We start from the raw sequence: 132843 nt of genomic DNA on the forward strand, positions 1-132843 counted from the left end.
GTGACTTAGACACGAAATGCTGTTACCTTCCCACCAAGGTGGTCCCTATTTATCTACTTGCATTTACATGCTTTCGAACTGCTAGGTTGGCAGGAGCTGGGACAAGCGACGGGCACTCACTCCATCACGTGGATTCGAACTTACAGCTGAAGATCTACAGATCTTACAGCACAGAGACTTCTGCGGTTTAACCCGCAGCGCCACCACATCCCTTGCTTGCCAGTAGTTCCTGCTAAAATTCTGGAACAGGGTACTTCCCTATGCAGCTCTTTAAAATTGGGTCAATTTGTGGTCTTCCTGAAATTGTTGGACTGCATTTTTCATCATTCATGGCCATTGGCTATGTTGGCTCGCTGTGGCTGATGGGAGCTGCTCTTTGATGAAATCTGGAAAGGCCACAAATCACCTACCATGCTTTAAAAGGGCTAATTCCACTTGCATGTTCTGTTTTGGAACTAGACTGTATCCCCCATAAAAATCATATATGTGTCTGCCCATAAATACGTAGGTCCCAGTCATTTTGTATAGTGTTGTGTCCTTAGTAATGTATCTTCTTTTTATCAATGAGTTATGGAAGGATTGTTTTGGTATGCTAAAATGTAAACAATTTTTAATGTATTCCTTGTTATAAAGCTTCTTTTTAAATGGACAGTAATGTTTTTATATTGCTAACATGCGCTGGATTATGGAGAAAGCCAGAGAGTTCCAGAAAAACATCTACTTCTGCTTCATTGACTACGCAAAAGCCTTAGATTGTGTGGACCACAACAAACTATGGCAAGTCCTTAAAGAAATGGGAGTGCCTCACCACCTTATCTATCTCCTGAGAAACCTATACGTGGGACAGGAAGCAACAGTTAGAACTGGATACGGAAACACTGATTGGTTCAAAATTGGGAAAGGAGTATGACAAGGCTATATATTGTCCCCCTGCTTATTTAACTTATATGCAGAATACATCATGCGAAAGGTCGGACTGGAGGAATCCCAAAACGGAATTAAGATTGCCGGAAGAAATATCAACAACCTCAGATATGCAGATGATACCACTCTGATGGCAGAAAGTGAGGAGGAATTAAGGAACCTTGTAATGAGGGTGAAAGAGGAGAGTGCAAAAAACGGCCTGAAACTCAACATCAAAAAAACTAAGATCGTGGCCACTGGTCCCATCGTTCGTTTAGTCGTTTAGTCGTGCCCGACTCTTCGTGACCCCATGGACCAGAGCACGCCAGGCCCTTCTATCTTCCACTGCCTCCCGGAGTTGTGTCAGATTCATGTTGGTTGCCTCGATGACACTGTCCAACCATCTCGTCCTCGGTCGCATCACCTCCTGGCAAATAGAAGGGGAAGATATGGAGGTAGTGACAGATTTTACTTTCTTGGGCTCCATGATAACTGCAGATGGTGACAGCAGCCATGAAATTAAAAGACGCCTTCTTCTTGGGAGGAAAGCAATGACAAACCTCGACAGCACCTTAAAAAGCAGAGACATCACCTTGCCAACAAAAGTCCGCATAGTCAAAGCTATGGTTTTTCCTGTAGTGATGTACGGAAGTGAGAGCTGGACCATAAAGAAAGCTGACCGCCGAAGAATTGATGCTTTTGAACTGTGGTGCTGGAGGAGACTCTTGAGAGTCCCCTGGACTGCAAGGAGAACAAACCTATCCATTTTGAAGGAAATCAACCCTGAGTGTTCACTGGAAGGACAGATCCTGAAGCTGAGGCTCCAGTACTTTGGCCATCTCATGAGAAGAGAAGCCTCTCTGGAAAAGACCCTGATGTTGGGAAAGTGTGAAGGCAAGAGGAGAGGGGGATGACAGAGGATGAGATGGTTGGACAGTGTCATCGAAGCCACCAACATGAATTTGGCCCAGCTCCGGGAGGCAGTGGAAGACACGTTGGCCTGGCGTGCTCTGGTCCATGGGGTCACAAAGAGTCGGGCACGACTAAACCACTAAACAACAACAAAATGTTTTTATGTGTTTGTCATGCTTTACTTTTTTTGTGACAGTTTTTGGGTGTAATGGGAGGCTACAGTAGGAGGGATAATCTGTCTTCCTCCTCCTCTTCCTCCTCCTTCTCCTTTTTATTTAAAGCAGTGTCACCTACGGAAATAGCGAGTTATTGTTATTATAGCTGAAATATACTTTTATCAGTGATCAGCCAAAAATATATTTCATCTGCTTTTTCACTTTGTTAAGAGTGTTGTAGCTCTTTGAGAATTAGCTCAATCTACATATGTTCAATAAGACTGAGAAAATCTATTGAAGAGGAAAAATACTGAAGTGACCTCCCAGAATCTGAACTGGGCCTGAATACCTTTCAAAACAAAATTGTGACCTACTTGTGCTATACAACATGAGGTTGAACTTTTTCAAACTCTGTATGTCAGATAATGTATTTGAAAATATTAGTTAATGAATATATATATGCTAATAGATCTCATTACATGCAAAAGTAAGTCAGAATTAAAGCAGGGTCATTTGAATCAAAGGAACTCACAGAGGAGGTGGCTCACCAAATCCCTGTTTATTCAATGGTCCTACTCTAGTGCAATTTACTACACAAAGTGATAGCATTTTTGGACATTGTTTCTGCCTGGTAAATAAAATGCTACTCTCCTTTTAATTAAAACTGTACATGTTGTTGAGGCACCTTCTTTCCTTTTCTTAATAAAATACTAGTTTCTTCTGTTTCAGACATAATACGGTAATTTTAAAGGATTACTTTTCAAACCTGAGATTCTTGCCAGCAAACAGCAAGTGTGTGAATAAGAATGTGGGCATGGATAATCCTTCAAACAGGTGCTCCCCCCCCCCCCCAATTTCTGCTGCGGGAAAAGTCTTTTTGGTTGTTTACATGGTGCTGACAACATGCATTCCACCATTCGCCTCCACAGAGCGGAGATTCCAAACAAAGCAGCTTCTTAACCTTCCGGATGTTTTGTGCAGAAATAAACTCTTCTCTGAACCGGTGCCCCTTCAAAGCGTTTTGACCAATAGAGGATCCCTGTACCCATTAATGAAAAGGCAAAACAGATGCATTTTTAAAAGTGACAGTCAACCTAGCATTCTTTTTAAAGGAGACAGAAATATTTTTATATTTCTGTCTTATATATTATGTTGCATTCTATTTAATATAATACATAATATATAATATATAATATAATATGCAGTTTATAATATATATGACAGACAGACAGACAGACAGACAGACAGACAGACAGACAGACAGACAGACAGACAGAGAGTATGTGGTCAGTGTGCCATATAGCGATTGGATCAGGAGTGAGAAGAGCTAGTTCAAATATTGGCCTTAGAGATAGCCTATAATTAGAACTAAACGCACAATTAACATTGCAGAGATGTGATTTAGGCAGTCTTCCTGTTTTTCTTTTCTTTTCTTTCTTTCTTTTTGAAATCATACTTCAAAGGAACCTGATGTTTAAATGTTGAAGACCAATCACCAAGCAAATCCATACTTCCAGAGTTTAGAGAAACCCATACTGTGACTCTCAGATGCTTATATTAATTGAGGATTTCCTTCTTCCAGTCATAGGGTATCGCTGACATTTTTTGCTGGCTTCAGTAATGAAGGGATGACCGTAGGCCATTTAAGTTATTGTTTTATTAACTTGTTTGTTTCTTACATTTTTTAATTGCCTTACAACCATAGTATAAAAAAAATACAAAATAAAAAACTAAACAAAACAGATGAAACAGTGTGGGATGAAGCCAAGGAAAACTAACAGCAGAAGATTTTCAAAGATCAAAACTATCTTATCACTTGGTGCTAAAACAAGGCAACATGGATTGTGTATTCTGGAGAATGCAGTTCATAGCTGGGGTGCTCTAACAGAATAAGCCCCCATATAGCTGTCCATCTTGCCTCATTTTCAAGGGCACCTTGAGGAAGGCAAGACCTTCAGACTTGGATAGGAAAATATATGGGAAGACATTTCTCTCTCTCTCAACCTTACTTGGACATCACAAGGAGGTTGTGAGGACTGAATGAAGAGGGAAAACCATGGCTTGGGCCCTGGTAAAGGGGGAAAAATGGAATAAACTTGTAGATAAGGTAAGGAAAATAAGTATAGCTGGACTAACTGCTGTGTTAATGGGCCTCAATATGGATTGCTCCATTAATAAGCAATACACATACAATAATTCATGTTCTAAGGTTTCAAACCCTGAACAGCAACACCACGATGCACACCTGTGTGCATGCGTGTGTACCTCTGTGCACCCCCAAATAAAAAGAAATATTCCAACCTAATATCAGAAAGAGACAAGCGTGACAAACGTGTCTTTAATAGTTGTTGTGGGTTTTTCGGGCTCTGTTGTGGATTTTTCGGGCAATTAAAATTTTAAAAAAATAATAGAGAAACTTACAGGAGATGCTGGAGAAAAGGATGTGTTGCATTAAACAAAATGATGGACACAGAAGAAAATGTAAATAATCAAATAGAATAGAACAGAATGTTATATGGCTAGTAAGGGAAGCAGCCTTGTGGCGCAGTGGTTAAACCGCTGTACTGCAGCCAAAACTCTGCTCACGACCTGGGGTTCAATCCCAGGTAGCCGGCTCAAGGTTGACTCAGCCTTCTATCCTTCCGAGGTCGGTAAAATGAGTACCCAGCTCATTGGGGGGGGGTGATGTGTAGCCTGCATAATTGACTTGCAAACCGCCCAGAGAGTGCTTGAAGTGCCATGGGTTGGTATATAAGCAGCACGCTTTGCTTTAAGGGTCCCACCCATGTTTAAGCACAGAAAGAAAGAAGAACAGAAGCAATGGCAGGCCTGGCATTTGCTAGGATTGTAGCACTACTCAGGGGACATACAGATACAGATATAGAAGAATTATTCAGTGCTTTTGTCTGCACTAGTGGTGAATTGTGAGCAGCTGATGAACAATGTTTCATAAAAGAAAGAGCATAGAACTATGGAGAGTCAGTCGAAAAAGACTACTGAAATGAATACTGGCTACTAGCAGTACATTTACATTCACAAAAATCTTACAGTATACTGCCAGGTACTGCAAAAGCTAGTTGTAGTCGTTTTTGCAAAGATCCTAGTTAAGAACTCATGGAAGGCAAAGGATTGGCTGTTTGCTTTTTAAACAGAGGACCAGGATCTAGACCAGACGTGCGCTACTACAACCATTAGGAGAGCCTTGCAGGATTAGATCAAAGGCAACTGGTCCAATATTCTGTTCACATAGTGGCCAACCTGAAGCCTACAAGAAACAGGATCTGTTCTTGATCATCCCAGAGTGCAGGACATGCAACAATGGGCTCAAGTTACAGGAAGCCAGGTTTCGATTGAATCTCGGGGAAAAATTCCTAATTGTTAGAGCAGAAAGACAGCAGAACCAATTCCTCGAGAGGTGGCGAGTGCTCCAACACTGGAGGCATTCAAAAGACAACCACCTGGCAGATATCCTTTGATTTATATTCTTGCCTCGAGCAGGGGGTTGGACTTGATGTTCTTATAGGTCCCTTCCAACTTCACTATTCTATGATTCTATGATTTTAAGTGTAGTCATGCACCCTCCTCTGCGTACTGCCCAGCAGTTGATACACAAAGGCATGCCATCTCTGTTACAGGAATGGGCATGTGTATTACAGCTATTAACCACTGATATGACTAACCTTTATTCGTCTATCTATTCCCCCTTCAACGTCACCCAAACGGGCAGCTTTCACAATATCTAGTGGCAGTGAATTCTACAGTTTGTGTGCTCTCTGAAGAGATACTGTTTTTAATCTCTCATCATTCAGAGTCAGGGGATGGCCCTAGGTTCTGGTTGTATTATATGGGGACAAAAACATCCTCCTCTGCATTTCATCTACACTGTGAGCTACACCCAACCCTTGTGGATAGGTGGGGACCCCTTCTTCTATTCTGAAATTTATGAAAGAGGCTGAAAGACTTTGCAGCACAACAGGATTTATGGAACTTGGAGAAAGTTGAGCAACTTTTAACGATGTCTAACGTGCTGAAGCTAGTTCCTCTCACTGCTTGGTCACAAAATCTGGTTTCTCCTCCCTCAGGGTTCCCCTCCATGCAAGTCGCATCAGATGAGGAGAGATTCATTCCTGAGTCTGATAGGAGGTAGTATATCTTTGCAGATTGGCGCACTGAGTATCACAGCAGGGATGGCTTACAACTCCACAATGAGAGCATTGTGCTCATCAATCCCTTGCTCATGCTCCCCTCGCAAGGGTCCTAGGTAGAGAACGTAGAATAGCCTGCTTTGATTTTCACCTGGTCTTAACTTGAGATATTACAGACTACCTGGGAAATCCCTCCTGGTCTCCTCTTCCTCTCTCCCCAGTAAGATCATTTGTGGGGAGGGGGCGTGAGTTAAGAATCTGCCTCTTCTCAGGGAACCCTCAGCGGAACTAATACCCCAGTCCATGAGTCATCTTTGAAAACACACATTTCCAGCTCCAGGCTCTCCATGTCCAGCTGATAAGATTCAATCACGTGACCTGCTAGGGCATCATCCTAGATTCCTTCTTTCTACTCCTCATCTTTTCCCCAGTCTTCAGTCTAGAAGGACCAGTCTATCTTGTCCCTTTCTTCTTCCACTGATTCCTCCTCCTCTGCAGCCTCTTTTATAGGTCCTAGTTCCCAAGGGTCTCTTTTCCCCTTATAGTTGGTTTTGCTACTAGTTGTAGCATCACCATGTGACTGCTCACTATTACATGGCAGAAAAGTTATTAGTGAGACTGATGATGCAGAAAATAAAAGTCCCCTTGTGCAGTGGCATGCATTTCTGCCCCTTTCACGGAAGCTAAATTAGCCTCCAAAACACAAGTTGCTTATCCGTTACACAGTAGATGGGGGATCTGATAGTCCTTATGAAGTTAAACCATACAAGAGCTTTGCAGTTTCATTAGAAACTCAACCAATTACTAGTAGCTGGAATGTTTATTTTATGAAGCTGTTTGAAAAAGATGAAGTATGAAAACAAACTAATCTGGTACTAAGGCAGAAACACTAAGACTGTAATTTTATACCCACTTAACTGGGATGGACGTCCACTGCATTCAATTGGATTATCATTCACTAGACATATGTTGGACTGCACTGTAAACAGACGTTTCATGCTCCTGCTGATGTTGGGAGGGGGAGGGGGAGGAAGGGGGAGAGTGAGTGAATATCCTATTAAATTAAATTAATTTACAGGTGTAAATATGGTGGAAGAGATTATTTGATGTAATAATGCAAGTTTATGCTTATATTTAAAGAAATCTAAATTACTCCCCTTGTACATTTTGAAGAAGGCTGGACAAGATGTACTTTTTTCCCTTGGCGTGACTGTGGTCATGTTGCAGAATACTGAAGACCTGAAAGTCTCTGATTGAATGGAAGGCAGGTAGACAGTTTAGGATTAATGAAAATACTGCTGTAGTTTCATATGAAACACAAATGTTGCAACACAGAGGACTTGAAAGCTGTCCAAGCCAACGCTGAGAACCCAAGCAACTTGCTCAACACTAAAACAATATAAATTTAAAAACACAAAAATCCATGTAATAGGATAATGCCTGTGGCTGTCATGCAGATTAGGATGCTGCTCATCCAGTGAAGCAGAAATGCTCACAGTGTCAAAGTGCCAGAACCACTTAAGGGACAAAGAATATATCTATTCATGAAAACAAACCATGCAATCTGGGCCGTGTGGTTCAGATATATATAGGGAAATAATGTGGATGACAATTAGTTGGGTAGTCAGGGCACAAAAGAGTTAAACATGTCTGCTTTGGTGTATGTTGTGTTATCCTTCCAGGTAGCAGCAGTGTGCTAATATGCAGGATGAGTTCGTAGACAGTGTATATTTGAATGCTTTCCACTAAATTCCTCACCAAAGACTCCTGATTATCATTAGCAATCATGAGATAAGAGGAAAGAGTTCTCTTGTGGACGGCTAACTAGGGAGGGTGCAGGGAGCAAAAAGTAAGAGATTAACAAGACGCAAGGGAAGAGTGTAAATAGCAGTTTCACTCATTTATAAATGATCTGAGGCTGGGAATGAGCAGTGGCCAAGTTTGTGGCTGACATCAAATTATTCCAAGCAATAAAAGCAGGGTAAGATAGCAAAGTGCTCCCAAATGGGATTGTTGGAAGATATGAACCCCCTTATTTTCCCAACACCACAGAAGGTATCAAAGGGGGAGGGAGGGGGGAAACACTCCACACAAAACATTCTTGCTTTCTGTAACTGAGCTCTTATTCCAGGTGCAACATTATTTTGTAGACTGGCTGGGCCAATTCAAAAGTAGGCACAGTCACTGTTCATAGTGTAGGTTGGAAAGATCTATGGCTGGAGAGTGGCTGATGACAAACATAAAAGGTAATTCACATTGAATACTTTCAGGTGACACTCTCAGCAGTTTACAACAGTGCTCCAAAGTTATCCAGCAGTATGTCCTTGTATGTTTTGTTCTTCTTAACCCTTTTTGGCACACCAAAGCTTGAGTTTACATCAACCCCACAGTGCAGTTTTGTCTCCTATGTTATTTGATATCTACATGAAACCACTGGGAGAGATTGTCCTGAGTTTGGGGGTTCACTGTCACCAGTATGTGAATGAGACCCAACTCTCTCTCTCCTTGTCATCTAAATCCAAGGAAGCCATTTCGGCTCTTGATCAGTGTCTGGTGCTAGTGATGAACTGGATGATAAACTGCAATTTAATCTAGACAAGACAGAGGTGCTCCTGGTCAGTCGAAAGGCAGATTAGAGAACAGGGAAGCAGCCTGTGCTGGATGGGGTGACATTGCCGCTGAAAACCCAGGTACACAGCCTGAGGAGTACTCCCGGATTTGTCTCCAAGTCTGGATGCCTAGGTTTTGGAAGTGCCCAGGAGTGCCTGTAAGACTAGTGTGCCAAAAGTAGTGTGCCAGCTGTGCCTCTTCCTGGAGAGGTCTGATCCGGCCATGGTGACACATGCCTTATTTACACCCTGGCTGGATTACTGTAACACACCTTGTGTGGGACTGCCTATGTAAAGTGACAAAAAAAAATAATAATAATTCAGTGGGTCCAAAACACAAGGGCTGGACACAGGGATCACGCAATCCCCCTGTTATAGCAGCTCCACTGGCTACCAGTCCATTCTCAGGAAGAATTCAAAGTGATACAGCCCTAACAGCTTGGGCCCAAGCTTTCTGAAGGCCTGCATCTCCCTTTATGAGCCTGCTCAAGGCCTTTCTCTCAGTCCTGCCCCCTTCACAGGTGTGTTTGGTGGGGACACAGGAGAGGGCCTTCTCTGTGGCTGCTCCCAGTCTCTGGAACTCCCTCCCACAGTAGGCCAGGCTGGCCCCATCTTTGCTGTCCTTCTACAAACAGGCTTTCCTTTCAGGCAGGTTTTTCCTCAGCGATTGGTTGCCAAATGCGGTTTTAAAAATGGATTGTTGTACCTTACTGAATTGAATATGTTTTGGTGCTGCTTATGTTTTTTTGGTATTGCATTCATTGATTTTTTTAATTGTATTCTCATTGCTACTAAATGTTGTTTTTTAATTGTTGTAAGCTACCTTGGATTATTTTTAAGGAGAAAGGCAGGTTAAAAACATTTAAAATAAATAATAGGTAAATACATTAAATTGTTTACTGTAAATGCTCAGAGATGAGTCTGATCCTCCCATACTAGAAAAGAGACTGAAGTGTAAGAAAGTGTCACTGGAAACCGAGGTCAGGCTCATCTACATCATCATGTTCCTGAGTATTACATGAAGGTGAATGTTGGAAACTGGAAAATGCTGACAGGGAAAAAATGATTAATTCAAGATGTGGTGCTTTTTTTTTTCCTGGGCTTTCCTTTTGTCTCCTGACCACATGGCCTGGGGGTGGGGCCTAGGGGTGGGACTTCCTGCTGTAAAAGAGCATGTCCCAGGACCGCGCGCCTAATGGCGCGCGTAATTCTCAAATTTTGTATCTGGCCTTAATATGGTAAATAGAAAAGCCAATTAGATTTGCATAAGCCGGGGAGTTAGGAAAGTTTTAAGGATCAGATCATACTTTTGCAGTATTAAAGAGCAGGCCGGGTAGGTGGGGCTCGTCAGCCATGGAAGGCAGCCCATCTAGGAGAAGGAAAACTCCGATTTCAAACCTCCACTGCCTTGTGGCTATATCCACCAATGGAAAAGGCTTCACGAGTTAACCTCGAGGCAAAATCCGGAGCTGGAGTCCCGAAGGCAGCTCGTGTCGTTCTGCCAACTCCTGCGACGTTGCTGGAACCAGTCGTATTGGCTCTTGCCTTTCCATTGGACCATTTCAGCAATGTGGAGAGGGGGGATCTGCTGCTTGGGTAACAGCCTATCCTCCATATTACCTTACCCGGGCTTCATGCTCTGGAGAGGACACTCCTCGATTCAGAGCATGTTACCATAGTCTCTCGAGACTGAAGGATGCCTATGATGATGGTGCTAGAGGATTGCTTTGCAGATACCGTGAACTGCTACAAAAGACAAACAAGTGGGTGCTAGATTACATAAAATCAGAACCCTCTTTAGAAGCAGAAATGATTTAACTGAGGCGGATGACCACTGAAGAATTGATGCTTTTGAATTGTGGTGCTGGAGGAGACTCTCGAGAGTCCCCTGGACTGCAAGGAGAACAAACCTATCCATTCTGAAGGAAATCAAGCCTGAGTGCTCACTGGAAGGACAGATCCTGAAGCTGAGGCTCCAGTACTTTGGCCATCTCATGAGAAGAGAAGACTCCTTGGAAAAAACCTTGATGTTAGGAAAGTGTGACGGCAAGAGGAGAAGGAGACGACAGAGGACGAGATGGATGGACAGTGTCATCGAAGCAACCAACATGAATTTGACCCAACTCCGGGAGGCAGTGGAAGACAGGAGGGCCTGGTGTGCTCTGGTCCATGGGGTCACGGAGAGTCGGACACGACTTAATGACTAAACAACAAACAACGATGATACTTTGGGCACATCATGGTAAAACATGACTCAGTGGAAAAGACAATAATGCTGAGAAAAGTTGAAGGAAGCAAGAAAAGAGGAAGACTAAATTCCAGATGGGTTGTCTCAATAAAGGAAGCCACAGCCTTCTTTTAGAGCTGAGGAGATATTTTGGAGGTCACTCATTCGTAGGGTCTCTCTAAGGCAGAAGTGACTTGACAACACATACCAACACCAGCACAGGTTCAAGTAACAAATGCATACAGAAGACATGCTGCAACATGATATAATTTCTACCTGCTAATCCTGAAAGCTAGTGTGCTTTTGCAGCCTCGTTGGGTTCAATATGAACTTCGACTGCCCATTGCACAAGCCAGAGGTCAGCCTATTGAGATGAATGAATCTTATGGTCAGTAGCAAGGCACTGAACATTACATTCCACAAGCTCAGAAGGAGTCAGATTGCTCATACAACAGAGTTTTACACAAGTGGATGGAACAACAGGATTCTGCCCAAAAGGGAGGTAGGGAACACTCTTGAGCACAGTTTCCCTACAATCTTAATTGGGATTTGTGTCATGTTTGCACAGGTTCTTTCTTTGGTGGCTTTTTAAACCTAGGACTTCAGATGGCTGTTGGACAAAACAAGATAAAGAACAGAGGAAAGCAACTCTGCTCGCAATGGCCTTGGGGGAGCAAAGAGAACCGCCTCAACACCTGAAGAATACTAGCTGTTGCTTTTTACAAACTCATATCATTCCAAATTCCTTGTGTAAGCCAGTTCCTTAAGCCTCAGATGTCCAGAACAGAGGAAGCGAGGAACAAATCTCTTGCCAGCATGGAAAAACATATTTTTAACAATATCCAGATGGATTCACAGAAATCGTTTAGCTCCCCACCCCGCACTGCCCCCCAAATCAGTTGCAGATTGGGAGAGTGCTGGTGCTGCAATCCCCGGGAGACCAAGGATATGTCTGAAATACAAAACACTGTGGTGGGAGTAATCCTTCCAGAGGAAAACTTGGAAGGAAGGCAGCCCAGAGGCTGGCCTGCATCTGCACTGGTGGATGACAGCTTGCACTAGGAGCGCTTTGACAGGATGACTGCTCTTGGATGTTTGTACAGTGCTCACTAATTTGATCTGGATTTGAAAACCTGTTTTATTTGTGAGTCTGCTTTTAGAGGCAGTCTTTCCACACACCCACGTCTTTGTGGGGTGTCTAGGGATGCATGCCTCTTCTCCTCGCCCCCCACCTTGACCCACACACAAAAAAAGAGGAAATGGGCCTCCTTTGCTTGTCTGTGAGTGACTGAGCTTTTACATGGTAAATCAAAATGGGAGAAATGCAGCTGAAGGAAAGAAAACAGTAAGGCATGGAAGCCTGGATCCAGAAGAGAACCATGTCCTTTTGATGTACATTTGTTCTTAGCACATGCAGAAAATGTGCCAGTGTGCTATCTCTGCTGAGGCAGCTTCATGGGAAGTCCAACCAGGCTGTTGTGAACTCTGCACACATCCCAGGATCAGAGCTTGGAAAAGTTATTTTTTTAAACGACAACCTGCTGTGCTGGAGGATTCTGGAACAAAATTTCAAAACTATGCCCAGAACCCTGTGCAAATTGGAAGGCGTCATCAGCAGACCAGCTAATAATGAAGGGAGACAGTTTGAACATTGTGCTTATGGCACAGAAGCCCTCCATATGCAGAAACAGTTGTAGCTAAAGGCAGTTAGAAGCTCTCTGTTTTCACCTAAAATCCAGAAATGCTATCTTACTGGGAATTGGACTTTGTTCAAAATACAGCAGCCAGTCGGTTGACTGGGAATAACAGTTGGAAACTTACCTTTCTGGACAGGACTAACCGAACCATTAGACAAAGCCAGGCAATTGCTTCAGATGCCAGATGTGTGTGGGCATAGTCATTTCTCTATCTTTTATCCCCTTGAAAAAAGCAACCACTTCCTTATGTTGGGGGATAGACTTGTGAGGCACGCAGCTTATCTCTGAGTCCCAAAACTTGCTTGATGGTCAGGTGCAATGGAGGGAGGTGGGCTATTTGTGAACCTTCAGATACTGGAACGCAACTGCCAGAATGCCTCACCGTGAGTAGGGCTAATGGGAAATACTGTCGAACTTCTGTGGGTCCACAAAGTGACTCATCCCTGCAGACGATATTATCCTGTCCGTCACAATGAAGAAAGATTTGATTCAACCGCCAGCCTAAGGGGTTCCCTGTACATAGAACAAGAAAGGATGGCATCTTGTTCTTTGCCTCAGGCTGCAAAATGCCTTGGGCTGGGCCCTGTCACTACTACAGAAAGAAGATTGCCAGCATGTGGTCCATTTTCAATCATAATTTGGAAAACAAGCTTACTGTGAAACACTTATAATCACTCCTACGGTTTCAGACCCAGGCACTTGCTCTCTTATAAAAACCAGTTTGCACTCTGAGGTAATCTTGGGAGGCTCATACACCCTTGCCACCTGAGGGCAGCAACCAGAGAGAACTGCAGGGAGACCATCAGAAGCAGTAGCCGTGCCGAGTCCTTTGAAGCCCCTCCCCAGGTTGGTACCAACTTTCACCACCAGACAAAAATATTTCTTATTGCCCCAGGATTTTTGTGCATTCTGAAAACAGATGGTTGTCTATGACTTCTGAGTATATATACATAGCATTGCACTGTGAGAAAAGAAGTTACAAATCCAGGAAGTATTCATTATAACATTGTCTATGCTAAGAACTGTAGGCAAGGCACTGTCTCTCAGCCTCAGCTTCTCAGCTCCCCATCAAATGATCATACTGTACAAGATGGCTTTGAGGACCTGAGTGAGGGAAATCATATAGAACACTCTGAGAATTTTCACATGCTAAATAAATACTGATACTGACACTAGTCTGTGCTTCTAAAACTGTACGCATAATGTGAAAGGAGCCTGTAATAAGCTGGTGTGATAGATAGCATTAACAATTGCTTTCTTTGGAGGCCAACGGGTAAAGGGTGCCTGCACCCAGCAGACCATCCAGGATGATGGAGGGGCAGGAAAGGAAGGTGCACATTCTGTTCCGAGAGTAACAACTGCATTGATTCCCTAACCAGGAAATAAAGTCAGAGATAATCTCAGGATATTATGACCCACAATAGAGAATTTACTCTTTTACATAGGAACATAAGAAGAGCCCACGGTGGCTCCTCCAGATGCCTCTGGGAGCACACGAGACAACTAGATACCTGTCTCCTGATAGCCCTCCCCAGATACCATCACCACATCCTGTGACAAGGGTTCCACAGACTAACAACAAGCTGGGTAAAGAAAGATTTTCTTCTGTCTGATCTCACTCTCCCAACACTCAGTTTGAGTGGCTGTCCCCTGGTTCTGGTATTGCTTGAGAGGAAAATGAGCTTCCCTCTATCCATGTTATCTATCCCCTGCGTAATTTTATACATCTCAGTCATGTCCCCCCTCAGGTGCCTTTTCTCTAGACTGAGGAGCCCCAAACGTTGTGGCCTTTCCTCATAAGGGAGGTGCCGAAGCCCAGTCATCATTTTAATCGCTCTCTTCTGCACCTTTTCCAGTTTTGCTATGTCCTTTTTGATGTGCAGTGACCAGAACTGTACGCAATATTCCAGGTGTGGCCTTACCGTCATTTTGTACATGCACCAAAATTTCTTAATAGGCATCCATCTTGAAAGAGGCGTGCAGCCACAGAGTCAGCACATGAGGCTGATCCTTGAAATGTGTATTGGACATGAGGTAATGTCTGGGAGAAGACATCAAATGACGTGCCCAGTGATTGGCTGTTCACACTATATAAGTGCTGCACACTACAGTGGTGCCTCACATGATGGCGTTAATTCGTTCCGAAAAAATCGCTGTCAAACGAAAACGTCGTCATGCGATTTTAAAAAGCCCATAGAAGCGCATTAAAACCCAATTAATGTGTTCCTAGGGGCTTAAAACTCACCGTCCAGCGAAGATTCTCCACAGCGTGGCCGAAAATCATCGCTTTGCGATAATCAGTTAGTGAAACGGGACCGATCATCGCAAAGCGAAATTCCCCCATAGGGAACATCATTTTGCGATCGCAAAATCTTCATCGTGATGGGATTTCATCGTCAAATGAAGCGCTCGTAATGCGAGGCACCACTGTATGGTGCTGTGTGGAGTGTTGTGTTGGAGAATTGCTGCACAAGGTGCTGTCCATCTGTTTACTGTAAGTGCATGACTGAGTCTGTTGACTGATGTCCATTGTTCCCTTGCACATAGCCCGTAAATTTGCTGCTGGGGAAGGAACCTGCTGTCTCTGTGAGTCTCTTTGCTGTCAACCTGGAAGACTGACTTGTCTCGGAACCATCTTCCCACACCCCAAATCTTGACAGATGATGTAAATATAAGACAATTAATATGCGGGAAGTTTCCAATGCATAATGCCTGGGATGTTTGATACCATATGTGTGTGTGTGCGTTTATGTGTTGCTCATATACTTCTCTTTTTCTCTTTCTCTCTTCTGGTCTGTGTGAGAAATAGCATTTCCTAAACTAAGCTGTATTAATACACACATCCCAAGAGCAATGCCAGGCGTGTTCATGTAAAATCATTATAAACAAGTAAAATCATTATAGCAGGTCATTCAGTTCGGTTCGGATTATATTGGCACTGAAGCATTATTTGTGCTTCTACTCCCCCCACTTACTTTGGAGGACTGTAATGTGCATTATTGCTCTTCCTCTCTTTGTGGGAAACCTGATCAATGGGATGGGAAAGGCAGAGGATCTGGCATTGGTCACAGGACCATTCCTTCTTTTATATGGAGCAGTAAAAATAAGGGTAGACAACAGCTGTCACTTATAGTAATCTCTCTAGTGCATACATATAAACAAATCCACCTCCTAGTCCATGTTTGAACTTTTAAGAATCCTCTGAAATTGTCATAACTGGCCATGCTGGCTGGTGTGTGCTGTAGTCCGAAAAGTAACTTTTTCCAAGTTATGGAATGAACTTGTATGTTTCTCCTCCCCCTCTTCTTTCTCTCAGGGGATGGAAATTGGAGATATTAGCTTCCAGTTCCAAACTGTAAAGCACAAAATGGAACATATAAACATTACAGTGTTTGCGTCAGTGAAATAAAGTGGACTGGAATGGGATGTTTTCAGTTAGACAAATACAAAGTGTTCCACACTTGAAATAACAAATTCAAAAGAAATGGAATGGCTCTAATGCTGAGGCAAAATGTAGCACAGGCAGTAAGGGGCTATAATGCAATATCTGACTGAATAATATCAATCAGCTTTCTGGGGAAATCCATCAACATCATTGAGGTCTATGCTCCAACTATAGATGCAGAAGAAGATGAAATTGCAAGCTTTTTCTGTAAGTATCCAAGAGGAAACTGATAACAAAACAAGTTATGCTTATAAATCATAGGTGACTGGAACTCAAAAGTAAAAAAAGCAGAAGCAAATATTGTTTGAAAATTTGGCCTAGCGGACAGAAGTGAAGAAGGAAAACAACTCATAGAGTTCTGTGACACCAACCATCTATTTTTCGCAAACACATACTTCAAGCAACCAAGCTGTACAGATGGTCAGTACAGATATCAAATACACCCGTGGTTCTTAACCTTTTCTTTACCATATCTTTTGTTGCCAGAGACCACCAAGACTTAACTCAAGATTTAAAACCCTAAGATACATCAAATGTTTATTTGATTCAAGTTTCTAATGAAGGGTCTCATCAACAGATATTCCTTGCTATAATGGTGACACTTTTTAAAATGACAGGAAGAAGCTTCATTTTGCTGTGAACAGGATGCACCCTCATCAACAGCATCAGTTCTTTTACATTTCAAATTCAGCCAGCAATCCATTCTGAGGCTTAGCCAAAATATATTGTTATGAAATTCACGGCAATATCAAAAAGTGATTTTACCCGACAAGTTTTATTAATAGAAATCAACAAAGAAAATCACGGAGTTGTCTGAATACTGTACTCAATCACACTGACACTGACTGACTGACTCTTCCTGCGGCTTCTGACTGTTTGCACAGTAGCAAGAAAATGTCACGTGCTGTCTCTCAGCCAATCTGTGTGATTTTCTTGCATGTTCTCACCATGTGCAGAAATATAAGACAGTTATTTGCTATCAAACAATTGTTTTCAAAACTGCTCTTTTGTTTGTTTTTAATGGAGGTGATAGGTTAGAAAAGGGAAATTAAGATTTTGTTCTACATTTCCTTTTCTTTCTTTCTTTCTTTCTTTCTTTCTTTCTTTCTTTCTTTCTTTCTTTCTTTCTTTCTTTCTTTCTTTCTTTCTTTCTTTCTTTCTTTCTTTCTTTCTATTTTAACTGCAAAAGATCATAACATTTCTTCAAGCCTCCACAGACCCACCATGAAGACATTGCAGCCCCCCGGGGTTGTCCATGCACAATAAGTTAAGAACTTTTAAAATAAGAGACTATGTAGGTGGAAGCGCGAAACAGAGAAAGCTGTATTCTTTCTGCCAAAAGAAGACCATTGTGGTACTGATCACGAACTGTTAATATCAAACACTGGAGTAAAACTGGAAAGGAGCACTAAAAGAATCCTAGTGCCAAACTATAATTAAAACAACATTCCTCATTAATTTAAACTCCATATAAGGAACAGATTTGCATTACCAGACTCAATTGACTATGAAGCAGAAGAACTATGGATTGAAACCACAGATATTCAATATAAGGATATTACTAAGTGATGTTCAAGGTGTTACAACAAAGGCTTTTCCCTTATATGGAGCACAAAAAGCCTGCTGTTAAAGCTGGGTTCCAAAAGAAAGAGGCACTCTAGATCAGTGGTGGCAAACCTTTTTGGGCTCACGTGCCCAAACTGGGGTGGGGGGGAAACAGTGGGCGGTGTGTTGCTGCACCAGCGGCGGTGGACCTGGAGGACCCGGAACCAGAAGTGGCAGTGGAAAGGGGGATTCCGGCATGGAGGTGCCTCAAGAACCCTCCGCTGCCAGCACCAGTTGCTCCGGATCCACCTGCCGAAGCGCCAGCACTGCCTGCAGCCGCCTACTGAGGTTTGGCTGTGCAGGGACGTAAGGGGAGTAGTAATCTGGTGACCTATGGCTTGCATGCCAGCAGAAAGGGCTCCGCCTGCCAGGTTCGCCATAGATGTTCTAGAGATCATACTGCAAATATCTGCTGGCTATTGGAATGTACCAAAGAATTTTGGAAGAAAGTAAGTCTGGGATTCATAGATTACAGCAAAGCCTTTGATTGTGTGGATCATGAGAAACCATGGGTTGTTCTGATAGAAATGAGTGTGCTTCAGCACTTGATTTGTCCTCATGCATAATTTGTATTGTGGACAGGAAGCTACCATTAAGACAGAATATGGGGACACGGAATGGTTTCCTATAGGCAAAGGTTAGACAAGGGTGCATTTTATCCCCTTATTTGTACATTTTGTATCCAGAGCATTTCATATGGAAAGCTAGACTAGATTCAGATGAAGGAGTGAAAACTGGGAGCAGAAACATTGGTAATTTAAGATATGCCAATGACAGCATCTTACTGGCAGAAAGTAGCAATGACTTGAGACGACTTTTAGTAAAACTGAAAAAAGAAAGTTCCAAAGCAGGATTATAGCCGAATGTTAAGAAGACAAGAAGAATGATTACAGAACTACACAATGTTGACAATGAAGAAACTGAAATGGTTAAAGACTTTTTATACCTTACTTCAATCATTAATCCAAATGGAGAGTGCAGTCAAGAAATCAGAAGACTGAGATTCAGAAGGGCAGCAATGAAGGAAGTAGAAAGGATAATCAGTTGTAAGTATCATTGGAGACCAAGACCATCCACCCTCTTGTATTCTGGATCACTAGGTACAAGTATTTATTTATTTATTTATTTATTTATTTATTTATTTATTTATTTATTTATTTATTTATTTATTTATTTATTTATTTATTTATTTATTTTATTTTATTTTATTTTATTTTATTTTATTTTATTTTATTTTATTTTATTTATATCCCGCCTGTCTGGTCGGGTCAGGACCACTCCAGTATGAAGGCTGGACAGTGAAGAAGGTTGACAGAAGAAAAAATATTCTACTTTTTTCAGGTTTTGCTGTACTGTTTTCAGCTGATTTAAACTTAAATCTTACATTAGCATCATTTTAACTAACATTCCCCCACCAAACATCAACTTAAGTGAAATAGGGTTTTTTTAGTCCACCAACAGTTAACTGAACTGCCGGCTCTTTTCTACTAATGTTCCCATCTCTGCTTCAGAATAATTGTCACTGAACTCAGTAAGCCCACTTTTGAATAAACATACAGGAGTGTGCTGATACTGAAGGAAGTGAGAGTTAACAGCAGAGCTTGGAAGAGATATGTTAAAAGTACTTATATGACTTATAGCACATTACAAACTGCGGGTTGGGAGTTCAGTTCCCCACTGTGCCTCTTTGATGATTCACAGGGTCTCTTCCAACTCATCATCATCATCATCATCATCATTAGCTAATGGAGTCAAAGGGACAATATTTTTGTGAATAAATGTAATGACTTGCAATGTTATTTGTGTAATGAGCAACATTTATTTGTTATTTTAAAACACTGTTCAAAGAGGGTCATTTGTGAGGCATTCTTTTTTGTATAGGTTAAAAAATTAAAATAAAGTAAGATATTAGAATGTGACATGTAGTTAGAGTGATACCGGATGGGAGAACCTACCCATGTTGTTTAGCTTCTGACCGTGAGATCTGCTTTAATGGATTTGCTGTTTGCCTGGGGGTGTGGAGCATTTCCTTTTGCAAAGCTGTTGAGAAGGAAGCCTTCTATTTATGTACCAGCTAGCTGTACTGCAGATGGTAAGCCTTACAGCATATAAATTTCCTCCTGCTGTCACATTTTGGAGGTAGGCAGCACCCTCTTCTGGGCTTAGTCCAAAGACTTTCTGATGTTACATACGACAGTATGGTAATTCTGAAGGGCTCTTGTCTGTCTCTGTACTGCCCTCTTCCGGATGGGCCTGACCACATTATTTTTTTTAAAAAAATAGAAATAATTCCCCCACCCCACTAAAGGCCTTGAATCTGGAAACATCCCAGGACAGCTTAGTTCCAGGAAGAGACACAGAATAACAGTGCAGGAGATGCATTCGTTTTCTGCAATTATCTGGAAACAGAATTGATACTGATGATCCACACAGCCCTTCACATACTACTGTTTTAACTCAGCAATGCCCTTCCCTGTGGGAAAGAACCTCTAACATGTAATTTCAACTGAGCAAACAAAATGGTCTGAATTTGTAGGGGGGAAATGGTTCTATTCAAAAGCACAGGAGTTCCCTAACACAGGCCTAGTGTAGCTTTCAGGGAGAGAGCCTGGTGAGACTACACTCTGAATGGCTCCCCAAGTAGCTTCTGCTAGCTGGATCCTTCTTCATGCTCACTAATAGAAAGTAAATTAAATGGTCTGAAGGGTTAGGGAAGCTCGCTTGTGGGAGGCCTTACCTAGCGGCAGTACTGCCATGGGAACATGTGGATTTTCCTTTTAAAAAAAAAAAAAAGGGCCAGGTGATTTCACACAGTATTGCCAAACATGGTAACACCAGAGAAACAAGTACTGTATTGTGAGAAGTCACCTGGTCCAGGAAAGGAGAGAAAGCAGGGGCAGTGATGGGATTGAAAATGGCGAGACAATTGTTACAGTAAAGATGTGAGGAGAATGAAGACTCCCGGTGACAATGATGAGTAGATATATGCACAGAAAGTAAATGCTGGTTGAGGAGGAATGTTCCCCAGCTGACCTGAAATAACAAACAGCATCTTTGACTGCAGGCCTTGAGTAAAATAAAAAGCAATGTTTCATATAATGCAATATGTACGAAAAAAGCTTATTGTCAAGCATCAGTGCACGCTGACATGCTGCCAAGAGGTTCTGACAACCAAACCAACAAGCACACACGCACACACGGACACACATACAAAGCACTTTTCCCAACTTCTAATACGTAGCAGATGTACAGGTGCAGACATTACTTCAATGGCACTGACTACTCAGGACAACTTTAATCTAGGTTGAGGCTGGAGTTCAGCACTGAAACTCAGTTGGTTGCCTTATTCTGAAAGAAGGACAGGCAAAGTAATTTTCTCAAGTCTATCAGTATCCTTCTGGGTCTTCACTAGGGGATTACTATTGGGGGAAATTGGCACTGGTAGTTTTGCTCTTACTAGCAGTGGAGACTGCTGAGGGGCTAATTCCTTGCATCTTAGTTTTTGCCCCATTTTATCCTTTTATTACAAATAGATTTAAATGATTTTTTTTAAAAACCCAATGTAAAACAATAAACATAAAAATGCTCTTCAACTTGAAAATAGTGTTAGGGAAGATTGGCGGCAGTAGGAAAAGAAGAAAATCAAACAAGAAGATGGATTGATGCAGTAAGGGGAACTACAGTCTTTAATTTGCAAGATCTGACCAGGACTGCCATTGGTAGAACCTTCCGGAGGCCATTAAATGATAAGAGTTGTAATAAGATTACAGCTTGACAGCCCAGAACAGCAAGTATATGGGACATTCCAGGCGAGCTCAGGATATTTTGCTACCTGAGGCAAGATAGCACGCTCTTCCTCTTCCATATACAGTGGACCCTTGATTTACAGATGTTCAACTTACAGACTTCTCTGGCCGCAAAATTTAGGTTCGACTTGCAGCCGGAGAATCGACCTACAAACCGGGGAAAAAAACAAAATGGAACAAAAACGGCCAGTTACGGATTAATCGGTTTTCAATGCATTGTAGGTCAATGGAGTCTCGACCTGCAGCCACCGTTCCAATACGGATTAATTATGCAAGTGAGATCTGAAGGCCTTAGAAATAGACCTCAACAGATGGGAAAACCTGATATTTGAGCGTTCAGCCTGGAGGCAGGCACTGCATCACGGCCTCTCCCAATTCGAAGAGATCCTTGCCCAGCAGGCCGAGGCAAAGAGGAAGTCACAAAAGCAGGAAAAGCAGGGAGCCGGACAGGGGACAGATTGGATTTGTCTTCAGTGTGGAAGGGACTGTCACTCTCGAATTGGCCTTCTCAGCCACACTAGACGCTGTTCCAAGTTCTCCATACAGAGCACATTACCATAGTCTCTCGAGACTGAAGGATGCCTATCCTATGTAAGTCGAGGGTCTACTGTACAAAGCCTGACTTTCTTGCACCTTTCTTTCAAACTGACAGTCTTCCATTGCCCCTGAAGATAGCAAACTGGCTCAGCTCTCTCCTCCTCCTCCTCCTTCAACGCCTTGCTGCCACCTCCCACCATCTGTCCCTTGAGGTGATTGCCTCAACATTAAGGCAGTCTCTAAAGACACTTCAGTTCGCCCTTGGGGAGCCCCAGACACATTTTCTGCTTGACTCTAAGGGAAATTTCTCCCCACAGTGACGACAGTGGCATCACTCTCAGAAAGCTGCAAAGCCATGTCCTTCTTAACCTCCTCAGAGGTTCCTTTCCTGTTTGTCCATCTTTTTGAAGTAAGAAGAAAAAGAGCAAGCTCCTTCCTTCTCCCCTTCTCTCTCTGACATAAACACAGGGCAAAAGATTCAGTTTGATTTCCTCTGTTTAAAACCAGCAGTTAAAATGAGTTACTTTTTTGTACCACAGCTCCCCCCCCCACCCGGATTCTCAGGTGCGGGCATACCCCATGAGGGATTCTGGGAGTTATAGTCCAGCAATGGGAATTTTCCAAGCTCCTCAGCTCATCTCATTTTTTGCTGTTAACTCCAGCAGATTCCCCCAGTGTCCAGTGTGTGGCTGAGAGTTTTCCATTCCCACGGTTAGAAAATGATTGGGGGGTGGGGAGAGAAAAAGCAAATTAATGCTTAATAACTTGAATAACAGGAAAGCAGCTTCCTGCTTGGCCTGCCGGAACTTTGGAGATAATCACCGGCAGGATCCAAGGCCCCCTTGCCATGGGGGACAGAGCCATGGTGTCACTCCCATGCCCTTGGCCGGCTGGGAGACTGACACAGGCCTCTCCTCCGGCTGGTGGTTTTGTTCAGGAGCATCCCTGATCTTCACATTCCTGCCCCGCCTCCCTGCATTTTCAAGGCAGAGGAAGCAATTCTGCCCTCCACCCCTCAGCTTAATAGGCCCTTTCCTGGCCCTGATGGCACCCTCAGGCAGCAGCAACTTCCTAAATCACTTTGAATTGATTTCAAGCACTGGCAGGGAGGGTGGGCTTCAGGGCCCCTTAATCCCTGCTGAGTCGGAAGGCTTTAATAGGGAAATGTTGTTTGGCGGAAAGCGAGAAGGTCAAATAAACCCAATCCAGAGAGAAGCAGTTTTATTTCCTCTGCTAAACAAGCAACTGTCTGTTTTTGCCATCTCCTTTCCTCTCAACGTAATCTTTTCGTTCCATTTTTGTGAGAGTTTTTAATGATGATTAATGATTTGAGCATTTACATAAATGAAGATGATGGGAGGGTGATTATTATAATTATTTTGGTTGACTAACAGCCGTCTCTAGTCCATTGGTTTTAATGTTATGCTGTGTCTATATTTTAAGGCTCCATTTAGGCTAAGAATTAAAATCTTGTCTGTCTGATATATAACCACCAGCCCCCAATTCTTCACCTAATAAAGCTTCAGACTGGAAGATTATTTTTTTTTTCATCTAGATATTCTCCTTTTCTCTCTCTTTAGTTTGTTTCTGGGTGTGGTGCCTTCAATTTAAGATAAAATGTAGGGGGGTAGCCATGTTAGTCTGTACAAAAAGACAAAAAAGTGGTGGCACCTTAAAAACTTGTTTGTTTGTTTGTTTTAGTGTGAGCTTGCATGAGACATGAGGGAAAGAGGTTTAATTTGGTGAATATTTATTGTTGTTGTTTAGTCGTTCAGTCGTGTCCAATTCTTCATGACCCCATGGACCAAGGCACGCAAAGCCCTCCTGTCTTCCACTGCCTCCCAGAGTTTGGTCAAATTCATGCTGGTAGCTTTGATGACACTGTCCAACCATCTCATCCTCTGTCGTCCCCGTCTCCTCTGGCCCTCACACTTTCCCAACATCAGGGTCTTTTCCAGAGAGTCTTCTCTTCTCATGAGATGGCCAAAGTATTGGAGCCTCAGCTTCAGGATCTCTCCTTCCAGTGAGCACTCAGGGTTGATTTCCTGCAGAATGGATAGATTTGTTCTCTTTAAGTCCGGGGGACTCTCATGCTTTTTAAGATGCTGTCTAGGTTTGTCGTTGCTTTTCTCCTAAGTAGCTGGTGTCTTTTAATTTCTTGGCTGCTGACACCATCTGCAGTGATCATGGAGCCCTGGAAAGTAAAATCTGTCACTACCTCCATATCTTCCCCTTCTATTTGCCAGGAGGTGATGGGACCAGTGGCCATGATTTTAGTTTTTTTGATGTTGAGTTTCAGACCGTTTTTTGCACTCTCCTCTTTCACTCTCATTACAAGGTTCTTTAATTCCTCCTCAGTTTCTGCCATCAGAGTGGTATTGTCTGCATATCTGAGGTTACTGATATTTCTTCCGGCAATCTTAATTCCATTTTGGGAATCATCCAGTCCAGCCTTTTGCATGATGTAGTGTAGTCTGCATATAAGTTAAATAAGCAGGGAGACAATATACATCCTTGTCGTACTCCTTTCCCAATTTTGAACCAATCAGTCATTCCATATCCAGTTCTAACTGTTGCTTCCTGTCCCACATATAGATTTCTCAGGAGATATAGAAGGTGGTGAGGTACTCCCATTTCTTTAAGGACTTGCCATAGTTTGCTATGGTCCACACAGCCAAAGGCTTTTGCATAGTCAATGAAGCAGAAGTAAATGTTTTTCTGGAACTCTCTGGCTTTCTCCATAATCCAGCACATGTTAGCAATTTGGTCTCTAGTTCCTCTGCCCCTTCAGAATCCTGCTTGTACTTCTGGGAGTTCTCGGTCCACATACTGCTGAAGCCTACCTTGTAGGATTTTGAGCATAACCTTGCTAGCGTGTTAAATGAGTGCTATAATACAGTAGTTGGAGCTTTCTTTTGCACTGCCCTTTGGGATTGGGATGTAGACTGATCTTTTCCAGTCCTCTGGCCACTTGCATTTCCTTTCTTTTGGGATGGTTTTTGTTGCTGCCTCCTGTACAATGTTATAAGCCTCCATCCATAGTTCTTCAGGCACTCTGTCCACCAAATCTAGTTCCTTAAATCTGTTCTTCACTTCCACTGTGTATTCATAAGGGATCTGGTTTAGATTATACCTGACTGGCCCAGTGGTTTTTCCTATTCTCTTCAGTTTAAGCTTGAATTTTGGTATAAGAAGCTGATGATCAGCTCCAGGTCTTGTTTTTGCTGACTGTATAGACCTTCTCTATCTTTGGCTGCAGAGAATACAGTGGTGCCTCGCTTAACGATTTTAATTGGTGCCAAAAAAAACACATCGCTATGGGAAAACATTGCTAAGCGAAATGCCTTTTCCCATAGAGATGCATTGAAAACCGAATAGTCCGTTCCAATGGGAACGGATTGCCGTCCTTAAGCGAAAATCGCCATAGGAAACATCGCTAAGTGAAACGCGGTTCCCCAATTGAAATGCATTGAAACCTATTCAATGCATTTCAATGGGGAAAAAATTACAACAAATTCAAAAAGAGTCAGAACAAAGTCAAATTAGTTTAACAAAGGGTTTATTAAGTGCACTTATGATTTCAAGCATTCTAAACCTTTTTAAAACATTTTAAAACATTTAAAAGACAGGCAACACGAGGCTGTCAAAGCCATCGTTAAGCGAAGCAGGGGGACCCAAACTGTCATCGCTATGCAAAGCAAGGTCTCAAACATCGCTATGTGAAAATCGCCCATAGGAAACATCGTTAAACGGAGTGCAAGATCACTCCAGAAAACTAATCGTTAAGCGATTACATCATTAAACGAAACAATCGCTAAGTGAGGCTCCACTTATAATCAATCTGATTTCGGTATTGCCCATCTGGGCATGTCCATGTGTACAGTCGTCTCTTGTGTTGTTGGAAAAGAGTGTTTGTGATGAGCAGCTTGTTCTCTTGACAAAACTCTATTAGCCTTGCCCTGCATTGTTTTGAACTCCAAGGCTAAACTTACCTGTTGTTCGTTTTTTCTCTTGACTCCCTACTTTAGCATTCCAGTCCCCTATAATAAGAAGAACATCTTTCTTTGATGTCAGTTCTAGAAGGTGTTGTAGGTCTTCATAGAATTCATCAATTTCAGCGTCTTCAGCATCGGTGGTTGGTGCATAAACTTGGATTACTGTGATGTTGAAAGGTCTGCCTTGGATTCATATTGAAATCATTCTGTCCTTTTTGAGATTGTATCCCAGTGCAGCTTTTCCCACTCTTTTGTTGACTATGAGGGCTACTCCATTTCTTATATGGGATTCTTGCCCACAATAGTAGATATGATACTCATCTGAATTGAATTTGCCCATTCCCGTCCATTTTAATTCATGACACCCAGGATATCAATGTTTATTCTTGCCATCTCCTGTTTGATCACATCCAGTTAATCAAGGTTCATATATCTTACATTCCAGGTTCCTGTGCAGTAGTTTTCTTTGCAGCATCGGACTTTCCTTTCACTTCCAAGTACGTCCACAGCTGAGCGTCCTTTCAGCTTTGGCCCAACCACTTCATTAGCTCTGGAGCTACTTGCACTTGTCCTCCGCTCTTCCTCAGTAGCATGTTGGACGCCTTATGATCTGAGGGGCTCATCTTCCAGTGTCATATCTTTTAGCCTTTTGTTTCTCTCCATGGCAATTGTTTTGGCAAAGATACTGGAGTGGCTTGCCAATGCCTGCTCCAGGTGGATCGCATTTAGTCTGAACTCTTCACTATGACCTGTCCATCTTGGGTGTCCCTGCATGGCATGGCCCATAGCTTCTCTGAGTTACTCAAGCCCCTTCGCCACAATAAGGCAGCAATCCGTAAGGGGGTGAATATTTGTACATGGCATCAAAAGCTAGATATCAAAATACAGTGATTGTGGTTGGTAAAGTCAGTGGGTGTTTAACACTGTGATGCTGGCATCTTTGATAAGCAGGCCTTTAAGGTAAAATTGTTAGTGAGATGATCACAATTTGGATCTTCTACCTATTTTCAAACTCCTCCCACAATCCTTGGGCCAGCTGCTGTGATGTCACAGAAAAGCCAGAAAGAGTGTTGCAGATGCGTATTAGAGTATGAGGAAGGAAGTAACACCGGTCTGAATATCAAAATGTATGAAAGGAGCCTCAGAAAAAGAGGAGCAGAGGGAGGTTTGGGAAAAATAAGAGATGGGAAACATGGTGTGGTAGAATCTCATGGCTAAGGGGAGTAGAAGCAGAAGAGACAAGGTGTAGTGACGATCAGAGAATGTCTGGAAACAGATGAGCACAGAGGAATGGCCTGTGGAGATTATGAGAGGAAACTGGAGGGGATTTGGGTAGGGATGTTGGGCTAGTGAAGGGTGCTAATGGGAATTTTACAGGCCACAGGAAATGTCTGGAGTATGAATGGGGGGGGGGAATGAAAGCAAGTGTTGACCCAAGCTTATGTCTCCTGCAAGATTTTCTGCATATGTCTTTGAGTCTGTTTTATTTTCTTCCCTCTTGACATCTGCGACTGCATATTTTTGGCCCTTTCCCAAATCTGGTGGCAATCTGGAGAGCTCGAAAAAGTCAAGAGAAGATTCTTGCTTCCCGCTTTAGGGAGGCAATAGGCTGTGAATATAGAAAGTTTAGGTGTGATTAAGAGAAATGGGACAAAAGCTTGCTCCTTGGAAGCGTTATGCTGTGTTAAGAGAGAAAATAGAAGCTGAAAAACTGTGGGTAGGGGGTGGGCTCTCATTTCCTGGAAAACTATAGAGATTGGCTTGGATGGATATTGCTAGTCCCTCTCTGGATTGATCTTCATCATTGTTATCTTAGAACTGCAGAAGGGATCCTATGAATCATCAAGTCTAGCCCCTGTCAAGGAGACACAGTGGGAAATTGAATGTCTGATATTTGGCTCTGTGGCCAGGTACCTAAAACCACAGGTGCCTAAACCATCCGTCAGTTCTGATGTTATGATTGTCATGTGGACTCCACTAAACTTTCCAAATAATGTCTTTAATTTGAAATAGGATCCATACAAGCAACATCTTCTTTGGTGACAGTAACAGGCAGACCACTGAAAGTTTTAGAACAGTGGTTCCCAACCTTAGGTAACCCAGGTGTACTTGGACTGCAATTCCCAAAAGCTTTCACCACTAGCTGGGCTGGCCAGGGTTTCTAAGAATTGCAGTCCAAGAACACCTGGAATACCCAAGGTTGGGAACTACTGCTTTAGAATGTTACTTTTTGGACCACAACTCTTAGAATCTTGCATTCACTGGCTATGGAATTCTTGGACTAGAAGATAAAAAGACATTTTTTTACAAGTGTCAATATCATCAGCATGCAAATGATGTTTTTCTTGGGCCTGGAAGCACCTCTTATGATTCGCTGGCCTCCAATGATCCACTGGCCAGACCCTTTTATTTTTCATTTTCACATTTTGTCTCAGAGCCTAAAACATGTTTTCTTTTCATCTACCTGCCTATCACACTGCTCAGCAAACTCCATGCACCAGAGAAGCTTGCAGAATTACTTTGTTAAGCAATGGAGTCCCACCTTTGGCTGAACTGAAACATGAAAGCAGAGTTTTCGTCATAGTGCATAACTTATCCTGCATTCAATGAGATGAAATTGCCATCAGATTCAGCATGGCAAAATATGCACATCAAGAAATTAAATGGCCAACTTGCAAAACCTTTTTGTTGTTGTTTAGTCGTTAAGTCATGTCTGAATCTTCGTGACCCCATAGACCAGAGCATGCCAGGCCCTCCTATATTCCATTGCCTCCTGGAGTTGGGCCAAATTCATGTTGGTCGCTTCGATGACACTGTCCAACCATCTTGTCCTCTGTTGTCCCCTTCTCCTCCTGCCTTCACACTTTCCCAACATCAGGATCTTTTCCAGGGAGTCTTCTCTTCTCATGAGATGGCCAAAGTATTGGATCTGTTCTTCCAGTGAGCACTAAGGGTTGATTTCCTGCAGAATGGATAGGTTTGTTCTCCTTGCAATCCAGGGGACTCTCAAGAGTCTCCTCCAGCACCACAATTCAAAAGCATCAATTCTTTGGTGGTCAGCCTTCTTTATGGTCCAGCTCTCACTTCCATACATAGCTGCTGGAAAAACCATAGCTTTGACTATGCAGACCTTTGTCGGCAAGGTGATGTCTCTGCTTTTTAAGATGCTGTTTAGGTTTGTCATCGCTTTCCTCCCAAGAAGCAGACGTCTTTTAATTTTGTGGTGGCTGTCCCCATCTGAAGTGATCATGAAGCCCAAGATATGGAGCTGCCTCCATATCTTCCCATTCTATTTGCCAGGAGGTGATGGGATCAGTGGCCATGATGTTAGGTTTTTTTTTGACATTGAGGTTCAGAATATTTCTGCCCTCTGTCACCCTCTTTAAGAGGTTCTTTAATTCCTCCTCATATTCTGCCATCAGAGTGGTATCATCTGCATATCTGAAAAACTTTAGTTCCATATATATTGCACAGATAAGGGATGTCCTGCAAAGGAGTTTGGTTAGGAGTGTACTTGTAATTTTTGGCTGTCTGACACAGATGAATCTCTGTACCCTCAGGCTGATATACCTTTGTGTTTGTGAGCAAAAGCTCCCCCTTGTTTACAGACAGAAGAGTGTAGAGCTCCTAAGCAGGAATCGTATCTCTACTAGGAAGAACCTATCATGTTTCTGTCTGTATAAGATGACAGTGAATGCATGAGCCATTGCCCCTCTCCTCAGGACATGGCTGCTGAGAGCAGCAGATGGACATGTCTCATGGGTGTCATCCCATATACTGAATGTAAAACAAATTTACTTGAGGAGACCTTTAATGGAATTTTCTAGACCTGTCAGATACATCCTGCAGGGGTTCTGTCAATATAACTGTTGCATATTAGTCATCTAAAATCTTTCATCAGCTGAAGTTTTCCCCATCAATATATCTCCAGAGAAAGATGGTGCAGATGTTCTGCTTGTCATAGAGGTGCTACAGGCACAGGGGTCCAATCAGAAAAAAGTTGACAACTCACGTCTTTCTTTAGAAGCACCCAAAAGAACTTGAACCTGTCCCTAAGATCCAAGGAATCAAGGAATATTTAAACATTGAACAAATAAACAAATAATCAAATCCCTTTTACATCCCCCTGAGTATGGGTTCCAATCATTCTACTTCTGCTGTTCTTTTCTACATATTATTTGTTCAGGCTTATCCATCAACTAGCTGCTGGTATGTTGTGGGCTTTAGCACTTTTCTTTCATTTCAGGAAGGCGCCCACTTTATCCTGGGAGGGAGAGAGGATGTGTTTATGACTAAAGGACACCATAACCTTTTAGTTCCCCAGTAACCTCTCCATTTGGAGGAGTGTTTACTTTCCAAACTTCCTGTATTGCTTCTGCCATGTTTACGTTTTTCTCAGGTGCTTGGAGATCTTTTTGATCTCTCACATTGTGCTTTTCTTCCTGCCTTTTGCTGTTCATATAAGAAAACCATTGTTGCTTTAAATGTCTCTCAATTCTTGATCAGCCCTGCACTCAGCTAGCTTCTATCTTCTGTAGCGGATCTTTAGGTCTGATAACATATTAAATCCTAAAGGAAAGCTTTCTTGTACCTCATCTCTTTTAAATGGGAGGAGGGCGAGGAAGTGGCAATAGAGCTTGGCAGAGTTACTTTTTCTGGATAATGTCTCCCAGAGTTCTCCAGCCAGCATGTACCATACTACAGTATGAGACCTGTAGTTAAAACAACAACAACCCAACAACATTCCAGATGTTTGGAAGAGAAAGAAGAGGAAGGCCTTAGCACAGCATACAGCTGCCATCCAACATGTTGTTAAGCAAGCTCAAATGCATTGAAAATAATGGCCCTAGGTATGTTTAACTTACTGCTGGATTTTGGTCTCTATAGCCTGCCCTGTCAACTGCTGCTCTCTCCTGCTCATCCATCTGGAGCAATTACTGGGGATTATTTTTCGAGCAGGAGTGTTGACATTCCCCCCCCCCCCCCGGTTGGGTGTCAAGTATACATGTGAGGTTAGTAATAGCTAGGCTTCAGGGTTCTAATGAAAGGAATGCCCTAAGGTTAATGAGGTACTGGGAAACATCAGAACTAAGTCCAATATTATGGCTTTCCAGGTCTTGAGTTTAATTAGAAATCCCCATCACCTGTGTACACAGCAGACATTTTTGTTTGCCCCAACTGGCAACACAGTCCTTTGTAGAATGGTGAATATTTGGGGCAAGAGGTGCAGCAGAGATGGCAATGAAACCTGACGAGACCTTTGAGGGCATTTTCCATCATCTTCCTTTGCCTTTTTCTTCTTGCACTGAAAGAGTTCCCACGCAGTAGTTATGTGGCAGAGCCCATATCTGTGCCTCACAAAACAGGCTGCCAGAAATGTTAACCAAATGAATGAATGAATGAATGAATGAATATATGAATAAAAAGAGGCTTTCCAGCAGGTAGGCATCCCCTTGAATGCAATTCCAAGATCATGGTAGGCCATGGATTGTGCGCAAGGGGAGGGCCTCTGGCATGACAATGTTGAGTCATTTAATGCTCTATCAGTATTCCTCAACTGAGGGAGCCCTTCAAATGGTCTGGAGTCTGGACTAGACATCCCACTGTAATCACTAGTCCTGATGCCTGGGGCTGATGGGAGTTGGAGCCCAAAGTATGCAGCAGGCACAAGATTGGACAATGTTGCTTTGTGTAAGGACTTAGGTTACCAGCCTGTACAGTTGTGACTGAGCCAAATCTTGGGTTAAAAAAATACCAGGCATTTGAAAAATGTTTGCAACTGAAAAGATCAGGAATGATGTATGTGTGCACCTGACAGCAAACCTGATGTTTTCTTATGAGGATGAAAATGCAAATTTTAACTCACCTGTGAAAAGTAATATTGCCTTGGGGACTGATAAGAGATTTCTTCCAGCTGCTTGTGTGCCTAGAATTTGCAGAGTGAGGCTGTGACACGGGCTTTTCCATTTGGGGCCAAACATCTTAGTTCTGCCGTGCAAGATAATTTACTGTCCTTTACATTTTTCTGGATTCGTTTCAAGGTAGCTAGGAACAGGCTGTAAGGAAAAAGTTTATATCTGTTTATTTTTCAGTCTTTGATTTTGCCTAGGGTAATTTAGAGACCAGCTGTCTGGATAGCTCAGTTTGATTTCCCGCTATGTCTCCAGGTAGAACAGCCAGCCTGTGTGGCCTTGGGCAAGCTGCACAGTCCCAGGGCACCCCCTAGAAGAAGGGAGTGAGTATTCTCTGATTTTAAAAACCTATTAGGGGTCACCAGATGTCAGAATTGACTTAACGGCACACATATACAAAAATGTTAGACAATGGTCAAATTGTTAGAAAATGATGACTAAATGTAGATCTGCAGAACTTTCATATTTGTTTCTTTTGCTCCTTGTTAAAACAGCCCCCCCCCAAAAAAAAACCATATACAATCTCTTACAGTTTAAAGACAGATTGGATTTGTCTTCAGTGTGGAAGAGACTGTCACTCTCGAATCGGCCTCCTCAGCCACACTAGACGCTGTTCCAAGTCCTCCATACAGAGCACGGTACCATAGTCTTTTGAGACTGAAGGATGCCTAACAGTTTAAAGGGACAGGATGCCCTTTGTGTTAGGATGCTACACCATGTTACCTCAGCAGTTCTGCAAGGTCATTATAAAAATTTCTTTTCATAACTCTGTATGTCCTTGTGATGCCAATGAATGAAATGGACACTCATACCCGCCCCCCTTTCCCCATTTTTATGATGACCTTAGATGAGGGTGGGAAAGCAGGTGGGGTTTATTAATTGTAATGTTGTGACATTTGTTTTCTTTTACTCTTTTGTTTTGTTTTGTTTGGAAAACACATAACCTACACCTGTATATTGTAGCAAGCCACCATTAACTATAGATTTCTCATGTCACTTTTTAATGTACAAATAGTGGCATTATGAACTACTTCAGTGTGTTTTGGGGCACGTAGTTTCCTGTCATGCTTGGTCTCTGTATACTGGTGGGTATGTTCTGTTTCAGTCTGTGTGACATCCTTCACACATGTTCCTAATGTGTGCAAGGACACACCATCTCCTTTACCAGGTCTTTATCTATACTTCTGGTTTGTCAAGCTGTTTTCCCTACTCTGCTATGGGAGCCTTTTCTTCACTACACCACAGCGAAATCCTGCTATTTCCTGCTTAATCTGAGTACACTCATTCTGTACATCTCCAAGGTCTACTTTTAGTATTTCTCCTTGGCATTGACCATGTGTGCTGTCATGATAATTTGTTGGTAACACAACGCGGAAACCACAACCAACTCTGGGTACATAGCTCAAGACACCAGGGCATGGTTTCATGATATGTTTGATATGTTTTCCTTTCCCAGTGCTTCTTTCTATATTTGTATCAGTGTTGCACAATTTGTAATTATGGACATATATGAAATATAAAGTTTTTTTAAAAAATCAAAAAGGTAAGATAAATAGACTAATTTTGAGCAGAAGCAAACTACTGCAATAGTGTTATCTCGGCCATTTGCCAGATGTTCTTTTGGACATGTGGTGGGGTATAAATTGCATGCACACAAGTGCTGCATCGATTGAATTTCTCTACAGCCACAGAAAATGTGTCCTGTATTCAAGTAACCTTATTTTACTTGATTAATCTTTGATCTTCCTACTTCGCTTCAAAGTCTACTAAGTGACTTACAGATGGTCCAGCTAGAGTCTTGTCCTAGTGGGAGACATTCTGCAGCATTCATCCATTTGGCAAGGTGGCTTTAACGCTTTGGTGTACCATGCCTTCCCCTCCTAACTGGCACCAGGGCTCACTTGCTTGAAGCGAATGTGTTTCTATATATTGTGCACATAATATTTGTTTAGGACCTAGTGCAGAGGGACGTGGTGGCACTGCGGGCTAAACCGCAGAAGCCTGTGCTGCAGGGTCAGAAGACCAAGCAGTCGTAAGATCGAATCCACGCGACGGAGTGAGCGCCCGTCGCTTGTCCCAACTCCCGCCAACCTAGCGGTTCGAAAGCATGCAAATGCAAGTAGATCAATAGGGACCACCTCGGTGGGAAGGTAACAGCGTTCCGTGTCTAAGTCACACTGGCCATGTGACCACGGAAGATTGTCTTTGGACAAAACGCTGGCTATATGGCTTGGAAACGGGGATGAGCACCGCCCCCCAGAGTCGAACACGACTGGACAAAAATTGTCAAGGGGAACCTTTACCTTTACCTAGTGCAGTAAATCCACAGGTTGGGCTCCCTCTCTCATGCACACACATTACTTTGCAATTGTTGTGAATGGGTCTGACCCCTGGGATATTGTGAGGCCTTGCCTCCCTTTCTCATAATTTGGCCCTGAAATCTCCAAAAATCAGAAGCTGCTGAACTGGCAAACTTAGCTGAAAGTGAGTTGTACTGAAAATGAATGGGTCCTACTTCAGAGTAGGTATACCTAGGACTGCACTGTTTATTTCCCATACACTATTAAAAGATGCAGGCAATTTGGGAAGTGGGAGCGGCAACAACTCTGAATGCATGATGTATAATCTGGACTGTCACGTCCCAACTTGATGATGTCCAGATGTTGGGGGGGGTTAGACTCTGCCACCCACAACACACTCAAGGACCATGCTCTCTGGGGAAGGTGGTAGTTGTAGTCCAACAGTCCTCTGTAGCAATGCAACCTTAATCAGAGCACAGGTGATCCTGGAGTGAGCTGAAGCTGGGGTGGAGGAGACCTTTCATTTTAATTTTTTTTTTTTTTTTTGAAAAGCATAAGAAAAGCATACTGAAAAGGCAGGTTCTTACCCTGCAAGTGCAGATCTCTAGAGTTCTCTTATTCATGAGGTTCTTGAGAAAAACACATAGAACAAGGAAGCTCTTCCTGTATAAATTACACTGGATCAGAGTCTCCAATGGCCCAGGTGGAGGAAATGCTGAACATAGAAAGAGACAGCTGGAAATTTCAACATCAGTTCATAATCCCAAGAGAGGAGAATGGTTGGGAATGGTTGGGAGGAAAAATGTGTAGGGAAGGAATAAGCAAGAAGAAAATTTGGCAGGAGTTTACAAACTGAAGAAAACCAGAGTGGTGGGAAAGAACCCTGGGTCTCATTTTACAAATGAAGTGTTTGCTGCAATGCAGTACCAGCGAACTATATTTTATTCGAGTTCCGCCCCCCCCCCCTTTAAACCACTGGAGAAAATACATTTCAAGCAAATAAGAAAGTGCCTTGTGAATCACTGACATTCTTCTTGTGGACTCCGGTTCAGCGGAACTCTGTTTCTTTACTGAGGAAAAGTTTCTCTCTCTTGGGACAGTCGTGGATTTCCTGAATTGTCCTGCGTCCAAGAAAGAGCAGTATACCCTTCCTTTAGCTGCTCTCCTGGAAATACCTCCCACATACTACAACTGCAGCTAAGAGGATGGGTAAACTGGACTTAAACTGGACTGTAACCAACTCTTATTTTCTTTTTGTCTCTGCTAAGATGTATTTGGTGGGTGGGTTTTGCTTGTGCTTGGAGTCTGATTAATCATCTTATTTGCTATCAAAAAGAATTCCCGCTCAGATTAGTTAGTCACACAAGCCAGAAGCAAATGTTAAAGATAGCCCATAACTAGAGCTGAAAGCATATCAAGGTTACACAGAGGTGGCTGAGGCACTGTTTCCATGTTTTGAAAACAGACTTCAAAGGGATCATATGCTTCAGCATTAAAGATCAGTCACAAAACCAAGCTAGCTAATTTTCATAATCACCAAAGTGGGAGAAACTCTGTGTTGTGACACTCAGATGTTCACAGTAGTTAAGAATTTCCTTGCAGATATGGATTACCTTTAATGTCTGTTTCTAGCTATTAAAACGTTTTCCTTATAGCCTGCCAGGGAACAGTGGCGGCAGTGGGGCTGAATCCAGCCCTCCTGAAGTTTTCCAAATGGCCACTTCCACATGACACTAGTCACTAGTGGTTTCCCAGCTTTTGTACAACTTTTCCTTCCCCTCTGGAAAGGCTGAAATGCCTCTCATAATACTTAGTGGCTACAGTAAGAGCTTTAAGCTAAACAATGCAGATATTCTATGCAGGTATCCCACAACACACACACACACACACACACACACATACATAGAAGGAATCCACATGAGGACTATAGGCCTGTTCCAGCTTCTGAAAGTCCACCTTCTTTTTGATTTGGTTCTCTGATCATGCTCCAGATGATGTATTCCACCACCCATTGTGGGACCTGTGATTGGCTACAGCTTGGATGTCTTTTTGGTGCAACTAAAGCCACAGGGAGACCAATCTGCATCATATTGGTGCAGAAAACCTTGCTTGGAACTACTTTCAGGTGATGTTCCATCAGCCTCTCTTTTGAAGGTGATGCCACCCATGGTGTCACTAGTGATGTGACTCTGTGGGCATTGTGACAGTTCTCTGGCTCTCTGCTTATATCTGAGTTGTTCTCCTTGCCAACTTCAGGTCCGCATGCCTGCCTCATCTCCTGACCGCTGGTGCCATGCTGTCAGCTTGGCAATTACATTGTTGTTGTTATGTGCTGCCAAGTCACCTCTGAATTATCAGGGTATCCACAAAGTGCTCCTCCAGCACAACATGTTGAATAAATAAATCAATTTGTTGTCATTTTTTTTACTGTCCAGCATTCATACCCATACATGGTGATTGGAAATACAAGAGTATGGTTGATCTTGGTCTTAGTCTCCAGAGACACATCCTTACATATGATGATCTTTTTCTAGTTCCTTCATAGCTACTTTTCCCAGTCTCAGTTTCTTCTGATTCTTTGGCTGCAGTTTCTATTTGGATCGATGGTTGAACCACGGTATAAAAAGCGTTTAACTATTTCAGTTTCTTCATTGTCAATGTTTAAGTTGTGTAGTTCTTCTGTAGTCTTGATTTTTGTCTTCTTAATGTTCAACTGCAGTCTTGCTATGGTATTTTATTCCTTCACTTTCACTAAAAGTCATTTCAGGTCATTGCTACTTTCTGCCAGTAAGATGCTGCAATCTGCATATATTAAATTATTGGTGCTTCTTCCACCAATTTTCACTCCTTCATCTGAATGTAGTCTAGCTTTCCATATGATATTTTCTGCATACATATTGACAGATAAGGGGATAAAATGCACCCTTATCTGATACCTTTGCTTATAAGAAACCATCTCATCTGTCCATATTTTGTTCTAGCGGTAGTTTCTTGTCCACTATACAGATGCATGAGGACAATCAAGTGCTGAGACACACCAGTTTCTTTCAAAATAACCCATAGTTTTTCACGATTCACACAGTCAAAGACTTGCTATAATCTATAAAGCAAAGATGTATCTTCTTCTTAAATTCTCTGGTGCACTCCAGTAGCTAGCTGTTGATGTTTGCAATATGATCTAGAATGTTTCTTCGTTTTTTTGAATCCATTGTAAACATCAGGCATTTCTCATTTCATGTAAGGTGAAAGCCTTTGTTGTAACATCTTGAGTATCGCTTTGCTTGCACTGGAAATTTGAGGAGTGGTCCTATAGTTATTGCACTCCTTGGCATCTTGTTCCTTGGGGATTATTATATTGAATGTTCCAAGTGAGCTATTGCTTCATTTTCCATATTTGTTGGAATACTCTTGTTAGGATTTTGACAGATTCATTCTCTGTGGCTTGAAGTAGTTATCTTGTTATTCCATAGAGTTGTGATTTATTTCTTCCTGGTGCTTTCAGAGCAGCTTTCACTTCACTTCTAGAACTGCAAGTTCTTCATCATAGGAATATTCTTCAAAGGATTCTGTCAGTGCTACAGTTCTAAAATGATGATAATGATAATAGTTTTATCTCTTTTGTATAGGATTTCAATATACTGTTTCTACCTTCTCTTTATTTTCTCCTAATCAGATAGTGTGCTTCCCTATTGGTTATTCAGCATTCCTAATCTAAGCTTAAATTTCCATTTGATTTCTTAGATTTTCTGGAAGATCTTCCGTTTCCTTGTTCTCCTCTATTTCTTTGCACTGGCCATTATAATAGTTTTCTTTGTCTCTATATAACAGCCACTGAAAAGTTGCATTGAGGATACTGACCCTACTTTGTCACCTTCTTCCTTGTCATCATAGAGTCTTCGTGGTAAGGAACGTTCAGTAGGGGTCTTTCGCTGCCACCTTCTATGCAGTACTAACAAAAGTTAGCTTAAGTGTCACCGCCATTGCCTCCTCCGCCAGTGTCACCATCAGTTAGAGTTGCTGCCTAGTATGCATCTCTGTCTGGTGTCTTCTCTGTGACTAGTCCAACTTGGGTGAGCCTGCTAGGGGGTCTGGTCTTGTAATGGAGTCATTGCTCTCAGCTTCTCTGTCTCACTTAAACCCCTAAACCCCTTCACCATATTAAGGTGTGCATCCAAGAACCGGGGTGATTACATTACAACATTCAAAGATGGATCACCAGCACCTGTCCCTACAATGATCTCCGACTGGATGCCAAATTTGGGAGTAATACTAGCAGGAAGGAACAAGTCGTAAGTGGGGCTCCCTGTGAACTTACGTAATACCATAGATGATGATGATGCAGTGTTACAATGTTACAATATTAAATGCACCCCCTCCAAAGAATTCAATCTGTCTGGATGAAAGCAAGGTATCTCTCTCTCTCTCTCCCCCCCCCACCCACCCACCCATTTTGTGGAAGAACAGTACATTGAAAAGGACAGAATATGCCCACTGAATCGAGCTGCATATATTTTCCCCCTCCCATCATCAGTGTGCTCTGCACAGGAAAACAGAAAGGTAGGCCAACAGAATAAGATGGAAGGGAAGGGAGGGGAGGATGTTTGCTCTGTATCCACCCATGGGTAAATGTTCCCAGAAATTAGAAGACAAGGCAGAGCCTGTGTGGATTGGCAGTCGCAGGAAGACATATAAAATGATATTGGGTTAAAAAAAGGTACACCACTTGGACAGATATCACAAGTTCAATCACAATTTTAAGTCAAGTGGACAAAAGGGGTGGTGTGGAGTCCCTCTCAATTCCTTTTGGGACTGGCCACATCTAGAATGGATGTTAGGGCCAGCTCTGAAACTGAACTCAACCCTCAGACTTGAAGGCGCTTCCTCACCTTACAACTCCTGTTTTTTACCAGGATCAGTAGCTACCTCAGTCATTCTCCCATTCTCCCTCCACCTTTCAAACGTATTTGTGCCTGCTTGCTACCACCAAGTTGCAATTGGCAACCATACAGCTGCGCTCTGTGCCCCTCTTCCAATGTCTTGGAACGATGTTGTGTAAATATCTATTCCAGGGGCCTTGCAGGTGCAGAAAGCAGAAAGCAGCAAAAATGTGGGTGTTGGCAGTTCAGCCTGTTCATTATTCTGATGGAAGCAGTTTTAAGAAACAGATCCAAGATGGGGAATCTATGGCCCTCCAGGTTTTACAGTTCTTTATCATTACCTGCACTGGATGGGATTGCTGGAAGATGCAGGTTAAAAGATTTAGAAGACGAGAAGTTGCTTACCTCAGAAATAGCGGGTAGAAGCCCATTTCCAGAGGGACTTGGCGGAGAGAGTTGTGACTGTTGGTATATAGAGCAACACATCCCCACAATTTTCAGGTAACTGGCAGAAATTGTATGGAAATTACAAGAACCTTGACCAAGGGCCACGAGCATTGCCACATTGCATCAGATAGAATAGGAACAGCTTTTTTTTAAAAGTGTGGGGGGTATCATGGTTTGTTTAGATGTGGGCAGGAAGAAACTGCAGGCTATGGTGGCTGGGGGAGGGTTGCCTCCCCTGACCCCAAATAATTTTAGGTTTGGGCACCCCTCCGGCTTTGGTCATAACTCATCTAGGGCTATAGGTGAAGGTTAATAATATGGTAAACCTAAGAGTGGGGGAAGTAATGCAACCGGGAATCATGAGGGAACAAATCCAAGGGAACAGGTAACATGAATAGAGCCACAGGTGAGGACCACATAACCTTCACAGTGTTAAGTGAGAAGTGAAACAAAAAGAAGAAATGAGGGAGGGAGAGAGACTGGAGAGAGAGAGAGAGAAATTGGAGAGGGGGGGGAGAGAGAGAGAGAACATTAGAAAAAAGAAGGAAAACAGAAGAAGAGAGATCGGGATCAGAACAAACAACTTAGATGAAGAAGATAAAAAGCCATGTGATCTTCAAACACAATCTGAAGGCAAGGGTGGGCCATATCTTTATTAGGCCACTACAAAAAAATCACAAAGGTAGACCAGCTTTTGACCTTGTACAAGTCTTCATCAATATGTGCTGGAAGATAGTGGATGGTGCAGAAAAGCACAGAAGTTGTCAAAATCACAGTTGAATGTGCATGTCAGGTATCTTTGTTAAATCACATTTCAAAATCGAGGCTGCAGTCTCAGGTTAGAGGTCTAGGTTGCAGATTCTGCCTCTGGTGGTGTGGATTGGAATGTCTCTTCTAATCTTGTTACAGAAAGGTTTGCCTTTTTAATAATAATAATAATAATAATAATAATAATAATAATAATAATAATAATAATAATAATAATAATAATAATAATAATAATAATAATAATAATAATAATAATAATAATAATAATAATAATAATAATAATAAACCAACTACTTTTTATCTGCTCAGTTGCATGAGAGATCTCAAATGCAGTGGATCAGAGATGAGGAAAGGGCACCAACATGTGACACATACCATTTCTTCTACTCTTTATTCATGGTACACCATAAATTGGGTTATCTGGAAGCTGAGTCATGGCAACTGGGCTTCTTTCTTAGTAGGTTGAAACATTTCACTACTCATTGAAGTAGCTTTTTCAGACTGAGGAGAGTTGATAGGAGACCCCTGATATATCCTCTACACTGGTTTTACTTCCCCCTGGTCTGAATAGGCTCATTAGATGGACAAAGGATGGGGGTGGTGAGTGAAAATCCCAATTCTGCAGTCCTTCTCCACCTATTGTTATAGATGGTTAACAGTCATTAACAGTGAACTTTCTGGTGGGTTAGGTCCTGATCTTTCTGGGGAGGGATGAAAGGGCAGCATGGTAAATAGGAGACAGATCATATCTAAGGTATCCACCCCTGATGAGTGAGGGATTTTCTATATGCACAGGTATGGCCTCCCTGACCCCTCTCTCAAGCCACCTATCTTCTCGGTCCAAAATGAGTACCTCTTGGTCATCAAATGAGTGTCCTTTGTCCAAATGAAGAAACGCTGCTGATTGTGATCCTAAGCCGTTGCCCCTTCTGTGCTGAAGAAGCTACTTGGATGAGCAGTGAAACATTTCAACCTAATAAGAAAGAAGTCCAGTTGCCATGACTCAACTTCCAGTTAACCTCACCTGGATGACTGAGAATCTTCACAGATATAAACTAGGGTAGAATTCTGGAGGAAACACATAGCGTACCAGATCTAGTCTTAAGAATATAGTTTGCCTTTTCAGTTTAAAATCTACCTAGTGCAATGTTCTGTCTCCAATAGTAGCTGATTAGGTGACCTCTCTCATAGGCGTCCTTCAGTCTCGAGAGAATATGGTAACGTGCTCTGTATGGAGGACTTGGAATAGTGTCTAGTGTTTTGATGCTGTACACGAAGCTGGAGTGCCCTCTCCAGGGCACAAAGCCTGGGTAAAATAATATGGAGGATCGGCTGTTACCCAACCAGCAAATCCCCCCCAATCTACATCACTGAAATAGTCCAGTGGAAAGGCAAGAGCCAATACAATTGGTTTCAGCGACATCGTAGGAGTTCACAGAATGACACGAACTGCCTCCGGGACTCTGGCTCCGGATTTTTCCTCACGGTTAACTCCTGAAGCCTTTTCCATCAGTGGATATAGCCATAAGGCAGTGGAGGTTTGAAGTCGGAGTTTTCCTTCTCCTAGATTGGCTGCCTTCCATGGCTGACGAGTCCCACCTACCCAGCCTGTTCCCTCATGGCATGGATGGCGTTAAGAGTTAAACAACTCTATCGTGTTTAAAATTGCATCTTAAATATGAACTGAAGATATGATCGGGGTGGCAGTGGTGGTTGATGGTGTATCTTCATTTTGCATGGCCTCAGATGGCATGAATGGTGTGAAGAGATACTGGCTACTGATACATGTGGAGGGTTTTCTGCCCGTGTTTCTCTTCCTGGGCAGGAGGTGGCTTTCTCTGGGAGAAAGCAGGAGATCCTGTGTGTGTGTGGGGGGCTTTCGGGGGAGAGGCAGCTGCCAACCGACAGTGGCTATCACAGCAAACGTCTCTCTCTCTCTCTCTCTCTCTCTCTCTCTCTCTCTCTCTCTCTCTCTCTCTCTCTCTCTCTGCGTATGTGTGTGTGTGTGTGTGTGTGTGTGTGTGTGTGTGTGTGTGTTGTATGTAAAACTAAGTTTGTCAGAGCAAAACCTATTCTTTTGGTATGATTAGCATGTTTCATGATGGGATCAGTTCTCATGGACTATGCAGAGGATGGATGAAGTGACCCATACCCATCAATATATTCCATGAATGTATTGAAATGCACTTTAAAGTGATTCACATTGGAATCTATTAATCTACAGAATAAGTAAATCAAGTGCAGCCAAATTAAAAGTACTACTTAGAAGTTGGAGGAAGATATTGTTTTCAGTTCACTCTCCCTTAGGCAATTAAGAAGATTCAGTGTTCATCTACACCACATTTTGCTGCGGTCTGGTGCAGTCTAAATAGGGTTGTTTAAGACTGGGGGTGCTGGAGGAGACTCTTGAGAGTCCCTTGGATTACAAAGAGAACAAACCTATCAATTTTGAAGGAAATCAACCCCGAGTGCTCACTGAAAGGACAGATCCTGAAGCTGAGGCCCCTATACTTTGACCATCTCATGAGAAGAGAAGACTCCCTGGAAAAGCCCCTGATGTTGGGAAAGTGTGAAGGCAAGAGGCAAAGGGAATGACAGAGGACGAGATGGTTGGACAGTGTAAACGAAGTGACCAACATGAGTTTGACCCAACTCTGGGAGGCAGTAAAAAAGACAGGAGGGCCTGGCATGCTCTGGTCCATGGGGTCACAAAGAGTTGGACATGACTGAACGACTGAACAACAAGATTGGGGGAAGGAGTGATATGTCATTTGGTGACTAGATATGTAATATTTATGAGGGGATGCTGATAAGTATTGAGCGTTCCCCAGAAAAAAATTGAGCTAGGAAGCTATAAATTGAAGGGTGTATTGGCCAATTTGTCTGTATTCAATGGTGCAAAAATCAACTACCTATGATTTTAACTTTATTTTTATTTATTTATTTATTTTATTTACAATATTTTTTAGCCGCACCATTGCCAGTGGCTTCTGGGCGGCGTACAACATTAAAACCTAAAAACATTAAAAACATTTTAAGAAGCAGTATAAAATACCATATATTAAAATATTTCCTAAAACAATTAAAACATTAAAATTAATTAATTAAAATGCTGGGTGAACAGAAAGGTCTTTGCCTAGCGCCGAAAGGCCAAGAGTGTCGGAGCCAGGCGGATCTCTCTAGGGAGGGTGTTCCAAAGTTGGGGGGCAACAACCGAGAAGGCCCTATTCCGACATGCCATCCCCTTCACCTCTTTCAGGGATGGCACCTTCAGAAGGGCCTCCTGGCCTGATCTTAGAGGACGGGCAGGCACATATGGAAGAAGGCGGTCCTTTAGGTAACCAGGTCCTAAGCCGTTTAGGGCTTTATATGTCAAAGTAAGCACTTTGAATTGGGCCCGAGCAGCAACCGGCAGCCAGTGTAAATTTTTCAGAACCGGTGTGATATGAGTCCGTGCGGCGGCACCACTTACCAGCCGCGCAGCCCGGTTCTGTGCCAGTTGCAGTTGTTGGACCGTCTTCAAAGGCTGCCCCACGTATAGCGCATTGCAGTAATCCAGTCTGGTTGTTACCAGTGCATGAGTGACTGCTGCCAGGCTCCGCTCATCCAGGTAAGGGCGAAGTTGATATATTCTCCACAGCTGTAAGAAGGCACCCCTGGACACCGAGTCCACCTGGGCTTCCAAGGTCAGACTGGGGTCAAGGAGCACCCCCAAGCTGTGGACCCTGTCCTTTGGGGGAGTGTGATCCCGTCTAAGGTAGGGAGATGGCCCTTTAACCTATCTGGCGGGGCACCTACCAGTAGCACTTCAGACTTGTCTGGATTGAGCCTCAGTTTATTGACCCTCATCCAGACCATTATCGAGTCCAGGCACGAGTTCAGAACGGTGACTGCCACACCTGGATTGGTAGAAAAAGAGAGGTAGAGCTGGGTGTCGTCAGCATATTGCTGACTCCTCAGCCCAAACCTCCTAACGACCTCCCCCAGCGGTTTCATGTAGATATTGAACAGCATGGGGGACAGTATAGAGCCCTGAGGAACCCCATGACGCAACCGCCATGGGTCAGAGCTACTGTCCCCCAGCACCACCTTCTGGACTCGATCAGCCAGGTAGGAACGGAACCACTGTAAAACAGTGCCTCCAATTCCCATCCCAGCCAGTCTGTCCAGAAGGACACCATGGTCGATGGTGTCGAAAGCCGCTGAGAGGTCCAGGAGAATCAACAGGGATGCATTACCCCTGTCTTTCTCCCGGCAAAGGTCGTCATACAGGGCGACCAAGGCAGTTTCCGTCCCATAACCTGGCCTGAAACCCGATTGAAATGGATCTAGATAATCCGTTTCATCCAGGAGAGCCTGGAGCTGCTCAGCCACCACACATTCCAACACCTTGCCCAGAAAAGGGAGGTTTGCTATTGGACGATAGTTGTTCACTAGACCTGGATCCAGATTAGGTTTTTTTAGGAGTGGGCGAATCACTGCCTCCTTTAATGGGGCAGGAACCACTCCCTCTCTTAACGAGGAGTTGATGACCTCCAGGATCCAGGTGCAAACTCCCCTGGCAGATTTCTTTATTAGCCATGATGGGCAAGGGTCGAGTTGTGTAGTGGTGGCACGAACCGATCCAAGCACCCTGTCCACATCCTCAGGTTGCAACAACTGAAACTCATCCAATAAATTATGACATAAGTCCGGAGCACTGGACACAACCATGGGCTCTGCATCAACAGTGGAGTCCAAATCTTTGCGAATCTGAGCAATTTTTCCCTCAAAGTGTGTAACAAATTCATTACAGTGAGCCACTGAGGAGTCCAGGACCTCCACTGAACCATTAGGTTGAAGAAGGTCCCGGACCACTCGAAATAGCTCTGCTGGATGACACACCGAGGAAGCGATACGGCTGGAGAAATACTGGCGTTTCACCAGCCGTATTGCCACAGAGTAGGCCCGATAATGGGCTCTAAGCTGTGTTTGGTCATAGTTGCAGCGATATTTCCTCCATCTGCGCTCAAGCCGTCTCCCCAACCGTTTCATGGCCAAAAGCTCCTCTGTGTACCATGGAGCCATATAGGCTCTGCGGGCAGGGAGAGGGCGCCTAGGTGCGATCGTGTCAACCGCCCGAGCCATCTCCTTGTACCACAAGGCGACCTGGGCTTCGACAGGAGCGCCGACCATATCAGCTGAAAACTCCCCTAGAGCATTCAGGAATCCTTCAGGATCCATAAGTCTCCGGGGGCGGATCATTTTAATTGATCCCCCACCCCTGCAGAGGGTAGTAGTGGCTGAGAGTCTAAATTTTACCAGGAAATTTTACCAGGAAACTTATCTTTCATGTTCAGGTCCAAAGTGAACATGGCAGCATTTCCAGAAAAGTTCAGTGTGGAAGGGCATAGGACCATAATCAAGTTCCTGTTTCTCCAAGGGAAAGGTGCAAAGCAGATCCATGATGAAATGTCACAAACTATGGGTGACAGTGGCCCTTCATATGCAACAGTTAAACATTGGGTTGTCGATTTTTAAACTGGCCATTTCGGTGTTGAAAGTGAAAAACCCAGTGGAAGGCCTGTTTCTGTCTCTGTGCCTGCAAACGTGAAAGCCATCCATGACATGATCATGGAGGACCGCCGAATGTCAGCCGAAAGTATTGCTATATATCTGAGAATATCACGTGAGAGAGTTGGTGCCATTATCTACAACGAATTGGAAATGAGAAAGCTGGCAGCAAAGTGGATCCCCAAACTTTTGACAACAGAACAAAAGAGGAAATGTGTGGAGTCATTGGTGGGTGTTTCGGAAATTTTGCAAGAAATGAGTCAGATTTCCTGAGCAAACTGGTAACTGGTGATGAGACATGGATCTACAGTTATGATCCTGAGACACAGGAACAGTTTAAGGAATGGAGGTACAGTGGTTCCCCCAGGCCAAAGAAGTTCCCGACTTCCTAGGGGAATATGTAGAATAGTGTGGCTGTTACAGCTTCCTAGCTCAATTATTTCTGGGAAAGGCTCAAGACTTATCAGCACCCGCTCGTAACAACATGCCGTTAGTCTGCAGTCATGCCATTTTCTTTAATGAGAGTCATTTTCTGTCCCACACCCTATCCTGCTCCCCACTTCAGCAGGAGCCTTGACCCTGTGTGTAGCATTTGGGGGAATAGAGGAGCTGCTGTTTAGGAAAGTGGCCATGGAAATATTTTGTTAGTCCGGCTACCTAATCATAAACCCAGATCCAATCCACACTCTTCTCTCTGTTATATTTTTGAATTTGTTCATTATAATTCTTTTTCAACATACAATTATTATCACGGTCTTCCAACTTTTGTGTAGTTCATTTTTGAGGGGGAGAGCAGGGATTTGTATATCAGATACAATATTAGTTGTATGTACTTAAAATTGTTCAACAGTTTACATGACATACAGTATTAATTAATAAATAAATACATATTACTTATACCAGATGTTATAATGAACTAAAGCACAGTGATTTGGAGGAAAAATAAAGCATTATTAGTTCATCTTGGCTTTAAAAATAAGCAGTCAAATTATTTTAAATATATTTAGTAATGTTGCTTATGCTTCCATGTGATACACAATAATTATTAAAAACTGCCTTACATGTTTCTGAAACTGAGACCATATAGTTGAATAGTTGTTTTTTAAAAGGGAAGCTTTGTTACATATATGACTTTCTTGCATATATAGCTACATATATGTCAGAGCTGTACATTATGTGCCTATCTATGGCTGTAACTGATTTATTTTGAAGGCAATACTATAGAATGCCACTGCCTTATACTAGCATTAGACATACACATTCTATGAAATCATTTCATTTTTTTCCCCATCTCACTCACTTTCACTCTTATTTTTCACATTCTTTTGTGAGAGATAGAGAAAAATGGGCGGGGGAGAAAGGTGACTGCCTTGTAGGTTCTAACAGACACATTTTACTCCATGGAAGAATTGTCTACTCAGGGGACACAGGCAGGGGAAGGAAAAGTATTGCCTTTTGGCCATAATGAGTCCGTGGCCCCAGTTTGGTTTTCCCATTCTTCTTCAGGCCGACAAACCAGTTCTTGTCTGCATGCATCTTTGATGTGTAAGTGTTATAATGGTTTTCTTCCATTCTTTCCAGAAACAAACACTCCTCCGTTGGCAACTGCTGAAGTAAAGAAAAAAAGGATGGGGCATTCATAATGGGAAGCAAATGCTCTTCTGTCAGCCAGAGCATGAAAGTAACAAGTTACATGTAATGGTGGGCTGTACAAGATGCTACAGAGAGTTCATTGTTAGAAGTGGCAGATCCTTAAGCCATGTGATCTTAATCCCACAGGCTTTTCTCATCTCCTGTAGGTTGTAAATTATTTTGCTTTATTCTGTGACTAGTAATCAGGAATTAAAATGCTGTCTTAGTTTACATTCTGATTGCTCTGGCAGATGCTCTCTACTTCCAGAGAATTATGTGGTGTTTTTTTTTTCTGTGTTAAGTATAGAGTCTCAATTGAGCCATAGTTACTACTTGTAATAAGCTATTTACTTTTGGTGTAGCAAAGTTACATTCCAGAAATAATGTGAGCATTAAGTTATTTTGCAGGTGCAGTGAGTAACATTTTCTAGTTTTTAAAAGATATATTTCAAGGATATTTTCAGACATTTTAAAGACATTTTGACTTGGGTTTTAAATTCTCTTTTCAGACCGTTTTCTTTACATTGCTTTTAAAAAGAAAATAATAACTATCAGTGCAACAAATTACTTTTAAGCATTGTAACAAGTCGATAACAAAGAATAATGACTAACAGGAACAAATTACTTGTTAAAAGTAACTTACAGAGTGTGCTGATAAAACTAAAGGGCTGGAACAACTGTTACTAGATTGATGAGTGTGGGAGAGACCTACTGGATTTGATCCACATGGGCGGGCAAGCCTTGGACACCTGTCTGCACCACATCTGGCCTAAACAGCCAGGTGAACTCTTTGGCTCTTTGATGTCTTCAGTTCATCACGGCTCATTCAAGTCAGTCCCTTCTCTGTCAAGGTTGCCAGTAACTCTTCCCACCCCTCCAGGTTAATGGACGAGAAGCGTGGACTGCACTTCTCCTCCTGATTGTTTACCGTAGAGTTATATTTGGCTCGGTGTTGCTAATGGCATCACCCTCTGTGATTTGGCAGCAGAAGGAAGAAGCACTGCTCCCTTCCAAAGATGAAATCCAATATCTGAAAGTATTTTGGAACTTTGTTTCCAATTGTTTTGTTTGTTTTTCCAGAAATAAAGCTGGGCAAAGAGGTGGGAATCCAGCTGCAAAAACAACAAACAGCAGCTAATTGCTGCTTGTGGGTTATGTTACCCTGTGCGACAAGATTTCTGCAGACCTCAAAGCCTCTCCATTCCTGATCCCACGGAAACCTCATACTTACTGAGCCATATAAACGTCCACTGGCATCCATAGCCAAGTAGTGTCCGGACTCGGTGCTCTTTATGTACACCTCACCCACATTCTCTGCCGTCAGCAGCAACTGAACTGCAGTGGAAAATAAAAACAACACCGCCAGGAAGGTAAAAAAAGGGTTCTGAAGGCACATGATGTCACCCTACTACTAAAGCCAAAGATGTCCACTCCTCTGAACAATCTGGAAGAACTGTGGGATGTAAATGCCATTCAGAGAAGAGCAGTAAGAACTCCAACAATCAAAGGGTTAGTCAATGCCTGGAACATGGTTCTCCTTGCTTAAGTATGTAAACATGTGCAAGTAAATAAATAAATATATCTCAGAATAACAGTGCAGAGGACACAGGGACCTACCTATAAAAGTGGGTAAGGAGCTGCATGTAACCTGTAGGCCATTGCCTTGCCCACACATGACTAAGCATGCCAAGTCTCAGGGTTTTGGCTCAGGTCTCATGGAACTGCTGGACTTCTCAAGGGGTCAAAGCCCAGGTTCAGAGGAATGTGTGTGTTTCCTGTTTCTTAACACAACATTTACACCCCATCAATGTCATCTGCTTTGTTAGGTGTGTTGTGTTGCTGGAATCTGACATGCAAAAGAAGCCATTGTTTACATTAGAGGGATAGTCCAGATGTGCAGATGTGTTTTTCCTTTTCTTGTGTGTTCACTGTGACACCTCTTTTTGCCACTTGAGGGAGCATTCCTTCTAGAAATGGCTTTCTCTGAACATGGCCCTCAGTCTCCAGGAAAGGAGATGGATTTCAAGGTTTGCAACACCAGAGAAGGGGAAAGATAGATTTTTCTGTATGAAATGACTGTAAAGCCTAAGCACCCAGCTCCACCCAGTCCTAGTTCACATGTGGTGGTGGGTCAGTACAAGCGTATTTGCATTCACCTGCCTCACACCATGAAATCACAAGGACCCTTCCCTGGTACCAGCATTTGGCCCCGAATAACAGAGAGGGAGATGCTACTGACCTGGTAATACTTAAGACCTGACCCCTCTCATTGGCCCTCTCTTCTCCAAAGTTGTACCTTCCCCACTTAGGATCTGTTTCATTGTTTCTTGGAGGTGGTACATGAGGGCAAGAGTCAACCTCCCTTCCTCCTTCATCACTGCTTGCATAGCAAGCTAATCAAGTGGGGAAATGGAGCTGCAGAGAGGGCAAGGCTAAGCAGGGAAACTAGTCAAGTATTATTTTGTCCTTTATTACTAGCTTTCTTGGCTTTGATGTTGAGCACTATGAAAGAAGATCTGCCTTTGCAGCACCAAGCAAGGAAAATGGATGGTATATGGATGTGTGTGTGCACGCGTGTGTGAATAGGAGACAGTGTAGGGCAAATGATTGCTTGATGAATGTGTGCAGTGAATTGAACGTTATTATTGCTCCTGCCCACTATGGCTCCACCATCTGACAGGTTACACCTCAAAAAACGTGGCCACAGTGAAATTTAAAAGTTCACATCCCTAATTTAGAGACTGATGTTCTTATTGAGAGTATCAAAAATAGTGTTTGCATTCTTTTAAAAATCTATTTTAATTTATCTTTTAAACATTTATTTAAAAACCTAAAATTTTGACTTTAATAGTTCTATGTTGGAGTTGTAAATTCTGACTCTCATAGAAACTGTTTTGCTTCTTGCATTCCTTTTCTTTACATTAGAATATAGCAGTAAGTCTTTGCCGCAACAATAGAAAATTGTTGATTAATGTTTACCCAAATGTATGCTTTCCTCTAGATTTGCAAAATCCATATTTGCATGTGCTGGAACCTAAATTTAAGGGGAAATCCTCATTTAGTACTAGGCGTAATCCTATTGCGGAACTTTACACTGAATTACTGTGATCATGTCATTAACTTGGCCATTTTGTGGAACTGGCAGCATTGATTTTCAAACATCAACAAGTTCTCTCCCCACTTCCATTGGAACCTGGGTTGAGGGGAAGTAGGAAGCTTGTAATTCCCCTCAGGTGACTGTGGCTGATGACACCATCACAGTGGCACAACAAAACGTTGTACAATAGAATTCTGGTCTTTTGTGATAGGTTACATTCATTAAGCAGCACTGGATGAATTTTTCTCTGATGCTGGTGAATGTCAGAATTGTCCAAAATCTGTGGGGCTCAGAGCATGGAATTTAGCTAAATGGTTCTTGCTCCTGTCACTAGAGCCAGGGCTACACTATATCCATCATTATCCATCTATAGAAATGCTATTGGCATATATGAGCTCAAATGGCTGTAGGAAGTGAAGGCACCACCCAAGTGTACTTCCATAGTCAGCACCAAGACTTTTACTCTATAATGAGGGTTATTCCACTGGCACATATCCGTTTGAGGAGTTTCCTCTGTAAATATTTTTTTCATCAGGATGTCCAAGTTTAATAGCTCATTTACTCTAAGCTCATTTCTGGCATGAACTAACAAACATACCTCTTTAGGAAGCAATACTGGCTACATACAAAGTGTTTCCAGAAAAGAAAAGAAGTCTCTAGTGAGACAGTGGTGCATGATGGGGAAAGGTGTTTTTTCCCTTCGCATTTTCCCTTCATAGCTGTGCTGGCTGACCTGTCAGAGGAGAGCAATCCATCATCAAAAAAACCACAGCTGGACATTGGGAAGGTCTGGATAAACTCTTTGATACCACAAGATGTGGAGATGAAGCCATTAGCTTGGATGGCTTTCCAAAGTTCAGACAAATGTAGTGGGCACTGTCAACAGAATTTTAGCAATAACACCAAACTCAACTTGTATATACAAGTACATAGGTTGAGAAATAACGAGATGGGGTTACTGAGCATGTTGCACAAGGGAGTGGGAGACTTAGGCTCCAACCCCCCTTTGACCAAGAGGTTTACAAGGTGATTTCAGACCTGCCCCTTTCTCTCATCCTGACCTATGTACCTCACAGGGTGATCATGAGGGTAAAATGTATATGAGAGAGATGGAGACAGAGGCCATTAGGGGAAAAGTGGAATGCCTATTTAACACAATAAATGACAAATAATAAGCCATATAAGGACCATACATTTAAAAGCTGGCTGGATAGCTCTGTGAGTTGGAGTACCTGGCTGTGGGGCCAAGGGTCAAGAGTTCAATTCCTCACTGTGTCTCCTTGGAGAAGAGCCAGTCTGCGTAGCCTTGGGCAAGCTGCAGTCTCAAAGCAACCCCAGAAGAAGGAACTGGGTAAACCACTCCTGAGTGCTTTATACCTAGGAAATGCTACCAAAGGTTGTAATAAGTCAGAATTTATTTTGCTTCCTGAAGCACCCTGTCCCTCATTTCAGATACAAAAACTGGCTAGAATGCCAGTTTATTCATAGTTCCATATTGATGGTGGCATAGCATCTTTCACTAGCCCTGAGGGCATCAGGTCAGTTTAGGGAGTTACAAGGCATAAGAACCTCTGCCCTCCAACAAAAGGGGAGTAATGGAGGGGGAAAGCTCAGGAGGAACCACCAAGTGACTGCTTTTGCCTCTCAATATCTGCCACCTGGGACCATTGTCTCCCTCTGTCCAATGTTAGGGATGGTTCTGGAATTTGTGTATGTTCTTAAGACACAAGAGGATCTGCACTCTAAAACTTCAAAATGGACTGAGTTCTGTGGGACATGCTTTCTACTAAAAGAAAACCAAGACCATTTCCAGCAGCTTCACCAAAGACCAAAGGAGGCATTTTCAGCACCATGGGAAGGAAGTCTCTCCAACTGTTTCAGAATGAAAAGGGGTCTAACAATTTTTCAGATGCCAGGCCTTAATTCCTACAGATGTAGGAGCTGAACATGAGAAAAGTTACTTAGAAGAAGAACACTCAAATTGCCCCAGTGACCCTGACTGGTGGATGACCCTTTGTCATCCAAAAACGTTAACATCCGCAAGCTCTGAACGCTTTTAGTGTTCTGGGTTGAATTGCAAACAAATTCACCAGTCCCTCTGTTATCCTCGCATTTCAAATATAAGTAACAAGAGGCTGAAACAGAGGTGGTTGATTTGTGTCCATCCAGATGTTGTTGAATTACAACTTTCATAATTTATCATCATGTTTGACAGGAGTTGCAGTCCAGTTTCATGTGGAAGGAGAGTAGACCTTTTGAAATTAACGCTGATTTGTTAACTAACTTATTCACTTTATCTATGTACTCCAGGTAGGAGTAACATTGGATTTAGCACAGATACTACAAACATTGTGGTACAGGAGAATAACATAAATGGATTACTGGCAAGTATACATAGACTGTGGGCTTATTCGGATAGAACGTTTGGTGTCTTTAAAAGCAACTCTTTTACAATTTTTGAGAAAATCCGTTAGAAAGCAGCTTCTCTACTGGTTTTTTTTTTCTTTTGCTGTTGTTATTTTAGTAGATTAGCACTAAATTGAAAGTTTCCAACATGAAAAGCATGACCTTTGTCTCAGTAGAAACTGAAACAACAAAGCCAACAACAGCAAACCCACCTACAAGAAGCAGCTTTAAAAAAATCTGCAAAACCAAAGTTTTTGTCACTTTTTGTCACTTTTGATTCCAGTTTAAGTTTTGTATTGCCTGGATGGTGGGGAAAATACCAATATCATCCAGTTGGTCCGGGATGACCCTTACATGACAGTTCTCTATGACTTCTAATGTGCCCTCTCCATCTGACAACGGATCTGTGACTCTTAATCCAGCATTTATTACAATCACTATGGAATCAGTTGCCTTCTATGCAAAGGGCCCACTAAGGTGTGATAGCTGTTTAAAGAAATAGGCGCATTTCTAGGTGTTTGGGTGTCACAAACAACTTTTCACAGGCCTGGTGCATTTTTTCAGCATGCTACTTCTATTTCTTTTGTTTGTGTTTTGGAAATGAAAACTGTCTGAACTGCTTAGAAAGCTGCTTCATATAAACGCCTGCCACTTGTGCCACCTCCATATGGTTGTATTTTTAAGTGCCTACATCAGGGTAGGAAACTGTAATTCTCCAGATGGTTGGGTGGGGGGGTCTGTTTTATTTTTGTGTGTGTGCTTTGTTTGCTTATTTGGCATATATTTCCTATCATCTGTAACCACTACAGCCAGTGGTGAGAGATTAGGGGTGTTACCATACCCAAACTTCTGGATAGCGACTGCTGCTTACTCCTGAGCTACGGTGTCAGAAAAGAATTTCTGGGAACAGGGCCTCAGATGGCTTAGCAAAAGAAATTGCCCAAAACCCAAGTGGAGGAAGCAATGTACCGTATTTTTCCATGTATAAGACTATACTTTTGTCTAAAATCTTTAGACTAAAAATTGAGGGTCGTCTTATACATGGAAGTAAGTTGAGGAGAGAACAAAAACAAGTGGAGGGGAAAGCACGGATCAAAGTGACCCTGCAGGGCTTTGATCGCTGCTTTCCCCTCCACTTGCTAAACCCCACTTCGATTTCTTAACTTTGGGTTAGAAAAATGGGGGGTGTCTTATACGTGGGGGTGTCTTATACACGGACAAATATGGTACATGTAAGAATAATTTGCACTGCTGTATTCCCCTTCCAGCCAACACCCCTTTGCATGACTGCTCTTGTGAATGTGACGGGTATGTGTGCTTATGGGGTCCCCCTTATGCAACCATGTAAACAAAAAGGATTCTGGCCAGTGAATTTCTTCACAGAATATAGACCACATGTTCCCAACCTGTGGGTCATGACATCAAGGGGGTTGCAAAGTGTTTTCTGGGAAGTTTTGCAATTTCGGGAGGAGAGAGTTACCCCTTCCCTGGTTCCTTTCTGCATGAACCCCACCCCCTCCTTCACTTGTACACCCCTCCAAGCCAAGCTGTCTTTGCTCCCCCCTGGGAGGTTCCTGGGTGTTCATCAGAAAAAGGGACTAGTAAACCACTTCTGAGTACTCCATGCCTGGAAAACCCTGGGAGGCTTGCCACAAGTTAGAATGGACTTCATGGCACACAATTATTATTGTTAATTGTAAGAGCAGTTTCTTCCAGGTTCCTGTTAAAATAAACTCCCCTGGCTGAGAACCAAGGAGCAACAAAAGGTATGCCGGGTATAATTTATTGGTTTCTTTAGAGCAAGAGACAGCCCACCTCATGCCATGCATGAAACTTTGCTAAGTTTGAAAAACATTGTTCCTCATGGGGACAATGAGGGTGACTGATTTTCAAGAAAATAGAAGCATGCTGTGTATACATATAGCTATTTAGGCATTTGTTTGGATCCTGTCCTTTTCACAAAGCCAGTAAAGGGTTCATCATTTGCCAAGGCGCATATCTGCATTGGGTGCCCAGGTGGGCTCACTTTGAGGAGTAGATAGTCACTGGCAACAACTTGCCCCAATCTCACTCTCAAACCCGATCCAATATTGCTCTGTGTATTGTGGATCCAGATGCAGGGCCCATCTTTCGAAAAAAGCCACCTTCTTCTGCATCTTGCCATCTGCATGTTCCTTGGAAATGGCAACCACCTCTGTAGCTTTGGGAGAATTCCCTCCTTGTTTGCTTTCCAGCCTCTGTTGCTTGAACAGGGTTTCAGAAAGGTTACATGCCAGTTTACTCTCAGTTAGAGACTTCCCGTCTGTCCTTTGCTATGTTTACTCAGGATGAGGTCATTTTCATTCAGTCCACTATTGAGTGTGTGTGAATGTGAGTGTGTAAATGGCATTTGTAATTAAACCTCTACCATAGACCGACTTCAGAAACAAGCCAGAGAGTAAAACTGGGGCAGGGTGAGAGAAACCACATATTCCTGTGGTTCCCTCCCCCCACTTTTTTAAAAAGTGCTTTTCTTAGAATTTGGAGAGTGTGCCTGACTCTGTCCTCTCAGCACATCCTGCAGCAGGGAGTCCAGCTGTGTTCCAGTAAATGCTCAGCAGCGCAATGTACACACAGGACAGGAAAGAGCTTCTACTATGAAGTTAGTGCATTTTGAGAGTGTGTTCCAGTGCATACTGGAGCACTATGCGTACTGACTTCTGGACTGTAATAACAGTGAAGGTGATTATAATGGATCATCGGCTACCATCTTACTTTTCATTACCTTTGACAAGGGATTTCAGGATTTTGGACAATTCTCACACTTCAATGTGTCAAATGTTCCAAGCATATATGAATGAAAAATTAGTCACATCTTTATGCATTTGATTTATAAAGACACTAGTAACATATGGTAAGGCCACACCTGGAGTATTGTGTACAGTTCTGGTTGCTGCACCTCAAAGAAAGCATCGTGGAACTGGAAAAGGTGCAAAGAGAGCGACTAAAATGATGACTGGGCTGGGGCACCTCCCTTGTGAGGAAAGACTACAGCGTTTGGGGCTCTTTTGTCTACAGAAAAAGTGCCTGAGGGAGGGGACATGATTGAGATGCATAAAATTATGCAGGGGATGGAGTAAGTGGAGAGAGGGAAGCTCTTTTTCCTCTCACACAATGCCAGAACCAGGGGACATCCACTCAAATTGAGTGTTGGGAGAGTGAGAACAGACAAAAGGTTTCTTTAACCAGTGTGTGGTCAGTCTGTGGAACTCCTTGCCACAGGATGTGGTGATGGCATCTGGCCTAGATGCCTTTAAAAGGGGATTGGACAGATTTCTGGAGGAAAAGTCCATTGCAGGTTACAAGCCATGATGGGGATATATAATCTCCAGGCTTCAAAGGAAGGTACCTCCAAATGCCAGATGAAGGGGAGGGGGATCAGGAGACATGCATGTAGTTGTCTGGTGTGCTCCCAGAGGCATCTGGTGGGGCCATTGTGAGATACAGGAAGCTGGACTGGATGGGCCCTTAGCCTGATCCAGCAGGGCTCTTCTTAGGTTCTTATGTATCTATACTGCGCAGGTATAGCAGTCTGATGGGTCCAGAGTGAAGCAATTATCTCAGACTGTATAGTGCGTGGGGTGGCAGCAGACCCACTTGCTGCTGCCTGGTCTCCTGTTGCCTATGTCATCCATGCCATCCACTTTCACATATACACACTTCCACATATGCACACCTACAGGGAAGGAGGGTGAGAAAGAAGAGGTCAACAATAGTGGTGGCAGGTTGTTTTGAATCACTCATCTCCAGAGTGCAGCTGCTGTGCAGCCAGCTGTTTTCCAAAGGACTTGGTCTTCAGGCTGAAGGCATCGAAGTGGAGCCTTCCACAAGAACAGATACTCAGGTTTAGTCAAACATTAGGCCACTCAGTAGCTCCACATCACACTGTGCCCTGCCTAACTAATTGATCATGGAATGGCTAGTTTGTTTGGATTCCCCAGTTTTCCAGCTAGGGAATAACAGGTAACCTTTCCTTGAAGATTTCATATAGCTCAAAACCCTAGAAGAAAACCGACTTTCATAACCATTGCTAGAATAAACTACATACTGTAGTTTTAAGGCGGGAATAATTTGCTACTGTGTGTTCTCCAGCCTTCCCATTTCCTTTCTTCACAATGTAAAAACACAGAAATAAGTGTTTCAGCAGATTCTGTTCCCTTAGGAATTTCTAATACATTGCTGTGCAGGGTAAAAGGAAAATGAATCTGAGCTGAGAACAGATCCTATATAAAATTGTGATAAAATGCATTCCTTTACTTTTAATTTACTTTTATTAGATTTTTACCCCGCCCCCCATAGACAAAGTCTACTCGGGGCGGCCTACATACATAATAAAACGTCACAGAAACAGCATCATAAAGCATTTAAAAACATCAATTTTAACAATTATATAAATCCTTGCCAAGATGACTTGATTAAAAAGAAAAGAGCAAAGATCAGTTAATTAACTGCATACGGAAAGTGACCTTATGTTACTTTAGAAAAGAACTGGGTTTGCATAAAAGCTCTAGCCCAAATATACACACAGACAAGGTAAGTAGAGTACGTAGGGTTACACAGAGAAAGCAGTCATAGAGATTTGTTGTGCAGGCTGCTTCCAAATACTGAAATATTTTAGAAAAATCTGGAGAAATCTATGCTAGTTCCTGGTTTCTCAGTGGTTTGAATGATGTAAGTGTTCCTGTGACTCAAAGTTGGGTTCATGGTACAGTGGCTGCCATTTTCTCTGTGCTTTGCAAAAGGCATACCATTGATTTTCTCCTATGGTTTGGAATTCCAAATACTGTACAGGAAGAATGACCAAAGATGAGGGGACATTTTATGCTGGACAAAAAAACCCAACGCAACCCAACCTGAAACACTAGGGCCTAGCCAGAGGTTACAGAGGATGCATACTTTCCATTCATCTACACCTAGAAAAATGGCACATCATACCATTTTCCAACATGTGATGTAATGGCATCACACTGAGCATTTCTCCATGTCCTTATCAACTCATTGGCTGCCACTTGTAAGCAGCTGTTACTGTTACATATAGTCAAATCGCTTCTGACTTACAGTGATCTTACAAATTATTGACCCCCAAAAGGTCCTATTATTAACAGCACTGCTCAGCTCTTGCAGATTGAAAGCTGTGACTTCTTTTACGGTCAGTCAGTCTCATGGGTCAAGCCATTTTATATTTGTTCTTCTTTCAACCTTTCCAACCATTATTGTTTTTTCTAATGCATCTTAGGTTCTCACAGTACTGTATATCCATAAATCCTACAGGTCTTGATATGATATAGAAGCCACATACTTGTCTTTCTGGCAACCGATGATATCTGTAAAATTCTCTGCATTTCATCATTACACTTAATTACTTTTTCTCCTTCCTTCACAATTGGAAGGGGCTGAGAAAATGCTAAATGATGAGGTGTCTTTTTCCACTTTTCTTATACAAGGTCCTACCAAAGGTTGAGGTAGTACAGGTGAGATGCAGGTTGGCATCACCTATGCTTTTAAAAAAAATAACATCCCGTGTTTTGTTTGAGATTGATAAAATTGATAAACGAATATAGAAAACTTTCAACTGGCTGAATCAACAGTGCACAGACACTGTTGGCTTTCGACTACAACTTCCAGAATTCTGCATACTGCTATCCTGCCCACCTCATTCCAGGTTTGTATAATGGGACATTTCTGTGGATAGATATCTTTCCAATCAACTTCAGGGTCTGAGATCAGTCGACAGACTTAAATGAAAGAGCAATAGGTTTCACCCTTTCCTTTTGTGTTATTAGAGGTCTGAGCTAAGCCCCTTGGAAGGCAAGGGATGGGTGCACAGGGAGGGGTTTGTCCCCAGTTACAGGGTTCCCATTAACAGGAGTGTAGCTTCCATTTGAATGTTCAATGAGCATGTGTAACAAAAGAATCAGATCCCTGCTGCCCATTGTTGCCTTGTGTGTAATCACTGATGCAAACTCATCTATTTCCTGTTTTTGCTTACACTGAATTTTTGGCTAGCCCTTCTAAATCATGTAGTTCTGACAGTGAGTTTGATATTTGATATTTGCTGATTTAATTTATTGTGCAGAGTGGGGGCACATTATCATAAACAAAAGAATACGTTTTTGTGTTCAGCATGTTCTACCAGATATGACACAACAGATCAGACTATCTGTGATGTTAATCACAAAGCTTTGTTATTAAGTGAGCTTTCAGTGTCTTGGCAAATATCCCATGTAGGGGACCCTGATCCAAACTGTAATGCTACCTTGAGGAACAAGGAGCCATTAGCACTTTTGCAGCCTGCTGCAAGCTCAGCTAGATTATTAAATAAATCGGACCCTTCCCTCTCTAATGCCAGTTGTAGGTGCAAGGATTCCATTTGTATTTGGGCAATGGGAGGGTGGGTTGGAGTGGGGCAGAGCAAAGGATTAAAGTCCTTGAATCACCACATAGGATCTCAGTGTGGATTGGGACTCCATGTTGGCTGTGTAACTGCATCTCTGACCTCAGGTGTAGTTTGGCCTTCAGCTCCTCCTGTAGTGAGACCCAGCAGACCACTCTAGAACATGTCCCAGAATACTTTACAACACAGAGAGGTTCTACTTTAGAGGTTCACTGGCCCATCAGCAGAAGGATCTATCATAGGACAGAGAGTGTGAAAGAGGTTGACCTTTGGTTTAGACGGGTGGGATAGAAGTCTAATACATAATAAATAAATAAATAAATAAATAAATAAATAAATAAATAAATAAATAAATAAATAAATAAATAAATAAATAAATAAATAAATAAAAATAGAAAGCATGGTAGAAAGTCCAAAAGGCCTCAATGAGAGCTTACTGTGTCTGTCATTCCGGTCCATTGTGCCATCCACTTTGCCATCAGGAAGTATCCTTAAGAAGTGGCCTCCATTGCTGCAGTAAAGGAGTTTGGGTTTCTTGTAATTCCCCATCGGGAGGTCAAACTTTTCTGTCAGAGCTGTGAATGTTGTTATTTTTCCTTCAGCCATTTCTTGTCCTCTCTTGGAAGTAGGGTTTCAGTCCTGGAAAATTAATTCAACAGGCCTAATAGTAATGTGTGCCATACTGCAATTATATATTCAAAGGAAGGTGAGCATTCTCCAGTGAAACGTACGGAGACTTTTGTATATAGCAGTACTATTTTAAATAGGCTAATTGTTCATGGAATCAGCCACAGAATGTACTGCCTTTTCATGTTTGATCCCGATATTACAGGAAATTTCTTTAAAAAAAAAAAAAAAGCATCACAAAATTTTCTCCTTTTTTCTTCCTGTTCCACATTTTGTACCAGAAATAATCAATGCAGCTGGCATATATGCAAAACAAGGGAAAATTAAAATTAGTTTAAAAAGTGACACATTAACAGAAACACAGCTGAATCATATGAACAACAAACAAACCAGAACCTGAAAAGAATTACTTTTTGGAATATACCTCCCAACTTTCCAGAGAGAGAAAAAAAGTTTTGGGTTAAAATAATATATTATACTATAATCCTATGCATACATTTGTTTGTTTGTTTTTTATTTATTTAATATCCCACCCAGCTAGACCAAAGTCTACTCTGGGCAGCTAACAATACTACTACTAATAATAATAAAAAAACCAATATTAATACAAATAAAGATGGCGGAATAAATTAAGTATTGACATGAGGGAAGGCCTGCCGGAAGATCCAGGTCTTGAGCTGGCTCTTAAAAACACTCAGCAAGGGAGCCAGACAAATTTGCGGGGGGGGGGGAATTGTTCCAGAGATGAGGGGCCACTGCCGAGACAGCCCACTTTCTTGTTCTTTCTCTTGGGGCCTACCTCGGCATTAGGCCCCTCAATTGCCCCTCCTGGCTAGAGTGAGTGATGCGGGTACGTAGATCTAGGTGGGAGGAGGTGTTCCACCAGATATTGAGGTCCTAAACTGTTTAGGGCTTTCTTTATATGTCATCATGAGTATTTTGAAATCAATGCAGAAAGGAACAGGCAGCCAATGCAAGGCCATCAGAGTAGGGGAGATATGCTGATGTTTTCTCAACCCAGTAAGAAGTCTGGCCACTGCATTCTGCACCATTTGAAGCTTTGGCATCAGTCTCAAAGGTAGCCCCATGTAGAGAGCATTACAATAGTCTAATCTCGAGACTACAAGCACATGGAGCAGAGTGGTGAGGGCCCCTACATCAAGATAGGAACACAGCTGGGCAAGATTGTAGACCACTGACACTACCTGGGTTTCCATGGTAAGTGCCGGATTCAGGTGTACCCCCAAGCGGCAGACCTCAGTCTTTGTAGTGAGAGTCACCTCCCCTCCAAAATGAGGTAGTTTCCCAAACCACCAATATCTGGGCCACACACCCTCTGGACCTCCATCTTGTCCAGGTTCATCCTCAGATCATTCACCTGCATCTATTTCAAATTATGTGAGAAAGCGCCACTGAACATAGTCAGACTTAATTCAAAAGAAACATCTGCAGACAGTGGTCCTATGAGAGCTCAGCAAACTAAACAGTCCGGAGACTTCACTTGGTGCACCAGGTAAGCATCTCTGAGGAGAGAACAACTGAAAAGGGCCCTGTCCTTAGTGGTCTTTCTGGTTTTTATTATTGGTCAATTTGCTTTTCCAAGCAAATGTTCATTTCTTGGACTAAATGCTTCCATTTTTTGCCTCTGTTCTGTCCATAAAACATGTCTTTGGAAAGCAGTGCTCCTATTAAGATGTGTCTAAGAAATAAACATGAGGAACTCTGCTCTCTGTGGTTTTGAACTGGTATCCAACAGTAGTGCCTACTACTGCCAAAGCAATCACAGATCATAGCCACGATTAAGAAAAGGCGGGAAATGGGTCATTTAAGGTTGCTGTGTTGGGAATCCCTTCTTCAGCTTCGACAGACATAAAGTAGGTTTTATGGGAAGTTATAATTTTTGGATATAGGACGTCAACAACTTGAGACAACCAGAGGATGTTCGTCAAGTCAAAATCCATTCAAAGAGCATACTTGTGTCAGCAAGTGCAAAGAAGGAAGGGAACGTGGCTGGCACTACAGCAGCCAGCTACATTTGATTCTCCTCATCATGGATGAGAAGGACCACATTTTTTTAGCAAGCAGATTGCTGGACTGGGACTAGGACCAGGGAGATCTGGGTTCTTGTCCCCATTGAGCCATAAAATTCACAGGGTTACCTTGGACAAATCACTCTATCAACCTCATACAATTTCTGTGAGGATGATTGGGTGAGGGACTTAAGTTGCCCTGAAACCTTCGAAGGAAAAGGAGAATAAAGTGATGACTGAAATGGAACTTACAGAAGAGATGATTTAGCAAATTCCCACTGATTTAACAGGCGTATTCTAGTTGCAACTTATTACCCTAAGCAACAGGACTTCAGTCACTGTCTTATAGCCGGAGTGGAGGCATTAGAGCTCCCAGAATCTCCCAGTCAGGGTAGTTTTTGCTTAAACAAACAGTTCAAATCAAATGATCAAACTCTTTAGCTTAATTCTCTTTTAAAAACATCTCTGTCTTCCCCGCTAATGTGAATGGAAAGGCAAGAATGTCAAAAAGAAAAAGTGAGAGGCAAATGGCAGGCTCTGTTCCAGTCCTTGTAAGGCCTGTTTCACTCTTGTGTCAAAATACAGTGGGCCCTCGACTTACGAACTTAATCCGTTCTGGGAGGACATTCGTACCTCGGAAAATTCGTAAACGAAAGAGAAGCAAGCCGGCTGGCCAGAGAGGAATCGGCTCCCTCCTTCCATCCGACGGTGAGTCCCCTTCGTGCCGGCTGAGCTCAGCCCAGCGCGAAGAGGACTCAGCATCAGGTGAAAGGAGGGAGCCGATTTCTCCCTGGCCGGCTGGCTTGCTTCTGAAGCCAAAAAGGCAGGGAGAAAGCACGGGAAGTTTGAACTTCCCATGCTTTCTCCCTGCCTTTTTGGCTTCAGAGGTTTCAGAAGGTTTCCTCCGATGTCGGAGGAAGCCTTTTGAAAGCTCCAAAGGCAGGGAGGAAGGGCAGGAAATTCGAATTTCCCGCCCTTTCTCCCTGCCTTTTGGGTTCGTAACCCGATCTGCGTTCGCAAGTAGGGTTTACTACTTGCGATGAGATCGGGTTCGTAACTCGAAATGTTCGTAACTAGGGCCATTCGTAACTCGATGGCCCACTGTAAACAATCTGTGCATTGCAGCTTGTAGCAGAGGCAGAGAGGTTGGGAGCCCTGTTTTTTTTTCCCTGCACCTTAAAGCTTTCTCTTCTCTTCAGAACAGAATAAAATAAGCAGACACAGCTTTATTCATTACCATGATTGCCAGGTCAGCAGCATCCCAATCCTTGAGATTTCAAAGCCAGAGGAGACCTAGGCGCAGGTTCTCAGCAACAGTTGCAAAACAGTCCTGTGTGACAGACAATGTCAAAATTCTAGGAAGAATGTCAAGGCCCACATGTGAATTGTAGCAGCAGCAGGTCCACGGCAGGCAAGATAATGAAGGAGACAAGGATGCTTCTGACCATCCGTGAATGGCCATAAAGGAATGGACTACAACATGGAGGGTTTTCAGTCTGGCTGCATCTCTTAGAATTCAGTCTTGAAGCCTGAAATCCAGAGAATGGACTACAAAGTCTGAGTCTCAGGCTTAAAACTTCAGACTTGACAACTTTACATATGGAGGGTATAAACCAAGATGCTTCCTTTCAAGTAGTACCAGAAAGTTCTAATGATCCAAATGTTTCTCTGAATTGTTTTAACAGAACAGCTCTGTGGGACATTTGGAAACGATTTAGTTAATTCCATGTTGCTCTACTCCTTTAAGATATGGTACTATTTTTAGAAGCCATCCTGGCTTGCCAGCAGCCTTTTGACTCCGCAAGAGAAGTTGAATGAATCTTATTTTCCGCCCCCATTGTCCTGATATGCCAGACGGGAACACTGTTCTCATACTCTTGATGACTGCGTTGCGTTGTTGGTATTCCACACAGAGCGCTACTCATGGGCCTGCTATTATACTGTTGGCAAAGACGTGCTGGGTTTTACGGGAATGAAAGTAAGTATGTGTATATATGTGTATATGTGCAAGAGAGAGAGAGAGAGAGAGGATGCAAGCCAAAGACAACATCTTATTTTTTCTGGTTTGAGGCCGAACCGCATAATGATGAAAAAGCTTGGAGAGATCCAGAAGATTTCATCTAAAATGATCTCCGACTCCAGCATTCCACAAAAAATGGTCCAAAGTGAGAAACCCTGCAAGGAGAGATTTCCTGTTGTCTTTATTTGGGACAGGAATGAAGTGGAACACAAATGTATAGGTATCCCAGAGCAGTCTGACTTGCATTGTCATCTATTGCAGTCCATGCATTTATTTATTTATTACAAATATCTGTCCCTATTTTGATTCTTTTCTCATTTGTAATTAAGCTATCAACACAAAACATTTCTTTTTTTCATGCACCATCAAGTCAATTCTAACTTATGGCAGTTTTTTTCCAGAGAGAGAATACTCAGAAGTGGTTGACCATTCCCTTCATCTGGGGGTGCCCTGGGACTATGCAGCTTGCCCAAGGCCACACAGGCTGGCTTTACTCACAGGAGGCACAGTGGGGAATGGAAATCCCAACTCTGGCTTCACAGATAGATTCCTAAATCACTACCAGATAGTAATTCAGACTGGAATTAATTATGCTTATTCCCAGGTGGTGGTTGTTTAGTCATTAAGCTGTGTACAACTCTTCATGACCTCATGGACCAGAGCATGCCAGGCCCTCCTGTCTTCCACTGCCTCCTGGAGTTTGGTCAAATTCATGTTGGTAGCTTCGATGTTTTTTTTTTTTTTTATGTTGAGCTTCACACCATTTTTGCGCTCTCCTCTTTCACCCTCATTAAGAGGTTCTTTAGTTCCTCCTCACTTTCTGTCATTAGAGTGGTATCATCTGCATATTGGAGGTTGTTGATATTTATTCCAGGAATCTTAATTCTGGCTTGGGATTCCTCCAGTCCAGCCTTTCACATGATGTATTCTGCATATAAGTTAAATAAGCTGGGGGACAATATACAGCCTTGTCGTACTCCTTTCCCAATTTTGAACCAATCAGTTGTTCCACTTCCTGTTCTAATTGTTACTTCCTGTCCCACATATACATCCTTGTCGTACTCCTTTCCCAATTTTGAACCAACCAGTTGTTCCATATCCAGTTCTAACTGTTGCTTCCTGTCCCACGTATAGGTTTCTCAGGAGATAGATAAGGTGGTCAGGCACTTCCAATTCTTGCATAGAGATGGTAATAGAGGGATCATGACTTGTGTTTTCTTCAGACTGATTGTTAACCCAAAATCTTACAAGGCCTTACTAAAATGATTTATAAGTTGTTGGAGGTCTTCAGCAGAGTGGGGCAACAGCTGCATTCCTCTGCAATGAGGAAGTCCCTCATGCATTTCAGTTGGACTTTGGTCTTTACTCTCAATCTAGAAAGATTAAAGAGCTTTCCATCTGATCTAGTCCGGAGATAGACTCCTTCTGTTGCAGTTCCAAAGGTGTGCTTTACACAAGCAGAAGAAATGAGGTGCAATAGGCAGCCCCATTTCATGGTGGACAATTCCCTGGACTGCCAGAAAGATGAACAAGTGGGTCCTAGAGCAAATCAAGCCTGAACTCTCCCTAGAAGCAAAAATGATAAAATTGACACTGTCTTACTTTTCACGCATCATAAGAAGACAAAACTCATGAGAAAAAAAACAATTTTACTAGGAAAAATTGAAGGCAGCAAGAAAAGAGAAAGAACAAATATGGGGTGGATTGACTCCATACAGGAAGCCACAGCCTTCAGTTTGCAATTGCTGAGCAGTGCCACTGAGGACAGGATGTTTTGGGGATTACTTATTCAGTTCAATGGGTATGGGTCTATTCCACTGAAACAGTCCATTTGGCCCCACCATTGGAGTGTAACAAGGAATCCTTTTGCAGTGGAAATGTAGCTGCTTTTAGTTACATTGTTAATTGCAGGATATATACGGCCTCGCTAAATAACTGTGTATTGCAGGCCAAAAGTTTGAAACATTCTGATATTTTGAAAACTATTTTATTTTTAACCACTAGAAAGCAAAGAGATATGGTGTAACTGCAAATAATTAGTTTTTAAAAGTAATTGTCCATGCCTGACAATTACCAAAAATGGATCTGATGATTCCATACCCAAACATTTCTTTCTTTCTTAACTATGGTTCTATCCACATAGACCTCTTTCAGAATCTCTAGTTTTCGACCTTGGGATAATCAGGGGTGAAATCTGACTTCAACTTTAACTTTTCTCCTGCTATTTAAATGTTGAAAATATAATCAGAAGTAAGTCTTATTTCTTCATCTGTGCCTGCTTTACTTCATTGGCCTTTTATTTTCTGAAGGTAAATCTGTGGGAACTCTTTAAGAAGTATGTTTCATGTTTTTCCTGTAAAATATAGTATGATCTGTTTTCTTTTTCTTTCAGTCACCTTAAAAAAACAGTATCTGTTCCTCTACCCTGCCTATTCCAATAACATGAAACTAATTACATTTGTACAAATTCTTTAGTTTATGGAGTTGAGCATTTACAGTGCCAAACTAAGGGAGTCGCTTCCAAGATACTAATACTGAATACTCCAATTTCCTTTCTTTCTAATGTTGCAACAATAGACAATGTCCAACACTAATGAACTGCACTACTAGATTTACAAGACTGCAAGAACTTTCTGTGCATGCGTGGGTGTGTCTGTCCCTGGGAGGGAAAGTGTTTAATAGAAAAATTATCTCATGTGCTTTAAAGATACAGTACAGTACTGCCTACTTAAGATGTTTGTTTCCTAACCTGTATTTGTGTAATTCCCTTCATCTTCTTTCCCCCCCCTAAATCCAGCTCACTTGCTAGTTTAGAGGAAAAAGACTCACAGTTGCAAGGCTGTCAGGAATAACATTCTCCTTCCTTTCCCCGACTATGCAAGGCACCATTCATGGTTTACCATTTGCTTCTGTAGACCATGACTGGCTTTTAGTGCTTCAAGGTTAGACCTCATCCCTTTGCCTTACAGCAAAAGTAGAGGTGAAATTAAGGAGAGTGCAGGTTCAAAGTCAAGAAATAGGAGCTGCAGAAGGGCAGAGAGGGAGAGAGGGAGAACCTAGCTCTCCACATCCCCAGGTAAAACCTCCACTACTATGGAAGGTGGCTTCCTTTTGTGATGCTGCAGAAGCTTCAGAGAGGCAATTTTTCTCAAGCAGAAGAGCAGGCCATTTCCCTTTACACAATTCTGCTGCTGCTCAAATCCCACAGTACTGGCTATTTAGGTTTTGCAAAATATATACATGATTATTTATTTCTCTGTTGTGCCATGACTGCTGCATAGTTGCATGCACAATTACTTCACAGCTACATGCACAAACACAGCAATCGTGAAATAACTGCCGTATTGTCACTTGTGATTTGGCCCAAACAGGGAACATCTTGTTCTTCCTGATGACTTGATTCTGTCCTGCAAAAGTCCATTTCCTGTTACATCTGTTTGAGACCATCCCTCTGAGAATAGATTCTCTGGTGCTGATTTTGGACTGCTTGGCTTTGTAGGAAGCCTGCCTTTCAAATGTCATTCTGTATTGTCCTTTCAAATGTGGTTCACTTCCAAGGGATCCTCAGCTGGCTTTGATCCTCTGCTTTCTGAATGCCTTTACTATGAACCATTCCTTCACTAAGAATTGCTGGACTTCCTTTCTTGTCAGTCTGTTCCTGATGTAATCTGTAAAGGTTGTGCTGCTTTGACTTAAGCATGCTTCCAAAGCAGAAAGAAAGAAAGAAAGAAAGAAAGAAAGAAAGAAAGAAAGAAAGAAAGAAAGAAAGAAAGAAAGAAAGAAAGAAAGAAAGAAAGAAAGAAAGAAAGAAAGAAAGAAAGAAAGAAGGGGGCAACTTTCTGGACTTCAGCTTGGAGAATACCACACCCAGTATGCTGCCTGGGGGTGGGATTTCTGGGAATTCTCTCCCCACTCCCCAAAAAAACTGTTTCTACAGTCAACCTGGTTCCAACATTCAAAAGAGCATCTTCAAAACTTCCTCTGTCCTACATGCTCACTCCTCATTGTTTCATCTTAATAGCACAATTGCTTACTCACCTCCATTTGATTATTATAGCTTATTTTTGACTCTATTAAGAGTTCCAGATATTGGCTCTTGGTGACTGCTAATGTTTTAGGAGGCGGGGGGGGCATTGTGGAGAGGAAGCAAAGACTGTTTTAAAAAGAGGAGATAATGAAGTACAGTATGCAAGGCTCTTTCAAATCCTTCCTGCTTCTAGGAACTATCTACATCCAGTTAAGGCTGTTCTCAGAAACCTTGTACTATACGGCTAGTCAGACCAGAACTGGCTTCTTGCTTTAGAAAAATAAAAGAATTAGTTTGAATTATTCCCATTGATATTCCCCAGGTTATTCATGATAGATACAAATCAGTCATTGCAATGATCTGGTTTTCACCAGTAGAAGAGGGATCTGTGACATGTATGCTCTTTTTCACAGTCGTGGAAAGGCAGCACATGCCTACTAGTCCTCATGATGACTTTGTGTCACCTCTACTACCAGAAGGAGTATGCCTGTAAATGCTGATTTCTGGCCAATGCAAGCAGGAGGGGGCGATTGTGATTATGTTCTGCTTATAGTCTCTCCAAAGACATCTGGCTGGCAGAAAGAGTATGGTGGGATAGGCCACTGGTCTCATTCTGTGTGGGTCTCTTAAAATTTTGGAGTAGTGGGTAGTTACAACTGGATCTGGAAAGAAAAGATCTGGGTTCCATCTCTGATTGGTCCCTGTCTCTCAAGCCATACCTGGAAACAGGCATAAGGAGGCTGAAGGCGCACTACTGTTGCAGATAGGGGATAGAAGCAATTTTTCCATGTCTGGAAAAGGAATCCTGTTTATGTCCTGTGCCTAAGAGTGCACTGAAAAAAGTAATTATATACAAAAACTGATGAAAGTGCTTTCAGGCTTGAATATGTGCCCTATCCTTAATGAACATGCCAATACATTTGTCTGTGATTGCTTTTACAGTGAATACACACACGCACACACACACACACACAGAGAACACAGATGTGTAGCCAACACATTCTTTTGGACATCTTTCCATGAATTTGTTGCCATGGCTTGATAAGCCAGTTCAATGTGTTATTTGAATTCAGCAACATGCTATTCACCTACTAGTTTGCTAGTCTTGGCTTTTTTTTTTCTAAGTACAACTACAAATTAGCTTACAAGAGTGACACCTGTTGGTCATATCTGATATGGCTACAATTTATTGAAAAAAGGTAAATTCATTAACTCTGTATGTGGGTAGTTCCTTAGTGAAGCTCAGTGGAGAACCTTTGAAGAAGTGTTCACAGACACTGCAAGAGCCATGTAAGAGCAAGCAGGACTAAGGCAAAATATAGATTTGTTTTAGGTTCCTCTGCATTCTGCTTTTCTTTTCACACACTTTCTAGTCACTTCTGAGTATGGTGACCCTAACAGGTTTTTGAGGTATGGGAAGCGATCAAGCGTGATTTGCCATTGCCACCCCTTAGTATGTTCCCATGGGCACAAATCCAGGTCCTCAGCCCCCTAGTTTGGCTGAAATCCTGTTGCTTTGATCTACATGCAGGAGGCATAAGGTGTAACATTCAGTCATTCTTAGCCAGCAATTCACAAGTCATCATTTGGATTCTCCGGGGCATGCATGCTAGCTGGCTTGGTACAGACTTGAGAATCTAAGGAGGTATGTTTTAATTGCTGCCTAAGAATGGCTGAATGTTACATCATTGCCTTCCATATATGTAACGAAGTAACAGGATTCCAGCCTTTATCTGCTTGTTGTTGATACAACATGCTGTGCCTCAGAATTATGGTGACCTACGAATGAATGGCCTCAGAATGTCCTGTCTCAACAACCCTCCTCAGCTCTTGTAAATTCAAGGCTGTGGTTTCCTTTACAGAGTCAATCTATCTCATGTTTGGCCTCCTTCCTTCCTGCTGCCTTCAACCTTTCCCAGCATTATTCTCTTTTCCACAGAATCCTGCCTTCTTGTGATATGTCTAAAGTGGGCCAGCCTCAGTTTAATATTTCCTTCCAAAGGAAGTTCAGGATTGATTTCATTTAGGATCTACTTGTTTGGCTTTCTTCTAATTTTTAATGTGTTTTAGAACTGTTTCTGTCTACCAGTTTTATTATTATATTTGTTTAATTGTTTTCTAATATTGTGATATTTTGTGACTTTTTAATTTTTAATACTATTTGTTTTAATACTGCAAGCTGTCTTGGGATCTCTTGAAGAGAAAGTTTTACTTAATTATTTTAAATAAAAATAAATAAATTAATAAATATTAATATTTCACAGGTAAGACATGGGATAATAAAATCTCAGTCTTTCTGTATGTGAATGTTTCTGTTTGGATTTCACACCTCCAGCCAGGAGTTTATAAACTGCTGAGGCAGTTTTGCTAGTGTGGTCTAAGTATACATCTTTTTATTAGTTATTATCAGAATGATCTATAATTATCACCAAAACACATCCACTGGAAAATAATGGATGAAACATGCTTCCTTTTCTCAGTATCTTGAAATTCTTTTTGGGGGATCAGAAGTATGCTATTCTCAAGGTCAGACAAGCAATTTGTTGGCTATCTTAAAACTTAATAGATTACCATGTTTCTGTCACACAAAAGAGTACAGTTGGTTCAAAACATTCTATAATTTTATCAGCTCCAGACAATTACTTTATGGCGAACTTTTGTGGCCAGGTGTTAATTTGGCTCCATTAGAAAGAACACATTCCCCCCCCCCGTGGTACTTATTTTTGTTTGTACTTATTTTTGTTTCAGCTTTTGTTAAATTTGATGCAATATGTGCTGAATTAATGTTTGTTAATTTATTACAATGTCAGTAAAGGCTGAGGCCCTTAAATTAGTCTTGATGTTTTCAAAGAAGATAAGATTCAAACAAGGATCTGAATTTGCTCAGGCTACAGCTGGGATGGATCCAAAGTCCTGGATCTATTTGACTGTTTTGCTATTCCTAGCATGTCATGAAACAAAGTCTACATTGTACTGCTTTATGCAGATGATGCTGTTATTATCTCTTTTTTAAAGGTATTTATTTAAGGACAGGGTATGGTATACAAAAGTGATGGGGAATAAGGAAGAGGGAAAAAGGGTTAGGGGGATAGGAGAACACAGAGTATACAATAATCCGATCAATTCATATTACAATAACAAATCAACTTTTTGCTTTTTCACAATTTGATTACCCTCCTGCTTTCATCTTATCATTTAATTTTAGTTTAATTCTATGTTACTCCAACACTATCTGGTAACTGCAGTCATTTATACAATACATCCCATCGTTCAGTTTCCTTTTGCATTGAACAGTCTTTCAGCCCAACTGACAGAATATCCATTTTTATCACTTCCCATATTTTCACAATAAAATTCTCTTGTTTCAGTACAGGTATCTCTGCTTTCTTGGAATTTTTAACATAATGCTTTTTAATTTTGGAAGCTGCATAGGTCACTGGATAACTCTCTATCCCATCTATGTTACCTGGTGTCATGCCCGATAAGGACGGTTCTAAAGTTTGTACAACTTCAGTTAAGTGCTGTTTGGTATCTAATGTCCCCTCTTTCATGATCTTCTATTTTGCTGAGACCTTCATTCACTTGCTGAAACCCTGTTATTATTGTCTTTGCATAGTAATCTGCCATTCATTTTCTACTTCTTGTACCACTATTCCAAAACTTTGGGATTGAACAGACCAAGTCTCCATTTGATGTCTTAAATTTTTGGAGGCCATCTCAGGCTTTCCAATGCGTGGGGTTTGTATAGATGATACTATGCCCTTAACCACAATGATCACCCCTTAGATCCAACAGTTTCCACAATTTTATCAACAATCCAAACCCTTAATCATAAACCTCCCCTTAGATCTCCCTCCAATCTTTATCCAAATATTATAATATAAAAATCAACTTTTAACCCAGCAAATTCAAAATCAAATAGAACCGTGGCACAATTATTTCTTTTTCTCCAGAGTATAGCAAGCTACTATTATCAGACTCACACGCAGTCCAACAAACAAAACAACAATCACAGAGTCTCAAACTGTCCAGTAGTTGTCCCTGAAGCCCGTCTTATGATCTTTCCATCGGATGACACTGTTATTATCTCATGCACCTGTCCTGGTCTGAAACTCCATAGATGTATGGAGTATTTTGACAAAAACAAAATGCAATTGAATTATAACAAGTCTTAGTTTTTGGTAAGTCCTGGAAACAATTACAGTGGTAACAATATTGAACAGGTCAAACAGTACAAATACTTAGGTATTCTTTTTCACTATAAACATTCCTGAGTTCCTCACCGCAAATCAGTTTTAAACATAGCCAGGCTTTCTGTGCAATATTTACTTTGATTTTATTACAGCACTGGCAACTGATATGTCCTGGAAGCCCTACAAGTTTTTAAATCTAAAATTACTCCACAAATTCTGTATGGCATCCCAGTTTGGCAAAATGCCATGAATCGCTCACTCGAACAGCTACAATCCCACTTCTTATGTATTATGCCTACTGAGGTGTGTTCCCTACTCGGTCCTCTGTTTTGAGACCAAACTATCCACACTGGAAATGATGGCATGGCTGAGAACTTTTCAATTCTGGAAGTCCAAGAATATATGGAGGCCCAAGGTTGGGGATCACTGGTCTACAGGATACTCTCTTCTGCTCACTACCATTCACAAAGTAACGCTACACAAAGGAAAATTCACTGACTCCTTTTTTCATCAGTTAAGTGCATCTCAGCTAACCACAAAACAATTGTATGGGCTGTTTTTCAACAAGTGTGAATGGTATTGAGCAGAAGAGGATATTCTGTAGACAAACAGAAGTAGAGAACAACGTAACACTCTTTGTAATTATTTGGAGATGAAATGTTGAGTTCTGTACAGCTTCTCATTTTTAAGAAATTACTTCTTTCCAAAGAACATATTTTTACAAAATCTTACATTTCAAACTCTTGACTACACAGCTACATGGGGTTGCTACAGTCCAATTTGGCATTAGCAGAGAACTTGTGTTTCCACTTCTCAGACATTAATTAGGTATGGCCACAGAACTTCTACACTGCATTTTCTTCATTACTGTATTTGTTTTCAAGTGGAGTTGGTACAAGCCAGTAAGAGAAGTGATATGTGGGTACAGTTCTGGTTGAATGTCATTCTGGGCAACTACATGTTATTTGTTTGCTGATTTGAAAATATCCAAAGAAATTTTACCATGAATGTGGATCTTTTTGCATTCACTACCTATAAGATTTACGGGACCTTTTCAAGAGTAATTCAAGTGCACAATGTAGGCAATTTATTTTATTACAGTACTGGGAAAGAGCAGATAATTTAACACTATAATGATTTTACTGAGAGTTTTCCTGCTGTATTGTTGAGTCAAATGTTCAAAACAATACACTTTCATATACAAATTACTCTGTGCTGGCAACACAGACTACGTGTACCTATCTATTTTTAAATCTGCATCCGTTCCAATCTTTCACATAAGGAAAGCTTCAATGTTGTCAGCAAGGACATTCTGTCTATGTGGACTGTCTGCATTCTTAAACAAATGCCATATTAGCCACATAAGCAAAATCTATTGTACAGTATCATGTGGAAAGGCTTTAACTGCTCACTCCCAGAAATCTGCATTTTGGACTGCAGTATTCTTTCCCAAACCAATGTTCCAGATGTCTTGGATTACAACTGCTGGAATCTCCAAGTCAACATAGTGCAAAAGACATTTGCCTAGTAATAGTTAATCACTGGAGTAGAACTTTTGCCTGTCTGTGTGTTTACGGCAATGCTCTTGGCATAGTAAAATGTCAGATGGCATCATCTGAATATATGCCATAAATACTAACCCAGCCAACTGGACATACTCACCCACACCAAACAGTTAACAACAACTTGCATAGGACTGCATGTGATTATAATTTAGAGGGTGAATAAAAGGCAGGATTTATTTATTTATTTATTTATTTATTTATTTATTTATTTATTTATTTAGTTAGTTAGTTAGTTAGTTAGTTAGTTAGTTAGTTAGTTAGTTAGTTAGTTAGTTAGTTAGTTAGTTAGTTATTACTTACTTACTTACTTACTTACTTACTTACTTACTTACTTACTTACTTACTTACTATGCCGTTTTCCTTAAAAAAAGGCCCCAGGTGGCTTACAACATTGAAAACACATTAAAAGCCAAAATTAGTAAATTATTCAAATATTAAAGAATTGATAACAATATATTAAAATGTTAAATAAAAGTATTATGAATAACAGATTGAGAAGCAACAAAATATACGCCATCCTGTTTATTGTCTCCTAGCAAACCAGCCACTAAGGAAAGCCTGCCTGAAGAGAAAGCTTGCTTGCGCAAGGACAGTAAAGATGGGGCCAGTTTGACCTCCTGTGGGAGGGAGTTCCAGAGTCTGGGAGCAGCAACAGAGAAAAATCTCTCTGGTGTCCCCACTAAGCACATATGTGAGGTTCAAATCTTTTTTTGATCCACAATATTAATCGGTTTTTGGTTGGCTTAGTGGGTTGAAGCACCTGGCTATGAGATCATAAATTCATTTCCCCACTGTGCCTCCCAGGAGCACAGTCAGCCTATGCAGCTTTGGGAAAGCTGCATGGTTATAAGTGTTAAACGTAAGGCTCATTTGCGACAATTTAAAGAAGCCCTAATCAAGCCTGTTTAGGAACTGTAATGTAGCCCCATACGTTCAGAGTGTGGGTGAGCAACTCAAAGTCCTCAAGATTCTTTGGAATTGCAGCTCCCATCAGATCCAGCCAGAATAATCAATGACGGGGATTACGGGATTGCATTCCAACAATGTTCAGAGGGCTACAAATTACCCATCTCTGATTCAGAGCAAAGAGACAGGGTCAGCAGTTAAACTGGCTGAATCTCTGTACACTTTAGGATTAATTCACACACTCATAGCTGTTCCTTTCTCTGTTAGCAATTATTTAAGACAAGGAATAAAACATTAAAAAGTCTTATGACATCTTTAAAACCATCTCAGAAGAACTAGATTATAATTCATGAAAACTTGCAGTAAAATAAATCTGTAGATCTGAAAATGTCACAAATAGTGATCATTTTCCTTCTTTTGTTACGCTGAACCAGGCTAATAAGGCTACCTGTCTAAAAACTGCACAAATGCAATAGTTAATTTCTTTTCTTGGGATCAGCCATATGTTTCCCTTCCTTTTATCTGTACAAAGGAGACACAATACTGCTGTCTTTCAGCCAGGGATGACCCATTCAACAACTTCTGAAAACCAGCTTCTATTTTTAAATGACCTGCATAAAATGTCATTGCCTTGTATAGAATGAAGTGCACTTTGCCATCAAATTCTACCACACCCTCTGCTTTGAGCTCCCTGAAATCAAACAAAGAGGGGTCATTTTTTATCACAATCTGGATAAACATTTCCTTAACTGCAGGTGCTAATGGAGTCATGGATAGGCAACTACAATTGAACTCACTGCTTATATTGTGAACTGCTCGAGTGGGTGCCTGTGAATGGAGATGGGGCACAGAATATGGGGAACCCCTGCAACAGGCAGCTCTTCTGATTAATCTGCTGAACTAGTGGCAGTGAGACTAAAGGTAAAAAAGCATCAAATCCATGTACACCCTCTTCTTTGAGGCTCTGTGATAGTGTTGTGAAGAGGCGTAACCTTACAACTGTTTGACAGATTTCCTTCCGTGTGGACAGTTGAGAAAGAAATGGTGTGACAGGTCAATAGCTCTTTGCAACATTTATGTATGGTGACAAATTTGTGCCAAAAATGCCCACTGAGTAGTTCTAGTGGAGAGACAATGCGATTGTATGTGGATTCCAGACAGAGGGAGGGGGGATAACTTATGGAGCTGAGGCAAAACAGTGTTGGCTTCTTTGCCCTTTTTTCTAAGTAATCGTGTCCAACAAAGCCACATCAAATGATGTTACCATCACTTAAGATTCTTTAGTTTAAAAAAGAATGTGTTGTTAGTCATTATGACCAACAGAAAACATCAGGCAGGCAGGGAGGGGCCTGCCACAAAAAAAAATATGAATCATTCCAGCCTTCTGATAGACACCTTTAGTTTAAGTGCCTGAGAATATTACTCAGGTATTGCTTGAGCAGTTATAAATCATTTTGGACCTTAACAGGGAATATTGTCCGTGGGGATGGGTGAGCATTTGGCACTGAAGTAGAGCCAGAATCATGGTTCTGAGTACTACACTTGTGCTGAAAAAAAATCATAAAGTTAAGTAGATGTAAGCCTTATGCAGGAATTTGTCTCTGGGACGGAGACGAGAAAGTGGCATAGTGACATTTTAGCATATTTTACACATGCAGTATACACAATTAAAACACAATGTTTCTGCTAATGTACGTTAAAATGAAAAATAATAAACTTAGTATTCAAGAGGCTCCTTACCCCCCCCCCCCCCGCAACACAGGTCTATCACTCTGTGTTGGGGTCCAGAGCCTGAGAAAAATACTTTTTTGAAAAAGACAGAAACTCCCTGACTCAAATAATGTAGACAATGCTGCTGACCATTCTGTGTGGGGTATTCTGGAAGTTATAGTCCAAACTAACTTTCTCAACGTATCCTATAGCAGAGTTGTTGTAAGGATTAAATGGAGAGAGATACATTTTGTGTCACCATACCTCCTTTTGGATGAGAGGTAGGATACAAATAAATCTTGTCAAATAGTGTCATAATAGTCCTCTTATTGTTGTTCAATTATTGTGTATGTTACACTGCTCCAATATTGCAGAATGTGAGACACATACACACAATGGGGTTAAAGACTAACTATGTGGCCATATAGCCTGCTGTTTGGTCTACTGCAGGGATGGACAGGTTTGGTCCTAAAGAAAACATTTTGCTTGAGTAAACCAGCCTGCACCCAAATGGTCCTATTTGAACCTTTCGGGCCTCTGTCAAAGGCTTATACTTTTTGATGTAGGTACGATTGCTCTGTTTTGGTTTGTTTCCAGTACATGCCATCTCTGACAATGAACCAAAAGTGAACCTTCCTCAATTGCCAATATAATAAATTGTCTTAAAAAGAGAGTCACTTCAGGATACTGGTGAATTAACTACTTCCTTGCCTCTGCATAAAAAGTGTATTAGTGCAGGATATATGCACTGTATCACTTTAAAAAAAAACTAAATGGGAAACTTCCTCCCAAAACCGCACAAAAGGGCTTATTTGTTTGCTTTACTTTGTCAGCTGGCCTAAAAGACTGAATTTGTTTTCACGTCCTCAGCCCTTCCATGGAGCTGATGGAGTGTTTAATTTGCCAATATTGTGAAGTAGTTCTCTTCTTAAGCCACTTCATGATATTGTATACTTTTTAGTACAGTACAAGGATTGCACCAGCTGCCACACCAGATCTCCTAGCCAGCCTATTTAGCCCAATCCAGCCCACTCCAAAACAGGCATATAGACAAACCTTTAGTATTAAACTAAGCCATTTTATATTGTGAATTGCTTGAGTGGGTGCCTGTGAATGGTGGTGGGGCACAGAATATGGGGAACCCCTGCAACACCTCTGGGGCTGTGCCGAGCCACTGAACCACAGTAAGTGCTCACCTCTATTCTCTACTGTTGTTACAAAAGAGATACTGATATACCACTGTCATTTCATTAATGAGCCTAATCAAAACGTAGCTTTTCTGACCTTCTTAGATCCTGACTTGATCTTGGTTGGCAAAGCAGGAACCTACAGCTTGGCTCAAGAGACTGACACTAGGAAAGGCAGCAATGAAGGAACTAGAAAAGATAATCAGATGTAAGGATGTGTTACTGGAAACCAAGACCAAGATTATCTGCACCCTTCTATTTCTGGTCACCACGTATGGGTGTGAAAGCTGTACAGTTAAGAAAACTGAGGGGAAAATTTGATTCATTTGAAATGTGATGCTGTAAGAAGCTTTGAGCACACCCTGGACTGCCAGAAACATGAACAAGTGGGTCACAGATCAAATCAAGCCTGAAATGTATTTGGAGGCAAAAATGATAGGCTGTCCTCCTTTGGGCACATCATGAGGAGGCAACATTCTTTGGAAAAGACAAGAATGCTGGACAAGGTTGGAGGTAGCATGAAAAGAGGAAGACCAAATGCAAGATGAATTCACTCCCGAAAGGAACCCACATAATTGAGTCTGCAGGAGCTGAGCTGTTGAAGACAGGACATTTTGGGGATTGTTCATTCATAGGGTCACCATATGTCAGAAGTGACTTGATGGCACATAACAATAAGAAGAAGAAAAGAGAGAGAAATGAGTAACCACTTTGAGGCTTGGTTTGGTGTTACATCTCAGTCAACTAAAAACCTCCTCCCCAGCTGAAACAGATGGCATTGTAATTATACAATTTGCTTGTGTTTACCCTTCCTTACCTTATCTCTTCCAAGTTGCCACCTTGCCTCTAATGTATTACTTTTCTTTCTCACCTTCTGTGGCTGAGGAAACACAAGCCTAGGGGATCTTGTATGTCCATCACCCCTGAAAGCTCATCTATTATAAATTTGTTAATCTTTAAGATGCTATAGGATTCCATTGTTGTTTCTCATCTTAAGAACTGTTTTCAGATTCCAATTAAATATACAAAATGTGTGAAAATAAATATTTCTGGGTTATATGGGGCAAAACACAATGCTACATTATGTTAATGTACCTTCTACCTCTGAATAAAAACTGCTTGATTCTGGACTTTTTCTGTCCCTTTTCTTCTAAATATTTTAATTTTTCTTTAATATATTTTCAATGGCAACCATTGGCTGTGGAATTCCTTCCCTTGGGAGGATAATCTGGTCTCATTTCTGTTTAGCTCTGCATTGGTGATTCAAACTTTTTTGTTCTGTTGGGTTTTAAGAATAGTTCTTAATCTAGTGCATACTCCAATTTGTTTGATGTTCTCTTTTTTTATACACCATGTTGGACACCACTTTCAGAGCCCCAAAATATTTGTAATAATAAATAAAGCAAGCAAGCTAAAGCAGATAGACAATCTCCTTTCACTTCCTTGCTATACTCACCTGTACCCTCGCCCTAACTATCAGTCCAAAACAACATGGAATAGGGTACAGGTGAAGCAGGGGGCAGAAGACCTTTCTTTAGTGAGCTGTTTAAGGATCCAAGTCAGAATCAAAAGGTATTTAATTTTTTTTTTACTGTTTAGCAATTACTAAATCTGTTAACATGTTTATGGTTACTACAATGGCCTTATTGTTACACCATAATTACTGTATTTCTGAGAGCACTAATATTGCTTTTAACTTCCTTTTGCTGGATATTTATTATGACACTCAGAATACTGTATGACACAGAAGTGTTGTAAAAATAATCTGAATACATCTTACTGCTTCACTGCTGAGAAAAGTCCAGTGAGTTAGCACTTTGGAGCAGAAAGCATGGCAGAAATATTAAACATTTGATATTATTTTTCAGCACCTCCCCTTTCTTTCTCTCCCTCCCATCTCTCTTTCTCACATATCTAAATGTCAGACCACAAAAACAATACACCCCAGGTCTGTTTAGTGTCTTGCTACCGGTGTGGCTTCCTTAATAGAGAGCTTCTGTCCTGAATCACCTCCCACAGAAGCAGTTAGCCATTTCCTCTTGTGCTGTTTTGCAGAAAAATAGACCAATACAAAAAAATAAATCACCCTTGGACCAAGGTGAGGCATTTAACACATTCATTTTTCACCATGCCATTTATAGACACCATTCTGTCCCATTTCCTCTGTCTCATTCTTGTGTGTTTGGGCCTGAAAATATAAGTGGCCAGTTGTTTGTGGTCAGCCAGGTAGCAGTCCACTCAGAGTTAGGCCCTGCCCATGGACGCTGGGAGCTGAAGACCTGGGACATGTTCCATCTCGAGGCTACTGCGGCTATGCATGTGTGGAAAAAAACCCCAACTCCTATCCAAAACTATTCCCGCATTCAAAACCCATCCAAGGCCAAGATTAAGCCAAATGAAAAACAATCACCTTTCCTCTGAACTCTGATGAGACACAAGCTCACGTCCACCCTGGATTCTGATGCTGACATTTGAGGAGGGTGGAATCACAGCAAAAGGAAGTGATGGGGGCTCCAAGTTCCAGTAGGGCCTGGCCCAGACAACAACCCTCTTTTTACTATGTGGAACAAATACATAGCGAAGCTAAGTTATGGCTCACACTTGAGGTCTTTTATGGAAAAGTATTTCCTGTCTTCATGTGCTATTCAAATATTCTGAAATTGGTTGGATGTAGTAAGAAGCAGGGTTAGTTCCTCATCCGGTCCCTTCTCTGGAACAGGGGAATTGTATGCTTGTGCCAAATGAGATGAGAACCTATGGTCTGAGAGACAGAGATTTATGATTCCTTAGCTGGCTGGATAACTCAGTGGTTTAGGTATCTGGTTGCAGAGCCAGAGGTTAGAAGAAGTTCAGCTCCCCATTGTGCCTCCTAGTGAAGAGCCAGCCTGTATGGCCTTGAGCAATAATGTCATTTTTTTGTAGCTCTGATGATGTGATTTCTGAGATCTGCAACTGCTTAAAGTACTGTGTGAAATTTCTTGATATTGTTCCCAAAGCTCCAGTGAGTACAGGGACCACTGAAGTGTGTTTCTTCCAGAGGCGAGCTGTTTCGATTGCAAGGTCTCTGTACTTTGTTAGTTTTTCCAATTCTTTATTTTCAACTCTGACACCCCCTGGAATTGCAGTGTCAATGATCCAGACATTTCTTCATTCTATTACTACTATGTCTGGTGTGTTATGTTTAAGGTATCTGTCTGTTTGGATCCGGAAATCCCTCCCACAGGATTTTGACTTCCTCATTTTCTGACACCTTCTCTACCTGATGTTTCCATGGGTTTTTGGAGGCCAGCAAGCTATATTTTTTTCATAAAGTATTATTATTATTATTATTATTATTATTATTATTATTATTATTATTATTATTATTATTATTATTATTATTATTATTATTATTATTATTATTATTATTATTATTATTATTATTATTACAGAATGACCAGTCTTAGAGGTCCTGGCTGTCACCAAATGCTACAAGTGCTAATGTCCACCTTAAAGCCCTGCACAGCCTGGGACTTGGAGATCTCAGAAAGTATTTCTCATTGTATTCATCTCTTTATGTGGTTTAACTTCAGTATGTTATTGAGTGTCAAATAAGAAAAGCATTTAGATTAAGTGAGGGGTAAAAGAGGCATCAGTGCATCTCTCCTTAGTCTTCCTAATGCAATACAAGACTATTAGTGGTGGTGGTTGCTTTCCCCCCCAAGCATAGTCTGAAGCTGAAATTAAAATAATTACTGTAATAGCATTTCCACTTACTGTCTACTGTATCTATGATTTGCTGATTAACCTGATGTATCTCTAGGGTCAAATAATGTCTGACAAGCACAATGCTGGATCATAAGTAAGATGAAATTCCCCCTATTTCTAATAAAGGACTCATAATAGAAAAATGCAAGCCACTCAGAAAATAATCTGCATTGCTCACCATCAGAGCTAATCTGCACAAAAAACAACAAAAGACAATACATTTTATGATGTTGCAGGAAGTTCTGTCTGTATCCCAACACCAGTGCTTAGAGGTGGCATGTCACATGTAACAATCTTAACTGTCATGCATTACTTTTAATGTGATGTGGACACAACAATATTTGTAGAAATCATATAATGACTTGCATATAATGACTTTCTACATTGGGGAAAATTCAGACAGTGAATGCTTTTTCATTCAAATTTTAGACCACCTTCATACTTTTTTTAGAGATTTTCTTTTCTAGAAAAAAAACCTTTAAAAATACAAGCAAGAGGGAAAATCTCCATAATAGCTTTGATTAACTTAGAGATACGAGGAATTAGCAATGAGTTACATAATGAATTGCTTCCAAAATGTAGCTTTCCAGACTCTGGAAATGGCACAGATGCTTCCTATTGTCATATGAAATCACTTCATCTTTGAACCTAATGTTATCTACTTTGATCAGTGCCGGAGAGAGAGAACTTCCAGATCTGCTATGAGAAATATTTTTAAAATTGGCAATGCTCTGACAGGGATAGGGAGATTCCCCCCCCCCCCATAACCTGAAAGCCAAACTGTATCCTGGAAAGAAAGAACAGCAAGGGCTTCATACCAGCAATGGATAGAACCACATTCCCAAATGGCAGAGCCAATCCATTACTGCCGTATAGCTCCCAATGTGATTGCTTAAACCCCATTCATGTAAACACAAGACACACTCCCCACTCCTGAAAATGCGGCTCTACATTGCAATCTAACTTCTAAAAACTTCTAACAACACCAAGAAGCCATGATTTTGGGTGAGGCTAGCCCTTCCCTCCTCATCACAGATGCCCCTGAAAATCCACTTGTGCCAGAGTTAAATCTGACGCAGGGGAATCTGCATGCGTCAACAGAATCTTCCCATGTCAATGCTCTCTCTTGGCCCTGCTCCACCCACTCAAGAACAAATCAGCAAACAAAATGAAATGCCTATGAGTGATAGACAGAAATAGGTTTGATAATTGCTGGCTGAGATAGCGCTGACATTCATGGATTTTTTTTTGCATTTTTTTATAATCAGTGTTCTATGATTTTGAGCAATTGTTCAATTTGGCAATTACACTGGCAATCTTCTTTTTCAAAGTATTCTATATTCTGATTTGCCCTTTGATTTACACCATAGTTAAAACTGGGCAACTTCAGAATGCCCACAGGATTTTGACTGACAAGTGTAAATAACCAGGTGGGGGGGGGTGTGAATTAAAATTTTGGTGAATGAAAGTTAATTTGGCTAAATGGTAACGAGATGAAGTGAAAATGTCAGAGCAATTCCTGATTACTGAATAGTATAGAGCAGTTTATTTGTATGAAGTGAAAGTGAGATACGAATATTTGGTAAGTATACAAATATAAAAGTCTGGAAAATATCAAATTGGTTCATTATTTTCACAGAATGTAAATGTAATACAGCTTTAACTCTTTTGTAGAGGGCATTGATCCAGTTTTGGATTACCTGAACATGCCTATTTTCAGAAAGATTAAGCCAACATAACATATGATTAATTTCTTACATTAAACATTCCAACATGTAATATTTTCAGTCTTAAAAAGCATTAATTTTTATCCATATGGGTCACAGGCACTATTTCTAAAACTTGGAAAATAACTTCCAGGAAAAATGTATAATTATTCATTACATGGTTTCCTACATGCCTCATTAATATTACTAGAATTTTTCTGGGTACTCATTACAATACTTATGATTTAGTTTTTAAATGCCTTTGTTGGATTGAAGATTTAATGTTAAAATATAGAAAAATTATCTGAAGTTTTTTTTAAAAAAATCCTTCAAGATACCCCTGAAATAATAAGTAATTGTTCCTCATTGTAGTAACCACATTAATCTGAAAAAAGGAGTGTTATTAAGTGCTTTCTAACCCCAAAAGTAACATACTACATGTAAAACGTTACTTTCAAGCTCAATTTCTAATATTTTCCAATTTCATTCCCCTCCTAGAAAATTAATTCTTATGCTAATTTCCCAGTGGGAAAAAAAATCTGTGAATTTAATGTCAATTTGGAAATTAGGATTCCAGATGTATGTCAAATTCTGCAAGTTGAACTATTGGAAGCAGTTGGAAAAAAATCTGCACTAATGAATGAGGAGGGGGTCTTACAACCCAATCTACTCCACACCCAAAAGGGCCAGTCTGGACAGACCTTAGAGTTCACAAGAATGGCTCCTGCACTAAGTCAGAAACAGATAGTGGTACAACTTAAGTCTTGTCAGTGTTTTCCGGCTTTCATATCACAAGTTATAAAAACAAAATTCATTTTCAAGAAACCTGATGGACCCCTTCCGTGATCTTCTTGGGGGAAAAAAATCACACACCTCTCCCCCCAAAGAGTAATGAAGGGTTTTTAGTGTTCTAACACAGTACAAAATTATATGGTAGGGTTGCCAGTACTTTTAGCTTAGGCCTTCCGGAAAAACAAAAGGAAAAAGAAAAGAAAAAAAGGGGGGGAGTCTTCATAATTAAAAGCTTCAAATAGATGCACCTTTTCAGTTATGAAAGAGCCTGTTTTAGGGATTCAGTGCTGCTCCCATGATTATATGCAGTGTTCTATATATACGTCATATGTAATAACAAAAGGAAGGCCATAATGAGAAAAACAACACAAAAATAGTACGCAGGAAAAGGATTAAGTGCTGTCTACCCCATGGAGCTTCTCCTCTCCTGAAAGCATTTATTTCTCTTTCAAAGCTTCTGTTGCATATGTTTGCAGACAACATGTAGGTTCCTACTCCTTTCTAGCAGAGAAAAAGAAAGGTATAAGCTACATGTGTAAAGCTATGCAAATTAAACTTATAGGACCGACAACATCTTCTATTGTGTAAATATCACACTTGGATTGCCGTTTCCGTCCTTGTGCCACTAGAGTATACTTTGTTCTGAATAAAACCCTAGTTTTCTTCAACTATGTATTAGACACTTATAGAAACTGTCTCTTTTAATGAGGCTTGAGCAAGGTTGTAATGGCAATCAGGAACTCCCCAGAGGTTGTACATGGAAAATCAAACAAAAATAATCAAGAGTTGGCAGCTGTTTTGACTGAGAATTTCAGTGTTTACTTACTATGTTATAATACAGTGTTGAAAATGCTTGGTCACCATTTGAGTTCTGTATTGACAACAAGGAAAGTCTATACTGCCAAAGAGAGAACATAATGAAAATATGATCCATATATTCTGTCCAAAGATCTGACTCATACTGTTTCATACACAACACAGAACTGATCATAAAATTTAGCACTACATGCACCATGTTTACCTACCTTAAATTCAAATACAGTAAACAAAATGAGGGAAGGGTTTTGTCAAGGAACAATTTAGAAGCCTAAACAAAACAGACATCAACTACAGTGAGTAAATTACCTACATCTCTTCTTCTGACAGCTTGGAGTCATTATCCCTCTCTGAGATGCTTATGTGTCCCACCATGTAAAGGACAATTCACACATTACTTTTCAAATATAAACCCTATCCACTTTTGTTGTTGTTTAGTCATTAAGTCGTGTCTGACTCTTCATGACCCCATAGACCAGAGCATGCCAGGCTCTCCTGTCTTCCCCTGCCTCTTGGAGTTTCATCAAATAAATGTTGGTAGCTTTGATGACACTGTCCAACTATCTTGTCCTCTGTCGTCCCCATCTCCTTTTGCCTATGAATAGTAAAAAATGGACATGCAGCAAGGACTGTCAACCATGAATGGCTGAATTGTCTCATGATAAATGTATTTCTGGAGCCTGATGCCTCTCCTGCTACTCCATCTGTGTACCCTCCAAAGAAACTCGGCCATTGAAAAAACACCACATTCTCCATGCATTTTCCTATTTAAACTTGTACTTGCATGTACTTTTCTTCTTCAAAACTGGCAATTTTTTGAACTTGTTAAAATCCTATATGAGAGCAAACTGGCTCTACATTTTACCCCTTTATGAAGAGTATACAGAGTTTTAAATCTGTATATATTTTGTGCTGGGGCCCAGAGTGACCAAATGGGCAATCTAGAAATCAAATACATACATACATACATACATACATACATACATACATACATACGTACGTACGTACGTACATACATACATACATACATACATACATACATACATACATACATACATACATACATACATACATACATACATACATACATACCAATTATTCTTCTCTTTTTATACTTAAAAATGAGATATGATGGAAAGAAAAGTGTCATTTGATAGTTGAATGGTTTTTAAAAACTTCTTGAACTTTATATGCTATTTGTTTCCTACAAAGCTTTGGGCTGATTAAAAATCATTTGATAGTGATTTTTGAATGACTTGCAACTAAATGTGTGATTTTCCCACTTGCAATGAAAAGTACTGTGTTTGGTTAACATTAGGTGGCTTTACATCAACAGATCAACACTTGATATTTTACTCTTCAAGGAATGAACATGGACATTTAAGCCATGAATCCTTTCCCCCACTGCATATATAATTGTTTCTTAGTCTACCAAAGTTAGGAACACACAGGGATAGTCATGCTCAGCAGAAGTCTCAGGTGGACTAAGGCTTCCAAGGAAAGAGTTCAGCTGAGACACAACAGAATGTGGTTAGTGTGTACAGTTCCTAAAACAACGAGTGTGAGTTTGTTGGTGTTGATTAGTAACAGATGAGCAGCTCTCCAGCAGAGGGGGCTCAAGTTTAAAATTGACAGCCTTGTAGACTAGGAAAGGGGAAGAGTTTTCTGGAATAACATTTCACTGTTTTAATAAGATTCCACCCCTTTTCATACTATTTTATTTCAGTGTTTAGGAAAAAGGGTGAGGAAAATTTGTTACATTACAAATAATATTGCTGAAATCTTGCTGAGAAACTCTGGCACATCCTAACCAGGAGGAGAAAGATAATTTAAGGAGTCAGTCTGTTATATATTAGTTCTTAAATCAGAGCTTCTTAAGTAACTTTTTATCTGACTTTGCAATTTTCTTATTCTATTTTATAACAAAAGAACTTGAGACCACATACATTACTCTCTGGCACCAATATAACTGAGAGGACCACTAAACATACACCATAAGACAGTACCATGGATAGGTTCAAAATAATCTGGTGAGCAGCTGGTCTGTATGCCCTCTAAACAGAGACAATTATATATTCATTGCTTTAAATATACTGAGCAATTAACATTTTTGTTTGTTTTTGCTCCTTGCAATATATCATTTTTACAGTATTTTCCTGTTTAAAATACAGTACATTTAATTTTTTGAGGGGGACGATAACTCACATTAACTACACTGGCTGAGGGATTCTGCAAGTTAGAATACAAAAATGTAACTTTTCCAAGCTCTGCCTTTCAGGTAGGCAAACCTATGCATATATTATAATTATGCAAAGGCAGGTGCTCAGTGAATGCTGATTTAATATTTCAAAAGTCAACTGTAGCGCTTAAGGACAGATATGCAATGTATATAGCATGTCCATATTTTAGAATAATGAACACAGCAATTTCATCTACAAGAAGACAAAGTTTTTGCCTTTGTGGTTTTGCTGCTCTGGATCTTTAATAATTGTTTGCACGGCCAGGACCAGGTTTGGTGGGAGGGGGTCCTTGTGCAAAATGCTTTCAGCAGATGCTCTCTCCCACCTGGAGTCTCATACCTTTTCTTAACCCTGTTCCAGCTTAGGACTACCTCTTCATTTGGATTTATCTGGCTTCAGTGGTCCTGCTCCTTTGGAAGGTAAGGCGAACATGGAGCAACAAGAAGGAGTGTCTCTAGGAATCAGCAGTTGTGCCCCCTACTGGAGTGTGAATGAGTGTATGAATAAAGGGTTGCCAGACACCAGGGTTCAGACTGAAGTCACAAGGAATTGCTTATGTCAATGAGCCAGGAGAGTAGGGAGGTTATTAGGAAGAAAGTCATTGGGTCCATGCACAAGGCTGCATTGTGCCATTTGGAGCAAGGCAAGGTGAAGTGTCAGCATCATGACTCATGAGCCTTCTTGTTGCACCAGCCCCGGGGGGCAGAGCCTGGGAAAAACATCCTGACAACACAAGGGCCCTGCCCTTTGTCTCACATTTTGGCCCTGATTCTCATGGAATGAAGGTCACCTTTTCAGGCATGTGAATGCCGCTGTGTCCATGGGGCCTGCTATAACAACTCATGGCCTTCTGATGAGCTCTGCGAAGGCTAATAGGCCCTCCACACCAGAAAAGTTTTCTTATCCTTGATGTACGTAATGGATAAATAAATGAAAGGAATAATATAAATAGGAAAACAGGCATAAATAGGTCTGATTCCAGATGTAAATAAGTGGGCTTTCAAACAATTGATGGGGATAGGCAGGCATTACAAAAAGCAATCGGATGGTTTGTGTCTACTACAGAAAGTGATGGTTGGATCCAACTGCTAGGGAGAAACAGAAGGAATTATTTTGATACCCTTCACCTAAATTTTTGAGATTCCAGAATGAGATTCCACAGTGCATAGCAGACACCCAGAAGTTGTCCAACCCTGGTCCCCTGGTTATTAGAAGAAGCATTTACTTTAAACACTATATGACCTGCAACAGTTACCAGAAGTTCCTAGACTAGGAACCAACGCCCTGGACCCATTCCAGTTCGGGCTTCAGGCCACGCTATGGTACAGAGACGGCACAGGTCGCACTGATGGATGATCTGCTGAGGGAAGCCGATAGGGGCAATATGTCCTTGTTGGTTCTCCTTGACATCTCAGCCGCCTTCGATACCGTCGACCACGGTATCCTCCTGGGGAGTCTCTCTGAGCTGGGAATTGGTGGCCTGGCGTTTGCCTGGCTCCGTTCCTTCTTGGAGGACCATCCCCAGAGAGTTCAGCTTGGGGAGAGTGTCTTGGCCCCGTGGAGTCTCAATTGTGGGGTCCCGCTGGGATCAATCATCTCTCCAATGCTGTAATATCTACATGAGGCCGCTGGGTGGGGTCATCAGGGGCTGTGGGGCATTGTGTCACCAGTATGCTGATGACACACAGCTCTACATCTCCTTTTCATCTACCTCAGTGGATGCCATCCTGTCGCTTCAGCACTGCCTGGAGATTGTATTGGAATGGATGCAGTTGAATGGGCTGAGGCTGAACCCGGACAAGACAAAGGTCTTGAGGGTGGGTGGTCCTTCCATCAGTAGTATAGATTACTCCCTTTCTTTTGGGGGGACAACCCTTGCCGCAAAGAGTGAGGTCCGCAGCTTGGGGGTACATCTGGACCCGGCGCTTACCATGGAAACCCAGGTGGCGTCCGTGGTCCGCTCCGCCTATTTCCATCTATGGCGGATTGCCCAGCTGTGACCCTATCTTGATGGGGTCACTACTCTAGTCCACGCGCTCGTAATATCGAGATTAGACCATTGTAATGCACTCTACATGGGGCTGCCTTTGAGGCTGATGTGGAAACTTCACATGGTCCAGAATGCGGCAGCCAGGCTTCTCAGTGGGGTGAGAAAACACCAACATATCTCCCCCACTCTGGCTGCTTTGCACTGGGTGCCCATCCGTTTCCGCGTTGACTTCAAAGTGTTAATGATTACATATAAAGCCCTAAACAGTTTGGGACCTCAATATCTGGCAGATCATCTTCTCCCACCCAGATCTACCCGAATCACCCGTCATAGCCAGCAAGGCCGGCTGAGGGGACTGACGCCGAGGGAGGCCCGGAAGGAGAAAACAAGAAACCGGGCCTTCTCGGCAGTGGCCCCTTGGCTGTGGAACACCCTCCCTACTGAATTCGGCTGGCACCCTCGCTGGGCGTTTTCAAAAGCCATCTGAAAATTTGGCTATTCAAGCAGGCCTTCCCTTCAGTCAATTAAGTGATTCTTATTTCTTATTTCTTTTCTTTTGATTCATGCCATCTTGGGACTGTTTGCTTTAAATTAATTGTTAAAATTATAAATCTGTGATTTTATATTTTATATTGCTCTGTCTTTATCTATGTAAAACTGTGTATATTTTAAATTGTTTTTATCTTGTATGTTGTGAGCCGCCCAGAGTAGACTATGTCTAGATGGGCGGCATATATATAAATAAATAAATAAATAAATAAATAAATAAATAAATAAATAAATAAATAAATAAATAAATAAATAAATAAATAAATAAATAAATAAATAAATAAATAGGAAATGCAGATTAATCAAGAGAATAGGTTTAGTAATGCAGACCAGTAACCTTTCTTAGAGGATAAAACAGCTATCGGACAAGGGCTGGACCCAAGCTCTTTACAAATTTTAATGCTCATTTCCCCATCTCCCAAGCTGGTGTTCCTAACCAGCCTTTCCATGATCAGCAACTTCAGGCCTGTTTACAAGTAGTGAGAGAAACAAACTCCTGGTGGCATCCTAAAGCATCTGCTTCAGGCAATGTAATCAGAAGGCTTTGTGACGAACTCATCTGGATATCTCAGTTAACTACAGAAAAAGTTGTTTGGGTTCTGTGGATTTGAATGTGATGTCCATCTCTACAGCCTCAAAGCTTATACAGTCGTGCCCCGCTGGATGATTACCCTGCTCTACGATGAATCCACTTTATGTTGACGTTTTTGCAATCGCTTTTGTGATCTCAAAATGATGTGTGTGGTGTTTTTTTTTGTTTGTTTGTTTTTGCTGTGCGATGATCGGTTCCCTGCTTTGGGAACCGATTTTTGCTTTACGACGATCAGCAAATAGCTGATCGTTGGATTTAAAAATGGCCACCCGATGTTTTCTTGGACGGATTCCTCGCTTTATAGGCACCGATAATGGCCGCCGTATGGAGGATCTTCGCTGGACGAGCAGGTATTCAGCCCATTGGAACGCACTGAACGGTTTTCAATACGTTTCAATGGTTTTTTTATTTTGTTTGATCTTTGTGATGTCACAAGAGGTAGACTGTTTGGCAGCAATTACAGAATATTGTGTATGGCAGACAGACAATGCAGAGAGTCTACCAAGAACTTTAAGGTTAACAAGAATTCTGGCAGTACTGGCAGCAGCAGAGGTTTTCTAGAGCATGGAAGATGACAAAACTGATGAGGGTGTTTTTGAGCAGGTCTGAATGGCATAAATACAAGCCAAGAACATGATCTGCCAAATGTAGGGTTACCATGTTGGCAACATCACATTCGCTGATATTTCAGATTCAAAGCCAGAAATCCAGAGAACAGATTCCAAAATCTGTATCTGAGACAAAGCCTGAGACCTGGCGATCCTGACTACTCTAGAAAAGCAGTTCAGTGGTAAAGCACACTGGGTAGGTGGGGGTCGTAAGCCTTGGAAAGCAGCCCATCTAGGAGAAGCAAAACTCCAATTTCAAACCTCCATGCCTTGTGACTATATCCACTGATGGAAAAGGCTTCAGGAGTCAACCTCGAGGCAAAATCCAGAGCGGAGTCCCGGAGGCAGTTCGTGTCGTTCTGGCAACTCCTGCAACGTCACTGGAACCAGTTGTATTGGCTCTCGCCTTTCCATTGAACTATTTCAGTGACGTGGAGAGGGGGGATTTTCTGCTTATCCTCCATATTATTTTACCCAGGCTTTGTGCTCTGGAAAGGACACTCATACAGAGCACATTGTCATAGTCTCTCGAGACTGAAGGATGCCTAAGAGAAGAGAAGGTAAAGCACATGCTTTGCATGCAGAAAGTAGGATCCTAATAAAATGTAGCCTATCGATGGCTATCCCTCCCCGCAAGGAGCATGGGCCTATTTTAATGATCCACCCTCGAAGGCTACTGGATCCTTTAGGATTCCAGGATTCCATGAGAGGGATTCCGGCTGATCTGACTGGTGCTCCTGTCGAGGCTCTGGTTGATGGCTGGCTTGCTGCCGCCACCAGGGTTGTAGAGACGATTGCCCCTAAACATCCTCTCTGGCGCAGAGTTCGGCCTGGGTCCTAGTTTAGCCAGGAGCTGCGAGCTATGAAGCAAAACAGGAGAAGGCTAGAGTGCAATTGGAGATGGGACCCAACGGAACATAATCGGAAAGCTGTCAGGATCGCGACTAACCATTACCTTGCTAAGGTGAGGGCTGCTAGTCAAGCTCACTTCGCTAACTGGATAAGTGAAGCTTCAAACCAGCAGGCGGAACTCTCCTGTATAGTTCGCGATCTATCCAGAATTGGTCTGGGTGATGGGCCTCCTACTAGTATTTCACCTGACCAATTTGCAGCATTTTTTAAAATACAAAGTGGAGGCTATCCACCAGGAGCTCTGTCCTTTTTCGAATACAGTGGATCGAGCAGAGATGTCCAGTGCTCCACCTTGCCCGATGAGACTCAATCTCTTTCAGCCTGTGACGCCAGATATGGTGGACAAAGCGCTTGATCGCTGCCAGGCTATCACTTCCTCCCTTGGACCTTGCCCGGCCTGGCTAATCAAAGCAGCCAGGCCTATAACAATTGAATGGACCACACCAATAATTAATGGATCTCTCCAGGAGGGCAAGGTTCCCCATGCCCTCAAGGAGACACTCATTAGGGCCATTAGGAAGAAATCAAATTTGGTGGCAGACAATATTGGCAATTATAGGCCCATCGCCGATGTTTCTTTCCTTAGTAAAGTGGTGGAGAGGGTGGTGGCTGACAAGCTTCAGGCTCTGTTGGATGAAACTAATGCCCTGAATCCATTCCACTCAAGCTTCAGGCCGTGCCATGGCACAGAAACAGCATTGGTTGCCCTGTTGGATGACCTGCTGAGGGAAGCTGACAGGGGTGACTAAAATGGTTAAAGGTCTGGAAACCATGTGCTATGAGGAGCAGTTTAGGGAGTTGGGAATGTTTAGCCTTACAAAAAGTAGGTTGAGAGGGGACATGATAGCCATATTTAAATATCTGAAAGGATTTCATGTTGAAGAGGGAACAGGTTTGTTTTCCAGAGCTGCAAAGACTAGTACACGGAGCAATGGTTTCAAACTACAGGAAAAGAGATTCGATCTGAACATTAGGAAGAACTTCTTGACGGTCAGAGCTGTCTGGCAGTGAAATAGGCTGTCTCGAAGGATGGTGGAGTCTCTTCCTTTGGAGGTTTTTATGCAGAGGCTGGATGGCCATCTGTCGGGAATGCTTTGATGGATGTTCCTGCATGGCGGGGGGTTGGACTGGATGGCCTCAGTGGTCTCTTCCAACTCTATGACTCTAGGAAACTCCCTGTGCTTTCTTTCTACCTGACTCTGTCTGTATCTATGCTGATGTAAGTCTAAGCAATCTAAGTTACTTAGTTCTAGTGCAGTTCTAGTAGTTGGGCAAAATGTGGCACAAACAGCTGCCATAATGATAGGTCTGACCAAATCATATCAAGCAGACCCCATGGAAAGTTTATCAAGTTAACCATCATTCAAGTCTATGATCCAGGTACAGATGCTGAATAAGAAGAAATGGAAAGCATCCATGCTTTTATTCCAGAGGAAATTAATCACATACCAAAACAAGATGTTCTCATAATCATAGTGGCTGGAACTGAAAAGTAGAAAATAAAGCAGAAGCAAACATCACTGGAGAATTTTATCTGAGAGCCAGAAATCAAACTGGTGAGCAATTCTTGAAATTCTGTGAGGTCAGCAATTTGTTTGTTGGAAACACATACTTCAGGCAACCTACAGTTGATTGTACACATGGATATCACCAGATGACCAAACAAAATTCAGATTGACTATATAATCTAAGCAAACAAGTGGTATTATTTTATTCTCTACAAAGACAAGACCAGGAATAGACTATGGTACAGACCAAAAAAAATTGGTAATTAAAAAAATTAGCATAAAACTGAAGAAGAACACTAAAACATTCATACAACCAAAATATAATGTAAATGACATTCCTAAAGAATTTAAGGACTGAATAAAGAACAGATGTGCAGTGCTACATTCTACTGGCAGTGATATCATGAGGGAAGAATGTAAAAATACTCTTCCAGTAGTCAAAATAAAATAAAGGTCTGAATGGATGACTGATAAGACTCTTGTAAGTGACATATAGGAAACATAAAAGGTGACCAAAATAGGGTCAGAATTTCAACTCCAACTTTTCATCAACTTGCACATGGAGAGAAAGAGAATTGTTATAATAAGAATTATGAAGAAACAGAGGAGAACAACAAAACAAAAAAGAGAGAAGCAAGGATTTATCCATTCCTCAAATCAAAAGGAAATTTAAACCTAGATTAGGGTTGCTGAAAGCTCAGCAAGGGAATATATTGTTGGATCAAGATAAAATAGAGGAAAATGGAAATAATAGACTGAAAAATTATACAGAAGAGGTACAAGCAAGACAGATTCCTGTCAAGGAAAAAATCTGTGATAAAGAACTTACAATTTTATAAAGAGAAATGAAGTCTGCAATCAAAGCAACTGGATGGAATAAATCACCAGATGCAATACCTATAGAACTATTGCAATTAATGGACACTGAATTGATCAAAATCCTAAGAATAGACCAACAAATATGGGGAAAATAATGCCACATGACAGACAATATTCAATATATTTTCCAATCCCCATGAAAAGAAATACCTAAGATTGTAACAACTGTAAGAACTGTAAGATTACAGGGACAAAAAAGTCTCCCATTGTACAGGAAGACACGAAGGAAAGAGGTGCTGTCCCCTCAAAATTACGCAACACACAGCAATTGATGTCTAAACCACTGACAACAAAAGTGAGTATACTCCTAAGTGACAATGTCCAAATTGGGCCCAAGTAGCTGTTTTCCCTCCCTGGTGTCATGAGACCTGTTAGTGTCACAAGTCTCAGGTGTGAAGGGGGAGCAGGTGTTATTGCTCTCACTCTCTCAGACTGGTCACTGGAAGTTCCACATGGCACCTCATGGTCATGAACTATCTGAGGATCTGAAAAAACGAATTGCTGCTCTACATAAAGATGGTCTAGGTAGGCTATAAGAAGAATGGCAAAACCTTGAAACTGAGCTGCAGCACAGTGGCCAAGACCATACAACAGTTTAACAGGACAGGTTCCACTCAGAACAGGCCTCAACATGGTTGACCAAAGATGCTGAATACCCATGCTCAGCATCATATCCAGAGGTTGTTTTTGGGAAATAGACATATGAGTGCTGCCAGCATTGCTGCAGAGGTTGAAGGGGGGGGGGTCAGCCTGTCAGTGCTCAGACCATGTGCCACACATTGCATCAAATTGGTCTCCAGGGCTGTCGTCCCAGAAGGAAGCCTCTTCTAAACATGATGCACAAGAAAGCCTGCATATGGTTTGCTGCAGAGAAGCAGACTAAGGACATGGATTTCTGGAACCATGTCCTGTGGTCTGATGAGACCAAGATAAACTTATTTGGTTCAGATGGTGTCAAGCGTGTGTGGCGGCAATGAGGTGAGGAGTCCAAAGACAAGTGTGTTGTGCCTACAGTCAAGCATGGGGGTGGGAGTGCCATGGTCTGGGGCTGCATGAGTGCTGCCTGTTACATAACAGCACTGATGTTGCCTGTCTGTCATGGGTTTGGAGGGAAAGTTCCATCCTATGGGGAGTGGAAGGCGGGACATCAGGAGGAGGGGCTGTACTGTATAAATATGTGATGCCTGTGTGGTGAAGGTAGATGCTGAGACAGACTGTGAGACACTGGGTTGGGACGAAGCAGCAGCTGGGGAAGAAGAAGCTGTTGTGGGAGTCTGGGTGTCTGACAGGGTACTACTGTGTATCAGAGTACCAACCTGAAAGGTTCAGGGGTCTGTAGGTAGCCAGAACTGATGGGTTCAGGGTCTGTGCTTTAAGTTAAAGGGTTCTAGGTGAACCAAACTGTATGCTGGTGTGTGTGAAAATAAGCCACGTTACTTTATTTTATTCACCTGATTGCTTATTTTACCCTGTGTGTATTTAAATAAACCTTATTCTTTTTATTGTTTAAAAATCCATCCCTGGTCTGTGTGACTTATTAAAGGGAATGGTTGGTGGCAGCTTAGTGTAACTGTGTGACATATCCCAGTAGGTCTGGGTTTGTCACATTGATTGGTGTCCAGCGTGTGGGATACGACTGGTCCAGTTGTCCAGCGGTCCAGCAAAGCCTTGGCAGGTGTGCCCAGAGCAAGGGGGGTCTAGTCAGGGACAGTCTGAGGCGCGTAGGTAATCTTCTAGGTGTACCTCACGGGGAGGTGCACTAGTAGAAGAACGTGCCAACTGGGGAGACTTAGATTTAGGTGCTCTGAGGCAGCCTAGTTTTGGCGGGAAAAGCTGAGGCAAATCTGCGTAGCAACAGCGAGCTAGCTTGCCAGCTGAGAGGCCCAGCAGAGGGGGGTAGGCTCTGACTTGATACTGTTGCAAGTTTAGTGCTGAAGAACAGCAGCAATCTCTAGGGAGAGCTGGTTCTGAGGCAAGAAGGAAAAAAAAAAGTGGTCGTTTTATTCTGAGGCTTGACTTTTAAAGCAGCCTGTTCTGAGGGGGGGTTATGCCCTTGACTCGAAGCCAAGTAGCAGAAATGAGTGAAGTGAAAGACCCCCAGATTGACCAAGGTTCTGAGGATGAATTTGGCTCAGTGCAGGGTGACAGCACAGGAGAACAGAACCCAGAGCTCAGAAAATTGCTCATAGCCCAACAGCATGAATTGAGGATGAGGCAATTGGAAAAAGAAGAAAGATTAGAGAGAGAGAGAATGGAAATGGAGAGGGAATTGCAGAGGGAGAAAATGGCGTTTGAATTAAAAAAACTGGAACTGATGAACCAGAACAATAATAATAATAGGGATTCTGAGGGAGGCCAATTGTCTAAGGCTGACCTGAAGAAATTCCCTGTGTACCACAAGGGAGATTGTCCTGAGGTGTTCTTTTCCTTAGTGGAAAGAGCGTTTGTGGACTTCTCAGTGAGGGAAACTGAGAAGATGACCATCATGCGATCTTTAATCAGTGGTAGCCTGGCTGAGGTTTATGCCGAGATGCCTGAGGAATTGATGAAAGATTTTGCAGAGTTTAAAAAACTGGTGTTTGCCAGACATGGGATAAATGCAGAGCAGCTGAGACAAAGATTCAGGTCCCTCACCAAAAAGCCAGAACAGACTTTTACCCAAGTGGGGGCCCAATTGGTGAGGCTGCTTGAGAAATGGCTATCGCAGGAAGGAACAGAGACCTATGAACAGCTTAAAGACTTGATAGCACTGGAACAGTTCTATTCAGTCCTGCAGGGGGAATTGAAATTCCAGGTGAGGGAAAGGAAACCGAAATCTGTGGCAGCAGCCGCAGAGATTGCAGATTTTATTTCCCAAATAAGAAAGCCCTTGGGTGAGGGGAAATCTGTAGGTAAACCCAAAGAAACCTACAGCAAGTACTCTCAGGGACCAGGGAAAAGCCAGCAAGGGGGAGGGGCCCATGGTGAAGGGAAGCCCTCAGACATGAAACTAAGACCTCAGATTTTGGAGGGAAAACCAAAACAAGATGAGAGAGAATCAAAATACGCCAGAAAATGTTATTTCTGTCAGGGAAAGGGTCATCTAATCTCAGAGTGTGAGAAATTAAAGCAGCTAAAAGGAATGGTGCCTCAGAATGCTAGTGGGACCAAGCCAAAAGCTGTGTTCTGTGTCCAGAAAGAGCAAGGCTCAGTCTCACTGAGGGAGCCGGTTGCCATGGCTACTCAGTCTGGAACAGCTACCGCTGCTGATCAGGCTGAGGAAAATGGTCCTCTTATGGAGGTAAAGCGCTGCTTGCTGATAAAAACAGATTCTCAGTTGTTTGAGACAGCCGGGGTGGACGTAGGAATACTTGACCGTCAGTATAGGGGGCTGCGGGACACTTGTTCCCAGGTAACCCTGTGCCATCCAGATATTATTCCTAGGGAGTTTATAATCCCAAATGAGAGCATGAAGGTGGCAGGGATTGAGGGGCAGATAATCTCTCTGCCAGTAGCAGAGGTACCTGTCAACTTTCAAGGCTGGAGGGGAGATTGGCGGATAGCGATTTCATCTACTCTGCCAGCAGCCGTGCTCGTGGGAAATGACCTGGCTGAACATGTGAAAAGGGTGCTAGTGATTACACGCTCACAAGCCACCACGGGGACAGTTCAGGGGGGTAATGATGAGCCAGAGGCGGAAGCAGAGGGGAGTTCAGAAGCTGTGGTGGAAACCTTAACCACAGACAGCAGATTTGGACAGGAGCAAAAGGCAGACGCCACTCTCCAAAAGTGTTTTGAACAGGTGACTGACGCCCAGCTAACACCTGAAACCCCAGTGAGATTTCTGGAGAAAAAGGGGATTTTATATAGAGAAACCCTGAGGAACATCTCAAAAGGGGGAGATGGGATCAGAAGTCAGCTGGTGGTACCTGAAAAGTATCGCCCCATGATCTTACAAAGGGGTCACTCTGACATGTTTGCTGCACACTTAAGGGTGAAAGGGCCCCTTGATTTGATCAAACAAAATTGGGAGCAGATCACCCAGGATGACCCACAAGACGTTGTGACTTACATAGACACCTTGATGAATGACCTAAAGCGAAATCTAGAGCTGGCAGCAGAAAACCTGCAAGCGCAGAAGGTCAAACAGAAAACATGGTATGACCGCAAAGCTAGAGAGAGGCACTTTGACCCAGGGGAGGAAGTGCTTTGGCTTAGGCCCTGCAGAGAGAATAAGCTGCAGCTCAAATGGGCAGGACCATATAGGGTCATTTCCAAGATGTCAGATCTGAACTACCTAATAGAGCAGGAGGAGAACCAAGCAAGGAGGGTGGTTCATGTGAATGCCCTAAAACCCTACTACAGAGGGGAACAGAGGGTTCTATTTGCTATAAAAGCAGCTGAGAGTGAGGAAGCTGAATTACCCTTCTGGGAGGGTAGAGGGGAAGTAAAATACAACCCAGAGGAGGTAAAGATCAGTCCTGCACTCACCCAAGACCAGCAGCAAGAACTAAAAATGCTGCTTAATAAATATCAACAGGTGTTTTCCAACAAGCCGGGGATAGTGAAGGGAGTGATGCATCGGATCCACACAGGGGATGCACCCCCGCAGGCAGTATCCCCATACCGAGTAACGGGACCCTATAGGGACAAGGTGCGGAAGGAGTTGGACGAGATGCTTAGGGAGAACATAATCGTCCCCTCTTCTAGCCCTTGGTCCTCTCCGATAGTCCTTGTGGACAAGCCTGATGGGAGCATTAGGTTTTGTGTTGATTACAGGAAATTAAACCGTGTAACCACTCCTGATGCCTACCCAATGCCCAGGCTAGACAACCTGATTGAAACCATAGGGGGTTGTCGGTTCATCTCATCATTGGACCTGGTAAAGGGATATTGGCAATTAAGAATTGATCCCAGGGATCAAGAAAAGACTGCCTTTTGCAGCCCTTTTGGTCTCTATGAGTTTCGAGTCCTGAGCTTTGGTCTCAGAAATGCACCAGCCACATTCCAAAGGCTGATGGACCAGACCTTGGCAGGGCTCAGTGACTTTACAGTGGCCTACATTGATGACATAGGGATCTTCAGTAATACCTGGGAAGATCACCTGATACACCTGGAGTTAGTGCTGCAGAGGTTAAGTGCAGCAGGGCTAACAGTAAAGGCCAGCAAGTGTCAGCTGGGTAGCCCAGAAATAAAATACTTAGGTCACATGGTAGGGGGAGGAATGATAAAACCCCTGGAGGCCAAAATAGAAGCTGTTCGAGATTGGCCTAGACCCACCACCAAGAGAAAAGTCAAATCATTTCTTGGGTTGGTGGGCTACTACAGAAAGTTCATCCCGAGGTTTAGCGAGATTGCGGCTCCGCTGACCGATCTGACGAGGAAGAAGGCTGATGACCGCATCCCGTGGACCAGTGACTGTGAGGCGGCGTTCCAGAGATTGAAGGAGGCGTTAATCAACTATCCTGTGCTGCGTGCTCCAGACTTCGACCGGGAGTTCATCATCTACACCGATGCGTCTAACAGCGGGGTAGGAGCAGTTCTGTGCCAGGAGGATGAGAATGGTGACCAGCATCCAGTGTCCTACCTGAGTAGGAAACTTCAAAAAGGTGAGAGACATTTGGCAACCGTGGAGAAGGAGTGTTTGGCCATAGTCTACGCGATCCAGAAGGCCAAGCCTTACATCTGGGGAAGACATTTTATTCTGTGTACTGACCATTCACCATTGCAATGGTTAAAGACTATGAAAACCCACAATAGCAAACTTATGAGGTGGGCTTTGAACTTACAGGACTATGACTTTGAAGTGAAGGTGGTCAGAGGGTCAGTGAACTGTGTTGCTGACGCCTTATCAAGAAGACCTGAAGACTGAAGACGGCGAAAGAACATGGACTATATGTATATAATGAAAACAAAAAGTTAAAATGTACCTGGTTTTGAATTTGGTTGGTATTAATAAAGGTAAATTGATGTACTGTATATGGTAAAATGTTTAAATGCATATTTGCTATGGTTAACGTGGAATGTAAGTATATGTAAGTATAATATGGTAGGTATAATTGTTGTTGTGTGTTTTATACAGGTTGTTTTTTTGGGAAAAAGCACCTTAGCTTTCCCCCTACAAAACAACTTTTAAAGAGGGGAGGTGTTACATAACAGCACTGATGTTGCCTGTCTGTCATGGGTTTGGAGGGAAAGTTCCATCCTATGGGGAGTGGAAGGCGGGACATCAGGAGGAGGGGCTGTACTGTATAAATATGTGATGCCTGTGTGGTGAAGGTAGATGCTGAGACAGACTGTGAGACACTGGGTTGGGACGAAGCAGCAGCTGGGGAAGAAGAAGCTGTTGTGGGAGTCTGGGTGTCTGACAGGGTACTACTGTGTATCAGAGTACCAACCTGAAAGGTTCAGGGGTCTGTAGGTAGCCAGAACTGATGGGTTCAGGGTCTGTGCTTTAAGTTAAAGGGTTCTAGGTGAACCAAACTGTATGCTGGTGTGTGTGAAAATAAGCCACGTTACTTTATTTTATTCACCTGATTGCTTATTTTACCCTGTGTGTATTTAAATAAACCTTATTCTTTTTATTGTTTAAAAATCCATCCCTGGTCTGTGTGACTTATTAAAGGGAATGGTTGGTGGCAGCTTAGTGTAACTGTGTGACATATCCCAGTAGGTCTGGGTTTGTCACACTGCCAGCACTGGGGAGCTGCAGTTCATTGAGGGAACCATGAATGTGAACATGTTCTGTGACATACTGAAGCAGAGCATGATCCCCTCCCTTCGGAGACTGGGCTGCAGGGCGGCATTCCAACATAACGACCCCAAACACACTTCCAAAATGATCACTGCCTTGCTAAAGAAGCTGAGGGTAAAAGTGATGGACAGGCCAAGCATGTCTCCAGACCTAAACCCTGTTGAGCCTTCCTGAAATGGAAGGTGGAGGTGTGTAAGGCCTCTAACATCCACCAGCTCTGTGATGTCATCATGGACGAGTGGAAGAGGACTCCAGTGGCAACCTGTGGAGCTCTGGTGAACTCTATGCCCAAGAGGGTTAAGTCAGTGATGGAAAATAATGGTGGCCACACAAAATATTGACACTTTGTGCCCAATTTGGACATTGTCACTTAGGGGTGTATACTCACTTTTGTTGCCAGCGGTTTAGACATGAATGGCTTGTTTTGACTACAAGTCTGATCATCCTTCACATTTCTTCAGTGTTGTCACATGAAAAGATATACTAAAATATTTATGAAATGTGAGGGGGTGTACTCCTGTGATATACTGTGCATATACATATACATAAATACATACATATACATACATATATACATATATACATATATACATATACATATATATATATACACACACACACACACACACATACACATACACATACACATACACATACACATACATATACATATACATATACATATACATATACATACAGTAAGTACCTTGGTTTACAAATGTCTCGGTTAACATAATTTTTGGTTTACAAATGAAAATCTATTGAAAATAATGCCTTGGTTTACAAAAAAAATTTGCAATACGAAGCAAGTTTCCACAGGATGCATTGTGCCTCAGAGGTTTATATCACCGCCCCGTGCATGCATTCCTATGGAAAACCGCATTTTGGGTTGGAATTTTTCACAATACGAAACATCCCGGAGAACACATTACATTCATAAACCGAGGTACCACTGTATACACAACTGAGATAGAGTTGGCTTAACTTTACACTGCAAAACAAGTATGATGATGACATTACCCAGTCTTTTTAAAATTTATATGTATACATATAAATATATGCATAGAAGGAAGTTAATGTAAACAATCTATTCATTATTACTTATTTTATTTTATTAGATTTATACCCCGCCCATCTAGACAGATAGTCTACTCTGGGTGGCAACTGGTACAACAAGGTCAGTAACAATCATTTACTTGGATGTTTTTCTGCACTTGTGTGGAGCTAAATACTACGAAAGGTCTTTTTAGACATCTTTCTTTCATGTTCAGCCTCTCCACTTAAATTATGCTTTTCCTCAAGACTGCCAGTTCTCACAATACATTTCTGCCTCTTGATACCACCCTACTTGTATGAAAGTGTACATAAGCAAACAAAGTTAATGTTATGTGCCATCAAGTTGGAACTGACTTATAGCAACCTAACCAGGGCTTTCACCGGTGTCATTCTACCCACAAGTAAGTTTCAATGGCCAAGCTAGAATATGAACCCAGGTCTTCTGAATTTTAGTCCATCATTTTATCCACTAGTCCATACTAGGTCACACCTTCCTCAGTGTATGGTCTTTGCTTTAAGCTGTCAGATGTTTGCATTTGAGAGTGTGCCTGCAAGAATATGCTCACAGCTTTAAATTAAGAAGTAACAGACAAGTAACAGACACTGAAAGCCATCAGATCCAGTGACACTGCTGAGGCTGCAGTGATAACTAACTAAGTCTGCCTGTAAAGCAGAACTTTTGCTGAACCAACAGTGTACTGCAGCATGTTATGCGATCCTTATTACCGGAAAAAGTCAGACCTCTTTTATTTATGTCTCTTTAAGGACTGATTGTATTTGATGGATATGAATGCTTTCCGAAAACTGTTTCCAGCACCCGTAGGCTCACTCAACAAGCAGCACACCAGAGGAATGCCAGAGCCAGGAGGAAACCGTTTTTCTCCTTATACACTTTTTTCCCACCCAGTGGAAATTACACTGTAATGCCAGCTGTGGTAGCACAGATGTTCCCTGTGGATTTGTTCTACATCACACATCTTCTTCTCAATGATTTATTTAAGAGAAATGTGTGGCAGTAGCTACTCATCTTCTATAATATATCATAAAGCTATTTTGTGACTTCCCTGACTTGGTGCTGTCCTGATGGGTTGGACTACAAATGGCACGTCAGTTGGATATGTATTGCTGGAGTAGATGGGAGCTGTAGTACCACACATTGGACCGAGAGTGAAGAAGGTTACAGTGGACAGCCTTACGCTGTAGTTCCTCTTTATGCGCACATTAATCTCACTGATTTTTCTAGTTCTGTCAAAAGTAAAGGCTGAATTCATTCAGTTTAAAAATTAACTCACAACTTACCATTAAATAAAGGTATGACCCAGACAGTATGAGCATTCAGACCTCTCAAAGATAAATATGCTTTTTGTGGTTATTCTTATTTCTATATCTCTGAAGATCAGATTTTATTCTCTGCCAGTGGGAGTGTCCACTCTACACTCTATTTTGTGAGTGTTTTTTTAAAAAAACCTGTTATAGTAAACACACCCAAATTAACTACATGTCCCACTTCAAATGTGAAATGTACATGCATGTTTTTTTTAAAAAAGTTTTAAATTCTTCCTTTAAAATGCTTTGCATGTAGGCTCAGCTATTGTCATTTATAGTTAAGGGAATGCCAAGCGCCAGGTATGGGAGATACTTTTACTCATGATACTGAGGCAAGCCAAAATGGACTAGACAGACAACATAATCTGACACATTAGAGAATGGATGGAAAAGAACACTGATCCATGAACAGATTTAGCTGGTATAACAGGGGTTCCCTCCCATCTCATCTCCTGCCTCCAGCAGCCACCATGGCCATGTTGTTCCAAATCAGGAACAAATTTTAAAAGTATTTAGGAAGATCCAGGAGAATTAGGAATCCCCCATCACTTTTCTAATGATGGAAGCAATTCTGCTCAGCAAGAAAAAAGCATGCAGCTTATATACCGCCCCATAGCGCTTCAAACACTCTCTGGATGGTTTACAAGTTAATTATGCAGGCTACACATTGCCCCCCCCCCCAGTGAGCTGGGTACTCATTTTACCGACCTCGGAAGGATAGAGGCTGAGTCAACCTTGAGCCACTACCTGGGATTGAACCCCAGGTCGTGAGCACAATTTTGGCTGCAGTATAGCGGTTTAACCACTGTGCTACGAGGCTCTTCAAGTTGCAAATCTTTATAACCTCCTTTGCATGTTTATTGCAGACCCTAGAACAGTCACAAAGATGTTTAATTCAGCTCAGAAACGTCAAAGAATGTGCAGCTTTCTGAATGAATCAGACTTTTCTATTCCAGTATCTTCAACTGGTGTATTGATATAAGAAGTGTAACAATATGAATGCAGTTAACCTTGAACAATACAAGGATCTGCTTATCTGTAACAGTGATGGTACAATAAACTTTGAATGAAAATTGGACTGGATCTGATGAATTCAGCTAATGAAATGGAACTATCTTTTTGTTGCAACTCACAAAACTGGTTTTGTATTCATTCCAAGATATCCCCAAAGGACCAGGACCAGTACTCAGTTGATCTACATTTTTTGCTTCCCTTTATTTAACTAAGCAATATCAGGGACAATCTTTGAAAAAATGATGAACACCTCACTGCTTATCCTGCTGTTCATTCCACAGTTTATTTACATTACCAATCTGGTAAGGAAGCAGTGATGGGGAATCAAGCAATACAGAACATGGAAAAACTATATCCTCCGGGGACCTTTATTCTATCTTAAGAAGGATGCTTGAGAAATGTGCTAGGTCTTTTGCCAATCACAACAAGTCCTGTCTTAAATTAGCAGGATGATATGTGTAGTTTGATCTGAGTGAATATGTAAAAAACATACAAGATCTTATACTAGCGTTGGTGGGTATGCATGGAGACCAGTCATTCTCAACCTATGATCTTCCAGATATTTTGGGCTTCAGCTCCCAGACACACCAGTCAGCATGGTCAAAGGTTAAGAATTCTGGAAAAAGAAGTATAAAACATCTGGAAGGCCCAGATTTGAGAACTGCCAGTATAGACACTATGTCAGTAATGGCCAGGATCCATTAGTGTTGTTTTATTGATGGGATTTCTTCATCAGCAAAGCCAAGAGAAAGGTTGTTCTCCTTCCCCCCTGCATCCCTCTGATCCATCAAATCTTGTTCTGGTGTCCTAGGGAAATAGAAACCCAGAATATGATTTTGAGTGTTGCCAGTGGTTGGAAGGGGGAGGCAGCAGGGAGAGCATGGGGAGAGAAATTCCCAAAAGAGTAGCAGTAGCATGACACCGGATTTGGCATACATGTTCATCTTTTGGGGATACTGTATTTCACTTGTATAATATAGTAGCACTGTTTAGGATAACATCAAACTTAATTTAGAACAACAGGGGGGAAATGGTAGTTTGTTGTTGTTTAGTCATGTCCGATTCTTCGTGACCTCATGGACCAGAGCACACCAGGCCCTCTTGTCTTCCACTGCCTCCCGGAATTGGGTCAAATTCATGTTGGTAGCTTCAATGACACTGTCCAACCATCTCGTCCTCTGTTGTCCCCTTCTCCTCTTGCCTTCACCCTTTCCCAACATACAGCCCTGCTCTCACCTGTCTGTCACAGCTGGGCAGTGGAACATCAGCCAATGAGGGGACGGAGGGTGGTGCAGAAGGGGGAGGAGCTGGAATATATATAGGGGTGTGTGATGTGTGAGATGGAGAGATTGAGAGATTGAGAGTTAGTGATGAGCATGTTTGAAGGCCTGTGAGCCAAAATAGTCAGTGAGGAAAAGTCTGTATGATTCAATTAATGAGAAACAGTGATTTACAACTTGATTATCTACCTGTGATTTACTCATTTTATTATATCAATAAACAAGTTTAAGTTTTGGAAGAAACACTTGTCCTTTTTAAATATTGATTATAATTGGTGGCAGCAGTTGAAGAGGAAGAGTAGTGAGCACTCCCGGAGGCCTGAGTTGGCAGAGGCTTCAGAGTGGCCCGCTACAAGGGTCTTTTCCAGGGAGTCTCCCAAATGGTAGTTTCCCCTTTGGATTTTGAGCTATGGTGGCTTCCTCAAGTGGCTGCAAATTTATTATTCAGTGGAAAGGACTTAACCACACCAAAGGCCATTTCCATCAAACCCTTTTCTAAACCTGAGAAGTGCAGAGCTCATGCAGCTTAGTGGACCTCTGAAAAGCATCTGAAATAGGCGTTCAAACAATTTCTTCCTTTGGAGATTGTGATCAATAAGTGGTGTAAATAGATGTGGCGCCATTTACACTGCAGGATAGAGACGTGTAAATAAAAGTAGGACAGTCTCTCAAACAAGATGCCCACTATTTACAGCCTGTCTATAAACAGTACAAGAACAGTTTCTTTTCTGTTTTACTCTTCCCCTTCTGTTTGCAAAAGACAACCCACAACTAGGTCGGAAGCACTATGAACACAAACAAAATGTCTAGTATTTGAATTCCTGTGCACTCTCCTTGTACCAGGGGTATTTAGATGGTTGTATAAACCAAAAATCTAGTGTTTGTCATGGTAGGCAATAACTTAGGCCTGATTCTCACATGCATATTCATTGCTTGATAACTACAGCATCAGCTGACATCTTGCATGTGTGTATGGGCCATTGTAGAGGCATAGCTTAAACACTTTACACACAGTGGATGGAATTATGTTCCTTTTTACAAATGGAAAGTGTCCTTCTATTTATCAAGGAAACCAGGAACTTGCCAAGCTTCCCACGATAGGAAAGAGAAGAGATGGTAATTTTAAAAGAAAATCCCTCTTTCCATAAAATCCCCAGCACTGTCTCCTCCACCGTCTCACAGTTTTTCTCAGCTGGTGGTCCTGAAAGGGGACCTGAAGACAACTGCCACCTCACTCCCTTTCCTTCAGTGCTCCATTCAGGATAAATCTGCATCCAGCCAATGCTCTCTAAAGAAACCAGTTCATACTTTCAGCTGCTGGTCAGAAACATATAGTAGTTAGTCAATGTACATGGTGATGTCAACCAGCATGAAAGTTGTGATCACTGAACCCACACGAAGTAGTAATATTCATTATATTTATTTAGTTATTTACTTTAAATAACTTTACTTTAAATTTACTTTTTAAAAAATTAAATAAAATTCTCCTTCAAAAGGATTCAAGGTGGCTTACTTCATTAAAAGACAATATTCAAAGCTAGAAATTGGAAGTGCACTTTTCCCTTCAACAACTTTGGGGTTAGTGGTGTCAGATACCCGTGCAGTTCAAAATCCATGTATAACTCCTACGCCCCCCAAAACATAACTACAACGCATGAACAGTTGATTAACACACACACACATAACTGTTCTCTCCATCAAGGTTCTCTTCCATAGTGACGGCAATGTATTCTGTGTGTAATAAGCCTTACAGGTTCTTATGACCCTCTGATCTAGAGGCTGAACTAGAGGCATTGTGATTGTGAGCAAGAAGACCACCTCAACAACTTCAGCATTGAACTCATGTCCCTGATTCGGGGTGTCCAGGGGCACAGTATTTATTGAATATGATGTAGCTGAAAGAGTTCCACCAGATGACTCTATGGAGAAGCAATGGTGGCAGTGAAGAATGACTTCTTTGCTGCCGCCACTGACAGAGAATAGACCTTCTAATGGGTCCTAGCCCTTGTTTGGTCAGATTCACCCAAAGTTTTCCACCATCATTGCTCAAGTCAGTGTCCCACTTGTTTCATCACCATCAGCTCCCAGGCAAAACCAGGCAGCCAGTTTGGCTCTACTTTGTGGGAGGGAATGTTTACGAGCAATCCTGTCAATATCTTTTGCCATTTCCCCATTCCAGAGATCAACCAGGGATTGACCTGCCAAGGTGATAGGAAAATCTCCAAGAGCTGTCAGGAAACCATTTAGATTCACCAGCCTCCTGGGACAGACCATATTAATTTGTCCCCCATGCCCTGTAGAGGCTCTGAGTTCCAGTGAGTCCAAACCCCACCATATAGTTGTCTGTTCATGAAAATGGACTTACAGGGAGTGCCTCCACACCCAGTAGAGAAAGCATCTAAACCATCACAGAAAACCAGGTCTAAAGTGTGTCCTGCAGCATGGGTGGGAGCAGATACATTTGGGACAGACACATGGTCATCGTGGAGGTCATGAAGTCCTAAATCACTTCTGGTAGAGCTGACTTGGCATGGAGGTTGAAGTCCCCAATACAACAAGCTGAGGCGACTCCAACACCACCCTGATACCAGCTCAGTTAGCTCAGGAATGGAGATTATTGAACCACAGGGTGGGTAGCGCATGAACAAATCCTTATTCTGTCCTGGGCTCCTACTTTCAGAAACACACAGTCAAACCCAGGGAACTGGGGAATGTGTCATCTGGTGAGAGGGATGGAATCATGAGAGACCATAGTAACTACACCTCCTCACTCCCTTCATCTTGCCTGCATCATACTACATAGGTACTATGATGTGTAATACGTGCATGACATCCCTATCAAAGTTATTTCCTTGCTGGTAATCTGTGTGAAGCATCACTTCTATGAAGAACAATGAGCTTGTTATGGCTGTCTAGTGCCCTGCATGATGACTTTTCATTGAGGTGTCACAGGTTGTTATTAATTTCAATATTTTATGTGTGTGTCTTTGTGAGTTTGAGATTTTAAAAATCACAAATTTACCTATACACTCTGTAAAGGATCAATTATAACTATTCAAATATAGCCAAATTCATATTTGAGAATTCACTGCCTATGAAAGACAGGGAGAGAGTTTGGGACTGGTAAAATTCTAAATAATGAGTGCATCAAGGCCCTTACCAAGTGTAATTCTCTCACAGGGTAATATTATGAATAAGCTATTCAAAGGTAAATTTCATTGGGTTCAGTGAGACCTACGCCCTGGTAAGAATGCACAGGAATGTAGACTTAATGCTTAATTCTTTGACCATGACTAAGAGTACGTACTGTAGACTACGAGATGGTGCATTTGCTTTTCAAAACTGTTTTCCTCCACACAGATTTTGATTATACTATTCTTCACACTATTCTTAACACTGGTTAAGACTTATATCTGCATCAGCCATAGTTAACATGAAGTTCACTAGTTTCAAATCCTGGTTAACAGGAAAATTGTGGCTACCATTATAATTATGGTTGAGACTGTTGTACTGCAACCCTTGACAACAGCTAAGCCACATAAGTATTTGTATGGAAAGGAGGAGATGCAAGGAGCCAGTGTATATTCCATCAGCGCCAGTATGGAAAAAAACCCAAGTATAAATAGAGAGATAATCTGATCCTGGGTTGCAAATCCAGGGTTATCCCAAGGCATGTACAGGCAAAAAGACAAAATGGTACCTCCACCACCACAAAAAGACAAGGTAGTTCCTCCACTGGCATTAGAAGACAAGCTACCAATATATAGCAAGAGTTACTTTTTGGACTACAACTCCCAGAATCCCTGATAGCCTGCCCAGAATCCCAGCTCTGCATAGGGCTCACAGTTCCAAATGGAACATTTCCCAAATTATGCAGCCAACAGCAACAGCCTAGTTTAAAGTGGTATGAAATAGACACACACATCCTGAAGAAAACTGGAGTAGCCAGGGGACTCCAGAGGAGCACCTGGGGGCAACCAGTGCAGCCAGCCAGCACTTGCCACCTGAGATGGTTGCCCCTCTCTCTCACCAATGGTAGGGCTGGTTTGAGGTCAATTCAGAAAGGCTTTTCTAAGCCACCATGATATAAGGCTTTTAATCAGAAATACAATAAAAGCCATTGCAGATGACGAAACCACTGACATTATACATTTCAAGTGATTCAGTCCTACAAGGAAGTGAGCTGAATCATTCTTTGCCAGAAGAAACATCCAAGCTATCATTAAAGGCTACTCAATTTAACACCTGCAGAGAGGCAAAGCACTATAATTAAAGCATGTCAGGCCAAATTAAAGCTCACAAATGCAAGTTACTAAGAGGAAATTCCTGGACCTATTATGAGGCACAAAATGATTAGCACCTAAATTTTAAAACACAGCTAATCAGTCCTTGTAAAAGTATCGAATCAAACAGTTGCAGTGAATAGATGCAAGCACCATGTACCACTCTTCTAGCCTGAGTATAATGGCTTTGTATCATTTCAGAAACTAAGCAGGGTTGGGCCCCAAAACTATATATATCTGGAGTAGGGGATACAGTAGTAGGAATCTTCAGATGGAGTTGGCAGGGGTGTGTGTAGGAAGTTTGCCTAAAACTAGACAGAGCCATTGCTGCCAACCAGAGTAAACAGTAAAAGGATAGATAGATCCATTGTCATGCCCAGTGTAAGATAGCTTCCTGTGTTCTTCTCTTCCTGATAATAAAGCACAGTCACCATGAGCTCCTTTCTCCATAATTTGCTAAAAGTACACTTACTCATTCACTGAGACCAAGATAATTTAATGCATTCACAAAACAAGATTAACAAAATCTAATGAGACTACTAAACGAGCAAAAGCCTAAAGCAAGCAGATTTGCTCAAAATTCACTATAGTAATTATGTGTTATTTTAATATGAGTCAGCCATGACATTTTAACTATTAAGTGAATATCACTGGCATTGCGAATTACTAAGGATATACAGCAGCCTCCCTTATAATCTAATTGGTTGTATTCATAAAAGGGGCTGTTTTAAATTAAACCATATTTCCCTTTTAGGCTCAGCATTAAAACAGGAGTTTGGCTCCTATTGAATTTTCAGGGCTTATAAAAGAAACTTCTGCTGCCTTCTCCCTTCTCATATCTTCTCTCCTTGTCCTTGCTTGCTGGGAGCTCACTCTCACCTCCCCTCTCTTCTCCCTCACACCTTCCTTTTTGTGCCTTGCTTCCTGTGCACCCCTCTCACCAAGCTCAGCTGTTTGGTCCACCCCACCTTTTCTCTTTAACTTGCTTGCCAGGCACTATTTTGTGGTCTTCTTACTTACTTCCTCACACTTCTTTTTTAGCTTTGCTGAGTGCTCCTATCCCACCTCTGCCGTCTTCTCTCTTTCCTCTCCCAACTCAGCTGTCTTGCTGTCAGGCTTGGTGACCTAAAAACACCAGTTTACAATGCCAGTCGCAGTGGTCATAGAAGTGGGCTCTGGATGCAGGAGGAGGCAACAGCTCATATTGGAATGGAGGCACATGGAGTTATAAAGTGAACCTCTGCAAGTTGGAGTCCCCTGTATAAAAAAGTACCACCATGTGAGTGTTACATAGACTCAGCCATTAGATATATTATTAAGCCTAATAAGATGGGGCCTCACAGGTACGATGAGAGGACATGGGCTTTCTGTGAAAAGAATAGTCCAAATACCAACTGTTGAGTCAGAGACAATACCCCTGCCCTAGTGATCTGACCTCTAAGCAATGCAGTTAAGACAACTTGCTAGAAATTAACTAAGAAGATTTAGGGAAATACAAAAACAGGGACTCCATTTCAACACATCTTTTTTTTTAGTTTATAAGAAATTCCACACAGAGGATACTTCAGAAACCTAAACATTATTTTTCCTTTAACAATTTGACCTGTATATGTTTCTATAAACCTTATTTGAAATAATATAATCTTCCTAGTTTGTTGTGTGTTCATTGCAACTAAGGTCTAAGACAAAGGAACTCTCCACATTCACACAGGGTCACATATGTGTGTGTGTGTGTGTGTGTCTTTTCCTCTGTCTTTTAACATGTTTCTGAGCTTTCATTTCAAAATACAGATTTATTAGTTAATCTGTATGCCAGAAAAACTGCACCTCTTACAGTGAATGAATGCAGGTATGATTTTTCTCTCTCGTGTCTTTATTCTAACAATCAAAATTCTTAATCTCTATAAATAATTACTCTTACATTCCCTCTCCTTGTATGGACAGAGTAATATGAGAGCTAGAAACTCATAACAGAAACCCTTTCTCCTCTCCTCTTTTTCCTAATCAGAATGGCTTTCCATCTGCTTTTGCATCCGTGGGGTGGGGATGGGATTCATACCTTTGTCCAGTAAGTGAAAGCACAGCTTTATGTGGAGAAGCAGATTTTGATCAGGTAAACTGTTAGAGAGAAAAGAGCTGATAAATTTCTCCTCCCACCTTAAAAACATTTCTCCATTATGCTTGCCTGCCCTGTAACATCTAGTTTATTCCTCAAGAGTGACGCTTTTCTGTACCTGTCCTCCAAAACATATACTCTTCTTTATCTGAATTTTTTTTTTTGGACAGTGTCAGATATGATCTTCCCATAAACTGCAGTCTCAAAGTCTTATTTAATACAGTACTTTACTGGAAGCACCGAGCAATTTCCTTTGGTGGTGGTTTTAGTCATGATCTGCTAGTGTTGTGATTTCAGCAGGGCTGCAAACAGAGCTTGCTTTTTGCTGAACAGAGGCACCAAATTCTATGTTACTTCAATAGGCAGTTTTACTCCCAGGGATTTCCAACAAAGATACAAATGTAATCAGATGCAAAGGAGACAAACACATCCCTTTCACAATGACAAACATCATTAGTGTCAATTGACATAACCCTTTAGAAGTGTCTGTTCAAAAAAATCTATTTAGCCCATTCCAGCCTTTGTCAGTAGAATTGCAGAGCAAATGATGGAGTTGCACTGAATGTCCTCCTTCACTGTATCACTCCTCTGGACCTAATGAAAGGGACATATGCATTCGCTGATGTGGAAGGTAGTCCACCAAAGCTCCATCAAGGCACATATCAAAGCTTTCTGCTCAGGAAAACTGCTCAGGTTCAAACTAGATATTAAAGGAAATGGATATTCCCTACATTTATCCAGCTTTTCCTCTGGTGGTGCAATTTCCTCAGAGATATGTGCCTCATCAATGCAACATGGAAATTAAACCCATGTTTATTTTCCAGTAAGCAAGGACAAAACAAAGCACCCTGAAATGTAAGGTATTGAGGTGAGGGAGAGAGTGGGCTAGGACTAACAGACATCTTTCAGCATCTGAGGGAGCACCACTTTCTTAAACACAGGCTAAATGTAGTCTAAGTCAACGTTTAGTTTTACAGACAAAAAGACATGCTCAATATTAAGCACTCACAAATAGTTTTCCTCACCATGTTCCAAATAAAGCACGTTTTTGAAATAGTACCTTGGTTTCTTATCATCTGCAAGCTGATATAATTGTGGCAACAGTGCTTAAGGGCCTCATGGCATCATGATAAGGCATGAGAGACTAATTTTGCCATGTGCTGGTGTTTTGCTTACACTGAGCATTGGCTGTTTCCATATAAAAATGTGCTGCACCTGGAAAGAAAGCTGAAGTAGTTAGGGGGAGCTCAGCTAGATCAAACCATGGTCTTCCTTTCGTTCTCATAATCTGATCGATCTAGTCTCTCTCTCTCTCTCTCTCTCTCTCTCTCTCTCTCATATGCAAATAAAGGAAGTGGCCTTGCAAGACCAAGATATAACAGTTGCAGATCCTCAACAATACTGGTTCTTCTCCCAGTAATAACTAATTCCCTGAGCACTTTCATCCAATGATACGTGAAGGAAGAGAGTCATTCCAAAACATGCAGGCACAAGTGCATAGAAAAAATGTCCCATTAATCAGGCCTTCAAAGAATGAGTTAGGAGAATGTGTTAGGATAAGATTCTTTTCTAAAGCCCAGACTTCCCTGACTTGGTGCTGTCGAGATGGGTTGGGACTACAAATGCCATGGCAGTTGGATATGTGTTGCTGGAGTAGATGGGAGCTGTAGTACCACACATTGGACCGAGGGTGAAGAAGACTACAATGGATAGCCATAGGCTGTAGTTCCTCTTTATGCGCATATTAATCTCACTGATTTTTCTAGTTCTGTCAAATGTAAGGGCTGAATTCATGTCCAAGTTTAAAAATTAACTCACAACTAACAATTAATTCAGGGTATGACCCAGACAGTATGAGCATACAGACCTCTCAAAGATAAATATGCTTTTTGTGGTTATTCTTATTTCTTTATCTCTGAAGATCAGATTTTATTCTCTGCCAATGGGAGTGTCCACTCTACAGAACACTTCTTCAAACTTGAAACATTTGAGGCAGATTCCAAAACTAATACCTTTTTAACCATTCAGTCACTATCTTGAGATGTATACTGGCTATGTATGGCACAGATCCCATTTAGTTCAGAAGCTTCTTTAAAACCATGTGCAAAGGCACAGAGGGTTCGATGATATGATACACAACATAGGATTAGAGGACAAAGGACAACTACAGTAGTTGGAGAAATGACAGTTTTGCTTTCCCTTACGCAGCTGGGTTTCCAATGCACATTGCAACGAAAATGGGCCTACCCTGCAGTTCTTTGTCCATGGCTATCCCAAGCCATTTTTCTACCTCAGGCAGGGTTGAAAATGGCATTCCTACCCATCAAAGTTAAGGCGCATAATGGCCAAACTCACTAAATTTACTTTGAAAGAAAAATTCCTCCAATATTTTTCCATCTTTAACAGGAAAAATACAATTGCTACAAATTAAATAACTGGACATGCCAAATCTGCTGCCTTAGGCGGTGACTGCTTCACCCTGCCTTATAGTAAGGCTAGCCATATCTATGACTCTTCCCATCACACTCAAGTTGGTATGAAATGACCTTTCTTCACCATAGGTGCAAGATCCCAATGCATGAGGGGCTTCCATGTCTTTGTGTTCTGGGACTTAAGCACGTCACTATATTTAGCATGTACAAGATAAGTCGTGGTGTGCCAAATATTTGTTGCTAACCCAGTTAAGTAACCACGAACATTAGTCTTGCACATATATATAGTTTTCTGATGGATGCATCAAGTACCCTGAAATCTTTGGTACTGGTTGGAGAAAAAAATGTTGTCATCACTAAAGCATATTGACTGGCATTCTGCTTGAAGTAGCTTTTCTCTTTCTTCTCCAAGTAAGGACTTCAAATAGGCTAACTAATCTCTGGATTTGCCTAGGAATTCTGAGGTAGGCTATTCTGTGGGTACAGAGGGAACATACTGAGAAAAACTGCAGCTGGGTTTTCACAGCAATCATAAAAATTTTTTTGTCTTTGCTCAATTCTCATATCCTGCTGCAGGTGGACTAATGGAATTTCTCTTCTTTCTACTAATGAAATGATTTTTTAAAAACTTTCAACAATGCTGCTGCAGGGGTTTTTTTAAGGGGTTAAAACTTATCATAAACTATAAATATGATGCCTGTGAACATACAAATGGCCCTCCAAGAAACAATGGACTTCTTACTGCTCTCAAGGCAGGGACCAGATAGTTTGATGTAGTGAGGATGGTACATAAGAAATAAAAGGGCGAGGTCTCTGTTTTTGACTATAACACCCACAGTTCCTGACTGTTGGCCATGGTGGCTGGGGCATATCGGAATCACAATTTAAAGTAAAGAAACAGAGGACAGGTTGCATTTCACCCAGAATTCATGCCTCTTAGGATGCTAGATGTCTCCTTAGAGCTCAGATGAAGAGTGAAATACTTCACCTGTCTGTTGCATTGTTTAAGGGGTGCCCCTAACTATGCTCCTGTGCATTCACAGAACTGTAAATCAATTTAAAAAGCACAAAACAATATGATTAAACCTCTAGTGATATCATCTGGATATCACTCTGGAACTTATAGCACAAAGAATGAGGGTGTGATTAAGAGCAGGAATATAATAAATGAGCTAATAATAATAATAATAATAATAATAATAATAATAATAATAATAATAATAATAATAATAATAATAATAATAATAATAATAATAATAATACTGAACACAAAGTCTGGGAAAGTTACTTTATGGACATTGTGGCTAGTGGATTCTGGAAACAGAAGCCTCCCAAAGAAACATTTCCAAGCCCAGTGAGAAAGGCAAGAGAACTGAAGAGAGCCTGACTTGGAAGACGTAGTCTACCATGAACTAGACTGGTAGATCCCCACCTTCTAAAACAAGAAGAAATAAAATTGTGTGTATGTAGGAAGTACACATAACGGTGTTGCATCAGAGTGGGAGAATGTAACAAAACGAGTACCCGATCCTAAGAACCCCCTTTCATACCCCCCCAGCCCCTCTGCCTGTGGCGGTTCCGTCCAGGGTGCCCTCAGAGGCCAGGTGCGTGTGCGGGAAGCAGACTTATCTTGCCCTTAACACGGCCGAGGAAGGGGGCAACAGACGCCCGCACCTGGAAGTCGCCGGTTTGGAGGAGGCTGCGGACGACAAGCGCCAGTGTTGCTGCAGGAGACGCGAGGAAGGGGGGAAAGTCCTGGCGCTCCGCGCCTCGCTGTCCGGGGAAGGTGACGGGCGCGTCCTCAAGGGCTCTCTCGTCGGGCGAAAGGCGAGCCCAAGGGCTCCTCCTCTCCCGGTGATCGACGGGCACAAAGATATCATTTCCCGCTCGTCTGAAGCCTTCTGGAAGCCGGCAAGCAGCCCTTCCCCCCCCCGCTCAACACCCCGAACACCCCCTATCGTTTTGGGGCTCCCTCGGGCTGCGAGGCTTGCTTCGCTCTCTCCTCCGAGGGCGCGACCGGGACTTACCTGATGAACCCCGGGCTCAGCTTGACCGCGTCGCCGGAGTTCGGGATGTTTGTGTCCGGAAGCAGAGCGCTCGTTTGCGGCAACCGGGCAAGGAACCGGGTGTCTCTGTGTGTGGGGAAGCCGGTACCACAAGCTCGGCCCACAGGTTCCCTTTTCTCTGTCCTGTTGGTCTCGGAGGGTGCCCGCCTGCCGCACTTGTGAGGGCGCCTCGCCTCGCCTCCCTCGCCGGTCCTGCCGAGGGCCGGAGCAGAAGAGCGGCCCCAGGAAGGCGTATCAGGTGCTTGGACTGCTTCCAAAGCTGCGTCTGAGGGGAAAGTGCGGCTCCTCCTCTCTGGGAGACCAAGCTCAGCTTCCCCGCTGAGGAGGGAATTGTCTGGGTGGCTCCGGCTCTCCCGCTCCCTTTTCCCAGCTGCCGCCTCAGAGCCCTCGTTGGATGGAGGGGTGGGAAAAGGGACCCTTTAAATCCGAAACCCCAAAGTGACACTGAGCTGGGAGGAGGGCGGCGGGAGAGAGCTGAGGCAATTGTACGACAGACCGGCGGCCAGACCGGTAAATAACAACAGGCTCGTCCGACCGGCGGGCACAAGCCTTGGCAGGCAGCCGGCACTGCAGCAGCAACCCAGGCTCGTCAGGACAGCCTTTCATCCCTCAGTTTTACGGCCGTGAGGGCAAACCTAGACATTGCCGAGTCGGAGTGGTGTGATGGTGTCTGATTTTAAAAGGGAAAGCAGCCAGCAGGATGTCGTGTTTACAGGGCTGGCCTGTGATCGGCACATTGAGGTTCAGGTCTGGCCAAGCCATAAAAACTGACTGGGAGACCGGGAGCCCCTTGCGCAGACTCTGTCCCAAACCTAAGCCACCTCACAGGGTCGTTGTGTGAGGAAAAAAAATGGGGAGGAGGTTGAGAGTGGCCTTGGCTGCCAGATGGGCTGTATATAAACAAACAAACTCTGCTTTGAGTTCCCTGGTGGGAGGGGAGTAACCCTGCAGGACACTAAAGTTTAACAAGAGGATCACAATGGGAGCAATGGGGGATACAAAATCCCTTCTGCTGCTGCTGCCTCCCGCACCCCCCTCATTTGAGGTAATTTTATTTCATACATATCAATAAAGCAGGCACTTTTGGGAAAGCAGGAGTCAACAAACCTCACTCACCAGCATGGACTCTTAAAAACTGAAATCCTTCTCTGCTTCAGGCTCTGGGGGATGTTTCAAAAGGCTGACTCTACAGCTGGACAGACAAGGACAATTCAGGAGTCTTATTTGGGGGTATCTTGAAAATGCAATCATATACAATTTATTTTTGTTTTCTTCACACTCAAAAGGGAAGAGGTACCTGTTTCATTTGCTGCCTTACAGAAGATTGGCTTTCCTTGGGCACTGTGCATCTTGATGTGGAGTTGCGCACATGCTATTTACTGTTCTGTGCCCCTCCCCCCATGTATTGAGCTATCCTTAGGCAAAGTATCCTCTGTGAACTCTTTTCCTCCATCATCCATCTTTTCTTCTTTTCCTCTCTCCTCCATTCCAACTTGTCCAAAACTCATTATTACAGAGAAGGAAAATGCAGGAGAAAGAGCGAGCAGTGATGGCTCTTGTTCCTTCTCTCCTCTTCAATTCTTTCCTCTCCTTCATTTGTTGTAGGTTTTCCTTTGTGGCACCGGGGAGGGACAGACAGTTTGAATGAGTGGCAATTGAAAAGAGCAGCAGGAGGAGGAGGGTGAGAGCCAGAGGCTCTAGAGGCGAGATATGAACCCCTTAAAAGTCCTTATGATGCTCATGTTTGTTGCAGACTTTTGAATTTCTGGTAGAATTCTCTTTTGCTATTAAGTAAACATACGGTCTTACATACGAGAATAGCTACAAGTTCCTCAGATAATCCACCCCTTTATTTTGTTCCTTGTACAGAATTTATGGACACATTTGTGTCAACTATCTCTTTAGAATTTTTCAGTGTCAGGGCGACATCTTATAATTTACACATTTTCAAGGGCCGAAGGAGGTATGAGGACCCAGGCGATTCCCCCACCCCTGCTGTCTTTGCAAAGACAGAGGGAGTGGGGGATTCCTTCGGTCCCCCTTCCTCTCTTTTCCAATGCCTGGGCTGGATAAAAAGGCAAGGTGGGCTGGATGTGGCCAGGGGCGGTCCGAGCTTGGAGACCCCTGCTTTAGAACATTGCAATAATGCAGACCTTCCTCCCCTTTCCCCTTTGGAGAGACTCTGGTTCATAACTTGGTCATCTCTTGCCTAGAAGAATAATTAAATCTACTGGATAGATGGCTGTGGCAGTTTCTCCTGCCTCTGGGGGGTACTGAGACCAGCATCCTTACAGCGATGCCTGGGAAATCTCGACAGGTGACTCAGTTCACAAACTCAATCCACTAAGCTCCAGAGGCACGGAGTCCCACTCTCTTTTCCTTCTCTACACTGCCACCATCCCATTTGATACTTGCTCTCTGTGCATGCTCAAAAGCCTCTAGGGGAAAGAGTTATCTGGCAGTGACAGAGCCCCCTGGCTGTGTTTGGCACAGCCAGAGACACATTAGATTGTAACCAAAAAAGTTATAAAAAAAGAAGAAGCAAGGTTATAGACAATGTACAGGCAAAAAAGCTGGGCACATAGACCTCAGTAGTACTGTATTCTAACTGCATAGAACAAGTCTATAGCTGACTAAAATCTTACTGTTTCCTTAAGACTAGTGTTTCCTTTGACATGCTGGCTTGGATGCCATATTCCATCTTTTTCCGCTTCCATCACATTCTCCTTTCTCCTCTGAACCTGCTTGGTTTCTCCTGAAGCTCTCCTGACTCTCAACTAACTATCCATCTATTCATCTACCTGTTCATCCACCCTCCCCCCCCACCTCTTAGCATGCTCCCCTTGAGTCACTCCCCCACCCTTTGTTCTGAGGATCAGAGTCTCAGGTGTATAAAGTGAAACATGCATCTGGCCAGGGAAAGTCCTTTGAAGTCTGAGAATGGAAACTTCCTTTTGGCTATTTGCTGGTGAGATTACCATAACACTGGACTTGGGGGGAACCCAGTTCCCATGAGAAGCCAAAGGCCAATTTCAGGTCTTTCTCAATTTGTACAAGGAATCAGTTTTGAAGTGCTCTACACTTTTGATGGATAGGTGGCGGTAGTAAGTTGTTACCTCTAGCTTGAGATCTTACCCACTCATTTTCTCGAATGGTATAACAAAAAGTCAGGAAACAATAAAGCCAAATCAGAGCCAGGAATAACACAGGGGATAGTCTTTGACAACTTTCCCCTTAAGCAGGCATTTGGACTAAGGGAATCCCAAGTGTGCCTAGAAAGCAAACAAGGTGACAGTAAACATACTTGGTAGTGACAACAACTGCAATCCTGCCTAGTTAGGCTGCTTAAATCCAGTTGAAGTTAATAGGATTTAAGCAGCTGAATTGAAGGCAGGATTGTAGGCCAAATCTGGAAGCACCAGCAGATTATAGATCTGGTAGAATAAAGAAAGACTAGGTCAGCAGGACCTGCCATGAACAGTGAGAAAGGGGGAAGACAGGAGTTAGAAGGAGCAGCTGCCGCAGCCACTGCAAGCCCTTGCATAAGGTAGATGGAAACCAGGAGCTTGTTGTTGCTGTTTAGTAAACAGGCTTAAGCTCCGAGACTGGCAACATATGCTTCTTTATTCTATTTTGGTTTGGCCTTTAAAAATAATTGCAATCATTAATAATAATAATAATAATAATAATAATAATAATAATAATAATAATAATAATAATAATAATAATAATAATAATAATCCAGTTGTACATTTGAGATGGAATAATTCATGCTCTCTTACTCGGTACATAAATCTTGGAGCCAGATTGACTCCAGTGATTGACTTGGTTTTTAAAATTTGGACAGTACCTCTGTTTCACATTAGATTATATAATATCAGATGGAATTTGATTTAATTCCACAGTCCGTACAATTAAAATAAGGAATTCAGTGAGTCCATTTACGTAATTGACAGCTTCCTAAAATGCTAGTTTTAAAAGCTGTGTGATGAATGGAGATCAGTACTCCTGACCTTTTCTCTTTCTTTCTTGATTAATGTGGGAATGAGGACACTTGGTAATAGGGATATGCATGTGGTTCCTGACCTGGCCCATGTCTGAATAAAAGGCACACAGACTGGAGCCAGCCTGCCCTCTTCCCTTCTGGTGACATTGGATCTGACCCTTGTCTTGCTCTGTCAAGGTATCTGTGCATCTCTTCTTCAGCATGAAACCCCCAGCCCAGTTCCTACAAAAGGGAAAACTACAAATAGCTATGGCATCAGTTTGGGAGGCACAGAAGACAAGAGAATTTTACTTCTGCTCATTGGCACTCTCTGGGGAGTTGTGTAAAGGGTTCTTTGCCAAAAGAATAGAAAAAGGCTGAGATAGAGGGGGAGGAAAGATAAGCCCTAGCAGACTGATTTTGACCTACACACACACACACACACACACAGAGAGAGAGAGAGAGAGAGAGAGAGAGAGAGAGAGAGAGAGAGAGAGAGATGCTAGCAGTAAATTGTTCAGTGAAGGAACTAAGGAAGGAAGGAAAAAAAATTAGAAATTCTAGAACCTCAATCCTAGCTACTAACAATGATTCAGGCCTTTCCTTTGTTCGTTATACCATACCATCTAGTGGCCTTGACACTATGGGGAGTTTCCAACAATGGAATAAACAAAAAGAAAGCAGTCAAATCTCAGTCAACCCACACATATATAATATGAAAAGAAAAAAAAACCATACCAAAAACCCAAGATGGTGGCTTGGTACCAACTACAGTACCAATGTGAAATGGCTGACAGAGTAGCTGCAAGGAGATATGAAGTATCCGGTGAACAGTCTGAGCCCCCCCTGCCTAGCACCTTAGTGGCTGGAGTGTCCACAGGACATCCTGGACTCCATTAGGGCACTCAGCTTCAGTCACCTCCTCCTTTGGTGCCAGCAGCTTTTTGTTCATCTGAAGACCTATTTGGCAACAAAGCTGGAATGGATTACTCTTTTGCAGAATCTGTCTTTCACAATTTCAGGGAAGGCAGAATTTCTCTTCCTGCAAATGAAGAAATAAAATAACAGAAGAGAACAAAATCTATTGTTAAAAAAGCAACAACATTCCACTGAATTGCCCTCCCTTCCTGCATCTTGGCATCCCTCCACAGTTCAAAGTCTGTCTCCTACATGTTTATCAGTGACAAGCAATAGTGATATTCTAGGTTAGTAACGGAAACAGATGTAACTATAGTCCAGGTCTGGAAATAGTGATCCATTTTTTACTGGTTTCTTAATTGCCTGATGACAATAAGATTTTAGGTTATGCAACCTGTTCTTAAATGCAACATTTTCCATTCATTCAGCATGACAAATATTTTTAGCAGGTATATATGAAGAAGAGCTCCCTTTCCCAGACATTATGAAACAGCAGCACCCAATGAGCTGAAATGCTGAGAGCTGTAGAGAAATCCATAGTGTACAATGTTCTAGAAGACACACACAAAATGCCAAAATTGGAAACACTTTGGACAAAATACAAACCCTACCTCAGCTCTTTCCAAAGTGAAGTTCTATTCCCTTCTGCAGAGTCTTTGCAGTGGGTATTTGAAGAACAAGGTTGTACATATATGTAGGCAGGAAGTTGTTCTACTGTAGTAACCAAATGAAAAATGAAAATGTTAACACACCCGTCCCACTGGATTTTGTTGCCCTCTGCCATACATTACATATGATTATATATCAAGAATGTTCATTGGTACTTGAAAAGTCTGGAGCCCAAGCACAAAATACATAACAATTGCATACACTGAGGTGGATTACTGATACAGTGGTACCTCGCTAGACAGTTATTCCACATGACAGTTTTTTCGCTAGACATTGACTTTTTGCAATCGCTATAGTAATTCGCAAAACAGTGATTCCTATGGGGGAATTTTGCTGTGCAATGTTTGGTCCCTGCTTCGCAAACCGATTTTCGCTAGACAACGATTTTGACAGCTCCCTCCGCGCTCGCAAAACAGGTGTTTTCGGGATCTAAGCTTCGCAAGATAGCGATTTAAACAGTTGATCGGCGGTTCGCAAAGCGGCTTTCCTATGGCCGATCTTCGCTAGACAATGGCGATTCTTCCCCATTGGAATGCATTAAACAAGTTTCAATGCGTTCCAATGGGGAAATGCTTTTCGCTAGACAATGATTTCGCTAAACAGCGATTTCAGTGGAACGGATTATCATCATCTAGCGAGGCACCACTGTACACATATTTCAAATCTTCAAATAACTTCTAATATGCACAGCCAGTACTCCACTCTGTGTATTACTGTAACAGTGCAATTCTCCTACATGTGTCTTTGCAGACATATTGAGTTAAATGGGACCTAACTCTCAGACATGTATAAATTCAATTCTAATTTAGAGACATGCTGGTTGGCAGAAACATCAATCAATCAATCAATCATTTCAATCTCCCTCCCTATGGGATTTGCCAGTACAGCTACTCCATTAAAGATCTACCAGCAGAAAAGCCAAAAAGGGGGCAGAGAATAGACTGAGTGAGAGAGAGAAGCTTTTCTAGATCTAAACTTCCTCCAGACCAGGAATACAAGCATCATGCTGGTACAAAGTTAGGCAAGGCCGTATTAACCCATGGCTGGGTACTAGGCTTTCATGTAATTTGGGGCCCCATCTGGCACGTCATTCTTTCATCCTATTATGGCTGACAGCCCTATGGTGCCTCAGCCCTATGGTGCATCAGAAAATTGATGGGCCCTTAGTTCTTGTGAGGCCCCTGGCTTCAGCCTAGTCAAGCTTATGTTCTAACTAGTCAGCCTTGAAGTTAGTTCAACATGAGAATGGCCCTAAATAATTTTCATCATCCCTAAGCTACAGGGATTAACATTCGTAACACCTTCAGGTGACCTAATGTCAGTGTGGCGACCACCCACATCACTCATGCCATTCATATTCATGAGCTGATTTGCATGAACCTATGAAAGGACTGGAATGGGACATGGTGGCACTGCGGGTTAAACCGCTGAAGCCTCTGTGCTGCAAGGTCAGAAGGCCTGCAGTTGTAAGATCGAATCCATGCAACGGAGTGAACCCCTGTCGCTTGTCCCAGCTCCCGCCAACCTAGCAGTTTGAAAGCATGCAAAAATGAAAGTAGATAAATAGGTACCACCTCGGTGAGAAGGTAAACAGCATTCCGTGTCTAGTCATGATGGCCACATGACCATGGAGGATTGTCTTTGGACAAAGGCTAGCTCTATGGGTTGGAAATGGAGATGAGCACAGCCACCTAGAGTCAGACACGACTGGACAAAATTGTCAAGGGGAACCTTTACCTATGAGAGGATTGGAGAGTCAGAGTCAGCAGTTACATGAGGCTTTGCGGGTGAAGGAGGAGTCAGATGGAGACTGGGAGGAGATACTGATAGCGATAGGGCTGGTTAGGAAAACAGGTAGAGAAGGTGGTAATGATAAAGCAAGAGAAAAGAAGTATTTACTGAGAGAGCTGTTGATGATTTGCTTATGTATAATGTGTATCTGAGAAACTTCTGTTATTATTCAATCTGCTTCACTAAGTTCTGTTTCAGTTCACAAGTCAAATATTCTCACAAATGTCATTTATATTGCAGATTGAAGTAATCCACTGGTGGCAGCGAGAAGAAAACGGAACGTGAGCCTTTGTGAGAGAAAAACAAGTAGGGGCCACTAGGGCAAATGTCATTTATATTTATATCAACAGGTCCCTGGCCATCTTGGCTAGTTAGGATTGCGGTGTAAAAGGCTTAATGCATCCCCTACATTTGACTTCTCCTACTCCTCATTGGTAGCTCTCCTGGCCAGTAGTCCACTAACCTCAGTTCTCAACACTCCATAATTAAGCATCCCTTCTTGGAGCCCTTGTTCTGCCTGCCTCCCACATATTGCCTTTTGTTCCTTGAACTGCTCAGTGCATTCCCAAAGTGACAACTAAAACATGGGAAAGATTTGTATCAGTCATGTCTTCTGAGGAACTTTGATGTAGCTATACTGAGTATCTGGGAGTGGTTTTTATAATGTTGCTCACGGCCTGACTCACAAGTAGGTGCCACAATATATCATTTTTTCCATGTCACAAGGAGCTTGCAGGTGTGTTTCTGTCAAGAAAAGCTATATTTGTGAAGCTATAGTGAACATGTCTCTATCGTCTTCCAAATGCTCTTCGTATTCTCAGTGTCTTTGGAAACAATAAGTACTTCAGAAAGAAGCATTTTTCCTCCTGTGGAAATCATGCGGACTGGGGTTATGAACTGTGCCATTGAAGTGATGCCAAGACAAAGACAGGAGGCCCTGGGAAAGACACGCATTCCATGGATTCTGCTTTCTTCAACTTCGTTTTGAAAGAATTTGTTTATTTATTTATCTAAAATATTTTTACCCAATCTTTCTCCTAACAAAAGGACCTGAGGCAGCTTATATCACTAAAAAGAAACAATATTAACAGCTAAATAATAAGCTATTAGGATATTTCAAAAGGAATATCATATTAAATATATCAAATAAAAGCATTACTAAAGCAAATGTAAAAGCAACAAAAATACCAAAAAAAATCCCACGTTTTAAAAAACCCTTATTAGATAGGCAGTCACTAAGGGAAAGCCTGCCTCTAGAGAAAGGTCTTTGCCTGTTTGCAGAAGGACAGTAACAATGGGAGAAGACAAATTTTTCTTTTAAGGCAAGTGACCAAAGATTTATCTTGTCAAACACACTTCACATCTAGCACTGCCACCAAGCATTTGTGATGTTCTAAAATGGAGTGTTTGCACAATACTGATTTGCTTCCTAAAGTGCTGTCGTTGTTTCCTTATTCCTGGTTTCTTGTTCATTCAGCTGAATAAGGAACTGAAACTGAAATTCACTTGAAGCCCAAATTAAGCCCACGTTGCCTGTTGCCATAGTTGGGAAACTCTCCTCTTCCAAAATGCACATGAATGTCTGATGATGTCAGATGTAAGTCCCAAACAAAGAGCTGGCCCTCTGCACTCCAAAAATAAGATGGGAGCCATTTCCAAACATAAATTCTTGCATCCAGGTTCTGTGAGGTGCCACAGAGCATATTACTGCTCAAAGCTATCTCTACTTTCAAGACACTGAAAAGTGTATCAACTCATGTCAGTTGTGGGGATGGGGGAGAGTAAAGGGTGGGAGAAAAGCCCAAAAGAGACCAGGCAGCGCTCACGGGACTTGAACTTGGTAACAAAGAGTTTGCAATCATGACGAAGGAACCGTTAGGCTACACTGACCCTTAGGCTACGCTGACCTTTATTATTATTATTATTATTATTATTATTATTATTATTATTATTATTATTATTATTATTATTATTATTATTATTATTATTATTATTATTATTATTATTATTATTATTATTATTATTATTATTACAGTGGGGTCTCGACTTACGAACGGCACGACATATGAACGGTTCGACTTACGAAATGCTCTCATAGGAATATATGGACTCGACTTACGAACTTAGATTCGAGTTACGAACTCTTTTTTTCCCTTTTTTAAAAAGCTAAGTCATCTTAGGTTAAAAGGAAAAAAGGAAAAAATATCCCCCTCTAGTGGCAGAAGGCGGAATAGCAGCTTCCCATTAGTTTCTATGGACGAAAAGAGCAGATACGGATTAAATGGTTTTCAATGCATTCCTATGGGAAATGCAGATTCGACTTAAGAACTTTTCGACCTGAGAACTGCCTTCCAATACGGATTAAGTTCGTAAGTTGAGACCCCACTGTATTATTAAGCCCAAAAGAGAGAGGAACAGAGGCCAGCCAAAATCATCTACCCATATATCTTGGAGAATGTGACGTGATCCTGTGCGCGGTCTCTGGTCCAAGCCAAAGCTGTTCAAATGTGGACTCACACCTATGAGAGCCATGAAAAGCTGGAAAAAAGGGGCTGAAAATGTACTCCAAAGGAAGCACACATCCCTCTCCCAAATATACAATTTGGTCACTTGAAATTGTGCACTTTTGACTTAGTGAGAATGTCTTTTGTGATTTCCTTCCTCAGTTTCCCCAAAACTCAACCCTACTTTCCATTCTAAAGTGGTCAGACAAATATTAAGAGCAAACATCTTTCAAAATCCTGAACTTCATCTCTTGCAGAGTTTCTTAAAACTGGTTCTTTGTTTTAAAGTGGTTAATTCAGGTCCATGTTTTCAATGCTCAGGCAGTACAATCAAGTCAAATTCCATCTGGTATCAGATAATTCAATAGGAAGCAGAGATACTGCCTTATACAGATTTTTTCCCCTTTTACTAGAGGAGGTCTGTCTCGAGGCTTTCACACACAAGGATCGGAGAGAAGGCTGAATTTTTCTCCTTACCGAACACACCCAAACTGTGTACTAAAGTAGGAGCTGGAATAACCGCAAACATATTGCAGATCATTTAGGATGGAGATGGAGGGAACAAATGGAAAAGATATGGCGAGACTTTCCCTCTGGTACAAAATGTCAGAAGAGAACGTCAGAAGGATGGCCCAGAATTTGACAGACCACTGTGGAGAGCAGGACAAGGTAAATTTTCCTCATTATTTGGAGCTCTGAGGGAGTTTGGAGCTGATGAGGGCATGTAAAAATTGCACAGAAGCTGCAACAATACCAGATGGAATTTGATTAGAGACAGAGCTGCTGAAGGAATGGAATTGTTCTGAACAGGGTTCTCTTATTTCATGGATTTGCTGAGAGTGGATCTCATTCCTCTTCTTACTCTTGTGATGAGGATAGAATGTGGGATTAAACACACACACACACACACACACACACACACACACACACACACACACACACACACACACACACACACACACACACACACACACACACACACACACACACACACACACACACACACACACACACACACACACACACACCTACCTCTTCATGAAAATAGCTTAGTTTGAGGCAATTTGGAGTAGAAATCTTCATCAGAATTCCGTGCTACTTACCAAGAATCAAAGTTTGCAGAATGAAGGGGCATGCTTGAGAGTCAAGTCTTATCAAAGCTCATCAAAACTCTGGCACTGGACAAACTGAAAGAAAATAATTACAATTATTGGTCTTTCAGCCCCCTGCCCATGAGATGTTAGTTTTGGACCTGGCACAACAGGTATTTCAGGACTGGCCTGGTGCCCAGATGAAAGGACAAGGTTTGTCTCCCCATGTATTTGAAATGCCTGCTTTTCAAGATAGGGTGTTACCAGCAAGGTCTGTTGATTTGCCAGTACTTTTTCATTATCTGGGCCTTGCGGATGGGCAAGAAAATCATTACGCCTCTCTAAATAGATGATGGAGGAATGGAAGTTTCACTTCAAGCCAATTTACACAACATTGGCTTCCGAGTCTGCATGTGTCCTCATTGCACATTATACTAATCATTTCCAGGAAAAGCAAGCTACCCTCCCTTGTCATTCCAGGAATGTTTTTCAGTGCAAATTCCCTTTTGTTAAGAGGGGATAATAGGAACTAAATACTTAATAACTAATTATATTATGCTGTGAAAGAACTACAGTATAAGAATTCAGGCAGTGCTTGGTTTCTGAAAACAGAGGGAAAAGTGATTTCCTGCTGCGTTCAGAACTTGCTTTTGAATTGGAAGGCTCTTGGGCAGCACAGGAATCTCAAATTTTCTATGGCTGGTTGTGTTTAACCAAAAGCAAAGAAAAAGCATTCAGTACATGGATAGGGCAGATCTAATTGCTGGGCTTTCTGGTGATAGGAAATAATAGACTAGCAAGTTTACCATTGCTTGAGATTTTATGCTGACTGCATTGTGATGTCACAGAGGTAGAGCAGTAAGGATTTGGAGGGAAAAGATTTTCCCCAGGCTTTGAGCTGCTGCTGCTGCTGGCTTACTCAACAAGAAAGTTAATTGCAAGGCTGGTGCTCCCAGTCCCTGTCTTCCTGCAAAAGCCATAATGGAGCAAATACTAGCATGCCAAAAGAAGAAGAAGAAAGAAGAAGAAGAAGAGCAGGATCAAGAGGATACCAGTGAGGAGAAAGAAAGTGGGTGCATGTACTTGAGCACACACAAACATAACACATATAGAGACCTATTCATGGCTCCACATTCAAGACTATCTACACCCACTCAGGCACACTGCTCTTGCTCATCCTGGGGTGGGAAAGTCCAGGGGGGAAGCAGATGTGGGAAACCCTATAGACATTGACTGGAACCATATCACTCCCAACACCCAGTCCGCTAGACTTGGCTGTGCTCCAAGGAGTCTAAAACAGAAAATAAACAGTTACCAGAGAAGGGTTTTCAAAATGCCAGGGCAAATGAGGAGATAGATTTAAAGGCAATCAAGAGAACGCAACAGAAAATAATAAAAGCTAATCTACTCTGTCTAGTACTCAGCAGAGAGGTAGCATAGTTCTGGGACATGCAAGAGTACAAGCTCTGGGCACAGCATCACATAATGGCAAACAGACATAGTCGGAGTCAGACTAAGCACTGTCTACACATCATGGAAGAGCAAGTGACCAAAGAACTTTCTCCTCAGATAGGCTAGTTTTCTTAATTCCCTTTCATACAAATAAATGGGTGACCACACTCTTGTCAACAACATCTTAATCCCTTTTCAGTTTCTGTCAATGCAAAAAGCAGCTTCCTGCCTTGCTCCCTTTCCCACCACCAAAATCTACATTACTCTCAGGGAAGGAAGTGGACCAGCTTCTTTCAAGACAAAAGTCACAGTTAAATCATTCCTCTGGGGGCTATTTTGATGTGCCATCTGATAAAAGATAAACAGGGAAGCATCAGTCCCCCTCTCAGTCCTTTCTTTAGAGTGTTTGGTAACAGGAGGTATGCTGAAGGTGTGAATTGTCATTTTACACAAGGATCTCTACCTGTTTGGCCAGTTTCCTGGCCCAAGAGAATCACTAATGTATTCAATAACCAAATTCCATATTTCATATTCCCCTGTTCCTCACTTTCTCCACAGGTAGAGATTGATGCCCATGGATTATAGTCAGCTTCCTTGCCTGCCCCCAAATAAAACTATTTCCTTCTCCTGGACTGTTCACCCTGAGACTTTTGTCTCTGCCTACTAAAGGCCTGGAGAAGCACAGCAGTTCTTAGCAATTTCAGCTGACACCCTGAGACTTGACAATTTGAGAGCTATCAGGGATGGCCTTCCTAGATTGCAAGGCCCATGGTTCCTCACCATTGGTTCTGATGGCAAGGGTTGCAGAACAACAATTGGAAAGCCATGTGTTCTCTTTTCTGAATAGAACCAGCAGTGGGATAATATGTTCAGTTCAAACCAAACTGTGATTCACACAGCACTGTTTGCAGCTGGCTGTTGGACATCCCAAAGGCAACACATTGGCCATCCTGTGAACAGAATGCAAGACTATATAGTCTGAATCAGCCTGGCTCTTCTTGTGTTCTTGCTCCCCAAATGAGTTCTCCTTTCCTTAGGTATTCTATTTATAAAGGCCTTGATATTTTTCTTTACGTTTCTACTAGTTACACTCAAAGCTGATAATGTCAGAGCTGCAAATGAATTTATTTTCTACTCTTTTCACTTATTTTCATGTTTAACAGTTGTAAAGCTGCCATATTACCCTCGAACTTTGACACAGTCAAGTGAGTGGACATAAAGATAAAAGCCAATTATATGGGAGAAGCACAAAGCCCTACAGAATTCTGGTCACAAGAGAGAGCAGGACAAGAGACAGAGAGGGAGAGAGGAAGGTAAATGCCTGCAGAGTGTTAAAAAGTTGTCAAATACTGGCACGTACAGTCTTATCACCAATGTGACTTGGTTCTCTGTGGTTGCTTTAGCACAAACACCTTGGCCTAGAGAGAATAGTGAGAAGGTGGGTGGTGGTGAAATGTACATTCTGATCTCATTCCTTCAAAGCACAGTCCAACCGATATTTTAAGAAGTAGCTCTCTTGGTCATTTTTTGTGCATCCATAAAGCAACTTATCCAGAGCCAGGAGGTTTTTAACTAAACAAAGTCTAACTGGGGATCCACCCACATATGGAAAAGAAATGCTGCTTTCTCAGACCATGTTGTGGAAGGTTTTGAGTTATCTCAGATTCAGCAATGAGATTTCCTGTGTCTCTCCATAACTCCAACTCCATCTGTATGCACAGCTCTTTTTCTCTGTACCTATTGCACAATCATCTTTTTGTTAATTACAACATACTAACTCTGCATTCTAAGAATAAGTTGCCAGTTTAAGAGAAGAATTAAAGTGTCCACAGTTTTAAATACACCCCCCCCAACAAAAAACACGGAAATTACAAGGTAAGAAAGCAACCCTTAATGGTAATCTGTGAAAATATTCTGCAATCTTACGTATTTTGCTTAGCTTCTTACACCACCATTTTCACTTGGTTTTTCAGAAAAGAAGACTTGTTCTATTTAACTAATTATTATGATTAATTAATTTCAAACAGAGTTAGCTTATTGCAAAGGCCAGTTTTGTGTGTTTTTACTTATAAAGGCTCTCTTGCCTCTGATACTTCTTTTTTTATTATTTTTTTATTTTTATTTCCTTTGGCGGGAATTGGTTCAGAAACAACTCCATTTGGGGGCTGAGATAGACAGTTGTGCAGCAGAGCAAATCAACATTTTACAAGGCAATTCTAAAATGGGGGCAGCCCAAACGAAACTTATAGTATTGAGACTTGATTTCAGCACCAAATTTGGCACAGATGTAGTAGACAGTCTGCTGTTGCTCTGTGCCAAATATTGGGGTGTTTGGTCAAATGATTTTCAAGTTATCGTTTTTAAAAAGTAAAACAGTTTTGCCCCCACCTCATAGAGAAACAGGCAACCTTAAATATCCCCAGATTTAAAACAGATAAAATAAATTGAAAAGACCAATCTTGTTTATTTTTAAAGAAAACTGTTGACCCTACCTACCTTTTTATTTGGTAGGAATCCAGGCTGCAGGGATTCAAATACTGATCCTCAAAAAAGGCCTTTTAAAAGGGAAAATCAACCACTTTGTTATAAGACTAAGCATACGTGGAACAGGCTTACCAGCAAGAGCCTTGTAAATGCACAGAGCAGTTGTGTTTCTCCCAGCCCTAGGTGCTTTCGGTAAACATTCTCTCAGGATTTCTGAAACCAGACTCTTGACACAAGTCTTCAAAAGGGAAACCAGTTCCAGTTTGGGGATAATCTGAAATTTTGACCTTGGTTACCAGTGACATTCTTTGCTAACTTCCAGCTCTCCCTTTTTTATTATTTCAAAAGGCAGGGGGACGTCTTTTGGTAAACATGCACACAACATGTGCATAGAACTTTTGGTCTGATATAAATTTCTTCCTCAGATTGCCTGTTCCAGGGAAAGGGTTTGGGAACTGGAATTAGCTTTCTAGTCTTCATTATATGGAGTAGGTATGGCAATATAAGTCTACCTGAGAGATTAATGGGTATGTATGTTTCTCTATTGTATTTATTTATTTATTTATTTATTTATTTATTTATTTATTTATTTATTTATTTATTTATTTATTTATTTGATTTTTACCCCACCCCTCTAGACCATGTCTACTCGGGGCGGCTTACAAAATAAAACAGAACAGTATAAAAATATATAAAATCATAAAATTACAACTACAATTTCAGATTGCACTCAATCTTTTGCTTCACCATTTCATTAAGTTCAAAAACAATCCTTCAAAATATTTTGGCTCAGAGGGATTACAGCCACATCCAAGCTGTTCATGTTTCTGTCCCCTCCCAGCAACCAAAGTATATATACATCATGTGCTGATCTTCTGGCATCCTCTAGTGCCCCCCACCTTGGCAAGAACCCAAACAACAGAGCATGAACCAGTTCATTTGGGGGGGGGGTAGGTTTTAATGACTCTTCCTGGATTGCTGCTGAAATTGACCAGTTCTATGAAGACTTACAACACCTTATTTATTTATTTATTTATTTATTTATTTATTTATTTATTTATTTATTTATTTATTTATTTATTTATTTATTTATTTATTTATTTATTTGATTTCTATCCCGCCTATCTAATCAATTAAGATTACTCTAGGCGGCTTCTAGAATTGACACCGAAGAAAGATGTTCTCGTCATTATGGGGAACTGGAATGCCAAAGTAGGGAGTCAAGAGATGAAAGGAACAACATGTAATTTTGGCCTTGGAGTTCAAAATGAAGCAGGGCAAAGACTAATAGATTTTTCTCAAGAGAACTATGGATGAAGGTTCATAGCACTGTTCAGGAAGCAGCAACAAAAACCATCCCAAAGAAAAGGAAATGCAAGAAAGCAAAGTGGCTGTCCAAGGAAGCCTTAAAAATAGCAGAGAGGAGAAGGGAAGCAAAATGCAAAGGAGATAGGGATAGTTACAGAAAATTGAATGCAGACTTCCAAAGAATAGCAAGGAGAGACAAGAGGGCCTTCTTAAATGAACAGTGCAAATAAATAGAGGAAAATAATAGAAAGGGAAAAACCAGAGATCTGT

At 41.9% G+C, this 132843-nt stretch overlaps 1 protein-coding gene across 3 annotated transcripts; it reads right to left on the reverse strand.

The window, feature by feature from the left end:
* Window positions 1-46576: 46576 nt before the first annotated feature.
* Window positions 46577-121492, reverse strand: FGF1 (fibroblast growth factor 1). 3 transcript variants are annotated; one of them, XM_072990210.2, is made up of 5 exons: window positions 121214-121492; window positions 117488-117563; window positions 59899-60100; window positions 48757-48860; window positions 46577-47501 (listed from the first exon to the last, which is right to left on the reverse strand). In XM_072990210.2, exons 3-5 carry the CDS (start codon window positions 60065-60067, stop codon window positions 47307-47309), a joined length of 468 nt encoding a protein of 155 aa, XP_072846311.1. In that variant the 5' UTR covers window positions 60068-60100; window positions 117488-117563; window positions 121214-121492; the 3' UTR covers window positions 46577-47306. The 3 variants fall into 3 exon arrangements, with proteins under 3 accessions (XP_072846311.1, XP_020662804.1, XP_020662794.1); XM_020807145.3 differs by lacking the exons at window positions 117488-117563; window positions 121214-121492 and adding an exon at window positions 116333-116923 and having other exon boundaries at window positions 46577-47498; XM_020807135.3 differs by lacking the exons at window positions 117488-117563; window positions 121214-121492 and adding an exon at window positions 116333-116911.
* Window positions 121493-132843: the final 11351 nt, after the last annotated feature.

The sequence above is a fragment of the Pogona vitticeps genome, chromosome 2 (assembly GCF_051106095.1).
Source record: "Pogona vitticeps strain Pit_001003342236 chromosome 2, PviZW2.1, whole genome shotgun sequence".
NCBI lineage: Eukaryota > Metazoa > Chordata > Lepidosauria > Squamata > Agamidae > Pogona > Pogona vitticeps.

Coding starts and splice junctions, on each gene's coding strand:
- FGF1 (XM_072990210.2), bottom strand. CDS start 60,067: ATGGCTGAAGGAAAAATAACAACATTCACAGCTCTGACAGAAAAGTTT. Junction 48,861..59,898: donor GGACCGGAATGACAGACACA/GTAAGCTCTCAT, acceptor TTTCCACTGCAG/TTCAGTTGCTGCTGACGGCA. Junction 47,502..48,756: donor GTGGACGTTTATATGGCTCA/GTAAGTATGAGG, acceptor TCTTTACTTCAG/CAGTTGCCAACGGAGGAGTG.